The sequence below is a fragment of the Cataglyphis hispanica genome, chromosome 2 (assembly GCF_021464435.1).
Source record: "Cataglyphis hispanica isolate Lineage 1 chromosome 2, ULB_Chis1_1.0, whole genome shotgun sequence".
NCBI classification, from domain to species: Eukaryota; Metazoa; Arthropoda; class Insecta; order Hymenoptera; family Formicidae; genus Cataglyphis; species Cataglyphis hispanica.
This window is the reverse complement of record NC_065955.1, coordinates 611,901-714,761: the sequence shown is the minus strand read 5'-3', so window position 1 is coordinate 714,761 and position 102,861 is coordinate 611,901. Positions and strand designations below refer to the sequence as shown.

Here is a 102,861-nt window from a genome sequence, read left to right as displayed (position 1 = left end):
AAATTGAGAATCTATTTATCTATCGTTGAGTCTGATTATATTGTCATTGCGAATATTCAGGGTATCTACTTTGGAAAAAAATGCAAAATCTGGATTTCTCAGAAAATTTTTTTATACCTGGAAAAATCAGGGAATTTTCATGGAATTTTATTGGGACCAAGGAAATTAAAAAAAAAATCTCTGATAATTTTGCTCTTATATTGTAAGTAGCAGGCAATAATCCGTTAATAAGCTTAGTTTTAGAATTATGTGTTAAAATATATTATAAATATATATCTATCTTTGTTTATATATACAATGTCTTAAAAAAATATCAAATATGCGGTACATATTATTTATTTTAATTTTTAGTGATAAATGAAAATATTATACAAGTTAAAAACTTTTAACGAAAGCTATTCGGTTTTTTTTTTAGTATATTTGTAATCTAGCAATTTGATCTTGAAATTTATATAATTTTTCTTCTTTGTATAAATGAAAAGCGTTAAAAAACGCGTACAATAAAAAAATCTTATTTTTTAGAAAATTACAAAAAATCTTTAGAATATTCTCTTTACCTGGAAATTTAAACAAAAATATCTGGAAGAGCAGGGAATTTTCAGGGAATTTTTTTTACAAGATTTGAGTAGATACCCTGATATCGGTTTTAAATCATAGCAATAGCGCGTACTTTGCAACGAGGGGATTTTATAAAAAGGATCTGTATATATATATATATATATATATATACATATATATATAGAATGTTGGCGGCTTTGACGAGCGGCGGAGTCCACCGTCCACCGAGTGGCGGTGGCATTCGAACGCGAGGAAGAGGAAGATGACGAGGAAGAGGACGGGGACAGGGACGGAGATCGCGCGTCGGCGCGCCGAGGCGGAAAGCGACGTCGACGTCGCGTCGGCTCCTCTCACTGACGTCGACGCCATCGCCGTCGTCGTACTGTCGTCGACGTCGGGCATCGTCCCGATCGCGTGCGTTAATTTCTCGTTCGATTAACGGGATTAACGACGATCGCGATACGCGTATGATGGCGCGCGAACGTGTGAAACAATAATAATTCGCGGTTAATACACGCGTGCACGCGTGCGTCGCGTCGCGTCGCGTCGACAGCGTCGGCGGCGACAGCGGAGACGCGCGCTCGTCATCGGGATTATTAATCGGAGATACTGTGATCGAGAATCGCGTCGTCGTACTCGAGTAGTAGGAACGTTTAGCTTTCGTCCGGCAAAAGGACGAGGGAAATATTGGAATCCGCGTGTCGCCGATCAACTCGTGCTCCTCGCGGACATTTGGACTTTGGCTCAAGCCAGCGACGAAATACGAGTGAGAGAAAGAGAGAGGAGAGAGATAGGTCGGAAATAGATATTGAAAATTATAAACGAGTAACGAGGAGACGTTGGAGCAACGCGAGAGAAGCGACGAGGAAATACGCGCCCTACGTTTCCGTCGCCCCTCGCCATCGTGTCACTTGTCAGTGCTGGAGAAAGAGAGACTCTTTCGTCCCTGTAGAAATTTTATTTCCCGCGGACTTGAAAATTCCCCCGGATTCGCGGATATATCGTTTCTCTCGAAACGCGTACGTCCTCGACGAGTATAGACAGGGAGTGGAAAGGTATTTCGAGAAAAAAAAAAAAAATCGTTAAACATGAAAACGGCCTACTTTCCTCGGGTAACGAAGCGTCGCACGATTTATGTTTATACGTGAGAACATAATCGGCAAAAGAGAAAGAGGAGAGGGGTGAGGAGAGGAGAGGAGAGCACGCCCTTGACAGCTTCTCGGCGCTCGAAAGAGGGCGGCTCGGATGATTCGGCCCCCGTATGACGCCCCACTTAGGCCGCTAGGGCAGCGCATCCGCCACTGGCCGGTGGCGGTGACGAAAAGGGGCTGATGTCAGTGCGGCCACTCGGCGGCGTTCGCTCGTATCAGCAGCACCAGCAGCAGCAGCAGTGGCGACGGTGGCGGCGGCGACTCGTCGGGTGCGCGAACGCGATACCGCACGCATCGGCGTCGTACCGTAAGCGAGACGTTACTAGCGAGCGAGATACCCGACGACGACGACGACGAGGAGGAGAAGGAGGAGGAGGAGAACAAGAAGAGCATCGGTATCAGCGGCGGCAGCAGCAGCAGCAGCGACGACGACGACAAGAACAGGAGGAGCAGCGGCAACGGCGACGACGGCGACGGTGATGCTCGGCGGCGACGGCGATATATCGGCGACGATCGGCGGTGGATTGACGGCGACGTTTCACGACGACGACGACGCATCTGGCGCGCGCGATCGTGCGGCCTGCTGCCGGCGCGTCGCCCGTCCCGAGGCGCAGCTCGTGGAATAATGCGCGTTAGGCACGACGACGTTAGCACGACGACGAGGCGCCGCGTTACGACGGGACGACGACGACGGTACGACGGTGCGAGCCGTGCGACGTGCTGCGGCCAGCTACGACGACGACGATTACTACAACAATTACTACTACTACCACCGCTACTATTACTACTACCACCACCACCACCACCACCATCATCACCACCGTCACCACCATCGCAGCTGCAGCAGCGCAATTATGTACGGTTCCGAGATCACGTAGTGTCGGGCGTGTAATTATGTTGTTGTCATCGTCGCGCGGCGCGCCCTGCGTAGCTTCACGGTGAAAATCTGGCGTGAACGGTTCCGCGGTGGAACGGGGAATATGGCGTCGGTCTCGGCCGAGACTCCAGCCAGCCATGGGCACAGCTTCAGTAAGAAAACGTTTCACAAACCGACGTACTGCCATAGCTGCACAGACATGCTCTGGGGCCTCATACAGCAGGGGTACATCTGCGAAGGTAAGATCGCCTCGCGCAATTTTTCAATCAACCATCAGGAGTGTCGATAGAGTGAGAAAGAGAGAGAGAGAGAGTGAGAAGGGGGAGAGGGGGGGGGCGGGAGGAAGAGGACAGAGAACGTTTATTATGCGCTCTGGAATAGATCCTCTTCGAGCGCCACTCGGACTGGATGATTAGAATTTGTAAATATATGTATATAAATATAAGAAAAGTCCAAAGTGGGCAAAGGTAGAAAAAGTAAGATTAGAAACGATAGCTTTTCTTCTAGATCTAGAGTACATCTGCACGCGCGGGGAGTACGCATCTTTGTCTCGTCCACGCCGGAGGATGCGCACAGCTCCGCGAACATGCTCCGGAAATACTTGCGCAATCTCGGGATTCGGTCTTCCGAAAATTTTCTGTCTCTTTAACATAACGTACGGGATTCTTCGTTCTCGCTTCATCTCTTCGTTCAGTCGGCCGCGCTACGAAAGAAAGAAGGAAAAATGAAACACCGAGAACAATCGGTCCTCGCTGGAGCTTTAAAATTTTAAAAGCGGGCGCTTTTAGAAAAAAAAAAAAGAAAAAGAAAAAACGAGACCACAAAAGTCGATCGATAAGCAAGTCCGCCGCTCGGTAACGGAAAGATACCGCGATTAGAAAATCTCATGGAAATCTCGCGCTCTGCGTGTCGCGATTCCGAACGTGAATGACAGACGCCGCGGTGCGGCGGGTGGTTTTATTCAATCGGGTCAGGATGCCGCGTTTTCCCCCCCGATAGAAATGCCTCGTCGAGTCTCCGGGCATTTTAGCGCCTCTCGCGAACACGCGCCAGCCGCGCGAATCGGTGCAACAGAGAGACAGACGGGCAGATAGATAAATAGAGAGAGAGAGAGAGAGTGTGTGTGTGTGTGTGTGTGTGAGAGAGAGAGAGAGTGAGAGAGAGAGAGATTGTCGAGAACGAAGAGAACCTGGAAAGGTCGAGGGGGACTGGAGGGTGGGAGAGGAGACGGCGGCGTACGCAGATCGCAGAGGGCGCGAGCGCGAACGCGCGCCCACCTTTCACGAGCATTGATCGCGAGGGGTGGGGTAGTATGGCTGAAAGACCACGGATAAGGTTGCTGGAGTAGAGGGTTCGCAGAGCGGTGCGAGCGAGAGAGAGAGAGAGAGTGAAGGGGGGTGGGGCGGAGATGAACGCGGACGCTCGGCGGCATCGGCGGCGAAGAGGGTTGCCCAGAGGTGCGGGGAGGGGGCAGGGGGTGAGAGCTCGCTGACGGGTAAAGAGGCGTAAAGGACCTTCGTTGTAACGCGAGCAGAAACGAGCCTTGTGTCCGAGCTGTCGCACACTCTTTCGGAATGTTCGATGAAGAGAACTGCCTTAGATGTATCGAGCGTCATTCGGGGGAGAAGGAAGGGGTGGGTGAGGGTGGGAAGGAGGGAGGGAGAAGAAAGGGGGGAAAAAGCGTAGTAGAGTTTAGATAATTTTGTGTCGTCTGAAAGATGATGAATTTAATTGCGGGGACGTATGACTGTATACAAAATATAAGTGTGCGCTGTTGGATATATTTAGCGTCTGAAAAATGGAAGAAAAAGAACGCGTAATATAAGAGTAAAAATATTCATTAGAAACTGATGGCCTTTATAGTCACAAAAAAAGTGGGAGATATAAGGATAATAAAAATTCAAACCGCGCTGTTTACATTAGATAATGTTTAAAAAAAGTCGTGCACAAAGTGATCACTGAATCTATCGCTGCCTTATTTAAAAAATATATTACGTTATTTTATTTCGAATTTTTGACCATTGTTTGACATGTTTGAAAGTCAATTATAAAAGTCTTTGTATAATATCACATTTTTTTAAAATTTTAATTTACGCGAGCGGAATTTTAAATTTTATAACTAATTCCATTTCAAGAATTCTGACAATTAAATATAAAATATAAGGATCCGAAGAGTACACGTCGAATATCAATTTTACATTTTCGTTATGCGAAAAATGGTCAATCACTCTTTAATTTCACAATCGGGACCGATTCGAGTCAATATTTTTTAGAATTTTTAGAGTGTCTAAGAGTTAAAAAAAAATATTTTAAGAGTATATTTTAAGAATTTAAAAAAAAAAATTTTTACATTTATAAGAAATTTATTATTATGAAGGAAAATTTGCAGTTTTTTTTGTTGTATAACGTGGCTACTCATATATTTAGACCATCATGTTTAGACATTCAAACTATTATTATTTCGATTTAATCATCAGATATCTTTTTTTGAGATGTATCAGAAATTTCCTGAAATCTTTAGGGCGAGTCAGAGGTCTATCCATCATATAAAAATTTTAGTTATAATATAATGCTAATTTCACAGTAGTAGAAGATAAAGTATTATATCTCTAAAGCCATTGTTAAACCTTGCTAGAATGTATTGATCGCTTTACTGTCGGTTGCTTTAAATAAAGTTGTTGTTTTTATGTCTACAAATTATACTTATATTATTTTGTAAGCTTATATGTATAAATCCAATTTCTCTCTCCCTCCCCCTCTCTAAAAAAAGAGTAGAATTGTGATCATTCTTCTTATAAACTTATCGAAACACAATTAATTCTCGTGTTTATTTTTTTCATCTCACGCTTAAGATTTGACGCTTTTCGAATAATTAATTTTGTAATCTTTATTTTTCAACGTTAGATATATTTTATCGCATTTATTGAACAATCATGATAAATGAATATTTGAATATTGTTTTAATAAGACATATTAATCTATTATATAAAATTATGTAAAACTTGGAAAGTGATAAATTTTAAAGAGCAGAAATGTTATTTGTGAAATAGATACTACTATCTATGAAACACAAATGTCAGAATGAACGTCTTTTTAAATAAAGGCGTCAATCGTCATATACTTGGTGACTTGGGAATAGCATTCAATATATATATATATATATATATATTGAATTTACTATCAGATCGAGCAAATAACATCAACTTATTTCTTTAGTTTATTTATTTTTGTCAATATACTTTTTTAGATTTTTCTTAATATTTTGCATTATAGATAGAGAAATATGAAGCAATATATAAATTAATTTAACAATAAGTGTAATTGTTAATCATATGTCATAGTAATTCAGTATCAAACCTTAAAGCTCATTTCATATAGCAGAAATACTGATAGACATAACTTAAATCCGAGAAAATAAAAAAAAATAAAGAAAGTAAGTTTAGTAATTTATTCAGAGAATGATATATCAAATTATTCTTGATTTATTATAGTATCAATAATATTTTAATCAAATATCAAAGTCTATCCATAAGTTATACTGGGTGTTAAATGATCTATGTATGTGGAAAACGAATCTACATGTTTCAGAAATCGATAGATTATAGCTAATATTGGCTATTAACATTTTTCTCACACAATTCTTTAATAGTTTCATTACTTGATATTTTTTTTGATAATGTATATAAATATATTACATTTATCAGATAATACATCTTACAAATAAAAATTTTTTTATACCAATTCACGTCAAAATCTATCTTCTTTGTTTTGTATTTTTTGGAGATAATCTCTCGTTTCTATAAGATGACAAAAATTAATTGCAAAAATACAGCGAAAGTGTTATCATTATTATTAAAAGAATCAAACGTGACCATTAAGAACAAGGCATTATATACACAATTGATTTTAGACATGAGAGTTTAAAGTATCATATGTTTTACAATTTCATCGTATTATGTTAGATTGTGCTTATCGCGCTAAAAAATATCTCGATGAGGTAAATATTTTGCAATACATATCAATGTGCACTTCATTTATATTTTCGTGTTTTTATATATATATATAAACTGAGGAAGAGACAAGATTGTAATAGATTAACATTATAATAGATGAAATGACTCGATGAAATTATTGTGATATTTTTCGTAGTTTTGAAAATTATTTAATTGTATCTCACACACATAATTTTATCAATTGGTTGATTTATTATGCTTCTATGATTAAAATTGTTACAATTACGATAATCAAAACTGGTTGAAAAAAATATATATATATTGTACATATAAAGCAGAAGAACCCGAAAAATAATCGTGGAGTAAAAATCAACACATATATGTACTTGAGATACATGTGATTACTGATAGAATATAGTATCTTCTTTTTTTCGAGATTAAAAACATGATTTAAAGCATGCTTGTCTAATGCATTTCTTATCTTTAGCCTAATTTTTAAGCGATTCTCAAACCCTATCTAGACAAAATCGACATCGATAGATTTGCGAAAGGTAGATTTCTTTTATCTATGATTTTTTGCATTTATAACAAAATAATGTTTTTTTCGAAGAGAAAAAGAAAGATTAAAAATAAACACGATAAAGTTTGCGATTGAATGTATATACATTCATTAAAGACTAATCGTGCATGTGTTTAATGAAAAAAGTGCCGTGTTCTTTTATTAGATATTTGATTGGTACCAATTTTTTTTGTTATATTTTTATACAAATTCTGGATTTAATAAACGTCATAAATGCTTTAACATTCATTAGAGAGACAGAGTCTGTTTCTCGAACTAACACTTCGGTTTTTTTTTTATATATAATATGATTGAAAAAATCATAACGCTTGAAACAATATTTAAATGGATAAACATTTTTTTTTCTACGACAAATAACGAATACTTCTTTTCGATTTAAACTACCCACTCGAGGAGTTAAAGTTAACCCGGCATTCGTGGTCGATCGTCGATGGTGGCTGATGGCGCCTTCTTAACGAAGCGGATGCACAGTACTATTTCGGGCCGCACCTGCGCGTCGATGCGACAAATTTCCCACATCTTGCCTGATTAGCGTCGCAAGAGCGCGATAGAGCTCGATCATTACCGCTTTTGAAGAATACGATACTTAATTACCGCGTCACCCTGCGTCCTTTTAACGGATGATGATATGCAAATGATGATGTTTCAATCGAATCAAGATAATTTTTGTCAATTTTGATTGTGAGATTTAATATTAATATCAATATTAATATTAATATTGAAAAATCATTATATTAACTCTGAATTTATAAATAGTTTTCGTATATTGAGAATCTGTCAAATATTTTCTGAAAGAAAATATTTACATAGTAAATTAGAATGAATATTATAAGGATTAATGAAACTTGTGATTTTTTATCAATTTTTATGTAACGGAAGCTATTTGAAAGATTTTATTTTTTGTTTGGCTTTTGTAGAGATTTGATAAACTGTCACGTGCATATTTATGAGCAATTAACAGTGAAAGTATTAAATAAAAATTTTTATGAAAAGCTGCGATTGATTTTCAACGTTACTTACATCGTGAAAGGTCAGAAGATCTTGTTATAAATTACGACATGAGTGGCTTGTATTGATTTACATTATGGTACATATTACCGCTTAGTCGGTAAATTCTATGTAAGAATTAATTTTTTGTATATTTCTCTTTTTTTTTTAATCCTTCTTTATTTGTTGCAGTGTGTAACTTCGTGGTGCACGACCGCTGTCTCAAGGCCGTCGTCTCTCCCTGCTCCAGCATCGCGGCAAGCCTGATTAAGGTAGGATAATAATCAATCTGCAACGCACGATTAACTGCCTATACGCATAAAAATATAACATCTATATTTATCGATTTTGTTTCATTTATGTGGCAATAAAAAAGCAATCTTGTCTTCTAGGGATATCACGAAATAATTAAAAATATTGCAGTATAATAATTTAATGTAAATATTAAAATTAAAAAGTTACGAAATTATAGCACAGATTCTTTTTTATCTCGCGACCTTATATCTGTTATGATAATATATGTAATATAAAATTAATAGAGCATATTTTTATTATGTTATAGAACCCGGTCGCACATTGTTGGTCCGAACAAGTACATCATAAAAGAAAATTCTGCAACGTCTGTCGGAAACGTTTGGATGATAATAATCCATCCATACACTGCGAAAGTGAGTCGAAATTTATGCCTAGCTATGAAATTTTGAATTTGAATCGTTTTATTAGTTAATTATTGATGCCTTTAAATAAATATCATCTTTTGTAAATTTATATAAAGATCCTAAAAAGATAATACGCTAATTGTAAATGCGCTCGTTTGTCGGTAGTATGCGAGTACTTCGTGCACATAGAATGCCAAGATTTCGCGGTGGCAGACTGCAAGGAGAATGCCACGTACTTGCCTGGGAAGGACCTGTCAGCAGTGAAACACACTCATCACTGGCGGGAAGGCAATCTTCCGAGTAGCTCTAAATGCGCTGTATGCAAAAAGAGTTGTTTTACTGTCGAGTGCCTTGCCGGGTTTCGTTGCGAGTGGTGCGGCATGACGGTAAAAAAAATGATTTATATATTGCTTTTTGCTTTTCTTTCTAACGGAATTAATGTAGAGTACAGAGTGAAACATTGCAGTATATAATGTAAATACATTTAATTTTTTAAATGAAATACACGAAAGCAAATTATATTCTTGTATAAATAGAGACAAAAGCGTATTCCGTTAGCATTTAGTATGACTTTAAAGTTCATCCGTTAAAATATAAACACTTACTGATAAATTTTGGTTTCGTCTCTCAGTCGCACGCGTATTGTTACAAGAATATCCCCCAAGAATGCACCTTTGGTAACTTGGAACCAATTTACCTGCCGCCACATGCAGTTAGTATTCCGCGTACCGAAGTTCCCATGGAAGCTATCATTGGAGTACAAGTGCGTCGTAAAGAAGTGCCGACCCGTGAGTATTCTTGCCGTAAGTGTCTGTCGTGTAATTATGTATGCGTGTTAACAGGTAATTAAAATAATAGAATGAGAAATTGAGCTTTATTACAAAATTTGTGCCGCAAAGGTACTCAAATATTTTATTACAATCGGTTCTATCAGAAATACAATTTTGATATTAAAACGATATTCTTCTTAAAAAGATAAGAGATAAAAGCGAAACTTTTTCTAATAAAACAAATTTAATAACAGTCGTGTATGAAAATGTCAATACTGACATAAATGAAACTGTATCTGTAATTTGTACAATTAATTTGATAAAAAAAAGAAAACACATGTTTGAATGATAATTACCAATGCACGTATTTATCTATAGATACATAGCATAATTACAGTTTTGTGTGTATATACGTGTATATGTTACATTAAATATACTATTTTCTTAAATTTATGTTTCTCTACGAATAATATTGATGTATCAGACTCAGATAACACATAATGGCAAAGATATGAGAGCTTTGCTCAAAATGTATCCATTTAATTGAATATATTTCACGCGTTATTTTCACTTGCACCGTGAATTTCATATCGATTAGCGCTTTATAAAAATTCCTTTAATCGATCTCATTCTTGCATTACAATATTACCTATTGACACAATTGATTATTTTCATACTTGTGTAAGTCAAACATGTATGAAATTTTATATCTATTTTTACTACGCATATAGCACACACACACACACACACACATACACACACACACACCTTTGTACACGTATGCAAATTATGCACCAATGATTGCAGCAAAAAATACTGTACATCTACATACTAAAATTTAAAAGAGAATGTATCAAAACATTTCTTATACATATATATTCGTAGAAGTATACTCTTGTAAAAGATATAACCAATTTTTGGAACATAAATTTTTTTGCATGAGTTTTATTTTAGCACTCATTCATACATATACGCGTGTATAAATACCGTCGGTTTTGTAAACATATATCTGTTCTTCCTTCTTTTCAGAGCATGCAACGCGCGTTGACTTTCTTCGATATGTGAAACAAGAAAGATCCTATCTGTATTCTAAAGTATTCTAAAGTATTATTGCCTTAAACTTTCATATTGTTTCACTTTATCATAAATCATAAAATATATGTATATTTACGTGAAATTATTAGCCAAGATTGTATCATTGATTTAATATATTTCACATTTAAATATGTGTATGTACTTTTACATTTGCTATTTGCAATTTCTCGCACTCTCAGCTTTCCACATATTTTTCCAAACATGATGGTCTATTCTTATCAAACTATAAAAAAAATCAAGATTTTTTTTATAGAATAAAAGTAAAATAAAAAATACTTTCTTACAAAATACACTTTTGTGGTTTACAATGATCTTTATATATCATTGATATGTCTTAAATTCAATTTGTACACAGTATCGGCTAGATGCAGGGAAATTAGAAATAAACTTTTGGATTATATAAAGTGTGTGACTGTGCTACTTATAATCATTACAACACTCACAATTCTATATTCAATCATTTGTATTATCGAATATATCACGTGAGAATTTGTTGTAAAAATTGTGTGTTGTCATTATCGTTTATCATCATTATGCAGTAGCTGAAGCGTTGTAAATTTGTAGAGATCTATAAAGGATTATATGACGTATACATTTTATGTGAATTTTAAACTGCGTAAATAAATTTATTAATTATATCGAAATCATAATCTTTTAAACATTGAAATTACATCTGACAGTTTAATTACGCGTATTCTGTTTACAATATATTCATAAACTATATGGCTTTTGTGGCTGGTTGCTCTTATTAATCGCTAATTTTAATGTTGCTTTTAATAGGCGTCAAATATTTTAATAGATTCAGCATTTGTTTTCTAGAGCTTCGTAATTAGATTATTATTGATTAGAGGAATATTGGCGTTTACAAAGTATCTTCACGAGGAAAATACAAAAAAAAAAGCTGAAAAAGTATTGATATTTTATTTTTTTTTTTTTAATTAGAAGTCTAAGACGTTATCGATATGGTAGAAAGCACAAAAAAACGCGTCTTTTTGTCTAACATAACTATAAGTACATTTGATATTACAAAAAACACAATAGTTTTGCAATAGTTCTGAATGTATCTAAGGAAAAAGGGAAATTTTGTAGAGTTGAAAAATTGTGGTAACCGATTAAAATATTCGGTCTACCTTTGCTTCTATGTGAAGATAACATCGGAGAGCAATTCGATTTCGCTGAGAGTGAGCAAAATGGGGCTGCAGGCCGCCTAGCCGAAGCTTTGAGGCGCCTTTCGCTAGTTTTGCCACGTAGCTGCCATGGAAATTGTCATGCTTCCCCTCCTTATGTTCGAGGTATCTAGAATATTATCACCCTCAGACATTCATCTGTGTGAATGTACTCAATTCTAAGATTGTACTTATATCGTACAAGACTGAGAGTAAATATATATGCTGTAGTGCTGTCGTTACTCTCGCTATTATTATCTCTCTCTACATGTAATCACTTATTTAACACTTGCGAGTGAGAGAAAGCGCTATATTAAAAGACATAATCGTATTTATTTGTACATTTTTTTAAGTTCGCCTAACAGCAATGCAGATATTTAGCTTTGAGCTTTTATCATATTTTTTTTCGACATTAATATCAAATACATTTTACTTCTACATTATAGGGGAATATACAAAACACATTCTTTCTATATGAGCCTATAAAATATGAATGCAATGTTATAAATCTCTAATCTTGTACTTATCACATGTTTGTTTTTAAATCATATGTATATGGCCAATATATATAAAGATAAATACATAATTTTGTAAAAAACAAGCACTTTTCTCGATAGGCGATTCCTCCTACTAGAGTAAGATTATTCTCCATCTTTCGTATTATTTTTTTCGATTAGAGTGATACGATGTTAATGAGCAATATGATACTAAGAATTTAATCTTAAGAAATAGGAAACAATGACATATTTTTTAAAAGCATAATAAATACATCACATAACAGATATATACATATATATAATAGTTTGTCACGCGACATGCATTTATATAAATATCATGATGCACCAACATTTTTTTATGGATGTTATTTTGTTACTGTTTACGTTTTAGCATGTATGTATGTCTCGCTTCAGTGCATGCACTGTCATTCAGCCCACTGGATGCTATGAGATTCCATGATGCTTATCACTCTACTATGCAGTGAAATGAAGTTCAAGAATACTACTGACTAATTCTTCCTATGTGTGTGTTCTACAAATCTATCGTAAATATTCGATGGTAAGAGTTGCGTAATTTATTCTTGAATGATAAACAGAGTTGTTATACAATGTTGTGCTCTTTGTGTTTTAAATTTATTTTAAAATTCTCATTCACTACTCTTCTTAAAATGTATGATTCAAGTGGAATATTTTTATACGACAAATTTGATTTATTCTTTTTGCTCTTTATTCATATCAAAAGCTAACAATTTTCAATAAAGTTAATAATAAAAAACAATAAATAATAAATGATTATAATCTAAAGATGAAATTGTTTTACTTATTGGACGATAAAAAATTGCCCAGTTTAAATTCTATGTGTACATTAAATTCTTGTTGTTTTTAATATATAATATTTTATAACTCTTTTTTGAAAGAAAGATAAAAAAGAAGAAACTCAAAGAGAGATACCATTAATGTTATCTGAGTAATGAAGAAATAAACTTTTTGCGTCACAGTTTAGACAGCGCGGAAGAAGATGTATTATACATTTAGATTGTATGTTTCATTTAGGTATCATATCGCGCGCATAATTTGTTATACCAAATATATTTTCAACATATGAAATATGTGATCTTTTTCTGTGTTCACAGCGCGGAGCACGTCAGAGGAATTTGGTAGCGACGCAAGGTATCGTGACAATGGAGAACCGACACAGGGCGCAGCGCATAGCCGTGATCCGCGTTCTCCTAAAGAGAAAGAAGACAAAGAAAGAGGTGACGAAGGTATTTCAATACAACTTCCGATTAACGGTTCCGGGATTTTCTCGCCTATAATCTTCGTAAATCTGCTGTTTTTTTTCTTATATTACAGAGATGATTAAGGTGTATGATGGCAATAGCTCCTTGAGGCGAAGAATATTTCGGGTGATTCCGGTACCTAGGCAGGCTACGACAGAGCAGGTTCTCACATTGGCATTGCGCGCATTTCACATCACAAAAGATCCTGGTATGCACACATAATCTTATATTATAATAAAATCTTATATTATAATAAACATACAAATTTCTTGTTAAGCTTACTAATCAAACCAATGTATATATATATATTTTTTTTTTCGGGAAAATTCAGGCAACTTTTACTTAACCGACCTGTATGCCGCGGAGGAAACTGAATTGTGTGATCCGACACCTGTTTTAAATTTAAATCGCCAAGAAGGCAAACGTCCGGCTGTGTTCTTACGATTTAAGTAAGTTTACACTACATTTATCTAAATATATATAGAATTTCATTTGTTATTATGTTTAATTATATCTATATGAAAAGCAAAAAAAAAGAAATTTAATGCATTAGTACATTTCAATTTCAGAAATAACGACAGTGGGGAAGTACGAGTTTATCCCGGCAAATTGCAGGTATCAGAGTCATTCTGTATAGTACCTGTCACCGAAGCAACAACTGTTACAGACTTAATAAACGAGGCACTTGAAAAGTTTGGTTTACAAAATTTTAATTGCGATGACTATAGGTGCAGTGAAATTCTTTTAGATCGTGGCGGTAAGTTTTTATTTAAATTCAAGGTCTACAATTTATTATCGAATATTCTTTAAGATTTTCTGTTGTAAACATTATTATATGAGATATAAAGAGAATTTTGTATGTATTAGTGACGGAAAGAGTTTTGTCCTGGGACGAAAGACCTTGGGATATCGTTAAGAAGTTGGGAAAAGATTCTATTAGGCAAATGGAACTAATGCGGTTCTATCTACAATTAAAGCAAGACCCCCATGGACCCAACTTGGCTTTGTTTGTGGGCAACTTGCCACCAAATCTTTCTGAAAGAAGTTATGAGAATATGTTGATAGAATTTTTAGGAAAAGGTTGGTGTTTGATTTGAAAAAAAGGAAATTCATTTATATAGAATAACTTATGTATGGCTCTCTCTGAATTTTTTAGAAAATAGATTCTCATTAATTGGCCCAATTTATTATGAATATGGTTCGATGGTCATTATATACGAAGATTCGAATAAAGCGGTCAGAGCATTATATGCGTTGCGAGAGTCAAAATACGAAGACAAGCATCTTTTAGGTACGACGTATATTTTCGTATAGCTTTTATATTTGGTGATAAATTTTGGACATGCACATATACATCGCTTATTAATTGATATAAAAAGAAAATTATGATATAATTGTACACACACACACACCGCGCGCACGCACATATATATATATATATATATATATATATATATATATATATATATATAAACACATTTAAAGTCTTTTTTTATTAACGTGTTAGTTTTAATGAGATATATATTAGAATATTTGCTCAATTTGATTCTGTTTTTTTCTACCAGTAATGCTTTTACCGAGTATCGAGCCAAGTATGGTACCATCGGGTGTTCAACCACTGCTCGTGTTTGTAAACGTAAAGTCTGGCGGCTGTCAAGGGCTCCAACTAATTTCTAGTTTTCGTAAACTATTAAATCCTTATCAAGTATTTGATCTCGATAACGGCGGACCTCTCCCCGGGTAAGCGGATCGTAGTTTTAAAGATATGAATGCGATTGTATCAATTCTGATTATACAATTTTACGAAAGTGACTGCTGGAAATAAACGCGTTCCTGTTGCAGGCTTTACGTTTTTCGCCACATAAAAGACTATAAAATATTAGTTTGCGGTGGTGATGGAACGATAGGCTGGGTATTACAGTGTTTAGATAATGTTGGTCAGGATAGCGAGTGTTCTTCTCCCGCTTGCGCTATTGTACCTTTGGGAACGGGAAATGATCTTGCGCGCGTACTATGTTGGGGTTCAGGATATACGGGCGACGAGGATCCGTTAAACTTATTGCGAGACGTTATCGATGCGGAAGAAATAATATTGGATAGATGGACCGTAGTTTTTCATCCAGAAGAGAAAGAACAGACTCAAGTAGTTTGTAACGCTGCAGGTGAGAAATAAGACTTTTTTTTTAACACAGCAAACGAATTTCATAATTTGAATGTGAAGAAAAATGTCGCATTATCGGCAAATAATGTCGTATTATGTTACAGGCGCTGGTTCAACAAGCGAAGACAATACGCAAATATATGTAATGAATAATTATTTTGGCATCGGCGTCGATGCGGATTTATGTCTTGACTTTCACAACGCGAGAGGAGAACCCTAATAAGTTCAAAAGCAGATTACGAAATAAAGGTGTATATGTAACTATGGGTTTACGTAAAATGGTCAGACGTAAGCCATGCAAAGATTTACATAAAGAAATTCGGTTAGAAGTAGATGGTAAATTGGTCGAATTACCGCAAGTGGAGGGAATAATTATTCTGAACATTTTAAGGTAAAATTTATGGAATATTTTCTCCTTTAAAAAAAAAAAAAGATATGCGCTAGTTTAAATGACACTTTTTTTTTCTTTACAATTTAGTTGGGGTTCTGGTGCTAATCCTTGGGGACCAGATACCAAAGAAGATCAATTTTATACACCAAATCACTGGGATGGTATGTTAGAGGTTGTCGGAGTTACAGGCGTTATGCACCTTGGACAAATACAGTCGGGTCTACGTACGGCTATGAGAATAGCGCAGGTGAAATAAAATAATAATATAAAGATTTTACTTTTTCTTTTTCTATTTTTTATAGAATATATTAATTTATCCTTATTCGTTGTTTTATTTTAATTTCTAGGGCGGACATATAAAAATTCACTTAAACTCAGATATACCAGTACAAGTAGATGGCGAACCGTGGGTTCAGAGTCCCGGGGACATTGTAGTCTTGAAGTCTGCGCTCAAGGTAATATTTTGATGAGAGCTTATAAAATCGTCCTCTTCCCCTCATAATTCTACAAAAATAACGAACAGAACGTAACATAATCATTTTTGATTGACTCAATGCGAGACATATTGATATTAGTACACGAAATAATCTTTCCATTCTTATTGAACTTAAATGAATGAGTGATGTGATTGCATCTTTTACTCTGTTTGAATTTAAGTAGAATAATGGGGCGTATATACGTTTTTGTGGCACGTACATTTTTTTCAACAGGAGCATCCGTATGTATTAGTTTGTAGTACCTTTTATTTTACATTATATAATACTCTATGTATTTTCTCTGTAAAAGCGTAACCTCTGATTGCTGATACCTATCAGCGCATGCTTTCCTCCCCCTAATCGCACTCGACTAATATCTCCTTGTTCCTTTGTTCACTTCAGGCTACCATGTTGAAGAAAAGTAAGATCAAGCGTCGCAATACCGAACCGTCGATTCTACCTGCTAATGGGGAGGGGGGCAAGAGCACGGACGAGTAATCCAACCATACCACAGCTCACAACCGCTCGAACGTTTAATCGAGTATTTCGTTGAAGATACGCGACATCTCTCAACCTAGATTCCTCGACGCGCGTAAGCAGCGCGAGAGAGGAGTCTCGGTGTGAAAAAACCGTGCCGTCTATCTCTATAAAGCGATTCCACAAAAAAAAAAAACCAGAAAAAGAAAGATCCGGTCCCTCCTCGTTGATGCATGTAAAACCGATCAACTCTCCGTAACACCTTGTCGATGCCTCGATCCAATGCAGCTAGCTCGAGCTTGTGTCGTAATGTGTGGATATTAGACGCCTTCTATCGGATAGTAGTTAGTTAGTTTTCCGAAAGTAAAAGTTTTTCTTCTCTTTCCTCTTTTTTTTTATACATATAAACTGTTGATTCTGAGTTCGCAATCTCTTTCTCTCTTTTTATATATATATATATTTCTATCTCTATTTCTATTTCTATACTATTTTGTCAGCGACATTTTGACTGACATTTTTATCGATTGCTCCATTGTGCGCTCCCTTGATCCTGTCCCTTCCTAGGCTACGATGCTGAAGAAGACTAAGGGTAAAATGAAGCGGCGTAATACAGAATCCAGTATGCAATTGGCGCTTCAGGCTGCACCGTCGAGCGATCCGGACGAAGATATCTTCTGAGTGAATAAACATTTAAAGTGAAAGTGATTCGAACATGCTGCGGTAACGGCAAAAGCACGTAGCCATATATCGAAAAAACTCGATCGATTAGCGTATGTAATAAAATAAAATCGGCCTCGAAATCGTCCGACAGCAGTTTCGCTGCACGAATTTAAAACATAAGTACTTACAACGCGAGAAGAAAACACACTGGTAAAAAAAGAGCACGAGGGACAGGTAAATAAGGTTTCCGAATACACTTGACACACACACACACACACACACACACACACACACACACACACACACACACACACACACACACACACACACACATACACATATATATATACATATATACAGCATTAAATCCATTATTCACTTAATAATGATTCTTAATGTTTGTTCTTACATTGATAAAAAAAAACTAGATCTCATTTTTAAATGTTAATAATTATAGCACTGTACGCGTAGCTTATCAATCAATATTTTTTTAGTAAAATTATAATAGATTTTACACATATAATAACGCATACACACACATGTAATAACACATATAATAACGCATACACACACAAAACATACACGCATATTAAACAGTATTGGAGGAAGCTACACGCGCATACGTGAGCGTAGCTTATGACGACGTTAATTTATATTTACGTTCCAAGCTTGATAGTATCGAAGAGAAATGGAAGTCGTAATGTATATTACGTTTCGTATGGTATTTCACCAGTCTAACACAGTATTACGATACGATACGAAACGTGTATCGCGGGATATAAAACGCAAACAAGTCAGTTGTTAATAATATATTATATATATAGAATATTTATGATTATATATATAAATATTAATATATTTACATAATATTGTATTAGCATTATACGATATTAAGTTGTGATAATTGTTATGTATGTCTGACTGCTGGGCAGTCTGGAATTCGCTGAGAACCAGTGGCAGTCAGAGTTCCCTAGGATACGGTTAGAGGAGATAAATTAATGTAACTTTCGTAACGATAAGAGAGAAACCGCATTGCGAGCTAAGCGCTTTGCCGATCCGCCTCTATACGAGCGAGAAGATATATGTATCCGCGATACGCGCGACACGGCGTCGAAAGAGTCGGCTTGGCAATGTATTGATTTGACAGGGCTCCAGATAACGACGACGAGGTTTTTGACCGAGCTGCATAGACCGACAACATACATTCCACACTGTAACATGGCAAAAGAATGCGAAACAAGAGAGAAAAAAAGAGCACGGAGAGAAAGAGAGATGTATATTTATAAACTATGCCAAAGAGGAAAAGCTCTTGTAATATGCTAACGTGTACTTAAAATCGTCGAAACGCGTCGTTCGTACTTAAGCATTCGTAATTAATGAGCGACGATTAGGACAGGACCATGCGAGAGTCCAAGGCGATACTTGTTTTCGAACTCCCAAAGTTTCGAATCCCTCGACTCGACGAGTGCTATCACTGATCGCGAACGATCCTTGATTAAGCACACGATGTAAGCACAACACAAACACACACTCAGATGTACTTTTATCTTATTTCGCTCTCTTGAACATACAAATGAAGGGGTGTGTGGGGGTGGAGGGTTACGTTCACGTTAGACCTTCGCGCTGGCATCGTGCGATTTGAAAAAAAGGGGAAAAAAAACCACAACTTCGGTGCCAAACAATTGTATATAACATTATAAAAGTAGGGACTTAAAAAAAATAAGATGGATTGCGCGCCAGTTAATCGCGATGGCATTTAATGCGACGGATGAAAAAGAGAGGAAAGTAGTGAATGGGGAGGGGGTACTTTCTTAACGTTAAGAGTATCTTCGGAGAGGAAAAAGAGGAGACTCTTTTTGAATTACGTACGTTGCGTTGTTTCGCGTAAACATTATAAAAAAAGACAGCGCGTACCTTTGATACGTGAGAGTAATCAAAGGAGGACGATATAGGACTCTTAGTACGCTTTTAGTACGCGCTGTGAACTTAGTTAATTATCTAACTAGACCTCTCTTGGATGTGTCTTCGATTATGAAAATGATTATCAAAAATTTAATCACAACACTGGCAACCAAATTTAAACGGAGACCATCATGTCCGGATGATTGATCAGGCCTCCATATATTATATGTCACAACCTGCCTATGATGTATACAGGCTCGGTTATTCGTGTTATATCCGGTGTATCGACATGAATAATCACATCTACGGCAGATTGGAGAGATAACATTTGTTAATCTGACCAAACTATAGTATATTTGCTGTTGCTATAAAAAAAATAGAGAAACAATAAGCTATGAACAATCTACGTATAATAAATCAATGTATGTGCTACAAGACCGGTTGTTTTTTTACTTCTAGAGATATCCTTTTTATATTTATCCTTATTATTATTTATATATGCAATATATTGTTTTGTGTCGATTTAAGTTTTATTTCTCGTTAAATAAAAAATCTGCGATTTATACCACAGATTTCTGGCCAAAAAAATAATCGTTAATATATATAAAATTTAGATTGATTTTTGAAAGAAATTTGGAATATTTTATATTTATCTTAATTTTCTTAAGGATATGAAGTAATTTATGTATAAATTGCATTTACAATAAATCATTTAATAGATTTAATATATTGTATATATATTATGAGAATTTTTCATTAGGTAAATATAAAATTCTAATCGAACGAATTATAATTGAAATTAAATTGTATACTAGTTAGTAAATTTAATCTAGAAATAAATTTAACCAAAGAAGATTTTAATTATCCTAATGTGTTTTATCGCACAGAATTTTATTGACATGACATTTTCAAAAAACCTCGTATTTTAAATAAAAATTAGAATTATTAAAGTTTTTATAAAAATATATTTAAAAAGAAATTTCAATTCATACAAGCAATACAATCTATAAATATTGTATTACTTCGTCAATGCTTGCGTATGTAAAATGAAGATTTTTTAAATTATTTTTCACGTAATTGGGGAGAAATCTGCGAACGGCCATACTATAGCGTTTTTCGCGGACGTTTATTTTAGTATGGATACGAACCAAACGATGATTTTAACGACAGTCGAAAAATGATCGTGACTGCACAGTTTCGCATAATGTATAATGAATGTAGATGGCGATACTAAACGAGAGTTGGTAACATAGACGAAGGAAATACTACGTTGGCAACAGTTCCGAAGATCACCTTTCTCTCTGTTTTACAACGGATATTTCGTAGAAAGTTATTATAAGTTGCATAAGTGCGAAAGTGCTATGTTGAACAAATGTAAGTCTTAAATAACAAATTTATTTCGAAACTACTTGCTTGATTTGAAAGATTGATTATTATAAAGAACGGGAAGGCATCACTTTCTTAAATATGGTGTAATTTCGCGTGATTTATACTTGGATATCATATACGCGTTAATAATTTTTAATATTTTACCTTTTTTATTTATTTATATATTTATAATTTCTATACGCTTTTCTCTTTTTTGTTATATTCTTTATATTTTTAATCTTTTCTAATTTAAAATCTCTCTCTCTCTATCTTTCTCTCTCTCTCTCTCTCTCCCTCTCTCTCCCTCTCCCTCTCCCTCTCTCTCTCTCTCTCTCTCTCTCTTTCTATTTTTTGTCTCTTTTTATTGATACTCTTTTTTGTTAGGAAACTTTGAATTTTATTATCATCTTCATGATATGATGACTGAAATAGAATTTTATATAGGAGTTTATATTAATTTAATAATAAACAGCTGTTTTTTCTTCGTTCTGCGCGCGCGCGCGCGCGATATGACAGGCGTACAATTTCTCAGTCTATGTTCAAATTAACCGCCATTATTATCGGAAAACTGTAAATGCGTTGCCATAGCGACGGCAGTTTGTTATTGCTTCCATAGTGGATCTGTCGCACATCGGGATGGACGGTTGTTTTACTCCGAGGGATTTACAGGCGTTACAGGATTTAATCTGCCCGCCCAAGGATGATTCCGACGTCGAGGACGATTTACCGCAAGCGGGCGCGAGAAAGTTAGGTAGGTTTACGCTTACAAAACCGATTGATTATATAGAGGTAAAGTAAAATTTGTTATTGCAACCCGTCGGCCAATTTCCCGCGAGCAATTTCGAGCTGAGCTGAAATTTCGTTGCTTTTAATTCAATATATTGTTTGGGATATTATTTCTGGCCGAGAATAAAGAGAGTTGCAATTGTGTGCAATTTATTAATTAGCGTATAAAACAGTAAATATAATATATATGTAAGTGCGCGCGCGCGCGCGCGTGTTTGTATATAGGGTGTTTTAAAACTATCAGATGTCCTCTTAGAAACAGATTTTCCTTTTAATTTTGAAACGATTTTTCCTTAGTATATAAATATTGAGTTACACAAGCGATTGAAAAAAATTATTAAAATATATTTATTATATTGTGAAATTAAAAGTTTAACAAATATATATTTTTTAATTTTAAACAAACTTTAAATTGAATTTATTTTAATAAAATTTTAATTTCAGGCTTAGAAACATATGTGATAAAAAAAAATTGGAAACTTGAAAAAATTTATGCTTTTTCGTGATATTTTTGCTAACAATAAATAAAAGAATCGTTTTTGAATTTGGCCAGAGAATTTGCTATTAAAAGAACATTTGGAGATATTTTGGGACATCTTATATTTCGACATTCAGTTATTATTCGAGGTAATCATAGAGGTGAAATTTGCTGATTTACAAAGGAATTAATAAAAATAAAATACAATAAAATAGGAGAAAGAATTTTTTAAATGATTTCGTTTTAAGTAGATATTGCAAGATTGCTAGTATTGAATATATAATATAGTGTATTGATTATAGGCAAGTTTTTATATGCGTTTTGATTTCTTATTCATAAATCAGCGTCATTATAGATAATAATATTTTATGAAAGAATACACGTAACACAGCAATGTAACATAACTTGTTGTATAAATACTGTCAATAATTAATTCTAATTGTAAGGTTGCACTAAGATGGTTATTATGTAATGCTACATTATAAAATTATAATACAATTATACAATTATTATACAATTATAAATCATTATATTTAATTGTATATTTGTTTTGAATTATATTTAAATAATTTACACTCACATAAATATTACATGACGTAATATTTTATATAGATTTTACTCGCGCGCGTGTTATTCTCAAGATAACGTAATCATTACTCGTCTATTGTTCGGGAGATATAATGACATTTAACTAATTGAAAATGAAATATCTGTTTAAGGACCGAGCGATATTGGCGCCTCGAGCGATTCTTTCGAGGATGTTGCAGCAACAGGACCACATGCGCCGCTTAAAGGCGCTGGCGATGACATTTGGCATCCCTCGGAAGCTCTTGATACTCGAAATGCGCAGGATTATGATCCGAGACAGGTGCCCGAATACGAGATAAAGTTCAAGCAAGCAGTGACGGCAGAGGATGTTTATCTGGGAGTAAGTTACATCTCCTTTCTTTCTTTCTCTACAATATAGAGAAAATTTGGCAGAGTTCGCGCTGTAGTTTGTATTTTTATTGTAACGCAAAAATGGTAATTTTATTCTAATTTTTATTTATGTAATAGTCTATTATCTTTTTGACGAGTTTAAACATTATCACATAATAAACATACATAAAAATAAGTTAAATATGAAGCGGATCATCAATCTTTACTTCTGAAAAGATAAGAAACTTAACAATTTCTCGGTTATTCCTTCTTAAATCGAAACTTTGCGCGAAACGCGAATACAATTTATTCCGATTGACACATTACGTGTAAATCGCAAGCAGTCTTGAAGACGGACGAATTGCTATTTAGATGAGCTTTAAAACGCCAAGTACGGCATCCTGTGAATGGCTGTCGGTGCTGGTGAAATTGCCCCAGGAAACGCGGGAAAATGTGGAGCTCTCCGTGGAATCCGAAGCGATCGACGTGCGCAGCTCAAGGTGAGACGGAAAATTTATTACCGTACGACGCGTCGGAGTCCGATCTGGTGTTGACTTCGACAGGCGTGCGCGTACATCTACTTTCTTTGACAATTTTACGAGAGGCTGTAAATCTATCTGCCCGGCGCGAGTAAAACTAAGTCGCAATTCTACCATAGATATCGGCTGCACCTACCGACACCGCATCCAGTGAATCCCAATGCGTCTTCCGCCAAATGGCACAATGACACTTCTACCCTGGAAATCACTCTGAGGCTCGCGCGCGAACTGGATAACATAAACTTTTGATTCTGGGTTGTTTCCGGATCGCCGGTTCGACCTATCAAAGTAAGTTAACACAACTTTATTATTCTCGAAGATGCTTTAAATTGAGTGATTAAATTTTGATGACAGATTCTGTTTTAACACGCAAGTTTGACATAAATTTTTCTTTAGCATTGCTCGTGGGGCAATTTTTTTCTTCAGCTTGTAATAAATATATATATACTTGTTATTAATTCTGAAATTATAATGTATCCAATTAAATTAAACATTTTGATTTTAACGAAGAGAGATGATTTTCTTATTTGTTTTTAGATGTCTCATTTTATATACTCGATTCTGCGTAAAATTTTTTATTTTTAATTGCTTCCCAAAAAAAATATTGCTTATATCTTGATATATTAGCAAATATAAATTCAAAATCTTGAAGCGTTTGAAATTTTTATTCTAGTTTCTTTTAAATTGTGAAAATCACATGTTTAAAGCATCAAGTATACACACGTATAATGTATTCAAGTATAAATTTTATCATAAACTATATTGCTGTAAAAATATGCAGCTGTTATAAAAATCTACACAGCAAATTATTTTCGAGACGCGTGATCCCCGTTATATGAGCGCGTTTTATAATGCATACAAGGAGAGAAAGAGATAGAAAAAAAGAGAAGAAGAGAAAGAGAGAGATGAGATCTTCGGTTTATCAGAAGATAGTTTATCATATAAATCCCGTTATATCCTGATAGATTTTTCTTGCAAACTTGCGCTACATGCGCTGCAAGTAATCGACAACAAAATTGTATTTACATTTTGTGTAATGCCGCGTCCTTGATTACACCACGATCGTTACATGATGTTAATTTCCCTGCGAATGGCAAATTGCGCTTATAATGTCGCGAATCGTTTATCATACGCCGGCAGTTATATCGTCGATTCACCGTGCAAGAAAAGCAGTAATATTGAATATGTAGAATATGGATAACTAAATAGGATGGGTCGGACTAATTGCGTTGTAAAACAATGTCGTTTAAATTATAATATTTGATGAGGAATATTTCTGCGGGTTCAAAGGTATTTTAAAAAATCGTACGGTGGATACGAAAAAATATGCTTTGTAACTGTTTTTAGTTTTTTCAAGAAGACGGTAGAATTTTAATTATATTATATATAATCTGAATATTTTTTATGATCTTGACTTATTCTAGGAAAAATGGGTAAAAAATGCATGTTGTATGTTTGTTAATTACAATTAATTAGTTAATAGAATCTGATAAAACATCTATTTTTATACACAATTTCTTCTTTTAGAATATATCTACAAAATTACATTTTCAACAACGAAATTGTTTGCGCTCGTATTTCAGTTTTAAGTGTTTATTTCTATAAATGTTTATTTCTATAAGCGAAAATTTATAACGGGAGATCGGGGAGAAATTCATATGTGGTTGAGAAATACATAGTATACATGTGGAAGCAAATGTCTTGGTATTAAACTCGATTATTGATTTCCCGGATATGTTCCGTATACATGTTTGTTTTTTTTTATTAATTTCGCTGTAATGTTACATATTACGTTGTAATATTAAACATTATGAATTTTAAGTTATATTATACAATTGATACAATATACGTTGATGACGGATAGATTCGCCTGTTATCTGGTCGTGACAGCAATGATAAGAGATACTTTGACAAGCTCGAGTTTCGAAACGCAAAGCTTTGCAGTCAAAGGGCAGGATTACGAGAATGTAATGAATGTGCTTTATAACTTGAGGCAAACGAACGTTTTTCCACCGTTTTAAGAGCATTTTATTCCTTTTTTCTCATGGAGCATAAATCCATAGAATGATTCAAAATACTCGCATCTTTTTATGCTCTTTTTTTAAATGTAATATATTGTTATACATAGATCAAATTAGCGCGCTCTGTATATGATTCTCGTGAGTCGACGAACGGTACGATCCGTTCCTAATTAGCCTTGTCAGAACTTAATTAGTTCTTGATCATAGTTCGTTAGCTTCTTGCCTGCGCTTTAATTTCCGGTGGCTAAAGTTTTTAATTTCGAAACGGGGAATTTAGTTACATTATTATTATTAAATAATATTTCATTTTGTTCAGCATTTTTGCAAAGAGGATTCTCCGATAGGCGCGTTGTATTCCTATGCGTAAAAAATTGCAGCATCATCAGAAATCATCCTGCGAATCGCGCGCAGTTATTTTGCTTCTAAAAACTCTCTCTTTTGTAAGAAACCAAAAGATGCTCTATATCTTCGACAGATCGCTTTTCGATTTTTTATTGCATTTCGGAAGAAAACTAAATTTGTGAGAATAACGTTTACAGTATATGATAATAATATTCAATAACAATAAAGAAATTTTTACAAATTAAATCCAGGCAAGATTAACATGAAATTTTAATTTATCCTTATCTTAAAGTTTACACGAGTAGTGTAAAGGATAGGACTAGATAATTATCAAACTGAAAAAATTATAACTGCGAAATAAACGTATGATTTTAGTCATAAAAAGCAACTCTTAGCAGATTCGAGGTCCTACATATAAAATATAGATCTTACAAATACATAAAATATGAAGCACCGAATATGCATATGCATATAGTAATATATGCGAATACATCATTATAAATATACATTATTAAATAAATATTTATTATTTAATCAATTATGGCAACGCATCAATGAAAAGAAGAATTAAAAGCATTAAGAGATACATTAGCGAATTCTTTTAATTTAGAAAAAATGGAATAGCTACTATATTGTAAAATAAATTCTTGTTATTTTTTATATACATAAACGATTTTCTCTTTGTCGCGATATATTTTATATTTTTTTTTGCAGGAAATTTCAAAATAATCCATTGTTTTAATGCTAATTTTATGTATGCTTTTATTTATTAAAAAAGATTTGAAAGACAAAGAAAATTTAAAATTACAATGTCTGAAAAATAAAGTGAAAATAACAATATGTATTTTTTTATATTTCTCTTAAATACTTTATATGAAATATTTTTTATTTTTTAAATTCAATATTCTATTATATGATACAAAATAAGATAGCATTAAATATTGCTATTAAAATAATTTTTTCTCACTTAATGCATTAAATATGATTAATTCAGTATTACTTTCAGTATATCGGAAGAGACGACAGAAGCCTCCATAGCTCAGGGGTTAGAGCACTGGTCTTGTAAACCAGGGGTCGAGAGTTCAAATCTCTCTGGGGGCAAAATTTTTGTTTTTTATATTTTTGTATTTTTATATTCAATTTTTTATATATTACTTAAAATAATAATTTTTTATAATCTCTTTTTCATTCATTTTATATTATATTATATATTTATATAAAATATAACATATAACACAGAACTTTTCTATTTATAATTACACAAAGCTTAAGCAAATATATATAATATTTTTCGTGTTGTATATGCCTATAAAAATTTACTTAAACAAGTAATATTATAATAGTTTTATTATACATAATTGTTTGCATCACATTAAAAATGCAATATAATATTATAAAGTATAAATTTAATACATATACTGCTGTTTTATATTAAAATTATCTGCAGTTTAAAGACTTAATTTTGTTTATAATTAAAACTTATTTTTAACACGATTAATGTAATTTCTGTAGCATTTAATTAAAGCGGAAGGAGTTTGTTTCTAATCCGTTAGTTCATAAAACAGGGTTTCTCTATCGATTTAAGGAATTGCCACGCGGTGTCGACGTCAACGGTTATTAAGAAACTTTACTGTTCATTTCCGTGAGTTTATATCGTTTGCGTAGTAATCTTTTAATATATATACATATACATGCAAAGAATAATTAAAGATTGCGAGAGTGTATCTTCAATTCAGATTCTCTATTTTTTGATTTTCCATCATACATATATACACACACGCAACATATATTTATAATTTGTTAGCAACAATGCTTTAATTATTATTCTGCAATTATTGCCAGTTGTTCGCAACTTTTTACAATATAATAAAATTTTATCATTAAATTCAGTAAATCAAATTTTACAGATACAAATATATAATAAAATTTAATTTAGTGGTAGATTTCTAAGGAACTTTTAATAGAATGTTAATTGAAAATCTAGCTATTAAAATATTAAAATATTTAATATTAAAGAATTGCGATAAATGATAGTTGTTAATGTAATTTCTTTCTTAAGAAAAAGGCTTTCTTACAAAATTGTCAAGATATTTATAATTTAAAGGAATTACACGAGTTTTGGTATCTTCTTTATAGATATAAGGAGAGTTATATTGTTGATCAGCTCTGCGGAGTACATAAGGGGTATTATACTTTCTGAAAGTTTCTCAATTTAGCATCAAGCCATTGCGGCTATCGAGCGCCTCGAGTCTTTCGGTCGACATGTACAAACGGTAGTATAACGTGGTATTGTTCTAGAACTTGGAATTTGCATAAGATTGTTACAAGTTTTCGCACGAATGTTGTAGACCCTTCTTCTATTGCAAAGAGATTGCGAGACTAATGGATCGAGTTCTTTTTAATTAATCACTTTTTATACGATACTACATTGTGTGTTTGATAAGTCATTTGTCATAAAATTATAATAACGATTTTTCAACACGTTGATAACAATTAAAATTTTTTTTTTTTTGCTTCTCGATTAAAAACCGGAAATTTTACAAAGAGGAATAAATTAAATAAAAATAATAAAAACAGTGCATTACCTATGCGACAAACGTTTGTATGTAATATAGCTTCACATCTCCGTGATAAATTCCCAAGATGCGTCGGGACTGGTATTGCATTCGGGCAGATTATTTTTCCATTTCCATTGCGGGCAACATTAGCCATTCTCTTGCCTTCGTCCGGGATATCGTGCATTCAAGAAATGGGAGGGAAAGCCATAATGGTCCCTGCCTTTCCCCTCTCCGAAACACATCCCGAAAAATTTCAACGGATCCCATACACGTAGAGGTCTCGCAATAGCTGTTTGTATGTGCCGCCGTATGGAACTCACTCGGCTAGGAACGAAATTGAAAAGCCCATAAGCCTATCGAGTGTGTACTAGTTGAGCCGATACGATATCCGGATATTCGCGCCGATATCGAGGACGAAATTTACGACGCTGTAAGATGAGACGGGAAAACTGATTCTATAACAGACTGCACTCTATTTTTTTTTTTTTTTTTTGACGGGAACATACGCATCCTCGTCGCAGTCATCTTGATGCTCGATAAAAAATTTGCAAGCTTTTTAATATTGCAAATTTTACAAACTTTTGGAAAACATACTTTTCGCGTCTCATTAGAAACTGATAATATTTATTCTTAATTTTGAAAAGAGCTATTTTAAATATTTGAACAACGAATAAAACGATTGAAATGCAAAAGCGAGAGAATATTTTAAACATATATTAAAACTTTTGGCTCTTCGTTACGACTATATTGCATATTCATACGTCAGACCGAGAAATTATGATTTTTTTCGTGCGCCATATGTCGAAATAAATTAGTTTTTTTTTTTTTTTGCTGCCGCACTATTCGTGCTTGATCGAATAGATTGGTAAAATGTAACGGAGATTTTATTCCCATTCAATGACAAATGGCAGGAAAATTTAATCTACACGTGTCTTACGTTTCTATGAAACGGATTCTGCGAAACGGACAGTTGATTAAGATTTATAGCTACCTATTAATTCATGGACCGAGAAAATAGTGAGTGCATTTCACAGGCGAAATACGAGATACATATGGCACGTAGGAAAAAAGTTATTTATTTCGACATATACTGTAAAAATAAATTTCGTATATTTTTTTCTCGTTTCTGACGTCATAAACCAAGCCCGGTCGCAATGATGGATCAGGAGCCTTAAATGTTAAATATTATGCATGGACATGCATTTTACATTTTTTGGAATTATGTTGTTTATTATTATAAAAGGAAAAATTTATATATTTTGCTATACATAATTTATCTTAAATAATTTATGCTTATTTGTCGTTTTCATCAGAAAATTATTTTTCATCGCTCATCATATTTAAAAAGCGTAGAATACTTGAACTGAAATGATAGAAGCTTATATACTATAAAAATAAAAACGATTACTATAAATATAATATACCAGCTTAAACTCGGGAATAATATCTTGCATGATTTACGAAAAGGATACATAAGATATGTGTTTTGTTAACATTTAATTAGCACGAAATAAGCAGTGTTTTACTTTAATTTCAAATACGAAACTGTAGAATATCTTAAATAAGCAATCGCTGAATACAAATCAAGGATAAAAAGAAGAAAAGCTGGACAAAAGTAGCTAGAGTATCAGTCTGATCTTTTTCTTTATGTTAGAATACATTGAATAATCTGAATAAACCGCACGCTGAGAACCGTTGGATTCATTGTAGAAAATATTATTATTATTATTATTATTTTTTTTTATAGAAAGTACCTGTGAGAAATTAGTACTCTAGATTATATTTTCGCTATTTTGAAATGAGAAAAAACGCAGCAATATAGTTTAATTATAAAACAAATATATAATAAATGTGTTAGATCGGCGTATTGATAAAGATGAGATAAAATACATAGCAAAATTCATAAGATCTTTAATACATATATAAAAATTAAAATTTTTTTCTTTTTTTCTCCTTTTCGAGTCAAATCTGCATGTTTTTCGCAATTGAAATATATCTTTAAAACAAAATAAGAATTTTCAAAATTCATATTTAGCTGCAAAAATTTTTAAAGTATAAGTTTTTTCATACATAATATTTACATTTGCATACATAATGTTGCGTTATACAATAACATAACCTTGGATTCTGCACGCTGTTGGCAATCAGTACGCTGTATTCTCACAATTTTAATTAACCTTCATCTTCAATTTTCTTATCATATCTTAGATCAAAGATAATTTCAAATGAAAATTGCGCAATGCGTCCCATTTAATGCCGCATGGAACGCACTTAAACTTCACCGTCTCGACACATATTTCGCTTCCGTTCTTGTCCTTTAATTACTTCTTAATCTCTCTGCACACTTCTATAATCTTCTTATTTAAAGAATCAGTTTTAATTTCCTCGCGAGAATACCTGTAACTGAAAGGATGTGTAATTTCGTATTTGATAAGAGAAGCTCGCATTATTAATCTCGGCACTATTTTTGGATATCAAATTTTTAAGATTTCCGAAATTTCGATAAAAACACGATTGCGCACGTTTTTCCGTGCTACGCAGTTTTCCGGCTTGCTTTCGAAAAAAAAAAAACGACGAGAATTCGAAATCCTCGGATCGGGATCGGAGAAGCACGCGTGCGGAACAATCTTTATCCCTGGATAGTGCATTAGGTTCGAACGAGGGCCGTTTGTTGATTTTCCTCGTCGAAAACGACGACGATTTGTCCGCAAACATTTAGTTTTCCGAAGCTTGGCCCTCGCGCGTATCCGACTGTCCGCATTTTTCCTTCTTCGTCATTCTATTCTTGTCGCTACGTCCCTCTCAAAAACGATCAAGTCAAATAATTTCGAATATATATATATATATATTCGATTATTTAATTATTATTTGCAGCACAAATTTTTATCAAATATATATATATATATATATATATATATATATATATATATATATATATATATATTATATCCTTTGCAGTATTTATATTTTTTGTAATTATTTATATCGTAAATAAAAATCTTCACATATATTCCTGAAAAAAGTAAAAGAGAAAATGCAATATATATAAAACACACACACATATATATATATATATATATATATATATATATATATATAAATACTTTATATATTATACAAGGTATAGGTACACATTTGATCCCGAGGGTTTTGTACCTCTTCAGATTTTTTTAGATGAGACAGAGAAATCTACTGAAGCATACATAATGTATATTTATGTATAAAATATATTTTATTTTGCGTTTGATTATATTTTACGTGCCATAAACTGCGGTTTAATTGGACTTTTGTTCGGATTAAGTTGGATTAGTAAAAAGAATTCAGCTTATTGAATACATATACATATAATGATTAAATATCAAGGATTAATCGAAAAACTTTAGTTGAAATTTAATAGGTTTTCAACAATTTTATTATATAAATTATTTTGTTTTAAATAATTTGCATTTTCTCTTTTACTTTTTTCAGGAATATATGTGAAGATTTTTATTTACGATATAAATAATTACAAAAAATATAAATATTGCAAAGGATATAATATAATATATATTTGATAAAAATTTGTGCTGAAAATAATAACACAATTTAATCTCTCATTAAAATGATTTAGACAAACAAAGAAAAAATAAAATTATAATAAATTTCTAATTGTTTTAAGCAATCGCTGATGTTACGTAGTATCAGACAGAATAAATGATATTCCAATTGGAAAAGAATTATCTTTTTTTTTTTTAATGTAAATCTTATTAAATTCACAAGTTTGTGTATTTTTGGGGGCATTCTATATTGCTAAAGGATAACGAATTGAAGGACGAAGTTCTGTACGATGGTTACTTTGACACGAAGTAACGTAACGTGGTTTCACGAGGATGCGTTTGCCTTCGTGGCCCAGTTTGCCGGCGAATATAAAGGCACTTGTGCAGCGCGTTGGTACTGATACACGAAAGGAAATTGCAGCGAGCTTCGATATATACGGTGTCATTTATAACTGGGGAATAAGCGTCGAAGCCGCGACGGTTAACTCGTCGCGACGCGGTTTAATGACCGATCTGGTGCACTTCATTTCCGTACTTCAATTACTCGAATGCAGGTGTAACGCGAGAACGATGTTATGATAAACTGTATTCCAATTGTGTATCATTGAACTCAAGGATGTACCACAAAGTCTCCTCCACTAGTTTTCGCGAAATAAAAATTATTTGTTATATAATGATCAAGGAAAATTATAATTCTATTTTTTTTTTTTTATTTTATATGTTAATATATATATATCAAAGAGTTTTTGATATTTTTTATAATATAATATACTATAAATATTTTTTGTTGTTGATATTATTAAGAAGATTTTGAATATTTATAAAGAATTATTTATAATATATAAAAAATGGGAAAAGTGTATTTTATGTATCTTTATCTCTATGTGTATTTATTTCGTAATTAATGAATATTTCTCACATAAAAATATGCACGTTGGAAAGTAGCTGAGATTTTCATACCTAGTACATATAGCTTTTGTTATTACGAGGTTTTAAATTTTCCAATATTTATAGGATAAAAATTGCAGAATAATGGCTTTGCTATCTGAAATAATGTATTGTGCTTTTATGCTTTAAAGGATTTTATACATTAATTTCAAATAATGATTTATTTTATATTATATATTTCATCTTCGCTATAAATTGTTCTCTCAGTAACTTAAGCTTTTCATGTAGTTGTGGACTAGTGTTTGTACAATTTGTGCGAATGCAGCATGGCATTGGTTATTTATACGTATGCGTAATAATTATAAATAATTATATTTTGCTGCATATTTTTATCAGTTTAATGTATCAATATTTTTTGAATATTATATAATATAATGTATTATTTTCGTACACAATTTTTCGAAAAAAAAAAAAATAATTTTAATTACATAAAAAAAAATTGAGATACTTTATAGCTTCGCTCTGTGCCACATTCTGAGATTTTGAGAAAAGAAAAAAAAATTGCCATCACAGTTTAGAATCCAATAAAATAAGCTCAATTATACGCAACAGAAACTTCATAAAATTCACGATATAGTTCCGACTCATGACTCTCTCACGAAATTTTGTCAATAAGGCAAATTTTCCTCCAAGGATTAAGTAACTCGCGGAATTAACGTCGACGGCATTGTGCAGGAAGGCGAAAAAAGCTCGACAGGGAAGGAAGGGGGTTGAAAAAGTTTCACTCCCCCAGAGAGATTTGCACTCTCGACCTCTGGTTTACAAGATCAGTGCTTTAACCTCTGAGCTATGAAGGTATTTGACATTCTTTTTCTGTTGTTTTTTCTTTATTCTTTTTAATGTGCTCAATCCTGTACAGGGTGTCTTCGAAATCGGATATATTTCTCAAAAAACAGACTAAAAAAATTATTCAAAACTCCAGATATCTTATGCGTGAGCAAAGTATTTCAGAAATATACGAATTATTAATAAAACACTCTCTTTGATTAGAGAATGAAAATTGAATAAAAATGAAATTTGATTAAAGAAACTATTGGTTTACTCCATTAAAATTTATTCTTATCATATGAAATCTGATTTTAGTTTAAATTATGCGAGGAAATAATTGAGAAGCAATTATTGTTAACTTTTGAAAATATTAGAGTCCATGACAATAAATATGAAGTTATTTAAAATTGCGGGTTGCACAATGGAAACTTTCTCGAGAATGCGCCTTCACCCCGTAACCTAATTTATCTCCAATCCTCTCGATTAAATAGCTCGTAAAATTCGCGACGGAATCCTTGAGGAACTACCGAGATCTCAATGGACCATTGTGAAACATCCCTCGCTTTTAGAAACAAGCACGCTGGGAAAACGTGCCGTTATATTTTTTTTTTTTTTCTTCCACTCGGGTAGAATAACAACTCCACGCGGTAGATACTAGTTAACTTTTATCTCCCAACGCGCGTAGAGTTACATTATGAGTTTTCTCCTTAGCTTTTTTACGCGGATCTTCTCTTTCAGTCTTTTTGCATCCGCCTTTTATACGTCGTTCTTTATAATCTGATACTCAAGCAACACATATGTATGGTTGACGTCATCTCTTCAAAACTTTTCTAAAAAGTATTAAGTAAAAGTATTTCTAAAAAGTTTTTTTATATGATAGCTGTGGTATTTATCATTTCTTCGTTTAGTATCGAATTAAATTTATTTTGATGATGTACGATAAATTTTCCGGCTTCTCCGGAATTCATTATTTCATTGATGATTTTTTTTTTTCACGTAGGAAAAGAGGGTTTCAAGCAAACTCTTCAGAAATGTGTAGTTTGAATCTTTTTGTTTCTCTGTTAACGATTTGCGCCATTATCTTGAAAAATGCGAGCATGCTGTCTAAAGTGCCACGTGGTACCAGCGCCCATGCTAGGCAAACGGTGCCAGGTCTTAAAAGTTAATTGCAGCGGCGGTCAGACAAAGTAGCAGCAGATGTCCCGGATGTGAGATTTTCCTCACCGAGATCCGGTGGGAGGGAGAGAGGATGGGATAACTCGTGCAATTTCAGCAGGAATCATGGGAGTTAGGTGAAGTCCTCTAATGTGCCCATCGCGGATTCCGTTTCGCGACAAAGAAGGAAAGGGAATCCACCGATATTCATTCTCGATCGAAAGAGCGAATCAATAATCATTCATAGAACACAATTATAAATAAAATACGTGAACGAGCGTTGGCGGTGGTTCAAGAAAAATACGAGCTCGCATTGCATTGCTATTTAAGATATTGCGATATACTTTGCGATCACTTAATCTTATCGTTCGAAATTGATAGAAAATAAAATTATCTCATTTCGAAAATTAACACGTAAACATTTTTTTCACAGATTGATCAGAACATACGTACATATTAATTTTTTAGCGTCAGAAAATGTACACAAAATAAAAAGAGCTTATTTTGGGAAGTGTTAGGTAAGATGCTGCGGTTTGATATTTTTTCAAAAATTAATTGTGAAATATGCAGATAATAATAAGCATCTCCATGCTAAAGAATTTATGCACATATGAGGATAAAAAGAGATTTTTTTTATACGAAAAATAAATTCCTTTTATGTATAACGTTTATTTCTCTCTCTCTCTCTCTCTCTCTCTCTCTCTCTCTTTATCTGTTATAAAGAAAGAAAGATAAAATGAGTATTCATCGTAGGAGTACCGATTTTGACTTACATTTACGTAAAAAATGTTTCCAAGAAAATTCCTGCATCTCTAGAGCCATAGAGGAAATATCTTGAAAGAATCACAACATTTTCTGAAAATGTGTCTTCTTAAACTGTTACTTTTAAACAGATTTGCGAATGCGAGAGAGTAAATCCTATGGATGCACAATGCTTCTCCTTTCGATCCGTAAATTTCCCCGTTACTTACGTAAATACCAAGTATCGCACACACACACACACACATACACGCGTATCCTTTACTTTGCGCTTAACTTCGTGAACCAGTTCGCCCCGTAATCCCTCGGGAGCGCGCAGGAAGGTCGGCACCAGGACAGGTCGGGTTCGCTACGGCGAAGGAAATTCCCGCGAGCACGGCTCTCGCGTGTAGAATACCGAACGATAATTAGGTATCGATTTCCACGTGCCGCGAGAGTGTGTCGGCGATAATCGACTTCGTCTATCTCAGCTGTTTGACCCTGCCGTCGTCGACTATATATCTAATATATATCGCACATCGTACTCTTCTACCGGGTACTCGTGAATTTCTAACCCAGTTCCATTGATCGTTGCAAAGTGCCTCGGCGACGAGAACGCGCGCGCGTCTTGTATGACAAATTGAAGGATCTCTTTTCTATAAAAATAGCTATTCAAAGTAAAGTTTTTAAAACGACATTGAACGCGATCTTCCGTAATGGAAAGTTTTTCCAGACAGCGATTTTTACAAGGAAAATGACGTTTTTAAAATGAGAAACATATATAACGACAGCTTTCGCCGACTAATTTTAATTCTGGTAAATTCATTTCTGGATGAGTGAGAAAGAGAGATTCTTGTTCCGAAAGATTGGATTATTAAAATTGACAGAATATCGATAGGATTTGATATCTAATTGTGATTGATCGATTAAAAATTCCATTTGTCCAAAAAAATATAGTACATGATTAACATTTACAATCAGCTAATGGGGAGAATTGTCTATGTATGTGTGTGATAGAAAAACCGAAAAATTTCAAAGACCGGCAAAAGACAATGTTTCTTATAAAAATAAAAAAATTGTAGATATATATATATATAACACGCATACACATTGCAAAAATAACAAAGTTTTCTCAACGCAGCTTTCACTCTCTCATGTGCTGCTATGCATATTTTTTTTATTTTCTTTCATATTTTATCTTTACAGGCAAATTTCGATTTTCTTCTTATCTATTACATAGAATATTATAAAAGTTTTTCATGAAAAGAATTCTCTATAAAAAATATTAATATTAACAATTACAGTAGTAAAATGTCTAATTATTTTACACGAATACTGTAAATACACTGATGACATGAAAACGAAAGTGCGTTAATATCATTTTTCTACTGCACGCTATCGCTTTCCTCCTTCTTCGGGAAAAATCCTTAAAATAATTCCTTTCATATCAGACTTTCGAGTTTCTGTGCGAGCGTCGTTTATAATATTTTCTCTCTCCAAGTAGACAGTACATATCGATAGGTCGCGTAATAATGTCGACTTCTCGCGGTGCGAAATGTTCTGTATCTGGGCCGGATGGTGCAGCGTGAACACAGGACAAGGGTTCAGATCTCGCGAGGCACACGGGAAAGAAGCCATCCGTTAAAGTTTATATTCCACACTCGACGCTTCTTTCCCGGCACCACCGGAACAGCGGTGTTCTTGACGATACGTACAGTCGCCATAAGTCACGTATCGTATCGAGAGAGAGAGAGAGAGAGAGAGAGAGAGAGGCGCAACCCAACTACATATTTTCTACCCCGTGTATTTTAGAACTTGTTGGGTACTTTTTTTTTGAACGAGGGCGTAGATAAAGCGATCGAATCGAGAGGATCGTTAGTGTTTAATGAAATATTCTGTATCTCTGTTGCAAAATATTCTACCATACCTTCGCTGCTTGTATGAAAGATGAGGGATAGAAAATATTTTGCATAATATTTTGCAGTTTTGAATAATTCATCGATCATCTAAGACAGTACAAGTGAAAATATATAAGGTAAAAAAAATGTTATTAAAATTAATAATTTTTAATTATTAATTAATTTAAAATGGTAAAATAAAACGGTGGAGGCTTTTTTTAACAAGATTTTAAATCCTTATTAAATGACACGAAATATTTATGTTTCTTTTCTAAAATATTTCTATTATAATTTCGTAAATTTGGCCTGGATCGTTTATTATTCAAGATTCAGATTATTAATTATTGAAGCAACAAGAGTAGATGCATTAGTGATAATTATTCTGTTGTAATAATAATTATGCCTTTATTAATAATGGACGCTATTAAACGATCAAAAGATCAGGAACTGCGCTGGAACTGTAAAATCAGATCAAACTTTTTGCGAGACTCTTTTTCACGTTACTTCGAGAGATTTTATTCGCATTTTGTCGCGATTTATCCGCTTGTCGGAAAGAAAATCGAACTTTTTCTTTGTTCAGGCGTTTTAACGGACTCTCTCCCGGAAGAGGACAATGGAACGTAAATTTCCCGCACCCTTTCCCTATCTCGTTCGAAAGCAAATGAGCTGCGATTATATCCGGTTACGCGTTTGCCGAAAGCCACAGACGGAATCGAGAGAGAAAGCGTAGAACGATTTAATTAAAATCGTGCTTTTAGAGTTGCGCTTTCTTCTGCCATAATGGGGGAGCGCTCAGCAACCTGGAGAAGGATGGCTGAACGCAGAGGAGACAATTAGCGTTCGTCCGTTCGATCTCTTTGTGTGCGTCTGACAGTATCGCTGCTTCTACAATGTGCAGCAGCAAGGTATAATTAGCGCATCGGCAAAGATAATTTCGAATAGAGAGAGAGAGAGAGCAGCTTTTATCTTAAGAATCGCGGCTCTACTTGTGGGCATAACGTTTCTTATACAAGCGCCATGGAAAATCATCGGAATAATTTAATAACGAGATGTTTGAAAAAAAAAAAGTTTTAAAATTCTTGTTTACAAACATCTTTTTACATCAATATAAAAGAAATCTATTCTACGTAACGCTTAAACAGATTTTTTTTTTACTTTCATTGCAGCTACAGATCGGGAGGTCGCTACCCGCGGCGCGTCCCTCTCGTAGCGTTTATCCTGCAAAAGCGATATGTAAGTAACGAGAGTGCGCGTTAACGAGGTGGAGGAGGAGGATACAATTGTGCATTCGGTCGTGCAGCGAGTGCATAAATCCCACGGTACGGTGCGAACAGTCCGACGGGAGAGTATCGTGAGAGGAAAGGAAGCTCGGGTCGGGTGAGAGGGCAGGATAGTTGTCGTAAACCCCTTATCTGCAGGGATCCCGAGGAAAGAGCAGACTCTGAATTATCCTGCGCACAAGCACTATATATATATATATATATATATATATATATATATATATATATATATATATATATATATATATATATTTTTTCTCCTTGTGCTTCTCTCCCTCTCTCCCTCTCTCTCTCTCTCTCTTTCTTGTTTGACATTTTCATCACGAATGCCGTTTTACTATTCGTGTTGCTTCGCGTTAATTTCGATGTAATTGTGGAATGCAACGAGGATACTGTCTTTGCCATTCCGACGTTTGTTTTGATCAGTTTTCGTTACTGGATATGGAAATTATCTATTTTCCTTATAAATATTCCATAGATTTATTGACGCGCGAGTAATAAATGTAGGAAAAATAACAATAATTCGCAAAACAAATATCCAACTTCGAGAGTTAAAAGAGTATTTTATCGACAGTAATAAATCGGAGACGCTCAGCCGTAATAAAAACACATTTTATTGATAAATATCATACATTTATATATAAAAATATGTGTGTTATTAAAATATATATTTTTCCAATAAAAATACAAGGAGAGAATTTATTCCGGAGCGCTTAATTAAAAGTGCTTAATTATAACCAAATTTATTTTTATTACCAATTACAGTTTACTATAAAAAAAAAAAAAAATGAGAATTATCGTTTCTTTCCCATATTTTTCGAAATGCAAGGTGCTTGATATTTATCATAATTTTTTGTATATCTGTGCATTTTTCAATCAATTTAATGTTGATTCTGTTTTAGTGAAGACGACAAAAGATCAATTAATTTTACAAAATTTTTTTTTTATTTTTTTTTGGTTTTGTAAATTTCCATTTTTACAGATTCTTACGTATTTTCGCGTTACCCGTTAAATTCCTGATTTATTATTCACGAATGTACAGTTCCTGCATAGGACGTGGGTTTTAATACTATACGCAACGCGAAAAATTCGCTCTCATATAAATAATATTTTTCACATTTATCATGGTGACAAAGAGTTTCGCCGTGGAAATACTGATTTTTATATCCTTTAGGTCGAGTATAGCACAGTTAGAAGAAATATTTCCTATAACTCTACGAGGTTAAAAGGAATATTTCTATTCTCAAGTTCGTTTCTGTACGTGAGTTATAAATCATGCCGTGCGTTTCTTCTCGGTCCTATCCACCGATTTTGTTCTTTATACAGGATGTCTCCGAATAATCGCTCTTTTCTCTTGACATGACAGACACGAAATAAAACTTTCTTAAGAACAATCACATTTAAAAAAATTGCGAGATATTAATCAAGGATCGCGCGGAGAAGAAATCGTGATGAATGTCTAACATTGTCTCGTATTTGGAAAGATACAGAAGAGAAAAAAACAATAACTTTATTTTTCAAAAATAAATAACAATCTCTAATAAAAATAAATTTTACTCAGTTAAATGCTTTTAATTAGTACGATTGAACGTTTTTAATTAAGTGCTTGGGAATAAATTCGCTCTCTTTATATTTTATTGAAAAAACAAAATTTGTATATCTTAATGACATAATTTATGTATGTATATAATATCTTGGAGCCAAATATATCAGTATTTTCGCTAAGATTATATATTTATATATATACATAGAATGTTTTATATTATTGTTGAGCTCGTGGAATTATTAAGATTAACTTGATCGAGATCCCGCGGAAATCTCAGACAATTCTTCCAAATGACGGCAGAGATAGTATCGATCGGATTCAACTCTTTCCCAAAAGTTGCATCTTCTTATATAATTCCTTCAAATGGTTTCCGCAAGTCTCTTATTAGAATAATACGCGGTTTCACAAAGTACAACACTCTTCATGACACTTAACGTTTACGAGTGTATTGTAAGTATGTGTGTAATTTACACGCGTATCACGTCGCATGTTGCGGGACGATCGTCTTGCCAATTTAACATTATTTGTTCCTAGAAAGAGAGAGAAAGACAGAGAGAGAGAGAGCGCGCTTCTTCTTTAAGTAATTTTGCATTCTTAATTATATAATTTTATCATTACGAACTTAATTAGATTCACAATGATTTTTTCATTATAATTTCCATTAAAAACAAGTTGATCACAACTACATATCGGAGAACGTATTGTTAAACAATACAATATTGGCGAGATAATAAAACATGCAAATCTAAAGATCTAATAAATCAATTGAATGTGTCACGCTTCTAGAATGTTCAATTGTACATCAATGTAGTTGATTTGCGAGAAACGTTTCATGAGATAGAATCTAACAGAAAATATAGTAGACCATCATCACAGTACGCAGTTATTAAAATTGTGTAATTGTGTCGCAACGTTTGCAATAGAGAGAGAGAGAGAGAGAGAAATTAAATGAGTTTCTTTATAAAATTAAAAATTATTATAATGTTGCGTTTCTCTCTTTTTTTTTTCTTTATTGACATTTTCAAAAGCCTGTCGTTTTACATCATACAGGTCAGCGCTTTCATAAATTATTTTATTAGAATTATTAGATTTTGCGAAGACTCGATATTGTAATATTCTAAAATTTAACGTTCCACGGAGATGCCCAATTCCATAGATTTCCGATTTCATCAATTCTTCACAGATCCCTGATTCGGCAAGGGCACCCTTCACGGATTCGCGGTTTCCTCGGTAATTCACATCGCCGATTAAATCTAAAACTTCACAAATCCTTGATTTTCCGAATCGATAGCTCGCCTGATGCTTCGTTTCGTAGATTATTGCCTCGGCGGAATTATCGACGCGGACCAAGAACAGAGAAAAAGGAGAGGAAGTATTACGGAAGGCGAGATCGAAGCTTCGAGCCGGCTTTCCTGATATATATATAGTTGCTATCCTTAACTAATTTTAACTTTGAAGGAAATTCCGTGTCCGATCCTTCGCGTAGGAACTGTGGGACCTTAGTCCGCCGACACGGGAACCGTTTCAAACCAACACAGGACTTCTCAGGCTCAATCGGTAATCAAACTAGCCGCGGAAATACAATAATCCACGAAGTGATAAAGTGAATAAACTGAATTAATCGAGAGTCCTCTTTGGTCAAAGTCTGGCTTCGGACAATCGAAAGGTCGGGCTTCGATCGACAGAAAGCTCTTATTTGGTAATATCGTTATAAGTTTTAAGTTGGATAAAACTTTCGAACTTTAAGAATACGACATATAAACTTTTCAATGGAATAATGCCATTAATAAAAAAATAAAAAAAAAAAAAGAAAAAAATATATATTCGAGCGAATAAGAGTGTTGCATTGCATTGTTTACATTTTCCTACATATCCTTCAAGCGTGTAAAGTTACCGATTTCATGTTTGCTACATACAATGTATCGGCGTCATTTATCTACTTCCCATTTTCCGTAACGCGATTTTATATCACTATTATACTAAAGTAATTTTCACACATTGCAACATTATCGATCAACAGATCGTCTATTACGCGTAAACACGCGAAATTCGCGAACCCTAGCCGCGCAAGTTGTCGATGATCGATCGCGAAAACGCAAATGACATCGATGGGACGGAGGCGTATAATAAATTACGTATCGCGCGCAATATCTCGGCTTTACGTATATTTCACGTAATTAGACGAGAGCGATAAAACAAAGGTTTTTATCGTATTAAGCGCGCGCAAAGCGCGCGAAGAACGAACCCGTTTTAATAATCAACGCATGAGGGAAAACAGCGCGCGTTTAATATTAATTAGAAAAATCTCCCTGGAAAAGGGGGCAGATCTTTTTCCTCCCCGAATCAAAGGATATTCTCTCTCTCTCTCTCTCTCTCTCTCTCTCTCTCTCTCCTGCTTTCTTGGCGCAAGGGCCGCAGGTAAAATGCGGATTGAATAAACGGCGGTATAGCAACCGTTTTATACCGGCAATTAACGTTTTATTACCAACACTCGCGCATGCACGCGCGTGCTTTAATGTAAGCGCATTTAACATGAGATGCCCCGATAATACTCGAATAACGCACGCTTGTTACACATACACACATACACGCATATACGTATGCACACATACACCGCGATCCAACGTAATAAAATTTATATTGCGCTCTGACTTTCCTAGCATTTTTTTTTTATATGAAAATTATATCGCTGTAACGTTTGCAGAAATCGCTTGCGCTTATATAAATGACGCGGATAAATGATATACACATGGAAAAACAAGCGGCACCTGCTTGTGTAATGATATTAATCAATATAAACATATACAAATAAAAATGTCATATCGACGCTTATTTTAGACTGATGAGTCTTCCTATTTCAAAGTGCATATTATTATTTCTACGCGCGTACATCTGTTCCCCTCCTGCGAGTTCCTGTCACTCAAAATAAATGATAAGAAAAATATTATATCGAGATCGTGAATTTTTAAAAGAATCTTTATTTTATGATGAATCCGCCTCTCGTGTATTTCACGTATTTTTATAAATACTCTTTAATTTTTATTAATATTTAAAAAAAGACGCAATTTAAACGCAAAATCCTATTGTTTTGATGAAAAAATAACTATCGCGGAAACGGAATTACGCTGCTAGAAGATGACTCGGGCAAGTATTCATTGTTGTATCGCGCGTACGTGCGAAGATAAGGCGACAAGAAAATGTCAGACGATTATTATCTCTCATTTACAAGTTTCAGCTACAACGTGTTGTTGCATAATGCTGATCAATTATATTTATGATCGCGTTCGCGTGAATAACTTCGCGACGATACGCGACGATAATTGTCACGTGTACGGGGATTGTTTACGTTTAATCAAGTCGGTATTTTCATTTTTCTAACACGCGGATGCGCCTCGAAAGAAGCGTGCTCTTAACGAAGACGTTATTACGGCAAGCCTTCGAGACTGATTGCTCCTCGTCAATAGGAGGGCTGACTCCTCCCAAAGACTATAAAAGACAAGCCCGGTCGCGGATCGATCGCCAGTATACAGCCGCGCCTTTTTATTGTCGCGGTGCCGTGCAGAAAACGTGCAGTTGTGCGCAAAAAAAAAAAGCGTCCACATCGGCTTGTCGCATCTGGCTCGCAGCACTGTTGGTGGCTTTTTTAAAGGGTGTGACGCTTGAAGGGTGAGTGTGAATCCGCGTAGAGTAACATTTCGCCGTTATTTGCCGTTCCATTAATACCCGATGTTATTGAAACGAGAAAAATGCGGGAAATGAATTGATGAGTTTTTCGAATAATGGGAATTATTCTACGATATTTTCTGATTTTTCTCTCGTTCCTCTATTTATAACGCTTGACTTGTATTTTAATGAAGCATTGAAAGGACGCAATTCCATGTAATTTTTATATTTAATTCCTGTGTAATTTTTCGGATCAAGTTTCTCGTCTCTTTACATTATGATATAAATTATATTTTATATACAGTTTATAACATAATGAAACGATATTGCGAAAGAGTCGAGATATTTAATTCGGGAATATTATTCCGCCATGGCGCTCTTTAGTTCTGCGGCGAGAGAAAACGTATATGATAATACTGTTGATGGACTTTTATATAAATGTTAACATGCCTGAGGATTTTATATTAAAACCCTTATTATCATCGAGAATAATATTCGAGGAATGAATATAACGAATGAACGTGTAACGATTATAAGTAAGGCAAGTATATATAGGGACAAATGTAAATATCTACGTAAAAATTAATTAATATATAAATATAAAAATAAATATAAAACATTTTACCTATAATATACATATGGAAATTAGCGCACGATAATGAAACGAATATGCACTTTTTCAACTATACGGCGAAATTGATGATGGTTCCTGCGAAACGGGTCTTTCCGGGTCGAAATCGAGAAACAAAGAGAAAAATAATGAAAGTGACGAGAGAGCGCAGTAGCGCCGATGTTTCCGGGGTTACGAATAGTCGGACGATAGTCGACGAATAGCACGACGCGAGAGCCGGAAAACGGGGCTTTAACGAGGTGGCGGGAGGGTGGCGCGCGACCAAGAGGACATGTAAAGGTGTAAGGAACCGTGTGCACAAAAACCTCTGGTATGCGAGCGTGTAACAGTACGAAACAGTGTTCGTGTAACACTGCTGCCGGGCATTGCTGAATAAAATCGTGGAGCCGATGCGGGAGATGCGACGAGATCGGCAAAACCGTTTGATGCAGTTTCCCGAAATCCCGATGAGACTGTCCCCGAATCCAAGGCCTCCCTCCTTCCCTCTCATCCACGATAGCTGCTATCCCAATTAACCCATTTAATTATCCCGCCGCGATTTAATGATATATTTAAAAATTTTGCACGATAACGTGCGATTTCTCACGATAAATATAAGCGATACTTTTATTTAGCGGCTAGGAGAACTCATTGATTTGCTCGTAGCGCGAATAAAAATGTTCTTCGCGGGAACTATACTATAAATTTCTGAAATAATTATTTCCAAGATTACTGATCGTTGATTTACGATAATGTTTACACGACGGAAGAATCTCATTTTACTCATTAATTATGCGTTCACATGATTTATCGTCCGATTATCATGAAAAAACGATTATTCATATGTAACTTGACAAGATCTTGATTTTATATTCATTCAATAGAATGTTCTTGCAGAAAATCCGTTAGGAATTAAAGATGATTATTCAGTAATCCAATCAGATTGTTCATTCCTATTTAATTACGATAATTTTCGCATGCACGCTGCGTCTATAAGGAGTAATATTTATTACATGAGGAAAAGATGCACATTATTTTTGTATTTTCTCTGTCTCTGATGATATGACGCGATGAAACATGAAATATTCTCATTGCGCAGCAATCAACATTGCGATACAATTTTGTAATGAGTTTGGCGATTTTATAATTATTTCGCGATGTAACGAATGCCAATATTTGCAAAACTTTGTATTTTTGTAGAAAAAAAAAAAATCTCTCTCGACAATGAGAGTTTTTCGTAATTCTCCCTTGTCTCTCTTTGTACAGTTAAACAATTAAGACGTACGATTCGCGTGCAACACATCACGTCGAATTTAAACTTTATTTATCTCGATTCCATTTTCGTTATTGCGAAAAATACACGTATCGTATCCGACAGTGAAATATAATTATAGGTGCGCTAAGATAATTGCCTTTCCCTTTAACGGCACATTCCTTGATGAACTCGGAGTTGATTTCTTTTTAGATGAGAATTCTTGACTTCTCATTTGCAAATATATATGTATAGTTCCTTTCATTCTGAACTTGGTTACCTGCTTGAGCTGTTACACTGTAATTTATATATATATATATATATTGGTTTAATTAATTATGATGATATTTAATAATAAAACGTGAAATGTTATATTTGATTTATGAAGAAATCCTCCAAATAATTTTGCCGAGCTAGAATTTATTCTTGATTCATTAACGAATAAGTTACTGAGAAAAAGAATGCAGTGGTTGAGCGTGTTACATGAATAAATTTTCAGAAATAAGATATTTATACATTTCTCTCTCTTGAGTTTTTTAAGAATGCAGGGAATGTACGGACAATTTAAATAGTTTAGAGGGCTAACCACGTTGCATATAATTTTTTTCTTTTTATTGTTTAAAAGATATTAAGATCGCGCCATTATTTTTTTAATAGATTATCTATTCCTTTATTTCTTGCGTGTTGCAGTTTTATATCAAGAAGAGATTATCATGTATCATAATATCAGCTTGAATAAACTTTAAGCTCAGAAATTAAAAAAAAAAAAAATGAAACTTAAATCATTTATCTTAAATTATTTATCTTAAACATTACAACATGTTAGAAGTAATCTAAATTTATTTAAATTTATGTTTCCCGTATCTTTCTCGCGTTTTTTTAATCTACGCGAAAGAGAAAGATAACATGAGAGTGTCTCGTTTCCGGTGGCTCATCCTGTGTAGGGCCACGCATAGCAAAAATATTACAGCTGTATAAATCTTGCGTGTGACTATTCGGACATTCCGTAGTACGCACGCTCGCGTCACTCGTTGCACGAGAAAACGTATTTAGCCGTTAATGAGCAGCTGCAAGTTTTTGTTATAATTAGGTTGTTAGCTCGCTCTTCCGGTATCCTGGTGCGCGAGAGCACTCGCGGATCCGGGATTTCTTTATCAAGCCGCCCGCTCGCGCTCGCGCGCGACGGGAAAAAAGATGCGCGCAGAGTGCATCACGCCGGTGATGCATATGCACGAGCGCGTTTTACCGAGAGAAAGAGAGAGAGAGAGAGGGAGAGAGAATAGTTGATTAGCCCTTTTTCTGACACGCGTCCCGGAAATGTTGCCTTTATTAACCAAGATGAAGAGAAAACTTTCTGGCTCTCACACTACCTTTGTTACAACGAATAATTTCAGTCCTCTCGTCGTGTTGAATTTCGATTTCTTTGTTTTCCTTTTTCGTATCTTCACTCTTGGCATATATTCGTGCATTAATTAAGTCGCGGAAGCATTCATTAAATAATTGTTTATTTATATTATTTAGAGAATAAGGCTGATCGGATTTATATAGATTCTCATAATAATTAAAACTCGAAAGATACATTATTGGTAGAACTAAATATTTCTATCATTTTTCGAATTATTCTGTACGTAGATATAAATTGCATCACGTATGTGCGTTTAAGGAAACTCTTCGTCCTTTCCTCGGATAAACAAATTTATCCGTCAAATCGAGAAAGAGAATGAAAAATAAAGAGAGAGAAAGAGTGAAAAAAAAATTTCTCTCCATCCGAATGTTCTTCCTACACACCTACACTGGCCATGTGTCGGTATCGTTTTCATTCGATTTGAGGTCGATGGAGGACAATACGAGTTTTTCTACGGGAAGTTGATCTCGTATCACTGTTATGGGATCAATGTTAGTTCAACTCGCATTCGCGCATCATAAACATTTTCCTTTCTGTTGCGTCATGTAAATAAGGTCTGACATGGACGGGTGTTGTAGGACACGGAACATCGATATCTCCCCCCCCCCTCCTCTTTCATCTCGTTCTCATATTCATGAGCTATAAAACTGCACCTGGGTTGACCTATAAAAATTGTAGTGTGATCTACGACAGAGGCAGTTGATCTATGAGTTCTCTAGTTTAGTTTCTCTCGACAATTATCGCCGTCGCCTTCTAATTATCTTCAAATTCAAGCACGCGTTATTTAGCCAATTTAAAGTCGTTTTCCTCTTTCATATTTCCTACTCTTTCTTTTTTATAAGCTTTAATTTATTTAAAAAAATTTTAATTTGTTTAAAAGAAACGTTTCTGCCGTTTTCTTTTTTAGTTACTATGTCTATATAAGATATATTTGCAATCATCTTATCTTCTTCATCTCGATAGAGAAAATAATATCGAATACACGACTTTGTTAACATCATTATTTTTACATTTTTATTTATTATAAAATATTGACTGCTTCTCCGATTTGACTTTTTAGCTTAAATCTTTGATAGAGATAAAAGTATATTATTTTATTAGATGAATTTATTTTTATCTGCCACCTGTCGCAAATTATGCGTATCATAATTGTCATATAATTGACACTGTCGTATTATAAATTATTATAGTAAGCTATTTTAAATTTAGAATATATATTTATTAAGTTTATAAATTGTTGATATTTTGATGCGTATCGATATCCTGTCATAAAACATTAATCTCGCATTAATTTTAAATTCTTAAACTTCAACTACAAAAATATTTTAAAATTTTTTGTTGACACATATGAAGCTTTTTATTAATTTACGCGCATTTCTACCTCAAAATTTATAAATAAATCTCTCTCTTCATTATACTTTCGAATGAAGAAAAACGGATCATTCTATTTTCCTTCCTAAACTTTTGAGCTTTTTTATTCTGAGAGTAATGTAAACAACAATGCATTTTCATTTTTATAATTTGATAGGTAGAAGAATATATGAAGAATATTATTACAAATTAATGTAGATATTAATTGACTAGTGAATATCAATTATATGTGTAATAATTTTTATTCAGATAACAATTTTAACTTTCCAATAACTCGCGTTATATTTTTGTGACAAATAAACAATGACGCGAAACAATCTAGAAATATATAATAAATAGGATATCTTAAAACCACCAAGTATTTTTTTAACAATAGATTCTTTTAGACAATTTAGAAAGAAAATTGTCTCTCTGAATAGACGAAAGAATTTATCATTAGAAGTATCTCCGATAGTTTTGGGATATTCTGTATAGAGACGTGTAGATCACACGTTTAAAATTATTGCGTATTAATAATCTAATAACGCCATTACCCGTAGGAGTCCTCGGAGTTGCGTTAATATCGCGAAAATTAACGTACACAAATTTTCGGCCATTGCGCGATCGCATTTGTGCCCCTTTCGAGGGTATATGTGATCGAACTTCCTCTACGCCGCAAGTTCCGCTCGCAGCGATGCCTGGCTTTGCCAGGAGAGCTTGCGCCAGTTCGCAGGCAGCAGAGAGCCGCGCGCCGCGGTACGGAACACTCCGGGACAGGTTCTCGTCGCGCGCCGGCCGCAGTACCGTCCTACGGTTTGTGCAAGAACGACTGTTCTTTCGCTGGTTCCGCACCTGTCATGGTACTCGACTCGTTCGCCGTCTCCACGACGTCCGTCTAAATTTTTTTTTTCCCCCGCGTTTCCTGGCGCGATCGCGCATCTGACTCGCTTCTCGACGACGAGAGATCCTCTCGCTCGTTTTCTCGATCCAGAAACGTTCACGCGCGAGGGGTGTACGATCGATGAACGATTCGTCATAAATTGTGGGACGAAAACGATGTGATCGCGAGGCACTCGATCTCGAAACAGACATGTTTTCCGACGATCCTCAGAAAGATGAACAGAGCGTTCGATAAGAGAGACCCGAAGGGGTCGAACGGTGGCACCGCACGCGATATCACTGAGTGACATTCTTGAGAAGTACGTAGGGGCGATACGAGGTGATTGAGGTGATCGGTACGAGCACAGTAGAAATATGTGAGGATCGTGTTCGTGTGCCTCTGATTTTCTCTGTCGGAATTTCGAAACGTTCCCTTGAAAAGGGACGAGACTCTTCTTACGCAAAGGACCTTGAAAATCCGCGACTAAACACCATTCGCTCCAATCTTTGTGTTAATTATACGAGGCTTTTCGTGTTAATTATCCGAAACTGTACGCGAACCGAATTGCTTTTAATCCTTGTATCCCTATTAGCTTCCTTTTTTATCTGCGTTAATATTTTTACAATTAATGATTTTATTATTTAAGTCGATGCGCGTGTGTCGCAAGATTTAAAGATACTCACAAAATCAGATTTCTTTTTGCAATAAATATTTGGAATTTTTTAATAATTTTTATTAAACTTTTATCTGCGATTATATTTGTCCCTGCATTATAATTAAATCAATTGTTTATCACCAATCTGTCAAACAATATCAGCGATCAAAGGGGAGTTTATTTTTGAAATAATTATTCAAACATTTTAATCTTTTTATCAATTAATTATTAAGATAATTATAATATATCATTATTATAATATATCATTATTTTATATTTTCAGATTGTTGAGGTTTTAGAAATTTTAACACATTTTATTCTCGCGATTTAAAACGCACATTTTAAATTTAAGAGATCCTAAGTACCGAAAGACTTATGTGTGACAATAGAGAAAATACTAAAGTTTCAGCGATCACATACGTTCGCTTTGCTGTGTTTAACGAGGACAATTTCGAGAGTGAAGTCATTGTTTGGACTCGAATGTGATTTGTTTTTGGTTGCGAGGTGAAAATATCAGTGAAAAAAGAAACACGCGTTCTATTCGACAGGAAATGTCAACTACGGTGATACAAGTAACAATAATATAAGCGACGACAATCCAAATAATAAAAAGCTCTACAAGCAACGGCAAATTAAATAAACGATATTAAATAAACGATTGAATGTTATTCTCCTACGAAAAAAAAAAAAAAACCATATAAAACTAACACAATACGAACTTCTGTCTGTGAATTATTAATTGTGAATAAGAGATTAATTTTAAGAGACTAATTTTTGCGAACATGTGTGATCCGCGACGAAGTACGGCGTCCTGCAATGAGATCGGACAAGTCAACGCGGGATTTAAGCGTCGCTAATTATCCTTGGAACTGTCGTACAATTGTCGCTAATTAATCGGCGCGACCCTTCGTGCGTCTCACTTCTGTGCTAGATTCTCTGTGAATTTCACGCTTGCACCGTCGCGAGGTGAGTCAAATCTGCGTAAATATCCTTCGACAACATAACTAAGCTGTGTACACATTTTCCACTTGCTTATACGTAACACTAATCACATAAGATATTCGACAAACACCGTTTGAAATTGCGTCTGAACTTTGAGCTAAGATAAATCGCTCTTGGATCTCTATACAATAATGCAATTTTCGTGATTTTAAATCAATCTTTTCTCTTGATAGAAAAAAGCGATGATAAATGATAGTGAAGAAATAGTTTCTTAAAACTTCATTGTTTTGCAAATTAAAATTTCTAGTGCCAAAAAGATAACAAAACTTCTTTCTCGAGTTATAAGTTCGTTTCAAGTAAAGTTCAATAGAATTTTAAGTTAAAATTTAGTTGCAAAGAATATTAGATATATGATGAAGGAAAATTGGCAGCTTGCAGATTAAATGATGACGTCTCAACAATTTGATCAGAAAAAAATCGATTCCGAATTGGCCAAAAAATCTAACATTAAAACAATATTCGATAGTTTTGGAATATTTTATCTCGAAATATAGATTTAAAACATTTTTCTTGCGTGCTTTCTTTGACTTTGTTCGAATTCAAATGTAAAAGTAAAAAAAATCTTAGTGTTCTTTAGAATTAATTACCGATAATCGCGCGATTTTTCAGCTCTGAGCGTTCATGATCGCATTTAACGTAGAAATTAAATGTTGATTTTATTCCGATTTTACTTTTTTCGCGACCGCTTCTTTCTATTATTGGATTTTGTATATTTCTTGAGAGGAATGTAAATCAACAAATATTTCTTAATATTTTTACGATTTTGTACTTGGGAAAAATTGAAAATAATTATTTCAGAAGATTTATAAATCTCTCTCTCTCTCTCTCTCTCGCGGCAGGATAAATTAAATTCCGCAGATGATGTTTGCGATTACTTCTATCACATATCATTTCCATCACGCTGAATGGAAATATCGTTGATTTTAATCCGCTAATCTTTTTTATATCTTTTTTAATATTATGTTTTAAAAATATTTTTACGCATTTATACGTGGTTCTCATCTTATACGAAGTGAAGCTTTGAAAAATAATATTTTCAAGAGAATCTCCAAAAAACCTTTGAAATCCTTAAAATATCGCTGAAAGAAGAGAGAGAGAGAGAGAGAAAGAGAGAGGGAGAGAGCAGAAATATGTTCATCCCGCGATATAGCATAAATACTGCCGATTTAGCAGCTGGTTGGTATTTTATTTGCATTGCGTTGTTCTCAGGAAAATGCGATATCGTCGCGGTGGAAAAGTTTAAACGGACTGGAATGCACTTTGTTTGTCTATATGCGAGCAGAGGGAAATATTTCTCGTTTAGTAGCCGCGTTTATCAGCCGCCTGCACATTCTCTGTTTGCATAAAGATTGGCTGTTTTTAAATTGATAAATTCATTTTATATTCCACCGTAAATTATTATACTTGTTGTTCTTTAATCGTGTTTATTTTTATATTTTCTGCTATTATTAAATTAATCATTATGAGATAAATAGCAGTTTGTTTGCATACTTATACTTTTCGATTCTAATTATACGATTTTGAAAATTTATATCAATACATATAAACTCACGCATAAAACATCCTATTTTATTTATTTATTATAAATGTAATTACATATGAAAATGAATAGACATATCTTATATTAAATTAAATTAATGCCTGGCATTTTAATAATTCGTGCGATGTTATCTCACACAATAATTAATATACGAAAATAAATTATTATTCATATATCGTCGAAATATAAATTAACGTTTGCTAAGCATTTGTTGTTCTAGAAAGTGTCGTTAATTTATAACAAGAAATTCCGCTCTTCAGCTTTTTAATTATGCCGAATTTTCAATTACGTTCTCGCATATAAACACCGTTATATTCGATTATTTCACCGTTATAAACATATTTGTGCGCGTTGACGGTTTTTGCATACACAGAAAAAAATCTCTCGTGGATTATTATATTCATTTATTCGTTGCAGCTAGCGAGGTAACCTGCCATAAAGTAAAGTAATATTTGTTTTGTATCACACACAATGCGTGTTCCCGCATTTTTTTTGCGGTGGTAGTATGTTTTGCGTATAATTTTACTCTGCTTGCACGAAAGAACTAAACATGAAAGAAACGTAATTTATAATTATTTGACTAAAAGACATATATTCGCCTTTAATTTGGATTATGTAATTTTGAAATTAAAAAAAGAAAAAAAAAATAAATTAAGAGATGCCTTAGAGATAAATTGATCATTTTTCTCTTGTTAGTGTTATGCGGAATTGTAATATCAAGATATAAATAATGTTAATGTGTATAAGTAATTATTTAAATTATGATGTGACACAGATTGTATAAAATTTTTAAATATTTTAATATCGTAAAATTTTTCTCAAGTTTATAATTAAAAAACTGACAAATGTTTTTCAAAGAGTAAAGCATATGGTACAAGACATTATTTTACCGCACCATGCATTTTCATAAAAAAATTAATTTGACAAATACTCTTCAAGAAATTTTAATATTAATATAAATTTTTTCGAGTCTGTCATTTCTCATGTCAATGTATATCTAACAGGCTGATATTAGGCACAAATTATTTTTAAATTTAAATAAGCAGTTTGTTTTTTAAAGAAGAAGCGATTATATTCCTGAACATTTAACTCGATAAAAAATGATTTTTAGATACGTACATATATGTTCTTAAAAAATTTCAGATATATATAAAGATGATATTGGATGAAAATATACTGAAGGCGGGAGGGACGATTATGTTTTAAATTTATTTTAAATCGCTAAAAAATTACTTGTTAAAAATACTGTTTAAATCATAATTCATATTTAAAGAGGAAGCAAAAAGCGGTGTGGGATCAAAATATAGGCAAATATATGAATAAAAGTATTATTTGGATATGTTAACAATTATTTTTGTTAAAAATTATTAGCAATTATTTTTGTTAAAAATTATTTTTCTTAACTCAGCAAGTTAAGAAAAATTTTCTCAGTTGAGAAAAAGAAACAAAAAGATGTTTAGTTTTGTCATGTGTTTGCAACACATACATCCATCCACTTAAGCCGATTCACTTATTTAGGCTTAATATAAGGGGAAAAAAAAAGTGTACAACCTTTTTGAGAGAGAAAGAAAGGCCGCTCTCTCGCAAATTGAGAGTTATTCCATAAATAGTTCATCCCCAAAAGCATCCTGCTCGGACTGTATAAGCTCGTCCCGCCATCCTCGTCGCGATATTGCGCGGTTCGCGAAGTCTCGTTTCGCCGCGTAATATCCGGACTTTATTTTCGTTGCCACTCATTTCGTGCCGAAATGAGGCACGCCGCGGAAATTAAACTCGCGAATAATGAGTTAATTTGAGCTCACGATTAGTTAACTCCACCCGCTACGTAAACGTCTAAACGGCAAGAGTTTCGCGCGCGGAATTGCCTCCAATTTTTCATCCAACCTTCTCCAGGCGGAAACACAAAATAATAAAATGATAGTAAAGATCTATCATTATTCTTTTTCTTAAATTTGCTTCCGACTTTACGCCAATCGGACTGCGAATTTTGTTTACTTGCGCGTATTAATTAGACGATGAGAAATTGTTATTATTATTTTAAAAAAGAGGAAAGGTGATAAAAATCGAGAGAAATTTTTTTATACCATTCGAATGTAATCTGATTATATCCATTTAATTCGTGTAAATTTTTTATTTTTATGGATAGGATAGTTCAATATTATTTAATATAAAAGCTGTCAAAGTACTCGTTGGTGCGATAGAATCTTACGAAGCAAGTACTAATAAGACAATGAAGTATTTCACGCTATAGGAGCCGAGCTCAAGTTCACATGCGTCGAATATTTTGGTACTGCCTTGATTACATATTCTGTGCTTGTGTCAGTTACAAGAATGTGGAATCTTCGCTGAAGCCGCGCGATTCGCGAAACTTGTCGACAGAGTGCATTCCGAAAATTCCGCCTTGTGAAATTTCGCCTGAGCCCTGCTCTTTTCCTTTGTGCTCATTGCGATCAAGAAGAGTTTTAAAAAGAGAGAATTAGAAAGAAAGAGAGAGAGAGAGAGGACAGGAAGAGGAATCGCTATTATGGTACACGCAAGGAGTTAATTAGAGTCCTAAGGTATAATCCTTTGTTCCATTTTAGTTAATAGAGCTACATAGTTGTAACAGAACAAAGAAACAAAGGCGTATAATGTTAACGCGAAACTAATCGCAGAATATCGTGCTTTCGTTGACGTAAAATCGGTATTGTTGTCGGTATTGTTGTTATTGTTGTCGTTGTTACGGTCTGGAATGCGAATGGGATAATTTATTAATATGAATAAATTAAAAATAATTAAATTTATGTGTATAGAAATACACTATGTGGATAAGAAAATAATGCATATATTTATGTTTTTGATAAAGTTACGCGAAAATAATTTTATATTTTAACAAAATGTGTGTATTTAATATTAATAAATCGTATTATTTCGCGAAAAGACAGATTCGAATCTGTCTTAGTTGTAGGTTAAAGATCTTTAATGAAAAACTTTTAAAAACTTAAAAACTTTTCTGCGAGATGTTATCGAGAAATCTTGTAATTTTCAATATTAAGTTTAAATTAAATTCTCTATTAAAGTAAAACTGAAATGAACCGAAATATAAAAGTTTGTTTCTTTCTGATTTACTAAAAATTGCAAAAATTGTTTTTATTATGGAATATTTTTGTAATTAAAGCCCGCAATGAAAATTGACGTTTTTGTAAAGAAGAAAATAGAAAAGAAAATTTAAATTTAATATTCTCCCCTTCCCCCTTTACCCCGCCGAAACATTGGTTCATAAAATATTTTTCGACAGATATTCTATTGAAACATTAAAGATTATAGGAGATTATAAATCTTTAAGGAGTAGGAATTTAAAAATTATTAAACACTTACTCTTTAAGCCAAAAAAGATATCTAAATTTCAAAATTTATATAATAACGTTGAAAAATTAATTTTGACTCCGTTAAAGATTAAGAAAACATAAGTGATTAATTAAGAGAACCGCGAGGGAATTATTAAAAGATGAGAATTAAAACGCTTTCATAAACGCTCTTCCAAACAAGAGTCGATAATCTTCATTTCTGAATTACCCTTTATGCGAGTTATTTTATAGCAGCGAGCATCGCGCGAGAAATAGCCATAAAGATACTTTTACGACACATACGCATCTTTTTGTATACTCCGGATGCGTGCGGATGAGTGAAAGATTAAGAGAAACTACGTAAAATTTGACGCGAAACTATTGTATATAAACTGTTATAAAAAATCGCAGCCTGCTCATCGTACAAAGAGGATTCAATCCAATAACATCATTCAATTTTTGATTCGTGAAGTTGCTCTGTGATTTTGCACCGAGCACTATTCGTAACGTAAATGCTACAATAAAACTGCATAATCATTATTCCGGGGAGGGAAAGAAGCAGGAATTTTACATCGCATTTAAAAATTAATGGTCAGTACGGCATTCGAGAAATTAATTACTCTTTCATTATTTAGAGCCTGTAATGTACTTGCCGCGTACATATCGCGCTTTACGAACGTTCAACACGCGGCGCTTCCGCGAGAAGCAATATTTTTTTACCTGCTTTACAAAAGCGCCAGCCACCTATACCTCGTTAATCACTCGTCTTCTTGCGAGTCAAACAATTCACCTAAGAACGGAGAACGCCGATAATTAATGCCACGGTAGATAAATGTTAAAGAACCGGAAGCACTTACGGATCTCTCGAAATGGATCGGACTCTCCGCACGTGTGTACACATGCCTTTAATTAAAAGTTATCCACTTTCGCGGCGTCGATAAATAATTGTTTACCAAAGTAAACGATGGCCGTACACTTGTTACGCGTTCTTTTTAATTTGCTACTCGCGCTCCGTTACTTTTAATTCGCCGTCGAATTCGTCGATGGAACGAGAGGAGGAGAAATGGGACGGGGAGAAAATGAGAGAACTAATTCCACTTTTAATTTCTTGAGATTTGCTGTGTGGAGGAGGAGGAGGAGGAGGAGGAGGAGGAGAGGGGGGGGGAAGGAGGAGGCTGCAAAATCGATGTGCGATGCAATCTTGCCCCGTTGTATTGAGGACTGGTTGTAATTAAAAGAGATTCCTGGCTTCGCAAACCTGCCGTTTTTTTCGCAATAAAATTGCAGCTGTTTCCGTACACGCGGCCACATCTATCCGTCTAACTTCTGTTCTCATCATACATACAGGCGGTTGCGAAAGAAGCGCGCTGCGTTTCTTTCAATTTATAGTGGATTTAAAACTTGGCGAATATTTTTTTCCCGTCCGAGACGGACTCTCACGCCCGGCTTAATCTCACTCTTTAATCGAAATTTAATAGAAACATTTGAAAAATTTGTCTGAGAATTAATCTATTAAGAGAAATTTGTGACATTTATTCTGCTTGAGCGCTCTCAGAAATAATTTCGTACTTGCATACGTAAGCGTGTGTAAAATCTAATGATACGCAGAATGATGCCCAAACCGCTCCGGCCAGATCTTGAGATTTTATAGGAAATTTAATTCCGAATAAAAGGTTTTCCTATAAACCTTGAGAAATATATGTATATTAATAATGTTTCTCGAAGAAGATAATTTTATCGGGAAACATAAGTTTGGACGATTTATCGCGTTACACGATAAGTCTCGGAGAACAATGATGAATGGCTGGTTAGTCAAAGAGTTCGATACGTCACGGAAAGTCTGCAAATCCGCTTCGTTTGGGACTTTGCGATATTGCGCGGGCACGTTCGGTGAACGTAAATAAACGTGGTGTAAAGCGATAGTTGCTCGTTTCCTCGGCAAGCCAAGTCTACTATTGCGATATGCGGAGACACGCGCGCTCGCATCTTCCTAAAGTCAGAATACGCGAGATCGAGAAATATACTGGTGCATTAGTTGCGCAAGTAATCTCGAGATTTGCGCGTGTATCTTACACTTTCGTAGCGCATCGACACGTGTCGGAGGATATGTGTCAAAGCGCAAAGGATATTACAGTCGCACGAAACGCGGCGGGAATATCTTCTCAGTAATTTGCACGAATTGTATTATTATGTTTATCTCCTTTCAGCTTTATTATCAAAGAGAGAGAGAGAGAGAGAGAGAGAGAGAGAGAGAAGATATGTCGATAATTTTTTTTTTATCATTTATTTTTGTATAAGTTTCAAAATTGAAACTATAATAAAGTCCATTTGAAATTAATCGATAATATAGTCTTGTTATCTCATTGATTGTCCAAAAGTATACTTTGCAGAGAGCCTTTCTTTTTCGATTCTTTATAACTCGAGATCGAGCTTCAGAAAGTTATAAATTCCTTGATATTTTCTGAAGAAAAGTCAACTTCAAGAAATTGGCTATTCGAGAGGGCATCCGATTTAAGGATATTCATAATGTATGTATTTTAAATTTCCATATATTTGATTTTCTTTTTCCGAAATAAATTTGATCTCTCCTCTAATCTCGTGAAATTTCGAAGATGTTTCAAGTAGCGCACATTTTTCGCGCCAAAACTCATTCCGCTAAATCGGAATGGATTTTTCATATTTAATGGAGAGTTATAGAGATTTACAAGTGGCTTGTAATTTTCCGTATCTAATATCTTGACAGGCGAGTTGAATTTCCTTCGAGAATCGATACGGCTCGAATATATACAAATGAACAAACAGACGCGCGGATCTAAATCAATATATCGTCCCCTCTCTTCGCTCGCATTTCGACTTGCCTCGCTACGCGAGACTACACGTGTTTCCTCGTGTACATACACATACACGCGCAAACACATATTTGCATACGCCCGTATTTGTGTGCGCAAGCACGTGAAGTGTGTAGCGCAGGAGCTGTCTGAGGTTTAATTAGAAACATTAATATGGATAAACCCCTACGCCATCGAGAATTTCCAACCCTCCCCACTTCTACCCTCGAAGAATTTGCATGTTGGCCGTCCGCCGACGAACGAAGACACCACCCCCTTCCGTCGTTGCCTTTCCTTCCTTTTCCACAAGGCTCGGATTTAATTTAAAATCCCGTGGATTACGCTGCTAGGACCCAAGCAACATCGGACGTTCTTCATATTGGCTTAACGAAGGAAATGTTGCTGTAGTGTGACTGCGAATTATAGCGACGAAAAAGTAAACCCTCAAATCACGTAATTTGGTAGAAGTAACAATAGTTTGGGAGAAAAAGCGCGCGAAAATATCTTGTATAATTTTCAATAAATTAATAAATTATATTTAATTAAGTTTAATAAATTATATGTCATCAATTATATATATAATATCTATTTAATATATATATATATTTTTTTTTTTTTAAATTACATATATAATTCTTTGTATAATCAATTATATATAAAATATATTATTTATATTACATAATTATATTATATTATATATAATTATATATTATATTTTATATATAGAATCTACCGATTTGTATATAGGAGACAACAAGCTATAAGGACGTTGCACATTTTTATCTCGCTCGTCGGTTCGATCTCGAAAGTGCGATGCAGCTGAGGAGGATTTAATGGAAATTCAAGGATGAGCGGCAATTCGTGTAACACATCGAGTGTAAATTCATCTTAAAAGCCCGCTCGCAAAATCTATACGGGATCGATTCGTCGAAACGCAGGCAAGACAAGGCACGGCGCATCCGTGCGACGTCTAATTGATCCTCGGGGGTAGTTCGTCGCATCTGCGCCGCGTTCGCTCGAGCAATTAACCGGAATCGCGGCGATGCTCGTAAATACGCGCAATTGGACCGTCGCGCGATCGTACAATACGTCAAACGCAAAACTGTCGCGCGATCCAGCCGCGCGCGCTCGATCTCCCGTCCGTCAATGCTCGATCGATTCGCGCCCGTTCGACGAAATCCGCTTATCCGAGAGTTCACCATCGTTGGTAATAATCGCCGGCGATATATCGCGCCTCTCCCCAGCAGGATGTAACTACGGCGCTATCTTCCCGAGATTTATGATGTGCGAGACGTTTATGATGCCCTGGGACTGATGGAAGCTCCCGGGGATAATTTGTAATCGCGGATACGGCAGGCGCATATTGAGGAAACTGTTATACGGGTGTCTTGCATCTACGGATTTTCTTCTCGATCAATTTCATTCAATATTTCTATTCCAACAATATTCAGAATCTTTTTATTCATTCAACGATCAAACGTATAATAAAATTTTCTGCAGATCGAGCTCTACGAATGCAAGAAGCAGCATCTTCCTTTAATTCTTCTTACTTCAATTTCAAGAGTTCTATTTGCTCTAATGGAAGATTTTGTCAAGCTTTAATTACTAAAATAATTAATATTTGTACGTTATGACTCTCTCTAATAACCTGAAAATAATTAATGTTGGACATCAAGAAATGGTGTAAGAAAGGCGATGTTTTACCGATTTTTTATCGAGGGAAAATATTAGATTTCACTGACATGATTATTTTGGCAAGATGCCCGTCCCATGAAAGATTTATCCCATGGAATAAATGCTTTCGCTTGATCTGCAGGTAGATATCAGACAGACATATAAAAATTTATAGACGGTCGCAAAGAGAAAGAGATAATCTTACGAATGCAGAATATGATTTCGCGTTCTATTCTTTCAGTTTTATACGACTTTTTAAAATATTCCAATATTTTCGACAAATACATTTTCTTTTCCATAACGACAAGGAAATGCAACGAAAAAGAGAGAGAAATATATATATATATATATACATATATAAAGAGCTCATTCTCTCTCCATGTATCGAGTGATCCAGCGGGATAACAATGAGTCCAGACGAGAGTAGAGATAACAATTCGACAGGACTTCACGGATCCGCTTAATGATTGGCTGCACTTATCTGACCTGATTTCTCAAATCGAGAGTGTACTCGAGGCAATCGTATTCTTTCGATAACGCAGACGGCGCTCGAGCGTCGCTGCAATCGTGGCAATCAATCAGATTACTCTCTTTTCGTCTGCCAATTGTAAATCGCGTCGGATTCCGCAATTTTGAAAAGCACTACTTACAAATCACTTACGCAAATAAGCTATTAATTGTATCAAATTCTCTCGCATTCTTATATCGTTTTTTTTTTATTATATCTACAGATCTTTCAACTATTTAGATTTTTAAGTATTAATATAGTAATATAGCATATAAAGAATATAATTAATCAAACTTTAAATTTGCCTCTAAATTATCGATATTCCTTGAAAAAATCTCATCCAATTAATTATTAAGATTTTTAAATGTCTAGATGGACGCTCAGGTGTTTTAAGCACCACGTTTCAAAGTTTTAACACAGTCTACAGCTGTTGTGACGCGGTGACAGCTAACGAGCTTCGGAGTAACTCCCGGCCGGACTGCCGAGACTTTCGCGTCTCTTTCCGCGACAAGACAAACACGGCGAAAATAAGTCTAGCGTATCGGAGCGCGTTGTGCCTCTGAGAGAGAAATCAGGGAAAAGGATCTCTCGCAAACTGTCATACAATCGTGGCAATCAATCGCGTTCCCTCTTTGTGCAATCAGAGCGCGCTTCATGCCCGGCTTACTTGGATACCGTTTCTTCTTTCCGTCAACGTGTCCTCGCGATCTCGCGACGGTATCGGTCTCGAGATTTCCTGATCTAGGCTGGCTGAAACAGTGTTGCGGTCGGGACGTGCCAAAAATGCGAATCAACGATAGGTACTTCTATTCGAAAACCCATCGCGATCTGAGAGAAAAAGAGAGAGAGAGAGAGAGAAAAGTTTCACTGTAAAAGAATGGTCATCCGATCAAAACTAATCTACTCCTGCTTTTGCGGGATGGAAAATTATCTCCAGGATTTTGCTTGTCAGAGGAGAATCGAGACGCGCTTTATCTCTACTGGAATTTGTCCAGGTCATCTTTAGAAGGGAAGTTCTCGGACTTTTCGGCTTCACACACTCCTTCCTCGTGATATTTAAAGTTTCTGTGCTCCTGTCTCTCCGGCCTTTATGATAAAAGATCGACTTGCACGAAGTCGATTTTAAAGAAGTTTATCTTACTTTACGAATAAATTAACAAGATATATCCGGAGATCTTGAAATTTTATAAGGTTATAAAAATTACGAAACTTTTTGAAACACCGACTTTGGAAATATATATTGATGAAAAATATTTTCCCAAAAAGATCGAAAAATAATTATGATCTTGCAAAAGAAACAAAAACGGATTCAATATAGCGATTTACTTGATGCATCGCTCGACTGCATTCGCTTTCCCATTGTGTTCCAGTAATTCTTCTTCCCAACTCTTGTGTTTATACGCATTCGGATAACCGCAAACAGCGGCGTTAATTTACCAAATTCCGGCTAGACAATGGGCAGCTCGTTTAGGATTATGTGGCAAGAACAATAGCACTTAGTCGACGATGAGGCTGGAAGCAGCTTGTCTGTTAAGTTATATTATTGTACAGTATACATATATATGAGTTGTGAAACATCTTCTAAATGCGTATTTATGCGAGAGCCTTGTAAAGTGTAATTATGCGTATATTTAAATCTATTAAATATTTATTAAATATTTTCTTATATTTTGTATAATAATTCACTAAACACGTCTTATATATTAGAGAGAAAAAGAGAGATTGAACTATAATATATATATATATATATATATATATATATATATATATATATATATATATATTATTTTTATTTAATTATTTAGCCTACTTTTAACTAGATTATTATGCAAAACATTCAGATCAATTAGAAGATCGATAATCGTAGCTAAATAATATTAATAATAACATAATTGAATGCCACATTTTATTAAACAAATTAATAAACAACATTATACGCGTTTTATATATATATCTGGTACATTATGGGCGATCCAAATAAATATCCGAGTACGATAAGAAAGAGAAATTTGCACTTGATTTTCACATCGCGTTTTTAAACATGTATGTAGCTACCGCTATTGTTCGATGCAAAGAAAATAAAAAAAGTCGCCTTATCTCTCGCGTAGAAATCATCTTTACCGCGACCGCCCTTTATTATCCGGCCATAAACGGTACTCGCGTACGCTGTTATTACTGATACTGTTTGCATAAGTGCGACATTTTGAATGTATAGTTCGCGAGCCGCGAGCTACAACATCGTAATCTCGTTGTCGGCCGCATTCAAAACTCCGCGGGCATTTCCCTTCATTTCAGCTCGCGCTGAAATGCACTTTTGATAAGAGTTCAAAGCCCGCCCTCCCGCCTTCTCCCTCAACCACGTGAAAGGCAGACGTCGTCGATCCAAGCGAGTCCAATCGGTCGCTCGTGCGAACTAAATGGAAAGCCAACCTCGAGTGCTACCATTCGCGACAATTGCGGGGATTTACTTCGAATGCACGATTTTTCGATGCATTTTGATGTTTATAAGCGCCACTCGCATACCTCGTTGATGTAATTTAGAATTATAATGAGAAATGGCGCGAATGTATCGCTTATTTGTATAAAGAGGATAGAACGGTGGAAGAGTATTCAAAGATTCGTCGAAAAGTTGACGAGAAGAAAAGCTCTGGCATTCGCGGAATTTGAATAAATTTCGCAGATTTTGCTACTTTTGTGCTTCTGAAAGTCGCGCGCGATTCTCAAAAGTAGGTATAGATTCGCGAAAGAGACTGAGAGAGCTCTCGCGTGATCATGGAAGCGTGGAATTAAGAATTCCTGAAATACAGCACTTGCCGTGCGCTGCGTCGAGGATTTATGAAAGCAAGCACCGCAAGGATTCAAGGATCCGTGGAATGAAGGCACCGCGAAACCAAAGATTTATGGATGAACCGCTTTACGCAGCTGCATTTTTCTCGTTTCGCGCGAATGTGATTTACTCGACGGTCTTGCGAGAAGTCATTAGAGCCGCGCACAACCAACGGCGGAATCGTCCACGCGGAACGAAATAAGGAAAATAAAAGCTAGTTCTTCCTCTTTCCCTCGTTCTTTTTTAGTTGGCGTTAGGAAAATGCGCGTTCCGCCCCAGAAAACTTTATAAACAGCGAAGCGAGATTTAATTATATCGCCGATCACACAGATGGCCGAAGGCAACAATTAATTCTCCGATCGGCGGCATCACTTTTTGTTTACCTGATTCTCTTTTTAACAATCAGCTTTATTAAAAAAATTCGTTTGTATTCGTAACGCGGCAATTAAAAGCGGATTCCAGCTCAAGTGTACGAGTAGAAATAATCACGAACGATCGGTAAATGTGTTAAAAGAACGTTATTTAATTAGTAATTTTATCAACGATTATTTTACATACAAAATTTTATAAAGAATTATTTTAGAAAGACAAAAGATATTAACGTCATTTTTCGTTTGTTTGTGATTCGTTTTGAATCCATATCTAATTTTGTACTTGCTGTTGTCTCGTCAAATTACACAATATATAATTACATTATATTAATTTTATCAATTTCATACAATATTTAGTAAATGATTTTTTACTGTTATTATGAAAATATATATATATATATAGTTATTTATAACGAATTGTACAAATATTTTCATGATTTTATATATATATATATATTTTTTTTTTTTCAACTTCTTTCAAAGAAGATCTAATGAGAATATCCGCTGTGTCAATGTGAATAAAAGTTTACATAAATGTGAATAAATGTTCGCATACGTGTCAAATCATATTTTTCTAATCAACTGTTAATCAACATCTGATCTCACTTTCATTTTATAGCCCATTTTATTTTCTCCCCTTCAATTTCTTCGTCACTCTCGCATAGAGAGAGACGGAGATACCGTTATTAAAATCTTCTCACCATCGATGGAATTTCAATAACGACTGTCAAAGCAGCCGTCACGTCGACCGAGGGGGACATTAATTCCGTTGACGATGGAAAAGTTGCGCGCGTGCTGAATTGCAGTAATCCGCGAACTGTTCGCGTCACGAAAAATCACGTCGTCGCGCTCGCACCTCGTCTGAAACGTGCCGTAACGTCTTTCTCCGCGGAGCCTTTCGCTTGCAGCGTCTTTAAATGCTATCGCAAATAGAAGATACAAGGCGAGCGGTAAAAAGTAGCAGATACCCGGAGATAGGAAAAGCCGAGACGAGGCACGATCGAGCGTTATCGCACACGGTTGCTTGTTATCACGTAGGCAAGCGCCAGTGAACACACACGGTGCGCGATGTTTTGCTAGCGGACCATAACATATTATGTAAACAATGTATTTTGAAAGAGTACATCTTTTTTTTCGATACGATAAAACTAGAAAAATGAAAGTGTTAGACGATCACATTGATTATTCACGTGATTGTATAACTTAAGAGGAAATTAAATATTTTGTATCGCTCGCGGGGATTAAAGAGGGGGAGGGAGGGAGGGATTAAAGAGGAAGACGAGGATGGAGGCAAAAGCTTGGCGCGGTACCCGGCGAATGCAAATTATCATTTCAATGCAAATGCTAGGCCGATATTATTATAATGAGCTTGCCGACCGGCGACGTCGGGCGCTCTTGCTCGCGCTTGAAAACTCGCCGTGCAAATAATAATGGAAATAAAGCATGCTCTCCGGATAGAGTAATAACTTTCAGTTTCCGGGAGATACCTGAGAATAGGGGCGAACATCGTTGGGAAAAAATGGAAAGTGCTGTTGGAAAGCGAAAAAATACGGGGAGGGTACGCTCTTATTTCAATCGGGATCGCTTCTCGTTTCAATCTGTTTCAATCTCAAGGTATTGGCATGGAATTATTTTTTTCAAGGAAAAAATTCAAATTGAGTTTATATCGAGTCCTCGTTTAGCTTCTTCGTTATCGGCGCCTTATGCAATTGTATCGTTAATCGGGACAAATTAAAACGCGGAGCACGTTATCGAGAATCCGAGGAGGTCGCGAAAAGTGGCGAACTCGCTCTTTTACGCACAATTTCTTTTTTCCTTTTTTTTTTTTTATTCATTTTTCTATCTCCATCTTTATGACGTCAGATGTCGATCGCTTGAAATTTTTTCCGCGTATTACGAGACAACTGCGTTTAATTACGGAAGAATTACGCGCGAGAGAGGATGAAAATGCATTAACGAGTATGCATTCTTTATGTTCGCGAAATTATGAAACATTCTGAAACTTTTTTGCTCTCTCTCTCTCTCTCTCTCTCTCTTTAGTTGTCTCGTTGAATATATTCCGTAGAGGACTACTCCGTAACTTTCTGCATTATATAGGGGATTCATAAATTCACTCATTATATCGTTTCAGTAGATTCTCAGCGTAAACAATAATTAAGCCGAGTTCGACGCCCGAGTTCGATGCGCACCGTGCGATTCTGCACTTTCGTATATATATATATAAATCTTAAGTAAATGAAAAATATTCCGCGAACTATGAAGCGAAATAGGACAGAGAAATAAAAGTAGCTCGCAGTAACTGTAGCGCAGAAATGGCTAACTCGTGTATACACATAACAATGCAGTCCCTTTGTGCCCGTTCCCAAGCAGCCCTTGGGCGCTACTATCGTTTTGCAAATAAATCAGAATCTATAGTCTAGCTATATGTGTTTGCGACAAACTGGAATCGTAGCGCTTTTCCCTGCTGCATCTCTACCATATGGTGCTCCGATCCTCTTGTGCCTTATTGCATGTTTGTGATTAATGAAACACGTATCATGCTGCTTATTAACTCCGCATTAAGTAAATAGATTGGCAATAAAAATTTACAAAATTTTAATTTATTATTTAAAATTCCCTAAAATAAACACATGCATTCTCTTCTAATAATTATATTGATATTTTAATTTCTAGTATTTTTATGTCTATTTTTCTTCAGTTTCTTTTTTAGATAAAAAAAAAATAAATAAATAAAGCACTTATGATATGAATTTTGGGGATGCAAGAAACTTGATTTTATTTTATTTATTTTCTTTTTTATCTAAAAAAGAAACTGAAGAAAAATAGACATAAAAATACTAGAAATTAAAATATCAAAATAATTATTAGAAGAGTATGCATGTGTTTATTTTAGGGAATTTTAAATAATAAATTAAAATTTTGTAAATTTTGGTGTAATTAAAGACGTGGTATAATATAATTTTGCGCTGCAATATCATATGGGCGTTTTATATTAATAAAGCTGGAAGGAGGAGAAGCCTTTTGTAACGGTGGCGTTGTAACAAAAACAGGCGTGGAAAATATGGGTGGGATAAGAGCAGATTGTAATTCAGCCGCATGAAACTTTCGCGAATGACAAAGGTTTTCCGGCTGGAAGGATCTCCGACTTAAAAGAAGATTTTCTCGGTACAAGACCACCTATTCCGACATTCAGCGCAGATGCGGCGCGGCTAAAATACGTATATCAGACCGTATAGAAACTTTCGCGCGTCTCCGCCAAACTCGAGATGACTTTCACCCGTGATGAAAAACTCAAATCTGGCGAGAGAGTTTCTCGCCCAAAATTGACTATTCGAATATTTAATGCGATTGCGGTACGTGTAAAATTCAAGCTGAACTAAACTTTCTATATGCGAAAGAAAACTCATTACAGAATAGTAACTTCTATGGGTTGTAAAAAATTCAAGTTTGGAAAATGTTTAGTTTAAAATATCTATAGACTATTTTAATAATTGATGTAAAAGTACACTCGACTAGAGTTTTATGATGAAAAAATTTGTTAGATAATTATTTCTCGTTACATAAAATTCTCAATTCTTTGTTTGAAATTTTGCGCACGCAAAAAAAAGAATTTATTAGACGATCCTCTCAATATCATGGAAAAATCGACATCGTATATAAAATAAGAAAACTAGAAGGATATATATTTACCTTGAACTCTCTTGATGTTTAATGTACAAGCTGACTGGATTAAACTACAACCCGGGAGGAAAATGGATCTGAAAGGAAAAAATTTTCCACGCGATGATAAAATTATTCGAATAACTATTTTTCGTTAGAAAAATCCGGAAAATGAAAAAGACTGTAAAATTGACGCGTATGACCCCCCCCCATTAGGGAGGCGAAATTGGCCGAGTAACTTTCGCTGTAAAAAGTTCGAGATATATTTATACGATCAAAGACAAACCAACCACGTTGAACAGTTTCTAGGATAAATTTGCGATTCACGTTACACGGTCCATAAATCACAAACCGCCGCGTGGATGGGAGGTAGCGCTCGAAACGCGAAATGCGTTCGCGGGATTGTAAGTCTCGAAGCCGCCAAACCCGCTTTCGATCGGGGGACAAGGGTAATACATCGCAGTTTTAATCTCCCGGGTACAATACGCCGGCAGTGCGATACACGCGGTCCACAATATTGACGAATAAATACCAGAATAAACGAGGGACTCCCGCGCCCGAACCTCGATTAAAGGGCGAAATTGGAAAATTCGATGCTGAGGCCGCTTGGCGAAGGAAAGCGCGGGATATCGTACAGCCGCACGCGATCACACGGGATGTTGGGTGGGATTTTTAAAAAATTTATATCTCACACGCTGCGCTGCGCAAGATGCTTCGGGGATCATGAATTCTCCGTAGATTATCGACAGTCATGTTTAACGGATTATTTCAATATCGAAATATCGAGATTAATTTGACGCAATCGATGCTTTTGTTGGATGCGACTCTGAATTATATCTATCTAACAAAGGAATCAAATGAATGGATCGCCATTCAAACAGTCACATTTAAATTTCCTCTTTCCTTTTTTGATTATCATCTCGTTGAAGTTACTGGACATTTGCGAATATTTGCCGGAAGTCATCGAGCTAATTCGAATGCTGTCGTTGCGAGCGATCCCGATAAATCGCGGGCGGACCCGAGTTTTACGAAAACGACTCGAGGTGAATTTATTCGGCCGTTCTTGGCGACAGTATCGATTGCGAAACTTTGGAAACTACTTAAAACTTTCGTTACCATTTTTCCTCTCCGTTCGAACTCTTCTTCTTCTCGCGATTCGACTCATTTACAGTTGCCGCCTTCTTCTTCACGAGATATCGGATACCGACTTGCATTACATGCCTCTGAAATACAAGCTTGTTCGATACTTTTAAATGACATTATTCTTTGCAGAGTATTTATCCATACACTGTTGGTTTCTGCACCGTAATATTGTTAAAATTCAGGTAAACTCGTATAGAATTATTTATTTGATTAACATGGCTAAAGAAAAGCCGTAAAATGTGAAGATCTTTACAAGTGACTCGAAGAATTTCATGAATAAAAGACTGTTGGATTCGATATCAATCATCCGAGATATCTTTAGAACACTATTATATCGCGAACAGATATCCGATAATTAGAAAGGAAGCTGTATGATCAGCTTTACGATACGACTTTGTCGATAAAAAGATGAAAAATCTGATTCTTATTCTTGATAAGTCGTTTTTTATTTCATTAAATATCTAGAGAAAGAGAGAAAGAGAAAATCCTATACATGATGTCGACAATAGAATGTCGGACGCGTTTTTATATAATTAATATCATTATATTCAGATGAATATTATTAGATGAATACTATTAGATATTATTAGAATATTATTGCAGTATCACTGTATGACCGAGAACTGTGAAAATATTACTGTGCAAAAATGAGATAACTCCATGAGTTATAAGGATTCATTTAAATATGAATACCGTCGAAAATGTATTTTACAAATTATGGATTGACCTCGTTCTCTTTCAACCTTTCATTATTTATGTACAGTTAGTGCCGTGGAGATAAAGGTTTTGAAAGGTCAATGAGTCATAGATTACAAGAAGTTAAGATGTTAAAATGAAAAATTGAATGAAAGAGAGAAAAAGATATAGACTGCGATTTCTCATAGCTCATCAATTAATAATCACTTAATAAATAATTACGCTTCTCCATTGTCAGAATTAGTTCGACGAAGACGGCGGCCTTTTATAATTCATCAATACAAATAACAAATAATTAAATAGTTTCTCAAATTTATTTTGTCACATATGGCTTAATGAACGACACAGAGATTTATTGATTATTCAGATATATGATATATATGATCAAAAAATATGATACGATATGCGATAAAAAAATATATATATAATATGTGATATTTATTTTTATTTTATACTGTTATATTTTTGCAACTATTATATTATACTCTCTTCACATATTGAGTTTCTTTGCAAAATAATATGAGCATTTGTTTAAATATGCTTATTTTATTTCAATTATATTCAACTTTATATATTTATTTTACTTTATAATATATGACTAAAATGTTAATAATTTTTTGCTTTATTCAAGCTATTTATGTATAAAGTTTAAAATTAAATATCACTGTTCATATTAGTTGTATTTTTTTTTCATAAAATCATAATTTATCTTAATAATGTTTATAATTAAAAAAAGCATGCGATATTTTTACACGCGATATACACTCGGTGAGTTTGTAATAATAAAAATTTGGTATGGCAATCACATTATCTTGATGAGTGAAAAAGGAGGAATCGGAATAACTCTAAGCGTCTCTAATTTCGTTATTTTTTAAATCTAGCGCAAATGCTGCAGTTTTTTTTTTATTGTCGTTCCAGTTTCTCTCGCGTAAAAAAAAAAGAGAAAAAAATATGTGGCCAACTTAAAGATCCCAGAAACTTGGAGATTCTAGAATCCGAGAATCCGGAATCACCCCGGGAATCTAAGGAACTTTTGGATCTATATGTAAAATGCAAAAATTCCGGGGGGTCCCGATACCCATCTTATGTTAGACGGTACCCAAGACGGTATCTAGCAAGGACGATCAGCATATCGGACAGAAACTCCATTCTATACGAACGCTCCTCGAGTTATCCAATTACGCGGACGGATTGTTGACTTCTTTTCCCGCTCGTTTCCCTTACGATCCCTTCCCTATTGAACTCACGAATCGACGAGAACGGAGGAAGGCGGGTGACGATAAAGCGCCGATGTTGCCGATTGTGGGAGGTACAGGGGGCTGCAGCCGCCCCCGGAATTACGAACTATTTGGCAAACACGGAATTCTAAGTTGAATGGCAAATTGTTACAATAAAGCGTATCCCGCTACACCGCACTGTGGCGTACCATCAAGAATGTAAACAAGCACGTGCAGCTGTATCTTACAACCGTTATATATTTATTTAAAAATAATGTATATATAATAATAATAGATATTTATTTAAAAATAATGGACGATAAATTTATGCGTTTTTTGATTTAACGCGATATCATTTTATTTATAATTTGTCGAAATTTCCATATAGTAGATTTGTTTTGGGAATATACTCAACTATTTCTCTCTCTCTCTCTCTCTCTCTCTCTGGTTCTTTTCTGATCGCAGTTTAGGGGCAAGCGATATCTCGGTCCATTTGCCACGCTATTGCGGTGAGCCTGTAGGATTCGAGATTGTATATGGGGTTGTTTATGAGGCATTCATTCAATACTGTTTCTGCGCGTGCAGGATCAACGAAACACCATTTAAGCGTCCGTGTATCGCCAGCTGGTGCGGAAATTTCTCCCACGCTTCTAATTCTCCAGTTCGTTTATACCGTTATTCTTAAATTATATTAGATTTATTACTAAACGAATTATTTTTTTTTTTTTTTATGACAGCGAAAAGTTCATCATTTTTCCATATCTTCTCGAAAGCGAGATTTTTAACATTAAATATTTTATTGATAATCAATTCTTATCTTAAAATTTCGTTATTGATCGGCATTGAATGTGTGACATAATTTTATCATTAGCATTGATATCTCTAAATTTATATTTGCAAAATATACTGCCTCTCCTTGTCAGCTTTTCGTTATATGATATACAAAAGTTATCTGTACTTCAACATTTTCTTTATTTGAAAAAAAAAAAAAAAAAAAAAAATGACTTCTATTTATTAAAAAAAATCCAGTGTGAAAATATGAAAATTGCTTTTGGCACTTTTACCGAACGTATTTCTGTATTTCTCGATAACGTTTTTCTGAAATTCACGAGAATATCCAAAGCGCGAAAAATTCTTACAGCCATAAAGGACAAGTACGGCGAACGATCGCAATCATGAGGCAGATTGTTCTTCTTTTGTGTCGCCACCGATCGTTCCGATTTCACCCTCCGTTGCGGGGGGGTGGGGGGGGGAGAGGGGGGACGAAAATCTTTCGCGCTGTAGAAAGGATTGCGAAAATCTACCGAAGCTGTCGAGCGACTAGAAGCCGCCAATGGACGCCGATGGCCGTTTCTTCTTGCCGTCGTTCGTCAATTGGAAAAACGCCGTTGCTAAACTTTTTCCAATCGCGCTCGGGCACGAGTAAAATATCGGATAAATGCGCCCGCGATAGGGCGAGCGCCCATTAATTCGACGGAAAGTATACGCGGGAGATGGTCGGAGATGGAAAAGCCGCTCCCGCGATCTGTCATCCCCTGCTCTAGGAAGTTATATTTATTGGCGCGTCCTTATCTCGGCGCCAAATAGTAGCAGAAGATTAAAAAAAAGCAAATTGGCGCAAAAATCACAATTTTTTTTCATCTGCATGTTTTCTTTTCTTTTAGGTAACTATTTTTTTGTGGAAATTTTTTGTGTATTTTTTCAGAAGATTATCTTCCATCCGATAATTTTAATATTATAAATTATATTTAAAAATTATATTTAAAATTATATTTAACTTATATTTAAAAATATAAAATAAAATGGAAAAAACTTTTAATATAAACACATGTATAATATTTATTTTTTTAAATTTGAGATCATCGAGATTTAAATGGATTTCGTTGCTATGCGTTGATGCGCAGACACGGAATGGAAATGCAAAAATGATTGTCAACCTTGAGCGTCATAGCTTCCTCCTGGAGGGACCGACCGTTACAATTTGAACGGTCGGTTGACATTGATATTGACAGCCAAACGGGCATCCAATCGCGATGCATATACATGAGCCGGTCACAGGGAAATATCTGCTTCCATATCCGCTTTATGCAACGGGAAAACGTTGCGCCTGAGTGCATCGGGGCATTGTGTCGCGTCGAACTCGTGCAAAAATCATCATGCGTTACGCGTACAGTATACGTCGCATCGCATTAAAAGGGAAATGGAACGTTGCGAATGCATTCGTTCGTTAAAATGAAAGAATCATTATGTATCGCCGGCCGCGTCCGCTTAAATTCTATTTATTCTGATTTTCGAAAATAAATATGTACGCGAAAAATTGCTGGTCAAAATGAATTATTAAAATATAAATCAAAATGACATTTGTTAAGCTACTTTTTGAAGAGAGAGAGAGAGGAGAAAGAATTATTTTATTTAAAAATAATATTTATATTTTAGAAAAGTAGAGTGCATTTTCCTCTCTCTAATCTTACAATTAGATGCAAATTTAATTTGTAAATTTATATTATTTTCAGAAAGTCTGATTTATTTATTAATTTTTTTGGTTTGCATTTTCTCTCTCTTCCTATTTTTTTCTATGTTGTAATTAAATTGATAATTATAAGCTTCGATGTTGTAATATCGCGTCTACAATAAAACACATAAATTAGAAATTTTTTTTTCGCGCCTTTACGCTTGATGCATTACAAGCAACACGCTATCACTTGCAGTCCATCTATTTTGTAACGCCTTCTATTGCTACTAACTTGTAGTATATTTTACTTCTCTGCCTTTGTGCGGGCCATTTCGTGGCCAACATTTTCGCGTCCGGAATTAGCTCCCATATTGGTCCTCGTGGTGTCTATTGGTAATCGATCGAGTGCTCAGCCAACCACCATGAATATGCACGAGAGAGTACTTTTAGAAAACGTTTCAAGCCAACACGCTGCCGTCGAATGTGCGCCACTACTAGACTGTTTGATCATCGTGTTCCGCGCACAATAGAAATTTGCAATTTACTTCGTCGGTTTCGAGCCGGAAATCCGAGTTGGAAAATATGCGAATATAATCCCACGCGAAATACTATGTACGGTATCCAATAAGAAATGCGATCAGTAGTGGAATTATATTTGAAAGAGAGTTCTAAATCGAATTTCTCTTCCTAAGGACGGCCTTAATTCACATGACATATAAACTAACAAGAGATCTATCGCGAATTACGGACTCGTTATAGAAACGAGTGTAATTTACTAATCGTAAGTTGTTAGATGAAAATTGTCATAGAAGAAAAGAAAAAGACAATGATTGTACATAAAGTGTTTCACATATATAAATACATTTTAATAGACGTTAAATAACTATATTTGTTCGTGCATGCGATGTATTTTTGATTTCATATTAATTATTATATAATTATTTTTCCAATTTGGTATTTTTATCTTCCTTTTACGTTACGCAATATTTCCTAAGCAAGGATAATACGTTCGGGATATAAATCAATTTTATTCGACAGAAAAAAATAATATCCGCGAAATTGTAAAACAATTTCGACGATATTATTGTTTTACAATTTTTATATTTACCGACAGAATAATATTTCAATGCAACGTTATACGACACTTCGTAATCGGACGCCCTTCGCAACTTTGCTGGCTCAAATCGCGGTCGTATTACGCTTGCAATTTCATGGTTTTTTTTCTTTTTTTGTTAAAAAAAATACATCCGTATTTGTGACGCTGAATGACGCTCGATTTATGCCTCCGTTCGTTAGCGGCGGCGACGATGTGGTGGACGATTCGCTTGGAGTTTAACGCACAAAAGCCCGAGTGTATCCATTAGTGAGATACTTCGGGATTCAGTTGAATGCGAGAACCGCGTTTAATGGCGGGGAATGCGAAACTATCGATAAAGTTTCCCGTTTCCGAGAACCGCAACGCAGAGTCAAAGAGGATCGTCATCCCGGTCTTCTAATTCGTAATTCGACTTTCGCTCCAAGATGAGAGAGGAGCAAACGACATAGCTATATAATAACAATATTTCAATTTATCATGCTCTACCAAGTATGACATTATATTATCATTTAGTAACATTGTCAAAATATTTCGAAGAAATAATTACCAAAGATATTATATATAATTCGATGAAGCATGTACACAATATCTCGATAAGAGGCAGAAGCAATTCTCTTTTAAATACATTTTTTTTTCCACGCAATAAAAAAAAAATTTCTCAATTTAGAATTAATTTTTTTAATTTTGCAATAAAATATATATTGTATATAAAATATATTGTATATAGCCCTCTATATTGCGCCTTCAAATTCCAATTCTATTAATTAATTTAATCGTTCGTATTGAAAAACGCGCGAATTGATTTTACATATTTGCGTTAATGAATAAATAAATAAATATGAATAATTGGCGATGTAATCATCGATCACGATTGTGTCACAATTGCATTTCGAAATATTCACGATCGTGAGACAAATATTGTTCAGGCTTGTCATTAACAAACGCATTTCGTTAATAAATCGCTGCGCTATCTTAAGCCTAGGATCGTTCGGAAAAGTTGAATCATCTGCTGGGCGAGAGCGGCTACTTGGCGATTGCGACTTTAATTATAAATCGGGTGTTAATCCCGTAGGGTTCGCGTTGTTATTCGGACTTGATTCGAGCGAAATTAAGTGAAAATATTTATGAGCAATTTACACGCGGCCGATATTACGCGCTGCATGTTTCACGCCGCGACAAGGCGCGCGCGCGCGCGCGCGTCGTCATGTCGCCATACTTCGTACGACTTTGTCGCAAAATTAAATGCGGTTGCCTCCCGTCGGGCTTATCCCGGTCGGAAATTTCCTCTGAATTATTGACGAACTGCCGCTTTTGACTCTTACTGAAAGGCACGACGCGGCGCCCTTTATTCCTCGACTAACACGTGGCGTAATAATGTATCTTGTAATAACCGACTCTATCCTGCAATAGAACCGCGTCTCTCCAAACTCTCATCAATTTCTCATTATCGCTCGTTTATCATTGCACAAATTTTACTCGAATAACTGAAAAAAAAAATTAATATTGATTTGTAAAAATTTTCCACATTTTAATACTTAAAAATCGGTCTCGCATACATGTTATGACACTTGTATGTATAATATTTTCTAATTGGTTTGGTATTTTAAAGCCGATGATAAATTTGCACATGCAATGACAGAAACAATAATAAGAAAAGTGAAGAAAAAAATAGCGTAGATAGCGCGGCATATAAATTGAGCGAAAAGCGAATTTCAGGCAAATGATTTCAGTAGAAAACGGCGCTTATGGTCGGACACGGCTGATCCCTCACACTTCTACTACTAGCCCGCGTCTCATGAAGGCGTGCTCGCATTAGAATAAACTATATCTATCCACATGGCGATTCATCAAACGCGTAATAAATGTGGAATACAAATGACGTTTCTCCGCCCTTTGAACCCTCAGGCGAGCCATAAATGTCGCTTTAGCAAAAGGACAAATGCGTTCTGTATGTCGTACATGTTCGCTGGAATAAAACACAGAACGCCTTACACATGATGTATGTGTTTGCGTGTGTATTGAATTAAATAGAGAAAGTTGAATTTATTAAATATTTATATAATAAAATTTTTGTATGAAAGCTTTAGAGTTAAATTTATCAAATTTAATATTATATAAAATTTAATTTATTTATATAATGGCATTGTTGTTGATTGCAGCATAACAATGTCATTATGAGTGAGTTACAAAGTTTATAATAAATAATAAATAACAACTTTAATTGTTACAGTTACGTATTTATTATTTTATTATCTCTTTTTATCTCAATATTATTTAATTCGCACTTTCATGGGTGAAATACATTTAGAGTTCTAAAATAAGAGAACCAAAAATTATATATTGTACAAAATATATATCATATGTATATGTATAATTGCTTCAACTATTTTTTTCATTTACATTTTTTTCATTATTGTAAAAAACAAAGTTTGCGCAATAGTATTGTTTGATAAAAGCAAAAACACCGGACATTTCTAATAAAACTTGTTCAAAATACGAAAATTGAACACTGAAATGGGAGAATTTTAAAAGCATAGGAAATAAAATAATATAAAATGATCTTAAAAGGTTGTAAATTAAAAGAAAAAAAAAACAATCATCAAAACTATCGCAAACTATTGCGAAAATTGTTTTCACGAAATTTCCACATTGAGAGAAATTCGTTCGCATTGTTTTCTCAAATATGTGTAACTAGCCAACGTCCGAGGAAATTGCGAACAGTTATTACAAGTCAGGCATCTGCACGCCATATGCTTAGCATGTCGTGGCGAATGGTAACAGCCTGTGCCAAATTCCGTATGTTTGGTCAGCTCGCATTAGTGTTTCCCGGAGTCCCCGGAGAATTCGCTAGTCGATAGTACTTTACGAGGATTCCAAGTAAGATATTAATGCATTGCGGATGTTTGCCGAGTCAGCGTTTATTCGGCTGAATTTTACGTATAAGACGATTGTACAATATATTCAAAAAGCATACTTTCTCTCTCTCTCTCTCTCATGTGTATTTTTATGTTATTTTATATGTAATGAATCTAGAGATGTGCAGATTTTTTTGGATATAATTTGTACATTTTTTAAATCAAAGTTGGACCGCAAAATCTTTTCAATATTAAATTATATAAAATAAAAACATATAATAATAATAATAATAATAATAATAATAATAATAATAATATTGTGTATATAAAATATATACATATAATAAAATTATAAAATTTATAAGATTTGCATCAAGTTATAATTCTAATGTATTCGTGTTTTTTCAAATTGTCAAATTGAACGAGCGAATTTACGCTTTTCCGTTCCAATTTTAAGGTTGAGCGATCAAAATCTAATCAAGGCGAGAAACATGTCTCGAGGCATCCTTATGTATCGTCTATCTTAAACCGTTTTGCATACGCTTCGTTTGAGAAAGACGAGAGAGAGAGAGAGAGAGAGAGAGAGAGAGAGAGAGAGAGAGAAGGAAGAATCGGAATATCTTTCGCTCGCGAAAAACGGCGAATGTTTTAAGAGAGAAAATAAAAAGTGGCAGATATACATATATAGGAGAATACGCGCACAGGATTCCTGAGGAAACAAAATGTGTCTTTGACGTCGTTCAGCTGGTCGAACCTTTTTTGCATACCTTTGATACTCTGGAGTACTTCGAAGCCCTCACGACGGATAGGTTCGAAGATGGAAAAGGCTTTTAGTCTTATCATATAAAGAGGCTGGAAATTGCGTATTTAAAAAAAAAATGCTTCACTATACGCAAATGTATTTCTGTCATTTTCGCAAATTTGACGTTGGAACGTGCATTATAAATCAAATCGGGGAGTAATATTGATATTATTATTTCAGAATTCAAATATTTTGCATCGCAATAGAGGAATAGAGTTTCTATGAATGTTTTACTCCTGACGATAAAAAAAAATATATATATATATATATACAATAACTAACAGAAATTATATTCTTTGTATTTATAGCAAGTGAAGAATGAAATTTTTCGATATTTATATATGTCTGCGTTAGTAATATTAAAATAAATAATTAGAGAAAGAGAGAAGGTGGGAAGGGAAAAGCATGTATGTGTGCTTGATGCTTTCCGGCGATGTTTAATAACGCAACTTCAACACTCGATTGAATGTTTAACAATGTGTTTCCGGAAATTCCGAACAATCGACCGTCGAACGCGAAGGCAATCAAATTTTTCAACCACGAAATTTTTCGATTAAATCGAGATTCGCGCGAACGGAGCGCGGAAACGGGGTATCATTGCGGGCGTTTTATTGTTGGTCGGCCAACCGATTTGTGAAAAAAATCAACGGCTCTCTCTCTTCGCTCTGTTGCGCGCGGACGCGAATAAACACGGTTCCAACCGTAATCCGTCTTCGTACGTGCCATTTGCCTTTGACGTTTCACCGCCGTGAAGGGCGCGCTGTGCTATTGATGATAGCGGCGGCGGCAGCGTTGTCCGGAGTTGATAGCGGCGTGGTGGGTAAGTGGGGAGGGGAGAGGGAGGGGGAGAGTTGATAACGGGGCGCAACCTCTCTCCAGCCCGTGGACACACAGTTTCGCGGGCGAGAAATAATGAAATTTGCCGTTGACGAGACGAATGGTGATTAATGAGCCGCGCACACAGGTGTGCAAGTGCCGACCAGGGGCTGAGCGCGTGTACATGGCACGTTGCACGGAAAAGTACGAAACGAATAACGAGAGACTGGGGTGGAAAAAAATCAATCGTTATACAATCGCACATCGCGGCTGAAAGACTATATGCGAACTTCGTTTACGACTTTTGCCATCAATTTGAGATCGATTTTGCTCCAACAATCAGGCCGGAGGTCGTTCTACTTAAATTTTTTTTTTTATTTTTAACATCAAAAATATTCTCGGCGATTAAATGTCATGTTGAATTATTTAAGTAAGTGTTCATTTGAAACGAATAGATAATGAAAAGAGCAGCTGTTATTTATCAGAGATTAATTCAATCGCATAATTTTAATCACTTTTAAAAAATATTTTTTGCAAATCTTTTTCTTCCTTTTAATGTATTTCATGTATTTAACACAATCTTTAAGTTCGACCGTGCTGCTTCTCAGCCGGTTGTATTGTTAAAAATGCAAGAGGAACTCGGAATATTGAATGAGACTCCATTTCATGTTTCAGCTTACAGGCGAAAATAATGAAGTGGCTCTGGATAATCGTCTTAGTAGCTCTGGCCCTGCCGGCTGCCGTGCCACGAAAAATTCACAGAAGCAAGCCCAGTGAGTATACTTTTTTAAATAAACGTAAAGTGTCGTATAAGCGATCGTAGAAAAATATTATTTTTAAAACCACTTGATTTATCTTCAAATAGCCGTATCTTGTCTCTTTCAAAGAATTATTCCCTCTCTCGTTGATAAAGATTTTTAAATTTGACTGTTACTCTTTAAATTTTATATCAGAGTTGATGAGCGTATATTCTAGTCATTATCCTATCGTGGATATCTTCGATTCGGAAAATTTTCGATGCATCGCGAGTGAGCAGGAAATTCAATTCCGATTATGGAATTCACATAATGATTGGAAAAAAGATACTTGTTTCTTCCTTCGCGTAAGCCGATTCCGAAAGAAAATCATTGCTGTCGGAAACAATCCAGTCACATAATTCGCGTTTCCGATCAGAATCGCGAACGATAGTTTACGATAAATCGCTAATCTGACAACTTGAAATAGTGGAAGCCAAAAAAAGGCTATGTTTCTACATTTTTAAAAACGTAACTTTAAAACTTTTCCATTCTTCGTTACATCCTTATCTTTCTTTATTATTATACATAGAATGGGTCGGGAAACCAAAAGGAAATAATCGGAAAAGAATTTTTTGTGCAAAATTATAGAATAAAATTTTTTCACACGCGACTATTTTTCCGAGAAAAATTAATTTTGTAATTCTGAGTAATATATTAACGTTTTTCTCCCGTAAGCATGAATGATTTTTAATTAATAAAAAGTGTTCATATGTATCAAACTTTTCAATTTTTTTTTTTAAATTCTATCGAATGAAATATCTCGTGAAAAAATATGACAACTTATTTTTTTTCATCTTTTTCGGCTGCATCACGTTTCCTTATCCGTCCTATATTTCATTGCCTCGATTGTAAGCTGCACTTTATTTGATTTTGCCGCTTGGGCAGATTTTCCCTCTTATTCTCTCAGGAGAAATGAGCGGTCCTAGAGTGACAAGCTCGAGCCGGGCCTTGGTCGGTGACAGATGTCAGTTATTGAAAGGATGTCTCTCTTTTTGTTTTCAGCGCCACGACTGTATGGCGACAGTGTCCCCGTCGAGTTAATAAGGACCAGCGGCAGCAAGGTGCAGCAGAAGATCGTGGACACGCACAATTACTTTCGCACGCAGGTCGAGCCAGCTGCCGCCAACATGCTCGTCATGGTAAGAACTCCATTTGTATTCCCTTCTAAGAAGAGAGGTCGAGACTCGACGGTTGACGCAAGCTCATTCAGCGCATTCGAGGTGTCGGACGATAATTATCCGTAAAGGTTCATCGAAAAGATTCTTATCAGAATTTTGTACACTGGCGTTAGAGCGTTTTATGTTAAATTTGCTTTCAAAATATCTAATAATTCACTCGCGGAGCCTACAAGTTACACAGACCGTCATCGATTTCTCGTTTAGTATCTTTTATGTTTGAAAAATATCTCACAAGTTTATCTTTCACATATAAAAATTTATATTTATGTAGAGTGGGAAGAAAGCTATTTATCATAAATAAATTCATGAAGATGTCACTCGTTAAATCGCATTACTGCCGCGGGATTGAGCGATAAACGTTCCGCGAAGATAGAGCCCTATGCGAACGGGTTGTACGTCGCTACAAGTGTTACTCGAGAAATCAATGTATCCCATTTCCGTTGATCGGCGCGACTCGACTTCAAAGCAGAATCAGTTTCGTTGGGACGGAAGTGGACGTTTACGGCGCTTGATCGGGATCTACCCGATAACCGCCTTTCTATTAAATTTCATTTCGACGGGGCTCATCGCGATATTTCGAAAAATCCTCGCTCCCGCGTTGCTTGTCGATACGAGAAAGAGCAAAGCTTCGACATACCTGTCACTGTTGCGTCTGCTCGCGGCGACGACGTGTTTCCGTTCGTGGACGATGAAATACGGAGACACTTGGAGATTTTTTGCAACGCCATATAAATAGAGAAACGTTTTTTCTCACAATTTCCACATTGATGTTACAGGCGCTCCGAGGCAAATTTATATTTTTTACTATTGTTAATCTCGAACACGAAAATCATTCAAAGTGGAAAAAGACGAGTGACGTGAATATAATTTTTTTTTCCCGATAAGCATTCATCTATTTTTATTCATTCTGAATAAAACTTTTCTATTACCAAAAAAAAAAAAATGCTCATGTCAGCCACTTTTTTCTACTTTGGATGATTCATTGGATGATTTATTTGAGATAAAAATATATAAAATATATTTTTCATTTTTTACTATAATTGGGTTACATTCAAATTTGAAGTTTTGTGGAGAATTTTTGGGAGAATCAGTTCTTTCGGATCTTTTAGGATTCCTTTGCGTAGCTAGCGGAATTTCGCTCCACTTTCCATCGATTTTGCCAGATTCCTATCTTTCGACGTACCTTCGACAATACGTTGTCACTTTTCAAAATGGAATCCTTCCAAACTCTCTGGCTCCTGTACCTCTCTTTTTCTCCGGAAATAGGAACAGCCTTCGTTGACTTTGTCGACGATATTGATACTGCCTGATATTTCTGTTCAAGTCTGGTTAATTTCGATAATGACATGACTTTCAATCCCTCTTTTAGTTTTACATAATATAATTTAGAAAAATGTTGTATACAATAAATAAATTTGTAATATATAATGCAGATTAAAACAAAAATATCGTCAATATTTATATTTGATATTAATATTTATATTTGAGAGAGAATAAAAATAAAATATAAAAATAAAATGTTGCACAACAATGCCATTTTTTCTACATATAAAATATATATATATATATATATATATATATATAGCAATACTGATTTTTATTATTTCTAATTCAATTGTGAAACAACAAAATGCTGATAATTTCCTTGAAAAGTTTTGTTACACAATCATGGAACGAACTTAAATCATATAATTTGGACAATTCAGAGGTCTGAATTCGCTGAATTAATCAGAAACGAGCAGCTTATTCTCTTCGTGAAATTTACACGAGTAACATTTCAGGAAATAATTGATTGCTCGAATGGGCAGGTACTCTTCTGGAAAAGCAAGTAGTATAAAAAAAAAAGAAGGATAGATACGCAACGAGAGAAACATAATTCAACTTTCGCCTGCGGCACAATGCGATTTAATTCGGGATTTTCGGCAACTTTGCAGTTTATAATACGCGCCGTTAATTGGACTGATTAAAACTAAGCGGCGAAAGCGCTCGTTATCCGTTCATTTCACAATATATATTTTCCGCATTTTCCGGAAAATTACCAAAACTACTGAATGGTAAATCCAGCAGCAATTATTGTTTATAACGCATGCCTCTCTTCTCTTCGTTTCGATAATAAAGCATAATAATAAAGTACGAGCTTCATGTTTCGAGAATAACAAATAATTGATAGGAAATTATTTAACTATAAAATGTTTTGATCGTAAATAATTGCAATAAAATATGCATTTATAATAGAATTTTAATTGTAAGAGGACATCAATAAATATTAAAATAGAGCAAATTTTGCTCTGTAAAAGTTTGACATCACACATACGCCCATCTCTATACACATTTAATATATATATATATATATATATATATATATATATATATAAAACATATTTTATAAAAAGCAATCTCAATCGTATAATCATATAATCACAATTTTATTTATAAGAAATTTGAATTGCTTAATAAAGGCTCGATGTTAGAATGTTAAAAGCTATGCACACAAAATGACAGACTTTATCAGACGTATTTACCTTACGTAGCGGTTTACTTGATTGGAAAACTAAATTTTCGAGGTTCGCCGTCGAGCACGGCGCAAGATTTCAATTTCCGGCCTGTATCGACGTTATTATCCGATCGATATGTAAACATATATGCAAACATGTATACCATATATCACTCGCTTTCCGTTGTTTCTCGTCCGGGATACAGCGTAAGGGATTACAGGCGGAAACGCGACATTCACCGCAGAGTTGGTAATCCAATGTAATAAATTCATAGATATATGAATAAAAATTCGATTGTCTTTAGAACTAAGAAGGGTAGAACGAAGGAAATGAAACGTTGTTGCAGAGTATAAAATATGAAGCTGAAAAGAAAAACGTATACAGAAAATAAAGTGACACCAAATTGCTATCCACAATTCTCGGATGTTCAATGACTTTTGTTCGCGATAATAATGATAATCATTAAAATATTTTAAATTATTTTATAATCACCAATTTCGTTCTCCAGTTTTCACTCTCTTAGCAGCAATTTCCTTTTACCGGAAAATCTGACATGCGTATTTGCGGACAGGTGTTTACGTGGTCGAACTACCTCCAAGTCTCCTCTCCATCTACTCTCGTCGTTTTCTTCGTGCCGCCCAATCTCCAGCTTGGTTATAAGTTACACGACTTCCCACTTAAATTCTTTTCCGCGGAAACTACCGGCGACGTCGCCGTAAAAGCTACTTTCGGCAGGAGTTACGCCATAGAGATGCGACTGTTATCCGGAGTTTCTCTGGCGAAAACCGAGGTGCGATGTATTGTTTCTCGGAGGGGAGGATGACTGGGTGTTATTGGGAATTTCTTTCTATCGAAATGGTAGAGCATTTAAAAAATCCAAGTCAGAAAACATTAGTCTCTGATTTTTTTTTCTATTTGCCAGAGTCAATTGTTTTTATATAAACTAACCAATTATTACATAAATAATGTCGTAATATTGTAATTTTTTGAGAAAAAACCACAATTAATTAATTTATGTGATTTTGATTTGTTCAATGTAAATAATCGTTTATTCTGATTTTTCAGTATTTATGAATAAATAATTTGCGAATAATTTTTTATCCAAAATTTAATCCGAAAACATTATTTGGAAATTATTTATTATCGTAAATATTAAAAAATATATATATAATGTGACGCTAAAATATAATACTAATACACGAAACAAGATGTATCCTCTATAAAAATAATTAAAAATATAATTTTAAAGTATATTGTGCTTCATAGAATATATTGTGCATCCGGTACTGATTAGAATTCAGAGTCAACTTTAAACGAGCAAGGAAGCAGTCGCCTCGAGATGCATAAATCAAGGAGCGCCTCTGATTAAGGACGCCTGCTCGGGTAGCTCCCGAGTTTCTTAAGCTTAATATAGGCTCGTAGAATGCAGAATAACTTTGGCATCGTTTTTTTTTTTTACATCCAGTAGTCGCAGTATTCCGACTATACGCGCGATTCATTAAGCAGAAATAAACGCAGCTACCAGTATCAAACTTGTGTAGAGGGAAGCATAAAAAAAAATAGCAAAAAGATAGAAAGCGCAGCGTTTTTCTCGCGAGAAACTTCTGAGAACGCTTCTACAAATATTATGGCTTCGAAAGTGCGATATTTGCATATAACGAGCAATTAAGGAGCCGCAAGAAAATCAAGAAACTTTTACCGCGAGTTTACTGTAAATGCAAGAAAACTTCTTGCACTCGTAAACACGGCTAGTAGCTCGTATTACACGCATTTAATTAGATTTCAAGCTTATCCGCGATGTAACATACATAGTATATAACATACGGATTCTCATAAAACATCATTCTCTTTTTAATTATGAATTTCTTTTTTACCAAAATTTATAATCATCAATTTTTTTTTCATAAAAAATATCATGCATTTTTCTATCGATTTTTGATTTATTTGTAAATTACTTATTTACAACTAATTTATAAATAGTAATTTTTAATCACACTTCTATATATATATATGTGTCAGAGAACGAGAGAGTAATAATTAATAATTATTATTCTTATACAGTAAAAATTTTCTCACAGTCTTCAATTTTTTTAAAAAAGAAGGATCTAATAAAGTAAACACTATAATACAATATAATATATATAGATAAAAATACACTCGTAGAAAAGATACAATTTTGTTTATATTTTATTTCTGGTGCAACTTTATTTGCGTGAAAAAAATTAAATTTTCATTAATTTATGATTCAAAAACGCTAATAGAAAAACATTTTTTCACTTTTGTTTTATGATAGTGATTATACTTCTAGAGTATTCCGTGTACTATCTAGCATCGTTTAATCAGGCATGTCCGATAATATGCGTACATATCTCTCTTTTCAGAAATGGCATTCGGGTTTAGCGAAGGCGGCGCAGAGATGGGCCGATCGTTGTCTCGGTTTGGTGCACGACAACGCGACCGGCCTGTACCTGGACGGTTTTGGTCAGAGCGGGCAAAACATCTTCATCAGCACCGGTCGTACACTCTGGTGAGATGTTATTAAATCTTGTTTACTTCTAGTTACCAAACTCACTTTGCAGCACTATATTTGCTCAGGTGAACTCGGAGAGTGCGCGCGCTAGACTTTCCTCCGTGAAAATATGCAGCGGTCCATTTGCCGTTAATTAGTTAACTGCGCCGACTCCGTTAAATTAAATTATATTGCTTATCGATAGAGATTATTAGTACATTAAATCTAAAATTTAATCAAAATATAAATTAATTTTTTATATAAAAAAAAAGCGATAATTGATAATTATTATTCTTATACAATTTTATTAACTGCATCTTTTATTTTTTTAGAACAAAAGATTTTAAGATATACGCAGAATCAAGACTGGAATTATAGAATTTCTCATTTTTTTTTTTTTAAAGATGCAATTAAATTATTTAATGAAGCATTTTTTTTATATTTTTATATATCTGATCTTTATTTATTTTATATACGTTATTATAATATGTCAGCGGAGTGAAATAATATCTAGATTAGTGTCAAGATTGATTTCTCGAAAAGATACTATTTAGGAATGACCGTTAATCTCGCCGTTAGAAGTAGGATAAAAAAATGTCAATTTTATAAATTCGATTGAGATCGTTTGAAGAGACGACTGCACCCTAAACTATGAGAAAGTTCAGCCTTTCGCGCTTTGGAATAGAGAGTTATTGCTAATAATAATTAATTGCTCGGTCTCGGAGGAAGTTAGAATTAGATTACGCGCGCGTCAACAGTTCACAGTGATGGGCTGTTAGCGCGGAATCCGTAGCAGCTCGTGTAGACAAGAGCTTTACAAACATCACAACCGCCGCACGCTTTACATCGCACGCGGATGACGGTCGACCGCAGCTCCCGATCGTTCATCGCACCGAATCACGCCTCTCGTCGGAATGTTGCCAGGAACTTCCCCATCAGAATGTGGTACATGGAGTACAAGGACTTCAAGTACGGGCCGAATACGACGAACGATATCCACGAGATCGGCCATTACACGCAGGTGGTGTGGGCGACGACGCATCTGGTGGGATGCGGGGTGAGCCACTGCACCGGCGGCAAGGGCCCCCTCGGCAAGGACTTCTACATGTATGTCTGCAATTATGCTCCGAGGTAGGTATAATTGTCGGGCCTCTCATCGAACAATCGCTAATATTTAGTAGCGATGAATTTAACAGCGAACTTGTAATGTTGCGTGTCTTACGAGAAAATCAACTTGCGTGTCTCATGAGAAAATATTTCAAACTATATTTTATATCGCATGCGTCTCTCGAATGTAACTAAACAGGAAAGCTGTCCGGATGTACAAAATCCATTTGCAGGCATACATATTTTTTGATGAATTTTTTTTTTTACGAAAATATTCATATAAATAATTTTTAAGAAATTGATAATTATTAAATAATATATAATAATAAAAAGTAAAATATTATATTAAAATGAAAGCTTTTTCATAAATTAAACTTCAAAGACACGAATAAATAATAAAATCATATTCCTTAAGAAAATTATCTTTCTTTGGTCTTAAGTAAATTTTACTTTGAACAAAATTTGAGTTTTCAAGGCTTAATTACAAAGTTATGCAGATACTGATAACTCCGATCTTCGTGAAGGAAATACCGACTCAAAATTGGTTGAAGAATATGCAATTAAGCGCTAATAATAAGGCTTTCTGTGTGTATATAATATATTATTATCTTCTCTCATTATTTCGAGAATCTCAATTCATTTTGTACCTGTCGCATGTCACATCTATATCCATAAATCTTGATAAAATCCAAGATTTTTTTCTATTTACGGTATTATAATTATTTCGTTGTTTAAGTAAAATGCGAAGCGTTCCTACGTTTTTAATAGGATTCCTACAATCGCAACGCTTAGATTACGTCGACGTCATATGTTTCGACGACATCATTTTTGCCGAGACGTATGCCGTTTGCCGTTATGATACACGGCCATTTCCGCGACAGCGATCGCAATTGGGCCACGGCTAGAACTTAGTTCATTAGCGTGGAATTGACGCAATAATTTGCTAGAGGGAAACGCGGATCGAACCGGTTAACCGTAAACTTGGCGAAAATAGCACGCGCGGGCCGTCGTCAAAGCGGGTCTTACTTATGTATAGATCGACATTCGCTCGTCGAAAGGGGGTGAGGGTCAAAGCACCAGCTGATTGTCAAAGCACCGACACAAGAGGAATAAACAAGAGGGAAGGATTGACGAAAGACGAAAAGGAAAGAGGAAACTTGTTCAAAGTACGCGAACAATATGCTCTTTGCGCAACGTTAATTAGCAACGACGACCACATTTAAACAAGGACTTTGATCGCGAGCCCGACAGCGGTTAGCGGCTCGAGTAATTATTTTGCGTCATATACATATAGATGAAAATATTGCAAATTTTCTTTATTTCTCTTAAAGGATTAATCTTTATACGGGACAAGAAATTTGCATGGTGTCGTGGAGAAATATTGGAGAAAAAAGTGTTTATTATTAAAAGAGTTGCAATAATAACAGAATTGATAATGGATATGTATTTATGAAAAGTCAGATTTGTGGTTATTGGAAAGTTTTCTTCATTGACTTTTTTTTTTTGTAAGGTACAGACACTACGCGTAAGAATAGCTACGAAGAATCTTGTTTGAGAAAATACGATTTCTCTTTCCAAATAGCAAATAATATTCTCATTCACGAGAGAAATGGTGGCAGTATTTCTCTGAAGAGGATCGAATATTGCGATTTTTCCTTAGACACCCCGTATATCCCACGCGGACTTGATTATACAGCTTAGCCCTTTTTCCACGAAAGCAAAAATAACCAATGTATGTTCGGAAACTCTTGCGCGCGGGACTGGCACGTAAGCTTCCCCTAAACGCCTTGAAATATGTAAATCCTATATTTATATACTGCATGTGTGTGCGTGAGAGAGAGAGAGAGAGAGAGAGAGAGAGACATATGTACAACCCTCTCTCTCGCGGGGGAGAACACGGAGGAGGGACGCATATAAGCGGGGGAAAACAAGGAAAATGCTGCGACACACCGGTGCGGAATAGATGCAACGTCGGCGCGAGTTATAGCTCGTTCGTCTTTGTCATGCCCATTGTGGCACTTAGACGGCTCTCTTTGTCACCGGCATGACACACTTTCTCAGTATACTTATGGTTTTCGTTGTGTACACGAGACTACCGGATGAAGTATATATATATATATTTACATACAGTGCGTTCAATGCAAAACATACGTGACATATGATAAGCGAGTAAGAATTTTGCTCCTGAAATTTTCTTGCCAAAAACCGAGTGCTTATCCTTGGATTCAATGAATATGAAATATATGGGTGAGAGGAGGGTAAAGTAGTTGAAAAGCAGATCTGACAAATAAATTAAATTATTTTATATTCCTTTATTTATATTCCTTAATTATATTCCTTTCAATAAACGCCGGATGTAAGATTATATATTTAACGAAAGCTAAAAAAATTATTCTTTTTTTTTTTTTTGAAAGCGCTTATATGTTACGTTAGCGTTTTTTTCACACACGCACATATATATATATATATATATATATATATATATATATATATATATATAAAATGTCTTTCTCTGGAAAAATTATTTCGTTTAGGGAGAAAATTATTTTAGTCTACAAATTTTTTTCACAGATCTCTGCATATCGTAAAAATATCGGTCGATTTTAATTATTTGTGCGAATATTGATCTGCTGAAACGGCGGATAATTATATCAATCAAGATTGTTGCATTTTCGAATAAGTCGTTCAAGTGAGTGACAATAAATAAACGATTTTCCCGGCGACATTTCACGCGCGAGCGACTCTCGCAATTAGAATCCGCTTCGATCTTCGGGAAAGCGTTGGGGATGAAGGGGGGGGGGCGGGGAGGAAGGTAGGAGGAAACTCGCAATTTATCGCTCCTGCAGTAGTCCGTACAAAAATGCCGGCGACCCAGTTCTGAACTAAGGATTTCTGCAAATCGCATGACGCTATATATCCCTCTCATATATCGATCCCCCGCAAAATACGCGGACCCGATAAATTTTCCGCGAGATCCGTTCTAATGCGATCGGCGCGATGTATTCACCGGGAACTTCATATATTCTCGCTACAAGACGAAAATATTAACGAGACACGAACGCACAGAACGATCGTGTGAGTTCTTTCCACCGCGAGGTCCGCGTTTTGATGAATAGATGCGAATAGAAAAACAGTTTTAAATCGTAAATAAATGATTTCTCAAATAAATCATTATATCTTGTATAAAAGAAATACACGAGATATGTCAAAAAAAAAAAAGAGAGAGAGATACGTGGCGCGTGTTGCATGTTTTTTTTTTTTTTTATAAAAAAAATTTATTTAATTTTGATTAACAAAAGTGTCGTGTGATCAATAATTTTCAATCCATTATTGTACAGTGCTTTCCGGAAATTGATGAATTCCGGAAGTAAAAATGAAGAATGAAACGTTGTTTAACTCGAAATGGATTTTACGTCGAGAAACTATAAATCGAGGTTTGTGGTTAGTGAGAGTATCAGGATTTGAAAGATTACGAGAACTTATTGCTGACTGCCATGATACTTTTGCTCCTTTCCCAAACGGGATGCTGTTTCCGAATTTGACGATGGACGCTATCGAGATTCAAGAATTATTGCAAGAGGAAATTTAAAAATCGTGTCACAGAATCGTGGAATTTCAGCGTCTCCCAAATAGAACGGCTTTTAAGATCATTTCATATGCCATTTTAGTCGTCGATCTCTACCTCTTGTTAAACACCGCACATTCTCGCACGGTGTATTTGACGTCTGACCTATTTCGCGAAAGCGAAAAGCGGAGAACCGCCACATCGGTAGCCCGGGTTCTGAATAAATAAACCGTGTCGCGTGATGCGGTCGCCCACTTTATCCTTCCTTTTATCTCGTTTCTCTCCTCCGCGCGCCGACTTCTATCTCGTAATTAATTTCGTGGATATACAGCACTCCCTTCCATTGCTCTCGGCCGGAGACTAACGCAGCCCAGCCCTTGGAAAATTCGCGCTCGTGCCTGCGCTCGCGCGATCGTTTAAGACGCTTTCGTCCCGAAAAATACTTTGAATGTAAATTCGGTGGCCCATTTGCAAATTGCTCGACGGTACTTGCCACGGCTTTTCGTTAATGCGCGCGGCTAATGGATACCGCCTAAACTATTTACGCTATGTATCTCGAGGAGAAATCAGTATTTATTTTAAGTCTCGGATATCGAGAAAGCTATCCCGAAAAGAACGGCGACGCTTTCAATCGTTGGGAAACGTGAATAAATCCGGAATAGCAATCAGAAATTGAAATATATTTTTTACGAATATTTTTTACGATGAATAAAATGGTACCAAAATAATTCGAAAAAATGAAATTGAAAGTATTATATTTTTGGATGAGCGTGCAACGAATTACGGAACAAATCGTTTCTTCTCGATAATTGCTTTCTAATAAAGTATTTTCTCTTGACGCATATGATTATCGAGGACTTGTTGCTTCAAATTGAGAAATTTAATCTGGCAAACTTGTTTTGCTAAAACAAACTTGGCCCCGAACTTTCTGCGTGTACTTTCACCCGATTTTAATCTTTACTTAAAGTTTTAATTTTTATCAAAAATAAAATGCGCATGTGAAAATTTTTCTATAAAATGAGGACAATCCATTTATCCAAAATTTCAGGATTCTTGGTTTAATAAGAGTGCCAACTTTTTTAAGCAATCTTCTTTGTCTGCTGTAAGCAAAGTATATTTATGATAATATATACAAAGTGGCTCTCTCACACACACATACATACACACGTACATACGTACATGCATTTCCAAGTTGTATGTTTATAAATTGAATGAAATCGTTGTAAAACATTTTGTGAGCGCCACCGTAAAGATGCTTATCATAAAATTGAATAAATAAGAAACTGGAAGTCACACGAGAACAATTTTTTTTAGAAAAATGCGCGGTCTACTTTAACCACAAAAAAGAAAGAAAAAGTATTTTTCCACATTATTGTGTTTGCGTATATAATATCTTTATATCAAAATGAATGACGGACTAATGATGTTAATTTTAGATCTTTGTCACGCAATAAGATTTAGATTTTTATTTACTTATTTTTTTATTAATTTTTTAAATTTATGTTTACGCGATATTCAAATCGCGTCTATTTAAAATATAATTTAAAAGTTTTTGCAATTTTATTTAGACAAATGTGTTTTAAGATGGTTTTGCACAGTTTAAAATAAAAATTCGAAAATATTGAATTTTCCTTAGATGAAAAAACTTTAATGGAACTTTTTTGTCGTTTTTTGAGTGTGGCCTTTCTCTCCCTTAAAGTCCGGACCCTATCTAATAAAATCGGCGTGCTTCTGCTCCGCAGCGGGAATTATAGGGGTCGTCTGGGCCTGCCGTACGTGGCCGGTAAGCCGTGCAGCATGTGCAAGGACCACTGCACGCGGGACAAGCTCTGCACGAACGCTTGCTACCACGTCGACCTGTGGTCGAACTGCGCCGAGCTGGTGAGGACGTTGGGCTCGTGGGTGTGCGAGACGGACACCAAGGAGGGCCGCGAACGCCGCAAGTTCTGCGGCGCCACGTGCAACTGCAAGGACAAGATCTACTATCATCACGGGTAGGGGCGTCTTCGTTGTACGGGTCCACGTCGCGCACGTTGCATGAATAATTTATAATCGCAAAACTAAGCTCACAGAGCGTGGTGGTGATGGTGGTGGTGTGTGCGACGATGGCTAAACGGCGGCGGATCGTTTGACGGGGGAGATCATCGCGTTGTTTTATTGATGAGCTCGTTTGTTTAGTGATGAGACTGAAGGAAACGTTTTGAGCTTTGGTTTCTCTCATCGGGAGCGGACGGGATAAACGGGATAATATGGAAATTGATGGTAGAGGATGAAGTGATTGCGGAATTCGCCGAGTGCGCTCTCTGAATCTCTGGCATCTGGATTTAAGCCGGGAGAAGGGATGAATCGAATCGGATCGATATAGAATCTGTGCCGCGACGATTTAACGATTCCGCCGTACGATCTTTCGATTCTACGCAGATACCAGAGATTTTGAGAATATAAGATTCCTGCTGATCCTCGAATTCTAGAATTTCACGGTCCTCGAGTGCTCGAGATCCATCGAGGCTTCATGAATTGCCGGCGAAAAAGTCGTGTCTGTTTATCTTTTAAGTTCTCAACAAGTTCATTCGCCTAACGTTTTAACATGAAAGAATAAATTTGCAAGGCAGTGTCTCGCAATTATATAGATAATATTTTTAATGTGTTAAAATATTATTTTTAATCTAACATTTATTTCGTGCATGTTTGCTTTATACTTTGTTCAGTAGGAAAATAGATGGAGGAAGCTCGAATAGTTTGAGAAACAGATTGATTTTGTATCAATGAGTGCTTCAGTGTGTCATCTTAACATGAAAATAAAAATGTACGAAAATTATTCGATCCTTTATAAACATACTCACACGTTATACTTAAAAAAAGAAATAAATAATTTCGAAATTAATATTCTCGCCATAAGACAAACTTTCAAGGAATTGAGTTTGAAAATATTTTTAACACACCATTGCGTTCTACCACCAACTCTTTAACTTTTTATAAAAATAAAGAATTTTTATTACGTTATATGGGCAAGATAATTTTTAAAAAATAGCTTTCAAAAATATATATATATATACATATAAATAATTTCTACAAAAAAATTTTTTATAATTATTTTTGTGTCTTCTTCATTCTTAAATAAATTACATTAGCATCTTTTTGGTATTTTAAAAAGTGCATCAATCGATCAGACGAGTAATTGAAAAATTTATTTAAGCAAAAGCATTAAACTAATTCGATTTTGAAAATCTGATCGTGAAATATACAGGTGCAGCATATGAGGATTCTTGCATCTCTATATGAAAAAAAAAAAAAAAAACGATATAACTTTGAAATACTATAAGAATTGTAAATACATCCATTGGGTTACACATATCGAAACTGACAATTGCTAGAGACGTATCTTTAACTTTATTTTATTAATCGTTAAGAAGAGTCACATGTAAAAAATTAAGGTAAGCTTCAAAGGAATGGTCGATGTTTCATGTCGTGATGTAAGGATGAAACTGTTTTTTGTTAGTATAACTATCAATCAAATACACAGTTATTTTTATCTTATAGATTTAACAATAGAGCGTATACTCGCACAGCGCGCTATCGAATGGGGTCAAGTGGAGATTGCAAAATTAACTCTTTACCGCTTAAATTCTACAATTAAAAATGTATTTAATCGTTTAATAAATTTGACAAACAATATATTTGTTTGTAGATTGAACTCTTATAGAGATATGTTAGATAGAAATATTTGATTACAATTGAAAATATATGCACAAACAATGGAGTGTATGTGTGTGTGTCCTTAAGTGTGTTTTAGAGAAATGTAATTCTTTCTTGTGAGAGAGAAAAAATTTGTAAAATCACATATCGCTACGACAAGAACGTATTTTTAATGAGCCGTGACAAATACAATTTAATATTTATTATATTCTCTTTTTCTCTCTTTTGAAATTTTGAGATGAAAAAAATTAAATATTTCTAAAAGTGCAAAGAAATTTAATTAGCAGCCGAAAAAAAAAGTTTTAAATATTAATGAAATATTGTGGATATTTACATAAATATATAATAATTTAATTGAATCATCTTGAAGAGAGAAATAATATAGCATCAAGCTGCATCAAGCAGTTTGATGAAAAATCGTCGTCGTTATTTTTTTATAGAAAGTAGAAAGATATTTGGTATATCACAGAGTATATATATATATATATATATATATATATATATATATATATATCCTGTGTGTAACATGCACATAGAATGTGCGGTAAAGAGTTAAATATAAATGGTAAATAATAAGAGATATAATAAATAATACAAGTGGAGAGAGAAACGATATACGTGTGACGTATGGCGAGCGTGATCGATGATAATATCAAGTACTCGATTGTCGGTAATTAAGGAGTTCGTTCGAAAGGGATATAACAGTAAATGTAATTAACGATAACAGCTCCAGATAAAATGTTCAAACTGTAATATCTTTTGTCCACTTACACAATAAATATCCTGTAAATATTATATTGCGCGTTTTTCATTATTCGCTCAACCACCGTAATCCCAATAATTATTTCATGAGCATTTAAATAATTTGCAACTGCAGTATTGAAGTAATAAAATTCAGTAACAATAGACGCGTTACGCGCGGCTAATTCTTGCGTATAATGGAAAGGCCACGAGCGCCTCTCTTAATCCTTTCCGCTCCTGATAAATTTATAAATGTATCGTTAAATTTTGACAAGGTACATACATATTCTCGCATATAAACGCGTACTGGATGCGGTTATGACGTGTTTAATCGCGCGGAAATATTTATTCCTTATCGGGAAATCGAGGGATTAAGCGGAATTATGCGGCGAATAAATCGATGAGTTGTAAGGGTGCAGAGAGGTGGAGAGAGGGGCGGATCGCACTATCCAGCACAGGAGAGAACGCAGTCGAGTTAGCGGTGAACCGAGTGCGTGGTCTTTTTGCATCAAGGGACTTAGGAATGCTTTTGGAAAACGATAGAACGAAACTGCGGCAATTACTGCGAATTTCGTCTAGAGTGCTTGCGCATTTTGAGATATCCTCATGTCAAACCGTCGAAATATCGATGCGCTGTTTTTTATTTTTGCCGTTAATCCAATCGCCATAAATTTTCGAGAAGCAGTCTGTTTTACATTTTGCTTCTGTATTTTAAAATTCTGATATTCCAGCATTACCTCGGAAAGTCCTGAATGACAAAAAAAATTGATCATCATGAGTTTTCCTTTTATCTTTTTTTTATAGGGAAAACAGTCATTTAATTTCGATTCGAGCAATCTGGCACTAAAATCGTTTCTGTCTAAGTGGACTTTTAACAAAGGTATTACATTTCACGGAGAGTATTAAAGAATGTATTACTCTGATGGATCCCGTTTTCAATTGGCGATAAATCGACCGTTCGACGATACAGCCATCCATTTCCGACGGTGTCAAAGGGCGCGAAGGAAAGAATGGTAACGGGACTCACCAAGCGGAATAATACCCGTTCGTCGCGGAATTGGGCCGATTCCGTCGAGGTTGACGGCGACGGAAAAGCCGCCGTGGCGACGCGCCATTCCTTTGAACGAGCCCGCCGGAAAAGTCGGCAGTGCCGTTAGATCGCCGATAATGCCGCCAAGCGCTTTCACGTCAAAGATCGCCGATCGCATTGTCGTGAACGAGCAATTTCCTTTCTGTCTGTCCTTCGAAAATCTTCGAACATCTTCATATGCGAAAAGAGCGAAATTCGTGTTCTGTCGCAGCGGAAGATTCGTTCGAATTTAATTTCGTTTGAATTTAATCTTTTTTATAATTTTTCCTTTTGCAAAACTTTTGTTGAGGAATGAAAAGTGTCACAAGTGCGATGTAAAAAAAGTTTTAAGCTGGTCAGTTTTATTTTGTTATTTATTTTTTTTTATCCATAATTATTATCTGCCAAGAATCTTGCATGCAAAATTATTATTTCACCATTGTATGTAGAAATATCGGAAAGATTGAATGTTCTTTTTCAATAAATATTACAAAGCAAACTTGAAAAGAGTAAAAGAAATTAATTATTTCTAAAATACCAAGTTATTGATAATCAAATTATTTTCCAATGAAAGCTAAAGGATTTTACTGGAATTAAATGATTTTACGTTGTGAGTAAGAAAATTTTTTTTTCAATAAATTTTAACTACATTTCACGTTAATGGGGATTTTATTCAAGATATTATTGATAATGTTAAATGTAAATATTTATTTGAAATTTTATAAAATTTTATGAGATAAATTGCATTGCGGATGATAGGAGAAAGAAAAGATTCCTGGATAAATATACTGTCTCAAATTTCTTACAAACATCCCATATAATCCTGATTTGTTATGCAATGTGCGTTAAACAATGTAATAGGCTCGTGACAAACAGTAGTGCGTGTAATTCCCCGTGGCTCCGTTAAATCGGGTCCAGTGCGCGGTTGATTTATGAATGCATTAACTATGCCCGGGGCGCTATCATTAGTTGATTGATCGCCCCTAATTAGACCGTAAAGTAGCCGCTACTATGTTCGATCCTAATTACTCAGAAATCTCACGAAAGTTTCATGTTGAAAACGACCGACATATTGAATATTCTTCAGATTTTTCACCGAAGATTTAAATCACGAGCAGAATTAAATTATCATCTTCATCTATTATTTATCGATGGAAATAATCGTCTAAAAAATTCTGATAATTTATTGTTAATAATATATCGTTTTTAATGCGGCTTGCGCATTTTGATAATATTAAAGATAATACTAAAAGATGTATAAATATCAAAGCATATATTTCAAACAATTGAAAAATGGAAAATAATTTTTATATATTATATATAAATTTAAGACAATTTTTTTCCTTTTCATATAATATTAAATTAATTTTTCGATTCTCGATAATCACAAAGATATAGAAGCTATATTTTACTTTCTATTTGTGTTACATCAAAGCTAATAATAGATCGATAGTATTTTATTATATTTTCATATTCAATTAATCACATAATAAAAATAATGCTTTTCAATTTATAATACATATTTCTGACTCCATATTGCACGACGCAATTTAATTATTCAATGTGTCCAAATATCATACAAATCAATGTTTTCTTTATAATACGCATTGCTGTGTACATTCTCAATGTTTACGTACGCAAATGTTTACACCGTCGCAAATAATTGATCGGAGAACGGAAAGCGTGCAATTATTTGAAATTTCACGCAATTGTGCCTCGATTTGTCATGTTAATTGAATTCCTTGCGAGATACCCGGAACGTTAAACTCTATCGAATATCTCTCGAGAATCGGATCGATGGCTCGCGCGAGCAATCTTGTTCTTATTTCTGGCTGCTACGGAAGTGCATCTATCAGGAGTCCGTTTATCGGCAGGATAAAGTGAAATTTCGAAGAGGATTCTCTCCGTTACATTGCCGCGATGCTGCAGAAAATCCCTTTGTATTATAATTCTCCAAATTCCCTCGCACGCGCATCGTAAATACGATCTTATTCTCGCTCTCGAGAATTTATCGTTAGATCTTAGCTTTACAGCGTTTTAAATTTATAAATAATTTATACTTGCACAGAGAGGAAACTTTATTTCTCTTCTTCTCTTCCTATTTATTTAAAAGACATGTCACATCTTTTTTTCTGAACAAGTGCTGATTTTTTTTTTTTTCTTTTTTTCTTTTTCTTGCACAACCGATAGATTTCTGCAAAGTGTAACAAAATTTTAATGCACAAAATGATTATGTGCTTCGAGAGAAATACAAATATCGAAAAAGGATGATACAGCTACAACAGCGCAAAAATATTAAGGATTGAAATCGCCACTATCTACGATCGGACAGCGACGATGAGGGTTCTTTGTGGAACGGGGGTAGAGAAGGGGAGGGGATGGGGGAGGGAGGAGGAAGAGGGGTCGAAAAGCGACATTCGATATTTTCGCCGTTTCGCCGACGTAATATCTCGGGCGTCAAGAAGCGGAACCGGAAACTAACCGGCTAGGACGAAGCTGACGCAGACTCTTCCAATTCAGTGCGCCTGGACCGTATCGCTCCCGTCTCGCCCCACTCGTCCCCCATTCCCCGCCCCGGTAACCCCCGCTCGCGCGCGGCGCGATGCACCGCATAAGGTAAGTTTCTCGGCGGAAACGCGCCGTCAGCGCGAATCCGTCCCGCGGGGACGTAAATCATCGTTTCATTGCCGCGAGCCCGAAAGCGAGAGCCGCAGTATTGACGAGTTTCCCTCATGTAGATTATACGAGCCATTTCACCCGATCGAGCGGAAACTCGCAGCTTTTCAACGCGTCGAGCGAAAATGAGACGTGAAAAAAAGCTTCTTCCCCAACGTTCGCATAAATAAATAATTGACGCTACGCAGAACACCTTGTGTTATTCTCTTTCTCTCTCTCTCTCTCTCTCTCTCTCTACTTACTTTTAATAAAAAATATACTAATATATATTAACTAGTGTATATATATATGTATATTTATATTAATTTTATATATACTATTAGCATATATATATTTATGCATATTTTTGGCCCGCCCTGTATATATAAAATAATTATGTGCTTTGAAGAATATGGAGGAAAAACAATTATTTGTGTAATAAACATGATATGTGAAATTTGTACGTAAGACAAGGTAAAAATCTTTGCTATTTCATTTATTCTTGACAAGTTGTCTTAGGGAAAACAAATTCTTTAATAGAACGATATAATGTCTATATTCTTGGCGTGGAATCTTTTCATTTTGCCGTGCTTCGCATTATTATATCTTCAGATTCTAGGACGCGAGCAATCTTTCGCGATTTACAGTCTCAAACGTTACGAGGAAATAGGCGAAAGATTGTTTTTACGGTAAGCGTGCAAAGGCAGCGTGGCGCGAACTCCTACAAACGTATTGATGCGCGAAAAATGAGAAGAGAATTTGAATCTTTTGAATACAGCGAAAGAGAAGGGAAGGTAGGTTGCGCGTTACGTGGTAGCCAACTTAAGGAAGGCGGCTACTGCTTTTTGGATACAGCGAATTTCACGACGACGAGAAGGAGCGATAAAAATGCTAAGCGCAGTGGAAAGATGAGATGCAGTCTTTCTTCTTCTTCTTTTTTTTTTCTTTACTTTCCTCTCTCCCATTCCCCGTTTGCGCCATTGCATTATACGGGATGTATGATAAAGGCGTGCGCAAAATTGAGAATTGGGCATCGGCAGCGTGGAAAAAAGTTTCATGATGGGGCCCGAAAAAAATTCAAGATTCCTTCAAGCTGCCTTCGAACGCCAGCGATGGTTACAGTTCGCAACTTTAAATTCTTGCGCACTATTAAATTCTCAAAACCTTATTGGTGCTCCGTGTGAGATTTCAAGACACTTGGATTCTTCTTGCATTTTCGTGAGGATCTATGGATATTAGCTATCTCATGGAAACATTCCCGCGGGTTCTTAGTTTCTAAACGAGCCTGACTATTGGATTTTTTTGCGCCCTTTACAATTTTTCATAAGGGGATCGCGAAAATCCCGATCCAAGGCGCCTTCGGTTTTCATCCCTCGAATCCTCGGCTCTTTACTTCACGTCTCCCTGGTACTTGTCATGGGTGGAGTTAGGGGCGCGCGTGACCGCCGATATGTCTGCGTATCCCGGCAATATTTCACGATGATGGAAACTGCCATAGAACGGCAGTGACGAGAGCGGCATTGACTGATGGAAAGCTGCTGGAAAGTCGGCGCGCGCGAGTCTAGGAATAAAAGGCTTGGAGAGTACGCTTCGTTTACGGAAGTCGTGCCACGAAATTTCTCCAGGACTCGCGTGACGTGGCAAATTGTAGATTGGCAAAATTCGCCGGAATTAGGTCGACACCTCGCGCTAAGTTACGAGAATTTTCCTTAATACGACTTGCGACACTTTTTTCGTAGGAAACGATGCGAACGTCTCGTGGTTCTTTAACGAACAAATCCCTCTATGTCGCGTTTAATCCTCTAATTGTGAACGCGAAGAATGAATGTTACACCTCAAAAAAATTCTTATATGCTTGATATTGAAATGAGAAAATTCAAAATTACAAGAGATTGTGAATTTTCTAAAAACTTTTTAAATATAAATATAAATATAAATACTTTTCATATATTCGATAAAAATACAAATTATAGTTTTTATTTTTTTAAATACAATTTTTATTTTTCATCATTATTTTGCGTGGAATTTTATATTCTTAATTCTTGATAATTATAACTTTTTTACGTCAAAGTGATGGCTGAATTCTCTTGTTTTTCTTTCCGCGCTAATTCGCCAACCCGCCATTTGTTATTATGAAGTTTTCGCGCATTTTTGCCGAGTCAAGTAAAAGTCCAGCCACTCCGTCCTACTCGTTGCTCCCAACGTTTCTTTCTTTTATTCATTAAGCGCCGCTTCGCGCGTAAATTATCGGAGCTTTCGCGTGGAATTTTCGCTCGATTTACTCGCTCGCGGCACTTCTTCGAGAAGGCAAATCAGGACGTGTTCAACAATAGTTATTCTACAAACTGCATCGTGCAAAAATATAGTTTAATTAAGAAAACGTAGTATCTCTTCCGCCGTTAAAAAAAAAAAAAAAATTGCATGTGGAAAAAATTACCGCAACGCACAATGCATTCATGTTAAAATATATTACGTAAAAGCGATGCAATTATCTTTTACTATTGAATAAATTTGTCCTTGAATAAATTAATTCTTGTTAATATTAAAAGCATGAAAAATTTTGAAGTATCAAATCTTGAAAAAATGAAATTCTATTTCAGAATTTTTTCCATGATTATATTTTCTTCCTTCCACTAATTCATGCATTTATCTCTATTGTCTTTGCTTCTGGCTTCTAGGGATTTTATTATTGCATATTTCTTGTAAGATTGTAGAAAAATCTGTCGTTAATTTTTTGCAAATGCTTCGTTAGACAATTAACAAATTTGCTAAATATGTTCTTAGTTCTTTTATGCTTCCTGTGTTAATGATTTAATTAGCAATTATTTGTTAGCATAAGATGTACAAAAAATATATTTTGTCATAATAAACATCATAATGGTATAGCAAAATAATACATAAATATAGCTTTGGCTTTTTATAAGCGATTAAATTATGTCCAAAGTTCAAAATTAGATATTGCAAGATGCAATTTCATGAATATCAAAAAATCGTAAGATATGATATAATCAAATATCAATAAATTAAAATTATAAACAATCTATGCAACATGGAATGTTATCTTTTTTCTAATATAATTTTCAAGGATTTTACAATTAATCTAATTAATTTTATTTGATTCCAAAGTCAACTTATAAATGCGATAATTATTGTCACCATCTTAAATAATTACCTCGACAACTTGACATAAACGATGAAAAAACAATTTTTTACCTTTTAAGAAACAATTCTAATAAATATGACTTTTCTTACAGAAAAATCGCAGCGGTATTATTATTGCTGCACTTACAGTTTGATGTCTCATAAAACGGTTATTTATTCATTAATATTGATTGACCTGTTTCGTTAATCAGGTCTTTTATATGCATCGGACGTGCAGAATTAAAATTGAATTCGGAATTCGGTATCGAATCAGACACATGATACTTTTTAATGTAATTTTTGTTGATCTATTCTCTCTTTTTTTCTCTCTCTCTCTCTCTCGATTTAATGAACAAACCTTTTGCGAAATGTCAGAGAGATTTTTCGCGTTTTCGTCACAAAATTTTACATGCCGCGTTTAATTGCCGTGATTATCAGGAAAATGTTGTCACACAATTATACACGTTATATATCCCTCGAGTAATGAGTAACCCGCATTTTATCGTAATTGCGATGCCATTTTATCGAATTTTGAAACTGAATTAATAATTTAGTACTAATTAGCGGGATGCCAGACACGTCATTCTCGTCAATCCCAGATATGTTTACTAATACGTTGCACTCTCATTTTCGGTAATTTGATTAATTAATTGATTATAATTTAACCTCGGTGTCGCTTATCAAATGATACTCCTATTATATATACGATCGAATAGTAATTCATAAAAATTCATACGGAATCTATGTATCTTTCATTTTCT

At 34.9% G+C, this 102,861-nt stretch overlaps 3 protein-coding genes and 1 non-coding gene across 4 annotated transcripts; all 4 read left to right on the top strand.

Annotated features, from left to right (window-relative positions):
• Nucleotides 1–1,910: 1,910 nt before the first annotated feature.
• On the top strand, nucleotides 1,911–20,075 carry LOC126857430 (diacylglycerol kinase theta). Its single transcript, XM_050606854.1, is given in 19 exon segments — nucleotides 1,911–2,825; nucleotides 8,299–8,378; nucleotides 8,669–8,774; nucleotides 8,931–9,151; nucleotides 9,397–9,568; nucleotides 11,779–11,922; nucleotides 13,427–13,558; nucleotides 13,647–13,781; nucleotides 13,905–14,022; nucleotides 14,143–14,330; nucleotides 14,441–14,653; nucleotides 14,730–14,864; nucleotides 15,139–15,313; nucleotides 15,416–15,735; nucleotides 15,839–15,935; nucleotides 15,937–16,125; nucleotides 16,213–16,372; nucleotides 16,473–16,580; nucleotides 17,643–20,075. Coding segments are annotated over 19 exon segments (2,943 nt in total). The 5' UTR covers nucleotides 1,911–2,689; the 3' UTR covers nucleotides 17,757–20,075.
• Nucleotides 20,076–21,515: 1,440 nt separating this feature from the next.
• Nucleotides 21,516–38,951, top strand: LOC126857625 (dynein axonemal assembly factor 6). The gene is made up of 5 exons (XM_050607264.1): nucleotides 21,516–21,759; nucleotides 22,992–23,200; nucleotides 23,563–23,690; nucleotides 23,849–24,017; nucleotides 38,860–38,951. The coding sequence occupies exons 1-4, from the start codon at nucleotides 21,645–21,647 to the stop codon at nucleotides 23,976–23,978; spliced, it is 582 nt and encodes a 193-aa protein (XP_050463221.1). The 5' UTR covers nucleotides 21,516–21,644; the 3' UTR covers nucleotides 23,979–24,017; nucleotides 38,860–38,951.
• Trnat-ugu (transfer RNA threonine (anticodon UGU)) lies at nucleotides 27,121–27,193 on the top strand. Its single transcript has one exon. It is a non-coding gene; the product is annotated as a tRNA-Thr (tRNA).
• An 11,666-nt stretch (nucleotides 38,952–50,617) lies between the features above and the next one.
• On the top strand, nucleotides 50,618–95,289 carry LOC126857610 (cysteine-rich secretory protein 1-like). Its single transcript, XM_050607239.1, has 6 exons — nucleotides 50,618–51,300; nucleotides 79,823–79,920; nucleotides 80,947–81,083; nucleotides 85,999–86,144; nucleotides 87,051–87,257; nucleotides 92,541–95,289. The coding sequence occupies exons 2-6, from the start codon at nucleotides 79,839–79,841 to the stop codon at nucleotides 92,794–92,796; spliced, it is 828 nt and encodes a 275-aa protein (XP_050463196.1). The 5' UTR covers nucleotides 50,618–51,300; nucleotides 79,823–79,838; the 3' UTR covers nucleotides 92,797–95,289.
• Nucleotides 95,290–102,861: the final 7,572 nt, after the last annotated feature.

Coding starts and splice junctions, on each gene's coding strand:
- LOC126857625 (XM_050607264.1), top strand. CDS start 21,645: ATGGACGGTTGTTTTACTCCGAGGGATTTACAGGCGTTACAGGATTTA. Junction 23,201..23,562: donor CAGAGGATGTTTATCTGGGA/GTAAGTTACATC, acceptor ATTGCTATTTAG/ATGAGCTTTAAAACGCCAAG. Junction 23,691..23,848: donor ATCGACGTGCGCAGCTCAAG/GTGAGACGGAAA, acceptor ATTCTACCATAG/ATATCGGCTGCACCTACCGA.
- LOC126857610 (XM_050607239.1), top strand. CDS start 79,839: ATGAAGTGGCTCTGGATAATCGTCTTAGTAGCTCTGGCCCTGCCGGCT. Junction 86,145..87,050: donor AGCACCGGTCGTACACTCTG/GTGAGATGTTAT, acceptor GAATGTTGCCAG/GAACTTCCCCATCAGAATGT. Junction 87,258..92,540: donor GTCTGCAATTATGCTCCGAG/GTAGGTATAATT, acceptor TCTGCTCCGCAG/CGGGAATTATAGGGGTCGTC.